General features: G+C 37.1%; 10 protein-coding genes across 23 annotated transcripts; 4 read left to right on the top strand and 6 right to left on the bottom strand.

Annotated features, from left to right (window-relative positions):
• Positions 1-12,041: 12,041 nt before the first annotated feature.
• Positions 12,042-13,673, bottom strand: helt (helt bHLH transcription factor; the record flags this gene model as incomplete). The annotated part of the gene is made up of 4 exons (XM_079238185.1): positions 13,632-13,673; positions 12,943-13,047; positions 12,703-12,799; positions 12,042-12,517 (listed from the first exon to the last, which is right to left on the bottom strand). Exons 1-4 carry the CDS (start codon positions 13,656-13,658, stop codon positions 12,042-12,044), a joined length of 705 nt encoding a protein of 234 aa, XP_079094311.1. The 5' UTR covers positions 13,659-13,673.
• A 9,267-nt stretch (positions 13,674-22,940) lies between these two features.
• On the top strand, positions 22,941-43,902 carry acsl1a (acyl-CoA synthetase long chain family member 1a). Of its 6 annotated transcripts, none has more exons than XM_079264485.1 (21): positions 22,941-23,002; positions 34,133-34,345; positions 34,797-34,911; positions 34,996-35,060; positions 35,166-35,267; positions 36,853-36,952; positions 37,082-37,257; positions 37,481-37,513; positions 37,718-37,769; positions 37,874-37,947; positions 38,247-38,324; positions 38,962-39,096; positions 39,244-39,378; positions 39,621-39,716; positions 39,823-39,895; positions 40,034-40,122; positions 41,658-41,774; positions 41,871-42,014; positions 42,117-42,218; positions 42,302-42,373; positions 42,798-43,902. In XM_079264485.1, exons 2-21 carry the CDS (start codon positions 34,151-34,153, stop codon positions 42,936-42,938), a joined length of 2,094 nt encoding a protein of 697 aa, XP_079120611.1. In that variant the 5' UTR covers positions 22,941-23,002; positions 34,133-34,150; the 3' UTR covers positions 42,939-43,902. The 6 variants fall into 6 exon arrangements, with proteins under 6 accessions (XP_079120611.1, XP_079120609.1, XP_079120613.1 ...); XM_079264483.1 differs by lacking the exons at positions 22,941-23,002; positions 38,247-38,324 and adding exons at positions 29,534-29,552; positions 38,386-38,463; XM_079264482.1 differs by lacking the exon at positions 22,941-23,002 and adding an exon at positions 29,535-29,552.
• Positions 43,903-45,172: 1,270 nt separating this feature from the next.
• Positions 45,173-49,477, bottom strand: primpol (primase and polymerase (DNA-directed); the record flags this gene model as incomplete). Its single annotated transcript, XM_079264934.1, has 13 exons — positions 45,173-45,397; positions 45,504-45,550; positions 45,656-45,732; positions 45,816-45,924; positions 46,317-46,403; positions 46,555-46,652; positions 46,738-46,900; positions 47,905-48,053; positions 48,142-48,244; positions 48,348-48,495; positions 48,899-49,037; positions 49,116-49,210; positions 49,298-49,477. The coding sequence occupies 13 exons, from the start codon at positions 49,475-49,477 to the stop codon at positions 45,173-45,175; spliced, it is 1,620 nt and encodes a 539-aa protein (XP_079121060.1).
• A 4,188-nt stretch (positions 49,478-53,665) lies between these two features.
• Positions 53,666-56,385, top strand: LOC306774791 (ecto-ADP-ribosyltransferase 5). Its single transcript, XM_079264961.1, has 4 exons — positions 53,666-53,720; positions 53,874-53,957; positions 54,058-54,758; positions 55,451-56,385. Exons 2-4 carry the CDS (start codon positions 53,898-53,900, stop codon positions 55,539-55,541), a joined length of 852 nt encoding a protein of 283 aa, XP_079121087.1. The 5' UTR covers positions 53,666-53,720; positions 53,874-53,897; the 3' UTR covers positions 55,542-56,385.
• A 1,291-nt stretch (positions 56,386-57,676) lies between these two features.
• Positions 57,677-67,062, bottom strand: LOC306773799 (neuromedin-K receptor-like; the record flags this gene model as incomplete). The annotated part of the gene is made up of 5 exons (XM_079263709.1): positions 57,677-59,358; positions 59,436-59,632; positions 65,672-65,822; positions 65,953-66,141; positions 66,704-67,062. The coding sequence occupies 5 exons, from the start codon at positions 67,060-67,062 to the stop codon at positions 59,136-59,138; spliced, it is 1,119 nt and encodes a 372-aa protein (XP_079119835.1). The 3' UTR covers positions 57,677-59,135.
• A 6,451-nt stretch (positions 67,063-73,513) lies between these two features.
• Positions 73,514-77,775, top strand: LOC306754239 (N-acyl-aromatic-L-amino acid amidohydrolase (carboxylate-forming) B-like). Of its 2 annotated transcripts, none has more exons than XM_079238176.1 (7): positions 73,514-73,727; positions 75,169-75,395; positions 75,512-75,704; positions 76,680-76,773; positions 76,855-76,962; positions 77,033-77,142; positions 77,296-77,775. In XM_079238176.1, exons 2-7 carry the CDS (start codon positions 75,169-75,171, stop codon positions 77,485-77,487), a joined length of 924 nt encoding a protein of 307 aa, XP_079094302.1. In that variant the 5' UTR covers positions 73,514-73,727; the 3' UTR covers positions 77,488-77,775. The 2 variants fall into 2 exon arrangements, with proteins under 2 accessions (XP_079094302.1, XP_079094301.1); XM_079238175.1 differs by having other exon boundaries at positions 75,164-75,395.
• A 381-nt stretch (positions 77,776-78,156) lies between these two features.
• Positions 78,157-86,450, bottom strand: cldnd1b (claudin domain containing 1b). Of its 3 annotated transcripts, none has more exons than XM_079264918.1 (6): positions 86,327-86,450; positions 84,391-84,715; positions 82,928-82,996; positions 80,971-81,075; positions 80,501-80,638; positions 78,157-79,511 (listed from the first exon to the last, which is right to left on the bottom strand). In XM_079264918.1, the coding sequence occupies exons 2-6, from the start codon at positions 84,683-84,685 to the stop codon at positions 79,291-79,293; spliced, it is 828 nt and encodes a 275-aa protein (XP_079121044.1). In that variant the 5' UTR covers positions 84,686-84,715; positions 86,327-86,450; the 3' UTR covers positions 78,157-79,290. The 3 variants fall into 3 exon arrangements, with proteins under 3 accessions (XP_079121044.1, XP_079121045.1, XP_079121046.1); XM_079264919.1 differs by having other exon boundaries at positions 84,391-84,719; positions 86,327-86,435; XM_079264920.1 differs by lacking the exon at positions 82,928-82,996.
• Positions 86,451-87,879: 1,429 nt separating this feature from the next.
• On the bottom strand, positions 87,880-94,446 carry glb1 (galactosidase, beta 1; the record flags this gene model as incomplete). The annotated part of the gene is made up of 16 exons (XM_079238390.1): positions 87,880-88,363; positions 88,532-88,771; positions 88,942-89,073; positions 89,516-89,629; positions 89,708-89,797; positions 90,476-90,550; positions 90,653-90,765; positions 90,844-90,884; positions 91,175-91,296; positions 91,394-91,452; positions 91,712-91,892; positions 92,013-92,107; positions 92,183-92,243; positions 93,488-93,638; positions 93,835-94,004; positions 94,393-94,446. 16 exons carry the CDS (start codon positions 94,444-94,446, stop codon positions 88,109-88,111), a joined length of 1,953 nt encoding a protein of 650 aa, XP_079094516.1. The 3' UTR covers positions 87,880-88,108.
• A 2,110-nt stretch (positions 94,447-96,556) lies between these two features.
• ccdc86 (coiled-coil domain containing 86) lies at positions 96,557-98,216 on the top strand. The gene is made up of 4 exons (XM_079265104.1): positions 96,557-97,106; positions 97,474-97,603; positions 97,687-97,761; positions 97,923-98,216. Exons 1-4 carry the CDS (start codon positions 96,619-96,621, stop codon positions 98,067-98,069), a joined length of 840 nt encoding a protein of 279 aa, XP_079121230.1. The 5' UTR covers positions 96,557-96,618; the 3' UTR covers positions 98,070-98,216.
• A 7,793-nt stretch (positions 98,217-106,009) lies between these two features.
• Positions 106,010-134,664, bottom strand: rnf24 (ring finger protein 24). 6 transcript variants are annotated; one of them, XM_079238356.1, is made up of 6 exons: positions 134,236-134,664; positions 119,796-119,945; positions 116,488-116,530; positions 115,670-115,711; positions 111,221-111,300; positions 106,010-110,253 (listed from the first exon to the last, which is right to left on the bottom strand). In XM_079238356.1, the coding sequence occupies exons 2-6, from the start codon at positions 119,936-119,938 to the stop codon at positions 110,112-110,114; spliced, it is 450 nt and encodes a 149-aa protein (XP_079094482.1). In that variant the 5' UTR covers positions 119,939-119,945; positions 134,236-134,664; the 3' UTR covers positions 106,010-110,111. The 6 variants fall into 6 exon arrangements, with proteins under 6 accessions (XP_079094482.1, XP_079094483.1, XP_079094484.1 ...); XM_079238357.1 differs by lacking the exon at positions 134,236-134,664 and adding an exon at positions 129,977-130,044; XM_079238358.1 differs by lacking the exon at positions 134,236-134,664 and adding an exon at positions 129,898-130,005.
• Positions 134,665-144,179: the final 9,515 nt, after the last annotated feature.

Raw genomic sequence — 144,179 nt, 5'->3', positions numbered from 1 at the left:
GTGATGTTTAATAGATTTTTTCTCATTTATAAACAAAAGCAGGAAAGGAAAGGAAAGGAAAGGAAAGGAAAGGAAATCAAATCTATTTACGTGTATTGTCTGAGGATAGATACAAAGGAAGGGCACAGACCTTTTGATTAAAATATGTGAGTGTGCTGTTATATGCTTCTTCCCTGTGTGAGATTGTTGTACATAAAGCTGCACAAGTCATTTGAATGGTGATTTCATCAGATGAGGCGGAAGTTGTAAAATCATAATTCTGACCACAAGTTGCCACATAGTTTTACTGCCTCAGTCAGTCACAATATGTTACACATTGACCTGTTGGGAAAATTGTTTAAATGCAGGGAAAAGTAATGTGAATGAAAGCAACTTTCTCAGGAGTTTAGTTGTTGTTTTTTTTTTTTTTTTAACATCCATTTATTCTTTAATTGTTTATTTTGCAGCATGTTGTATTTAAAACTCCTTTGATACCAGATAAGTGTAAACAAGTTATTTACATGTGTATTAGTTTTTGAGAGCTTTTATTGTTTTGTGTTTTGTTTTTATTTCATTCTGATTTCATATTGCTTTAGATTTTGTTTTGTTTTTTTAGGCCTGATCTACACATTTATTATAAAAGTCTGGCTTTTGGTTGTACAAGCACAACAGCTGTTTTTTTATTTACTTGTTTATGTGGTTTTTGCAGACTTAGTTAGCTTTAACACAATCAGGCATTGATTGTTGATTTATTTGCGCAGGTATAAATAAATCCTGACAAAAAAAAAGTCAGGTAAGTGCCTCACTACAATATAACAGGCACGGTAAGTTAGTTATATGTCCTTTTAATGCAGATGTAACCATATGAAAGTCTGTCACAGGTAAACAATTTTCTTATAACAGCTCATTAATGTTTTATGATGCAATCTTTTTTTTTTATAACATTATAGTCTGTCTCACAAGAGAAATATTGATATTGATAACCATCTGATAGAACCTTATGATACTATTAAAATTTCATTAGCATGTCACTGTGTGTGTTTCTGCAAAACCAGGCAAAGTGGAATCTATGCTGAGTAAACAAATATAACCAGTTATAATTATAATACCACATCAAAACAAAAGAATAAAGTAAAGCCTGTATCTTTATTAGTGTTTCTTTTATTAACATACTCTTTCAAATTTGAATAATTTATTGATGGTGTTAAACTTAATGACATTAATCTTTAACAATAAAGGTCTTCAGTTATAAATTATGCCACTCCGATGGAGACGTCTTGTGAAATTACTCACATGGTGTTATATTTGCCTTGTCTTTATACACGACTCCCTTTACACAAACACACAGGAACTGGTATGTATGGCCCTCTTTGTGTCACTACCATGCAAAATTACCTGATTTATCTTGAGCACTTTCCGATGTCACACTGTCTGTGCTCGTGACAAAAGTGCCCCTTGTTGTGGCACACCAGATAACCAAACCCAGCCTCATGAAGCTCACAACACCGACCCAAAACGCACACTCTCAACCTTTTGTTCCTGAAAGACAAAGCGCTGCTCTTTCCCTTGGCAAATGATGCCTTAATTGTGCAAGTTAACAAGCTTGCTGTTTTTTCCCATGAATAACAAAGAGTTTCATCCAAGTTTGTTGTTTTATTGTTTCTTTAACTCTGAGCTCTTTTCTATAGTGCGCCGTTGCACGCTTGTTGGGCAGTTCCCATGCTGCCGCTCTGTTCGCCGGTGATGTTCAGATTGTCTGTGGTCACGGTGACCGTGCTGTACGCGAGAAAAAAACTTTACACAACAACACAAAAGGACAAAGAGCAAGAAAATGACAGAGTGCCTGAAATGATGGTCCACAGTGGGATATTTTGTACAGTATTCATTATGTAGCCATTTATTCCAAGAAGTCTTCGACCCCTCTCTGCTCTCCTGCCTTTAAAACACTGCCTCTTTTATCGCTCTATTCATTTTTGGCTCAAATATCTTTCTTCTAAATAGTAGTAGGGATGAATAGAACATCTCCGGGGATTTGCATAATCTGAGGGCATTGCTTTGGAGCATATAGAGTTGTGTGCCAAGTGCAGAAAGGTGAAGCTGTCATCCCTTGGCAGGGGGTAGAAACAGCTATGAAAAATCCTTTTCCAGCCACTTACTTGTCACATTTTATAGTCAACATGTTTGACCTAACATTATTTTGTAATTCCTGTATGAGAAAAATATGTGAAGGATGTCCAAGATAATTATGACATCTATTTTTTTCTGAAGCATTGACACGTCATCACATCAAATACTGCCACTTTTCACACTCTGAGTCTGCTCAAGGATGCGCTTCCAGACAGTAAAAGTGTTGTTGTTCTTCCTAACAGACTCCATTCATGTCTCCTGTCGTCTTACAGTGCCCGTCATTCTTCAGACATGGCTGGTGCCAAGGCAGTAGGATGGCTGCTTCTCTCTGATGGGAAACTGTTGCTCATGTGTTGGGTTGGCTGCCAAGTTTTGGCATTATTGGTGAGGGAAGGAGGGAGTAGGGGGGGGGGTTGTACAGAAAGGGGGCCCTTTAAACCCTGTGAGATAGTGCTATCTGCTGTGGGAATGATCTTCATCCCTTCTCCCCCTTCTCTTAGACTTAGACTCCCTCTCTCACACTGTTTCTGTTTCCCCCCCCCCCCCCCCCCCCCCCCCCCCCCCTCGCTCTCAGCCCCTTGTCCTTTCATGCTGTAGATCAGACGACCATCCTGAGGTGAGCTGGCGGAGATCTGATACCATTGGGGCACTTTGATTACCAACCAGCACTGACTGTTGGATATCTCACAGCTTGTGTGTTTCTTTGGCTTCTCTCCCGAAGCGCGACTGTAACCCTCCTTCACACACATGCAGAGACAACACAAACACACAACAGCAGGAGATTTGCTGTTGTACTCTGAGAAGCTTAGCTAGGTCAGACTTTAGTGTTCATGCAGATGCAGAGATCAAAAAGGAGCTTTCAGTCACTTATGAGGCAAAATAGGCATTTAGGATACAAAATTGCATCTAATGCTTTTTGGGGTTTTTTTACTCAAAGTTCACCAGTTTAGGGACGTATTCTGTAGAGGAAAGTTAGCAGAGAGGACTGGTGAAGCTTGTATGTCTGTAGCAAAATGAGAAAAACAAAGAAACATCTACATCATCTTTTTCATTTCTAAACGAATGAAGAAAAAAAAAAGCGTGCATAAAAATCTAAAAAAAAAAAAAAGAAAAAAAAAACCCAAAGAGGAACTGCTAAGCACTCCTGCTGTAAATAAAGAAATACTGTGGGGAAGATTTAGGAGCTGAACATTATGTAATGTATGTCAAATTTAAACCATGCCATGAATGTTTTTAAGATTTCAATTAAAGTGCAAGTCAGTATTTTGGATTAGCATGGTCTGCCTTCTCAAGCTATACAAAATAATCTTTCCTGCATCTCACAGCAGATGTAAGTCTTCATGCAGTCCCAGGACGACTGAGTCATGTTTACACTGTGATTCTGTTGGAGCCAAAATATTAGTTGCAGGACTCGTCTGGCTGATGACAGTTTGTTGTGTTAAAGATAAACACATAAATAACACAGTCAAAAGAATCCATCGAAGAGAGATACTGCCTAAAAAACCAACCAAACAAAACAAATGACTTGCATCAGTTGTCATGATATTTCACACAACATGTGGATAAAAAACATCAACAGAGTTAAACGTAAACCTTGTTTCCTGAAAATGGAAAGTTTTCAAAATGAGCTCAGATCTCAAGCAAAAACTGTGAAAAGTGTTTTCAGTGCAGCAGAAACAGTTTGGAAAGAGATGGATGAGTTAGAAAATGTATTAAATTCACATTGACATGATTCTTTGTCTGCATGAAAATGAATTGTAACAACATATTTAATCATTTCAAAGCAAATGATATTAAAATATGTAACATGTAGTTGGAAAGTATTAATGAAGCAAAGAAACATGGAGCTCGGCTGACAATATGTTTCTACACAAAAAAATAACAAAAATGCCTGGAAGTCACAGGTTATACAAAATATATTTTGCAAACCAGTCATCTGGTCTGTAAAGTTTTTAAAATATGAAAATATAATTCATAGTGTTTGGTTACTCTAATCAATTAATTTACTGGATAATCACACACATAATAATGACAGGAAATTTTCTATTTTCTTTTATTAAAAAGTCTTTAGAGATATTTCAAGATAAAAGATTGTACTACTGATTTCATTTAGCAAATTTTAACATTAGCTCAGCACAATGGAGGATGTCTCCATATGTTACTTAAAGAGAATATTTTTTAAATAGATAACTAAGAAAAAAGAAGTCAAATAGCTCCTGCAGGAATGAAACTGGATGGTTGAAACTTGATGACAAGTCCTAGCGTGTTTAACGGATGCCCAGTAACAGGTTTAAACTGGGTGTGTTTCTTTGAAGGTATGTTTATTAATGTCTTATTAACCCTCCTTAAGTTACCCACATCATACCATTTTGGCATATTTTATGGCTTCATATCTTCAGCTAGTTCCCTTCACAGCTGATAGACTACAACACTACACACACTGGAAGCCAGATACGAACTCAGTACGGAGATGGGAGTCACTAGTTTATCTATGTTTTACAGAAAAAAAAACTATGGACGTCATTTCTAATTGAGTAAGGTAACATTAAAGCTCTGATATTTATTACACAACGTATGCTGTTGCATATTTTATTGCATAATCTGAGTTAAAACGCACTTATTTTTGTTATTTGATAGCAGTGTTTTCCACAACCACTTAAATGTATTTATACTTTCAGCTTTTGCCAGTTTGTATTTGAGACCCAAAATACAATAAAGTAACCATTTATCTTTTGTGACATTAATGTAGGCTATAGATGATACAATTTGTTAAGTTTGTAATCCATGAATATTCATAGAAGGAAAAATCATCTGACCGGTGTACAGTGATGAGCAAATAACTGTTTTTCTGCTTGTTAATTGCTTTAATTTCTTCACAGCTGATCTCTTTCTTCAGGATTCAGTTCAATTCAGCTTTATTTTTATGGCGCCGCTTCACAACAATGTCGTCTCTGTGTTGTCTTGATAGGGGCTTCAATGATCAGACCAGGCGAGGTAGCAGCTCTTAATATTTATTAGGGACTCGGCAGTACAGTGTCCACATGTAGTGCCACGCAGCTAGGTAACTACTTCCTTTTCAGACTCCGGGCATGCTGGGTAATGGAGTTCTAGTATTACCACCTAATAACATCACATCTTTCCCCCTTTAAAGAAAGAATATGTCCCTCTTGACAAGTCCCTTCTAAAATGCTTTTTTTTTTTTTTTTTTTTTTTTTTTTTTAACTCGATTTACAAAACCTGGTAAATAAAACTGTTCTGACACTTATGGTCAATATTAAAGTGATAACTCTCCATGAATTCAAACTTTTTTTTTTTTTTTCTGTTTCAACATATTAGCATATGAACTGCTGTATATTACCAAAAAGTGTTTAGCAACTCTCAATTAACCTTTTAGGTGCCTGAACATGCCTCTTAGGCCTAGACAGTGTTTCAACATCTGGTGACTTAGCAAGCTTAGACAGTCTAACAGCATTTGGTGATGCAGACGATGTGGCAAGATCACAGTCATTTTGAAGCTGGCCGGTTTTTGTTGGCTCTATGGACCCTGCCGGATTCTGCTGAACTGTTTCCTGAGCTGTAGTGTCCTTTTCAGTCAGCTGGAGTTGAAGATCTGTGCGGTTCCGTCTCAGGGACTGTCCGTTGTCTGTCTGGACCATATAGGAGCGTGGAGCAACTTCTTCCGCCACTCGTCCTTGTTGCCTCCATGTGCCTGTAGAAATGTCCCTCAAACGCACAATATCTCCAGACTTTAGTGAAGGTAGAGGTTTTGCCGTACGATCATATAGCTTCTTTTGTTTGGCTTTGTGTTCCTCCTTCACTTTTGTGATTTTACGTGCTTCTTTAGGTGTTAGCAGGTTCTCATTAACTGGTAAGTTGGACCGAATGCGCCTTCCCATAAGTATTTGGGCTGGAGACAAACCGTTCTGTAGAGGTGTACTCCTGTAGATTAGTAGGCTGTTCTGAAAGTCGTCTCTGTCCTTTGCTTTTTTCATCATGCTTTTTACTATTTTCACTGAGCTTTCTGCCAAGCCATTGGACTTTGGATATGTTGGACTTGATGTTAAGTGTTGAAACCCCCATTCTTTGGCAAAGGCAGCAAACTCACAGCTGGAAAACTGGGGACCATTGTCTGAAAATACTTCGCATGGGACCCCATGTCTTGCAAAGACAGTTTTGAGATAACTGATGACTGCTTTACTTGATGTCGACTGCAGCTCTCCTACTTCAGGATAGTTTGACAAGTAATCAGTAACCACTATGTACCTCTTCCCCTCATAGTCAAATAGATCAGTTCCAACCTTGTAGTAAGGTCTGTGAGGCACTGGGTGTGTTATCAGTGGTTCAGCTTGTTGTTTGGGCCTGTATGTGCGACATAGTTCACAGGAAGCTGTTGTCTGGCTGATATCCTGATTGATTCTTGGCCAGTACATCACTTCTCTTGCCCTGCGCTTGCATTTGACTTCCCCGAGGTGGCCTTCGTGTATCTTTTGGAGCATTTGTTTACGTAGCGATGATGGAATAACAAATTTGTTCCCTTTTAACACAATGTCATTAACCACCGTGAGCTCTGCTCTGCAGTTCCAGTAGTCTTGTATGTTTACTGGGCAGTCTCTTTTGCATTTTGGCCATCCTTTCAGTATTGTGTTCTTGAGCTCTTCCATTGTTTTATCAGTATTAGTCTCTCTCCGTATTTGCTCGGTTCTGTCGACTGTTATAGGCAAAGACGTCACAATCATGTCCACGTATGCCTGTATTTCTGCACTTTTCTCGCTGTCCTCACTTTCCTCCTTATCCACGGCTCTCGACAGGGCATCAGCTGCGTACATGTACTTTCCTTGTGTATACATCATGTGCACGTCATATTTTTGCAGCCTGATTAACATGCGCTGTATCCGTACTGGACAGTCATTCAGAGGTTTGGACATGATTGACACCAACGGTTTATGGTCAGTTTCCACCTCAAAAGTTCGACCATAGATGTACTGATGGAAACGCTCACATGCATACAAGCTAGCTAACAGTTCTTTCTCGATTTGAGCGTATCTGGATTCGGCGCTGGTTAGGGCCCTGGATGCGTAGGCTACTGGTAGCCACTGTTCGTTATGTAGCTGCAACAGCACTGCTCCCAGGCCATACTGTGATGCATCCGCTGAAATCCTTGAACGCTTCTCTGGGTCGTAAAACTTTAACACAGGCTCTTGTGTCAAAATGTCTTTTAGTGTCTGAAAACACTGTTCTTGTTCATGAGCCCAGATCCATTCGTTTTTTTGTTCGAGAAGACACCTGAGAGGTGCTGAGATGGTTGACAGTTGTGGTACAAATTTAGCAAGATAGGTGACCATCCCTAAAAAACGTCTGACCTCATCTTTGTTGTTTGGTCTTTCCATGTTGTTGATTGCTGATGTTTTTCTTGGGTCTGGCTTCACCCCGTCCTCGCTGACCACGTCTCCCACAAAAGTAAGTGTTTTCACTCGGAACTCGCATTTATCTTTGTTGAGTTTCAGATTCACTTCTCTTGTCTTGTCCAAAACTTGTCTCAGTCGCATATCATGTTCTTCTCGAGTAGAACCCCAGACTATTATGTCGTCCATCATTGTCTCTACTCCTGGTATGTGCTCGAAAAACATGTGAATGGTCTTATGGTAGACTTCAGGTGCTGACAGGATTCCGTATGGCAGACGCAAAAATCTGTATCTACCTTCAGGTGTGTTGAATGTGCACAGCCTCGAGCTCTCCTCGTCGAGCCTCAGCTGCCAAAAACCTGAAGACGCGTCCAGTTTACTGAACCATTTTGCTCCAGCAAACTGTGCCATGATTTCTTCTCTGGTTGGTAACTTAAAGTGCTCTCTTTTTATCACCTTGTTTAAGTCTCTAGGATCCAAACATGTTCTCAATGCACCTGTTTTCTTTTGAGCAATAACCAGTGAGCTGACCCATTCTGTTGGCTCATCGATTTTCTTGATGACCTTCAGTTTCTCCATGCGTGCTAGTTCGTCTTTCAGTTTGTCACGCAGTGCGAATGGAATTTTCCGGCAAGGATGCACAACAGGAGGGACACTTTTATCCACATGTATTTTGTGAATTCCTGGTAGGCATCCAAGTCCTTCAAAACAGTCTTTATACTCCTCCATGAGTGAGTCTTGGTCTTTTCTGTTATCTGATGACGTCACTACAAACACCCTTTTGACGAGACTGAGCTTTTTACAAGCACTGAGCCCCAGGATTGGTTGTACACTCATATCCACGATCAGTAGCTGTGCTCTTATTTGGCGCCCTTTGTATTTGAAGATTGCGATACATCCACCTTTAACAGGAACACGTTCTCCAGTGTATCCAGTTACTTTTGTTGTGACAGGATGTATTTTGCTTTTCACAGTCAGTGTTTTATAGTCTTGCAGTGAAAGCACATTCACATGTGCCCCTGTGTCTAATTTGAATGGAATTATAGTCTGGTTGACTTCAATTGGCACAATCCATTCCTCTTTTCCAGTTGGACCAGCCTGTACCATGTTCACAATGAACGCATCATCATCTTCATCTTCTTCACCGACTGTGTGAACTTTCTGTTTTGATGGCGCTTTGCAACATTTGGCATAGTGATTGCTCTTGCCGCAGTTGTTGCAGGATTTCCCAAATGCAGGACATGACTTTGGCTTGTGGCTGCCTCCACATTGACCACATCTGTACTCTTTAAACTTCTCCTTTAGTTGTTTTGGTTTGGAAAACATTTTCTTTGTCTTTCCTTCTTTTTGTATTGTATGCACTGTCATTTCACCTCTCTGTAGCTCTTTTGCTTGTGCTCTGCACATACTGACACATTTATCCAATGTTAGTCCAGTCTCTCTGAGCAGTCTTTCTCTTAGTGCATTGTCCACTGTACCACAGACAATCCTGTCCCGGACGAGCGAGTCTCTCAGTGTGTCAAATTCACACGTTTTACTTAGTGTGTGAAGCTCTGCCAAGTATTGATCAAATGGTACTCCTTGCTTTTGGTCATGGGTAAAAAACTTGTACCTTTCGAAGGTCACGTTCTGTTTAGGCACAAAGTACGCCTCAAACTCTGCCATTAACTGTGCTAAAGCAAGATTAGCTTCATCCAGCTGAAAGCTATTATATATGTCCAAGGCATCTTCTCCAATAACATGCAAAAAGATGTGAGCCTTCAGTTTTTCATCAGTACCCCCAACTCCGCTTGCAGCAAGATATATGTTGAATCTCTGCTTAAAGCGTTTCCAGTTGTCAGCAAGGTCACCGGTCAGTTGCATAGGAGTGGGCGGACTTAGCTTGTCCATGACTGCACGCTGGGTTATTGGAACCTCTACAGCCCCGTCCTGTTGCACGTCCTCTTGAATGTCCACTAATTCAGGTACGTCAACATCTTCTGACGGTTCGGATTGTTCCTGTCCACTCGTGTCACTCCCCTCGCTGCTCGTAGCCATCCCGCGCCGCAGCAAAGTCCGTTAGCATGTTGCTATGTATTTAGCAAGTCTCACCCGTGCGACTTTTCCTCTCGTGGCTCCCTCGTGGCAAACTTCTCTTTTAAATCTGCACACGGCCACTTCTGACACCATGTGTTGTCTTGATAGGGGCTTCAATGATCAGACCAGGCGAGGTAGCGGCTCTTAATATTTATTAGGGACTCGGCAGTACAGTGTCCACATGTAGTGCCACGCAGCTAGGTAACTACTTCCTTTTCAGACTCCGGGCATGCTGGGTAATGGAGTTCTAGTATTACCACCTAATAACATCACAGTCTCAGGGCACTTTACAGACACATTAAATGATATCAGATGATGCGTTTCTTCCTGGCATAAAAAGATAATCTACTTTATTTTCACTGTATTACATGATTCTCATCTGTGTTTGTTTCAGTTCTGAGATTAACTTTATTTAAAATATATATGTACTAGCAGCCCGGGGTGGCTGCTTTGGCTTTTCAGGGAGAAAATGGTAAAATGTTACTCCTATTAGTCCCTCACTTCTAACAACACAAAACCTTTTTTTTCCTTCTTCTCCTTTTTTATACATTTACAACACTTCATTTGCATCATAATGAAAGTTTAGGATCTAGTCCTGATTGTGTGTTCCTTTAGATTTGCACTGATTGATTTTTTTTTTTTTTAAAAGATCAGATTGTTGATGTTCAGTGTGTGATATTAATGCAAAATGTAAACATTCTCCAACTAAAGCTTTACCAATGCAGCTCATTTTACATGACAATAAATGGTCTAGAGTCTGTTTTTATTCCTGCTCAATTTATTATTATTCATGTGATATGATGCGATTAAATCTTTCTCATGCGGGTGAACATGATTCTTTTCCCCCTTCAGTTCAGAGACAGGATTTAAACCAATATTGAGGCTGTAGGGATCCAAGTATGCTCCCTAAAGCCTTTTTCTCCTTTATCTCATTGTCACTTTTCCATCTGCATGGGCACTGTCTTTCATTTCTTTCTATTGCTCTCTTATTGTTTGCGATTTTGGTCAGGCGCTGATTAATGTGGGTTTATCCAGCCATCCAGGCTTTTAACGTGAGCTTATCTATCCATCCATCAGTCCTCCACTCATCCATGGAGAAATGATTTATGTATCCATTCTCTATGTCCACACATACTAACTTCCACATGAGGGTAGCCGAACACCTTGCTGTGTCTGAGGCCAAAACCAACATGTCAAAATGTGCTTCAATCTAATTCTTGGCTTTAAATGGAGGCAGGAGGAAACTGTTTTCTTGCTCTCCTCTCACAGAAACTTTGATTTCATGGTTTGATCATTTTTCTTCGCAATCACTCAAGGATGAAGCACCAGGACTCTGAGATTGTTCCCCTTTCAGATGCACTACAATGGAGCGCCTTGGGTTCAGAGACATTGAGTTTTGCCTCTTTCTCTCTTTTTCTTTTCTTTTTTTTTTTTTTTTTTTTAATCAATCCAGCAGATTTAAAGAAGGATCCTAGAAGCAGTTTATTAAGATGCTGTGTTCACATAGCAGACTACAACTCCCTTAAAAAAAACATCTTTCTTGATCTCTTATGTCAGTTCTTTTTCTGTTTGAGGTAAAGTATTTTCAGTCATGGGGAGTTTTGAGTTTTTTGTTGTTATTTGTGTGTGTATGTGTCGGGAGAAAGGGGAGTGTATGTTTGTGTAGATACAAGTTTTCTTTCTCTGGCTTGTTGATGTGGTGTTTTTTTCACTCGGTTTGTTTTCAGACTTAAGAAACAACCAATTGTACGTGTAAATAAGTATCAGGCTTTAATCTTCTCTGCATAGTATCCATCTTTAATCCTGCAGAATAATTAGCCTCATTTGCCTAAACATATGGAAAGAGCAGAACTTTGCCAAAGTTCAGAGGGGAAACTTTGATCCTTCTTTGAATAAACTGCAAACTTTGAAATGCCAGTCTTAAAACTTACTTTTGCTTGACGGTAGATTCAGAAAACATTTATCAACTTATGATTGCAATAAAACAAAAGATTTTAATTTTAGGGGGAGGGGATTGTTGGGTTTGGTTAAGTACAGGTTTGGTTGTGATGGCAGAGGAGAATCAGGGTATGCTTAACCAAAGCTTCATATTTGGGTTATTCTACTACTGTAAATCAGTATTATGAAACACAAACTTTCATTTATTTACTTTATTCTATTTTTTTATTTTATTTTATTTTTTTTTGCTACTTTTTGTTTTACTTTTAATTGTATAGCTTTGCTTTCAGTAAGATATGAATCTATTATTGTTTGTAGCTTAATAACGCTGCAGGCCAAGATGTTTCTTGGTTTGTTTTTCTCTGATTAGTCCTTTTTACCACACTGTGACATACAGCAAACATAAGTGTAAAAATAACAACAGATCTAACTACTTTTAAAAGAGAAATAATGTTTTTATTCACAGCATGTACATCACCTAGCGGTATAAATAATATTGACATGACGGGGCAAAGCTTTTCACATGGCGTGTTGCGCGCTGTGCAAACTAAACGTGTTTGCGTGTGGGTGACCTATAAAGTTGAAATAATGATGATCAAGTCCTTGCACTGGTGACAAGTATCCACCATGTTGCTGTGTGTGCGCAGAGAGCGGCACTGCCGGGTAAGAGATGCCCGGGCTGCGGGCGGAACTGTGCCAGGAAAAGTGTCCCGGAGGGCTCTGCTGGTAGACGGAGTCTGATGGGCTGTGGCTTTGGTGTTCTGGGGAGGAGTGCAGCTGGCTGAGGTAGTCAGACGAATCCGGCATAGTGCCGACAGAGCCGAACACAGGCTCGGTGATCACACGGGATTTTGACTGTAGGAAGGCGAGAATCCGCGCGTACTTGATGTCTTTGGTTTCAGCTCTGTCCTCTGTGGTCAAGTAGTGCACCAAGTTTTTCATGCACTCGTGGTATCCATAGTGGAAGTAGTTGGCAAATTCAGCCAGGAGCTCACCTGAAATTAACCACAGGAAGCAGCGATTACATCCCTGCAGACAGGACGTGACATGCAGGTCTGCATAAAGCTGGATTTGTAGTAAAATAACTAAATAAGCAGAGTTACAGCTTCTTCAGTCAGCAGGTAGAAAAAATGAACTTTCCATACATGAATCCAGTAATGTGACGTTTAAACTTACTGACCCTTTTCTCTCCCACGGGGAAAATCCGCTGAGTGGAGCGCTCGCAGATATTGAACGGTCATCTCCAAGATTTCAGCTTTCTCTAGTTTTCCAGAGTTCTACAAAAGTGGATGTATAAAATCACACATTAAGAAAAGTCTCAATGAAAATAGTGCCCGAGAAACATAGAAATAGATTTATTTTCTTTATATATAGATTATATATTGTTAACATAAAATATAATGGGACATTCTTACAATACCTGTTTAGCCAGAGCCATCGGTACGGTTTTTCCTAGTTCGTTTAAACAGCGATTAATTCTGTCACGTCTTCTTTTCTCGATGACTTTGTGAGATATTGGCGTTCTCTGGGAAAATATGAAGAGAGAAAGAATGAGCGCACAGAATTGCCATAGCTTGTCCCACTTAAACCTGACATTTTGACCAAAAACAAACAAAAGTTTAAAAAAAAAAAAAAAAAAACCCTCCACATTATGTGGCAAAGGAAATTAATCCTAAATGAGATATGCCCTCTCGATATTTTTGCGCGCTGCGCGCTTTGTTGCTCCAGGGCGCGCAGCAGATGTCTGCGTCCTGGCCAGATTCTTTAGCTCTAAAGGGCCCGATGGGAATAGTTAACTTATCTTTAGTCTTCTTTTAATTATTAATACTTTATATATTTGTAAATACAATATTACCACCCGTCAAATTTTAAAGTTGTAAGCGGACTCTAGATTACGCAGTTATCCTGTAACGCGCGCAAAACTCTGGTGAACAACAGACTTTATGCCACTGTAGCATACAAAAAACTCCAAACTGGAGTAGGAAAGTACTAATATAAAATACAGTTTCTGATGCACAGACTTCCAAAAGACATCTAAAAAATCACAGACGTGCCATGTTGCCAAAATATGTTAGTCCTCAAAATGCAGAGCGCACATAAAGCGCATACCTTCCTGTCCTTCATTTTAGATGCCATCGATGAATCCCTTGAAAACGTGGAAAAAAAGTTCAGTTGTAAGTAGGAGAGATGTGAAGGTCTTCTCGGAGATGAATCAGACTGTGGTTTGAGGAGAAAGCTGTCTCTTATAAAGGGACCATCCAAGAGACTGGCATTCACGGTGTGAATTATTCCATGGGATTAGAGCCATGCATTGGCTAAATGTGTGCATTTAGGATCAGTTAAAGAAATAGTTAAAAAAAAAAAAAAAAAATCTAAAGCCATGGGCTGGCAGGGGGGCAAACCTGCTTTGTTAATCCACGTGGCTGTTCAAAGGACACGTGATTACTTTTGGAATATTATTTGCATAGTAACAACCCAGGCGGGAAATAAGAACTGAGCGGGGCGCGCTGTGCGCACTCAAAACAAAGCGGACCACAGAAAGAAACCCTTTTTCTTCCAACTCGCGTTTCTCACACGATCGCCTGTTTACAAATCCCAGCAAGCGATCTTAACTCTCATCCAAGCCCGGTCCGAGTTTTAAGGCCTGTCCAGTATCATTAGAGTAATTAAGTAAGCCTTTAATAGGCTGTTCCGCCAAGTTCAGGGGAGATCTTTTGGAGACAGAGTCCCCCCCGTTTGTTCTCGGCGTTTCTCACACGACTTGGTGACACGTCCATCTTTTATGAGAGATGGCAAGCTTTTTGTTTACATTCTTTATTTTGTTGGACTCCTCGGCAGGTGTGTGATTAGCGCTGGCACACGAGCGTCGTCTGCGTCAAGGCCAGCGTCTCCAGCAGCCTCTGGCACACGAGGGTTACCCACCACTGGAGACTCTTTGGAGAGGCTCAATTTGTATCCTATTATCCTATAAGAAAATGTCTATTCAGTCGAATGAATAGTTTCATTGGCCTAAATTTTAATAATGCTGTGAAAGAAAGGGAGAAATAAAGAAGAATGCAGCTGGTGTGAACGTGCATTATTCCCCGTCACCTGCAAGATGGGTAGCCTGGAGACCCCTATTCATTTGCCTAATTTCGGTCAACTTAACAAACTTTGAGAGAAATTATACTGCCATTGTTATGAAGGGTGAAGCTTTCTGATCGAATTAACAGCATGTTTTGATCCGGTAAATGTCATTAGAAAGAAAGAAACAATCGCGTTTAAAGGGGCCTGGGTAATGCGCCAAGTGGAGACGCCAAAGCGCAAACAGCACAAAGGCTGCTAGTAAATGCCACAGGGGACTTTTGTACCCTCACATTGCTGAAGTTTTTTCCCCCAAACAAAGGGCATTATTTTATACTTGAATACATTTCATACAACAATTGGCTGTTTTCTTCAAACATATTTTCACAGCAAGGTCCACAACAGGTTTATTGTGTGCGCTCCGTCTCAGTTTCAGACTGCTCTCATGCGCCACAACACTTTGCTCTGAGTCTTTTTGTGACGGAAAACGTTTTGATCTGTAAACTTTCGCCATGGTTGAGTATATTTGATCCTGTGAGCGAAGTGGACGAATTAAAAGCAGCGAAGATTGAAGAGAGCAAAGCTCACACGACATCTGAAGCTTTTGGAGAGCTGTGGGAGCACCATGGAGAGAAAGGCGCGAGTGAACGGGACGGGGGCATAAAATCCAATTACTTGAGTGAGGAGTTTTTAACACCTTTTTATGCGTTTATCCTTTGAAATATGGAGGGACTTGTGTGTTGCTGCTGTTTTAAGGACCGAATTAAATACTGGAAGTTTCTACTGACGGACTTTGTAAAGCCAAATGCTGCGTCAGAACGGAGCCAAGCCGGATTTTTCTGCCAAAAAAGTTATTCTACCACTTGTTATTGTGTTGTAATGTGACTATCGTAATCCATGTTCATATGTACTGAAATAGACTAATTTAACGTCTAATCTCATGAATAAACGTGTAGTTGATGTTGATTTTGTGTCGTCTGTATAAACCTCTCATCTCTGCCTCTGCACCTTACAGGGCTGTTTAAAGGTTTATATTTCTTTTTAACATCTTTATTCTTCATATTTTTCCTTTACAAACTAGTGTATTATTGCAGCTGTGATCTGAACAATTCTAACAGAAAATGATAACGCTTCAAACAATCTGACTGCAGCGCTTGCGCACACAAACGCGCGTTTTGCACTGCATGCTGGTTAGGATTGCATAAACCATCTCTTATCTTAATGAAGACTAGACTGTTGGACACCAACAATATGGGTCTGAAAACCATTCATTCGTGGAGTAACAAAATCTAATCATAAATCATAATCTTTATGGCAATTTAAACAGAGACAGACAGATTTATGGATTAACACTTGGATGTGAGATTCTCCATAAACACTCTTGTACGAAGAGTAATAAATCCCTTCTGTCACGTGACTTAGCCTGATTTTGATTATTCTGACATATTTATTGTATTTCATATACTTATAGACTAAGGAGACTGTCATTATGAGACTGTGACAAACTTAATATTTGAGCTTTATTATAGGCCTATAGCAAATTTAGGATTAGAAAATTATATATGGAAATGTTCGATATTTTTGGTTTCCACATGCATATCAGTATGGGGAAAAAATGTTTATCAGCATCAAGAATGTGACATTTTCAGTAGGTTAGCAGGACGAATATTAACAGATTGAAAACTAAGTATAACAATAACATATTTTAAAAACTCATATAGGTTATCCTTTCTCTTTTTAAACCAAAAGTGCACGAACACTATTCACACTTTACATAACATTGATATTCATGTTGACAGGCTTATTTCTAAACTGACTCAATCATGTAGTTGAGCATATCCTGCTGATGTTTTTTTTTTTTTTTTAAATGAAGGGGCATAACTAAATAATAAAGCTTTATCTCCTGTGGTATCACTCTTTATGAAATCAATAAACAGTAAATCACCAATGAGCTTCCAGTGATGAGGCTTGTTTTTGCAGCAGCAGCCACCGCTGTTGTCAGGCGCTGCGCTCTGACCCGTGGTGACCTCCGATGAGGGTCTCCAAACAATCCTTTAGCTTGTTGCGCCACCGTCAGCCTGGACTGCGGCAGTTCACACGGTCCCCACTGAGCCCATGTAAATGATCTAAGCTGAGCCCTTACTGCAGGCTTCAGCAGCTACAGGCTCCTTCAGAAAAACGAAAATAGCGACTGTCAGAGAAAAGCGCTCAAAGTTCTCACTGAACCAAATGAACATCTAAGCAGTTAAATGCGATTTTCTTCGCACAGCATTATAAGTAATTGATAAGTAAAAATGAAAATGACAAGGCAACTTGAATTCTGACAGGAATTACACACACAGTGATCTCAGTTTATTTATATTGAGAAATATTTTGAGATATGACCTCAAAATCTAAAATATTACAGACAGTATAATTATTATTTGCTATTTAAAACACCGTGTTTTTTTTTTTTTTTTATCAAAGTCACATGCTTACATCGGACTTAACTTATTTAACCTAACTTATATTAAATAGATATTTTCTTATGTTTTTCTTGTTTCAGATTATTTAAATTAATACAAACCAGGTTTCGTTTATAAATCTATCAATCTTTTCTTTTAGCGAACAAGTGCCCCCTCTTGTGGTCCGCTTAGAGAACTGCAGTAGCCTTAAGCCCAGTATTCTGCTATGAATACCTGCAAACCCACTCAGCTTTTGTCAAACTATTTACTTTCTCCTTTGCAATATTTATTTGATCAATTTTGTCATTTGCTCATTTTTAGTGAATAATTTTACACAAGTAAAAACTTCTAATTAACCAAGTGGTTTCTGTGCTTTATGGTTTTTACAATCATGTACCCACTTGTCTAAGTTATAAAAGGTTCTAGCTAAACAGTGACTTTTGTTCTACACATTTCAAGGATTTTATTTCAGCAAACACTCAAGACTCTTTAACTCAATACCGATCAAATATTAATGCCTAAAGCTTGGAGATGGTAAACTATTGAAGAAACTAAATTACCAAAAGGTTTTTTAAAATGCAAAAATAAAAAAGAAACCGGAAATGGAAAAGGGAATCACCTTTTTAAATAAAAGAAATATATTTATAACCAAATTTAGGAATTGTGTTATTTTTTTCCTTTTCAAAATACCATTTAAAACACATTCACATATGAAATAACATTCCAACATGCAAGTCCTTTGTAATGCTTTGTAATGTTTCCCTTTAAAATGTGTAATCACAAAACATTTTGCAAAATCATTTCTTTTTGTATAAATTAGTTGTTTAGTTTGAACCTATGTTTGGCACTTTATCTTTTTATCCACAAATGATTAGTCATAATCAAAATGCTGTATTGCTGTTTTAAAGTGCAGTTTCTTGCTCCTCCATACATGTGGAGGTAATTTTTGATGTTTCTACCTGGTTGAGGATTTGCATTAACCATCTTCTGTCCCATAAGGGGGATTTGGTGGAACTGCTAAGCCACAGACTTGAAATTCAATATTCAAAGAAGTTGATCAAAATATTTATTTTAAGTATTAGGACAAACATAATATTAAAGAATAAGTTCTGCACAAAAAAAAAAGAAAAAAAAAAACAATGTGAAGGTAATATAAACAATGTTATTGTACATCATGCACTCTCAAAAATAGAGGTACAAGATGAGGACATTTCTGTACCTATAGGTACATTTTAAAGAAATGTTCTCTCAAAAGTACGATACTGGTCTTTAAGAGACCAGAAGCACACCTTCAGAGTACGAAAAAGGGTTCAAAGTGACATAAAGTACAAATTTGTACCATTTTGACCATCAGGGTACCTGCAGCATTGAAAAATGTAATGTTAATGGCTGTAATGTTACAAACTAGAGCAGAGTTGAGTGATGACAGTAGTACTACTTAACAGTCATTTACTGCACCAGACAATGAAGGTCAGATGCTGCAAACTAAGTGTATGGCTGGTCAGTATTTTGAGTTTTTGAAGATTATTTCTAGATTAAAGATAAGATAATATTGCTAAATTGCATGGACCAGGCCTAATCCTGTGAAAACATAAAAAAAACATAACTTGATAAGATGAGGTTGAACTTGATGAGGTACAAAAATAGACCAGAACTGAAGGGTACAGAAATGTCTCTCAAAAGAGTACACCCCCAGTGACAAGCATTTGTACCTTTTTAGGTACAAGCTGGTACCTCTATTTTTGAGTGTGTGTACTATTATGACTCTCTTCTGTCATGCTAGTGTTGCCCCCAGTATTATCTGAATTATGTGTCCATACTAGGCCAAAAATGATATTACATGTATGTCTCAGAAAATTAGAATATTATGAAAAAGTACAGAATGTAAAACATATATATTGAATGGATTCATTACACAAAGAGTGAAACATTTCAAATATTCAATCCTTAAAATGTTGATAATTGTGGCTTACAGATAATGAAAACCCAAAATGCAGTGTCTCAGAAAATGTAAACATTGTGAAAAACTTCAATCTTAGAAAGTCATGGTGTCACACCCTAATCAACTGATTAACTCAAAATACCTGCAAAGGTATCCTAAACCTCTCAGTCTGGGTCAGATGGCTACACAATCATGGGGAAGACTGCTGACTTGACAGATGTCCAGAAGACAATCATTGACCTCCACAAGGAGGGAAAGCCGTAAAAGGTCTTTTCTAAAGAAGCTGATACTCAGGATGGGAGATTGAGTTGGATCCTCCAACTCAATCTGTTGGTTTCCTTATATAGGCTATTATGAATTGGCTTTCATTATGTTTTTTCTCTGTCTGTGAAGCGTCTTTGGCATTGCCGGGATTTGACGCGATATAAATAAAGTGTAATTGAATTAAATTGAAGTGAATTGAAGTTGAGAGACACCAGACCCAACTATGTAGATGACCTGAAAGCTGCTATCAAAGCAACCTGGGCTTCCATTAGACCTGAGCAGTGCCACACACTGATCGCTTCCATGGTCACACTGTACAGATGCAGTAATTCATGTAAAAGGAGGCCCGACCAAGTATTGAGGGCACGGAAATTAACATATTTTTCAGAAGTCTGACATTTCTGTTTAAAATATCCTTTTTTTCATTGATCTTATGTATTATTCTAATTTTGTGAGACACTGCAATTTGGGATGTCAATATCTATAAGCCACATTCATCAAAATTTCAAGAAATAAATGTTTGAAATGTTTCACTCTATGTGTAATGAATCTATATAACACATGGGTTTCACATTCTGAAATGAGTGACAAAAAATATTGAACTTTTTCATGATATTCTATTTTTCTGAGATGTTCCTGTAGATTCTATAATATAAAAGTTCTGATAAAATTGGATTTTACTAAATCAGTTTTACACTTCATGCCCCATCGTAATTACATTTCAAAGTATTTAAAACCATGTTCGATTAAATTAATAGATCAATACCTCTGTTCAAGTGAGAAATCAGATGGGTTTTATGTCTCTATGACATTTCTCCACTACTTGTATATAAAACTTTAATAAACTTAGTTAACTTTATTTCAGTTTAAAGGATTCATTCAGATCCTTGTCGTGAAATGAATCTACCTAAAATCATCCTGCACACTAATATAAACAAGCAGCTCTGCACTGAACTGCATATCTGAACAATTAATTTCCTGTGGATTCAGGTTTAAATATTTTTTACTTCATTAGCAATTTTTGGACGACATTTATCAAATTCACCTTGGAAAGCTAAAACCACGTCCTGTGGACTCACCACCTGCAGGAGAGGCCATAGGGGTTAGGTGCAGTGTGAGCTGGAAGTGGTAGGAATCTGATACTGCAATCCTCAGCTGCAAAAGCTAGCTCAAGGGACGTGGAATGTCACCTCTCTGGTGAGGAAGGGCCTGACCTGGTGCATTAACTTGAGCGGTTCTGGCTGGATGTAGATGGACTCATCTTGACACAGAGCTTGTTCTCTGGAACCAGTGTCCATAACACTTTAAGGTCCTGGTCTACCATTTAGTGGAGATAAATTTGCAATGACTTTGATAATTTTTTTTCCCCAAATTGTGGATATAAACCCGCCTGAGCCATATATACCAGTTGGTTTGGGTATGTAAAACCCAAACTAAGTGTTTAACATCCCTGTTCAAATTTTAACCATTTCACTGCAGTTGTATTGTTATTAATTTCTTTTTAACATGTCAACAATTTGCAAAAAAAAACCCAAAAACAAACAAACAAAAAAAAACCCCATTTATTTTGTTTATTTGTGTCCAAAACAAACAGAAAATCACAGAGAAACATTTTTTCTGGTCGTTTTTATTAATGTGAATGTTGGTCAAAAAGGACTGGACCCTCTTCCATCCTGGAGTTCCTCCTTCATGGTGAAGTGCTGAACAGATGCAAGCATAATTATTGGCCCCAAATTTATTGCCTGTACATTTGAGGTTTACCTTGGTGGACGAGTGAATGGGTCCTGACTGTTGTTTGTGCCAACACACTGAACAGCCGTTCAGAGTAACCTGTCTTTTTGGAGTCCTTGGACAGAGTTTTGGAGAGCACTCCTTCTGGGGACTCTTTTGTTCTGCTATTTATTTAATTGGACTTGCATAAGACTTTGTTTTAGATTCTGTTTATTACTTTTATGGACAGAATTTTAGGCATAGCTGAAGTCCTGAGAGGATCTGGTTTGATGTCTTCGGGATTGAGTCTCTGATTTTTGTGGATGACATTTCACAAGAGAAACTTGCAATTGCGTGTGAAGCAGTTGATATGAGAATCAACACCTACAACTAAAAGGCCACAGTCCTCAGCCTGAAAAGGGTAGTGTCCTCTCCAGGTCAGTAATGAGGTCCCACGCCAAGTGGAGAAATTCAAGTTTCTCAGAATCTTTTTCACAAGTGAGGGATGAATGGAATGAGAGATTGACATGCTGATTGCTGTGGCTTCTATGTGATGTGGACTCTTTTTTGGTCGGTTGTGGTGAAGAAGGAGCTGAGCCAAAAGGCAGTGTTCTTGATTTACCTGTCTCTTGGCTGGCTTGGGAAAACTTCAGGAGCCCCGGACAAGCTGGCAAATGGGGAAAGGGAAGTGTGGGTTTCCCTGCTAAGGCAGCTGCCCCCAAGTGATTGAAGATGGATGGATGGATGGATGGATGGATGAAGCTAAAACCAGCAAAGATTTGAAAGTATTGCAGAAAAACTTTGGAATTACTTGTAGTATACTTATAGTATACATACATCAACCACTGTATATCAGTATCTTTAATTTTTTTGGCCTGTGTGTCATAAATACAGTACTCTACAAACATGATATGCATACCAAACATTCTTCCATTTGGCAAAACATGTTTAAACAAATAAAGCTTTCAGAAAACACAAACAATTTAGTAGAAAACAATCCAAGTTTACGTAAAACTCAGTTTACGGAGATTATTTTAGTTCTTGCTTTCCTGTCCAGGTGAAGCAGATGGAATTTTGCAGCTTTGCTAAAGCTTGGCAGCAAACATGGTAATTCTTTTAGATTAATGTGCATGTCCTGTCAATTAAGATCATTCATTCAATACATCTGTAATTCCTCAGTATAAACTCCCTTGGCTTTCCAAACAACTTTAAAGACTGAAAATATTGGTAGGGAGTTTTTCATGGTATATCTTACAACACTCTCTTCATGGAGTATTAGACATACTTCTTGTGCGAGCAGTCTTTGCACAACCAAAGGAGGTGAAGCTATTGTCTTGCTGCATAACACAACTGGATCAATAAAAACAGTTTCTGATGATTTGATGCGGCAAGGTGGAATTTGATCAATGCTGGTTCAAACGCTCCAACTTTGCATGCAGAGGAAAACAGCAGTCATGTAATGCTGAGTGAACAACCTCAGAACTGCACATAAAATTTCAGCTTGCTTTCAAAATCTTGCATAGAAGAAAAACGTTTTTGTATTATAATAATGCTAGAGTTCAGCCTATGGTAGTGTTAGAATCAAAATCATTATCAAAATAGACTTTGTTGTCATTGTACACAAGTTACAAAAAAATTATACTTAAGTGCCATTTTGCGCCATAAATAGAAAAAAGGAAATATTGTCAAACGTGTTTAATTGTTAATAAAGTAAGATTTTTGAAAAGTATTAGACCAATGGGATCAGAAATATATGTATTTCTATGTCAGTTATTGGTATTTTAACATGAATAAACAAACATATTTAAGATAAATTGACTTCGACCAAAGCTGTGCTGTGAGACCCATAGACTGTATGAGACAGACAGTTTCGGGGTTTTTTTTTCTGTCACGACACGTTGGCCAATAAACAGAAGCCTCTTAAAATTTAGGGAGCGCAGCACGTAAAGTCGCTTGCTATTGGCTGAGAGCGTCACCAGCTCATCTAAACAGAGTTCCGCCGCCGTCGATGTTTCTTCTTCCTCAAGAATCACGTTAAAGTCTGCAGCTGCACACAGGTTGGTTCAACACCATCCACCTAAAACTCACATATTTAGGCGTAGGGGGACGTGGAGTTACGTGGCATGTTGGGAAAACTGAGATCAGGGTGTGAACCTCTGGGAAGGCTGCTTTTTTATTGTTCTCATAATAGAATGAAACCGCTTTTTTCGTACGCTGTTTTCTATATGTCCTATTTTAATTTCCGTGTGTCTCACATCGTCGTCATAAACAATATGCTCGCGGTTTTAATAAGGAAAAAAAGGAGCTCGGTGGAATTTTCTGTGAAAACTGCGCACGGATGAGGCTCCCTTATAAAATGAAAACGGATATGGACACGTTGCATGTGGGATGTAAAGAAATTGTCTTCTCTTACTTTGTGTGGAAAATGTTCTTTTTCCTCATATTCTCTCTCCGGTTTTACAGCATATATGAATGCCCTGCAGTTTTTCCGTTAATCGAAGATCATATTGACTGTGTTAGAGGAACAATGTGGCCATTATCTTGTTCATTTGATGGCATCCCGCCACATCTCTCATAACTGCATGTGCGCGCGCGCGTGTGACCTGGTAAACCATGCAGTGCTCTGTGGCACACATGAGGAAGCCAGAGTAGCTTAGAGTTTGGTACTGGGGTTCTCTTATGTGTCAACTGGTCTTTGCAATCAGCGTGTTTTTCTTGTTTGAGCAGAGAATATATAGCCGTGCGTGTGTTGAGTTTATGATGTCAATATCATTATCTGATACTAAAAATAATGGATTACTTTTACTTATCTTTTCTGTCAACAAAATGGACAAGGCATGACCAAGTTAATTGCTGTTTTCAGGGAGGCTTTGCAATGCCATGCTTAGCAACAGTTGCTAAGCAACGAGTGGAAATATCGGAACATGGATGTTTCTACTGCTTAAACAGAAACAGCTCCTGGCTGAAGTGAAATATCAAGATGTTGGCACAATGAAAGTACAAATTTAAGTAAATATGAAGATAAGCGTTAAAAGGTCTGATCCTACACAGTGTTTCTGTCAGATTTACAGACATGGGGAGGTGACAAAGACTCAATGTTATCATTTGCATGTACTGGAAAAATGTACTACATATGCAAATGATAACGTTAACTCAGACAAAATACTCAGTTACACTACAACTGTCAAGTATGATATTTCCTTTTAATGACACAAAGAAGGGGAAAAAACAAAAACAAAACTAAGCCTATGTAACCACCAGTTTATGTGTGTCACCACTTCATTATGACTCAAAAGTCAATGTGACTTTAAGGCCTCAAAGCAGCTGTTCACAAACAGGATGTTGTCAAAGGTGCTTTGTCCACTACTTTTATACAGTCAGTGCTGAAAATGTTGAATAAATGCCATTTTTTCAGGTGAAAGATTGAAATGATTTCTTTCCAAAGCAGTAGCAAATAACTGCAGAAAATAACTAGTAATCGCAGATTATTGTCATTTGTTTAAGTTTTCCATCAAGTTTTGTGGTTTGTCTGTAAACCATTCTGTAAAAAGGAAAACACGTCTAAATTCAGCATAATATAACAACTTGGTCAGTTAGCACACCCTGACTCCCTAAGTCAGGGCTGTCCAAAGTTGATCCTCGAGGGCTGCCGTCCTGCAACTCTTGGATGTTTCCTGTTCCTTTAACAAATATATGACAACATGCTGTTGACGAGAGCCATTTAATTTGAATCAGATGTGTTGGATCAGGGGGATATCTTCAACTTAATACAGCCTTCTGAAAACCTTAGCTGGACACTTCTGCTCTAAGTCTTTCCATTAAAAATGTACTTTTCCATTTTTATGGTGGGGTGGCAACATGGTGCCAAATAGAGATACACAGCACCACAAGCCTTTCACGGTAGACTTCCACTCACAGGAATCTGAGGAATGTGTTTCTAGTGTGTAATTGTCATCTTCCTTTTACCGCTGTTTTGACCAGACAGTGCAGTCACATGTGGATTTAACAAGGAGCAAAGTGACTCTGCAGAAGCAATCATGTGTTTCTTTTGAGGACTTTCATAACTGCAAACAGAGGGAGGCGTTTGTGGTTCTGTCAGTCAGGGTTTGGGCCACCTCCATGTTGCTTTACTGCACTCATTTGAGAATACCAGCATAAGCCTTTGTATCTGTTTTGGGTTTGATAGCAAGTAAAAAGGGCTGATGTTTACACATCAATCAGCCCTGACATGTGACCTCGAAGGCCGGGATTTCAGCCTTCATACTCAGGAATTTCATCCCAACCAGTTTTTAATGATTTGCCAGAATTGCCTGGAATGACTTGGAAAGAATCACATGAGAGCATCAAATTACATATCTGGAAAATTATTTCTCATTGTGCTGAATTTTCAGTTTAGAAACAGTCCTCTGTAGACAACCTTGTATCTAAAGATTTCTTGGAGCTGGCTGGAGCACTGTGTAGTCCTGCTTCGTGTAGTGTCTTGTAAAGTGCTGAAAATTTTACTGAAATGACATCATAAATATCTCCATTGATTTAAAAAGATTTATAAAAGATTATATAGTTATGCAGCTGGTTATATTACAGGTACATCATCTGTAGACTGTTTGTGTTAATCTTGATGACTTAGGTTTATCTTTGTGTTGCCCATGACATGAAAAGTGCTCAAGAAATAAAGTTTGATTTGGTTTGATTTGATTTAGAGCTGAAACAATTCATCAACAGAAACATCTGACTTGAAGTGTACAAGTGTTTTTAGATATGATACCAGGTTGTCTCTGGTGCTCTAAAAGTTGTCATTTCACATATTTAACACAAGTCAGTTTCTGAAACCTTTAGAGGTCACAGTCAGGGGAGCATGACTAATTAATTGTACCCACATCTATACACTAAGCTAACAGGGTGTTTCACTAAGCTAACAGGGTGTTTCCTGCAAGTTTATAATTAATGTACAAACAATTGTCTACTAACTCATCTCTCACAGAAACTGTCAGTCAGTGTGGCACCTCAGATCAGATCATACAGTTATGTTAAGAGTGATGATATAATCTCTTTGATATTGTGAAGTCTGAGTGCCCTGATGATATGTTGGAAGCTGTTGCGGGTGTTTAAACTTTGTTCTACTTTAGAAATCATCCCACCCCTCCCCCCCTCTATACATTTTTCTGCTGCATTGCCATGTGACAAGGCGTGTAAGGTTTCATTGGGGTGGGTAGGTCAGGACCTGCTGCCCGAAGCCTGGTTGTCTTGTGCAAGGTCAGCCTTTGGTTCCTACTTCCAGAGTTGAAGGCAGCATGATGAGGATGGACACGAATCAGGAAAAGGGTTGACGTGCATGAAAGATGTCACACTGAAGCCACATGAGCTTTAACAACTATCCAGCAGCCACGCGATGACAACAGGCCGTTTCTCTGGGACTTGTTGCTGGCTGTCAGCTGCTCTGCCATACTCAGAGTATTCACTTAGTACAAGAAGTCTTTTTTTTCCCTGTCCTTTATAGAATTTTCTTGGCTACCACAAAAGGCTATTAAACTTCTCTATCAGTCCCCTAAAAGAATCCGCTACACTGCTATAAATTTATATGTTTGTAAATCTGCTGAGTTACCATTGACACTGACTCCAGAATGCCAAATGCTGTCAAAACTGAGCCACTCTATGCTTAAAAGCAAAACTACATATAATGAGACAACATGTTCAACAATGTGTTAGGAAGTTACACAAAAACTGTCGGCTTTGGACTCTGAATAAAGCTCTTCCTCTTCCGTGAGCTATTTTAAAATAAAGATTTATAACAATCGCTGACTTACATGGATGCAAAGCAGCCTTTGATTTACTAGAGTGAATAAGATAATAAAAATGCGTAGTTTTCTGTTATTAATGTTATGATTATTATTCTTTTACAGTATAATGACATAATTACACATGCTTTAAAATATATAACCCTTTTATAAAAAGCTTTATTATGGACTGTTTATAAGCTAAAGATTATGCTTTAAAACTTAGTAAATTTCTTTTTCTTTGTAATTATAATGGTATAATTTGGTATATGTTATTTATAAAGATAATTGTGGAGTTTATTTTCACTTTGTTAAACGACTTTCCCCGACTTAGGAGGAAAAGGTGTGAACAAGGGGCAATAAGTCCACATTTCTTTCAAAGACAACCATGGAGCACACAATGACAGTTTAATTCCTCACCTACACCTTTGCTCTTATTTTTTTCTTGAAGACAAAAGTTGATTCTTCATGGTCAATGTTATTCAAATTCACATCATTCTGTACTTAGTGGTGCTTCTGAGATTTGACAATGGTCCAAAACTGTCAAGATGGGATCATGGTTTGTGTTTAAAGGCTTTGTGTTAATCCTTCATTGATAAGGTTGAAATAATAAGCTTAAATAGCTTGACCTGATGTTTAATGCTCAAGCCGATTAGCTACTTAGGACCTCTCAGATGTCTCTTTGAGTCTAAATTTAAAGTCCCACAGAGAAGAATGAAAACATTTTTGGAGGAATTCAAGTTTGACCAGCTTATTGCAGTAACTTCCTGACTGGGACTGGGGTTGATCTATAATGTGCTTACAAGCTGCTGCCAGCTTGCCTTCATGTTCTGATGTGTGTCAAATGAACCTCCTGCCCTTCCACTTTTTTCCTGCCCCCCCCAGTGTCTTGTGTTTGTGTGCTGGGGTGTGGGGTGACTGGTGAACTTGCTCTGCTATTGGCTTGTCATCTTCACAGGCCAAGTATGGAGAAGGGAGGGGGGTGTTGGTGGGCGGAGGTTGTAGGAGTACCTTTTACCACCAGCAACTGTTAGCCAAGCATGACACCAGTGGCATGTGCCTGCTGCTGCCCACCTGACAGAGTGCAACTCTAACACTCATTTATTCAATTTATAATTTATTGCTCTCTTGCTCTTGTATGTAAAGTTATAAACAACACGACCAGAATATAAAACCAAAAAAGTGTTTAAATTGTAAATGGTTTTGAAATTGTTTTGATTATTATTAGATTACCTCATAGGCCAATGAAAAAATGCCAAACATTTTCAAGTATTACAGCGTTAGATAATTGTATTGTTACCTGTCTTCATTGTGAAATTATGAATATTCTTAAATTTGACTCTATGGTTAGACAAGATATTAGTAAATTCCCAAAGCTTCTTTTATTTCTTTATATCTATTAATCCATGCAAATTTATTGAATCAGTATGATAGAAAATAATAATGCATCATGCAACTTTTACAAGTTTAACTTTTTTTTTTCAGGTGATTTTTCTTTAAAGATGACAGATTAGTCAGATAGATGAGTCACCTGTGGGCATTAAGAAATCTCTGCGGCAGTTTTCGCAACTCTAAAGCACTTCCATCCTCCATGAAGTCATATTTAAATCTAGCACAAAACCGTGGCTAACTTACAGTACATCAGCTTGTTTATTAGCCACAAATTTATAGTTGCAGCTTGATTTTGGACTGTAAGTGAGATCTTTAGCACTAAGCTGTCAGGATCCTTTCTTAAAGATTATTAAACCCATTTATTGTAATACTAACTTTATACATACTGCCATACCCTTTTATTCTAATTTATACTATTTATTTGGAAGCTTTGTTTTTTGTTTTAATAAAAGCATCTAATAAAACAATGGAACCTATGATGTGATCAACACTTTGCTGATAAATGTCTATTCCCATGCACAGTAGGCGTATACTGTATGCAATGGGAACAAAGCACACAGAAGCTGATCTGAGCTTCATCTTGTCGTGTTACTGTGATCAAATATAAAATCAGCGCTGATAAGTTCAATGCTGGGATGATAATTAGATTATCTGTGAAAAATTAAATAATTTGGGTTGGGAAAGGAAAATAATCTAGTTGGTTGTGTCAGTAGAGGCCTTGTTTTTTACATGCCCTCCAGCTGTTTGTATCATGGGGGAAAAACCTAATGAAAAAATGAACCAGCTGTTGTAGTTTACAGTTCAGTGGGTATTATAGCCGGACAAGCATTTATCACTGGATTTGTTCATTTTATTTTAATGTCATCTCGAACATACTGAAAAATGTGATTGCACCTAATATCGTTGCAACATACAGTTTTGGATATCACAGTTTCATTTCATCCCCATTATCCACAACAGCGAGATCCATATTGTTGGCCTTAATGCATAACTGCCTAAGTCTTACTTTAAGGTTACAGAAATGATTATGCACAGTGAATCTACAGTCACAATGTCACAATTTTTCCAATATAAAATGGGAAGTTATATTATGGAGCTAATAAAATGTAGTTCAGTTTCTGTATACTGTACTAAACATCCTCTAAATACTTGTTCTCTTTGCTGTGGTTGATAAGCTGAGATATAAAAAAAAACAAAACACGTAAATTCCTATTAAACTGAAAACTTTACATATAACCACAGTTTCTTCTGTATCTTGGTTGCAAAATCCAGTTCAACTCGCAATATCTCATGTAATTAGCAGAAAATAACATCATGACGTCTCAGGAATCTGCACATGCTCAGACTTGAACATGCTTCAGTTTTAAGCCGGTGTTCGAGCACACATACAGGATGGGAAAAAATGCTGGGGCGTGAGGGGATCTGTCAACTCAGTTATCAGGTAGAGTGCATAGACTTCTTTTAATTTTTGTGCTGTTTTTTCTTGTACATGTTATAAGTATTTGGACGCTTGATCAACACAAAAATTGCACAATAATCTGGATAATGTCATGATGAAAAAATCAATTGTTCATTCTTAGAAAATGATAGATGAATGGAGAAAGCGTTTGATTCACTCAGAACAGTTTGTTCATTTTCATCTTTCCCTTTATTTTGTGACTCTCATCACTTTAAAACTACTTTAAAACACAGGCCTGTGCTTGTACAGCAGCTCTTTGAAGATTTGTTGCAGAAATAAGAAAGAAAAAAACAACTTTTGATTAACCTACCGAATGAGTTAGACAGTGGTGTGTCATAAGTCTGTGTTTCTGTTTGAAAGGGGGGCGGGTTTCTGCTATTCATAGCAAAGAGAACTTCAGAGGTCTATTAGAGGTCAGTGCTAGTCCTTCTTATAGCTACTGCAGCAGTGCCGGCACTTTCAGATAAGCGCGCCTCTCCGCTTCGGACACAGTCTTGAACTGTCTTCATTTATAAACTGTAAAGCTGTGAGTACAAACATTCATTTTATTTCAGTCTGTCTCTGAGATGAACTGCTTAAATATGTGTTATTGAATTTGAAATTGCCCAAAAATTGACTTAAGAGGGGTGTTATTATTTTACTGGGTAATGGTAACACCTGTAAGACAGTATTTATGAGGCTTGGTTTTTTTTTAAGCGCCTTTTAGGTGTTGTATAAAGTTTGTCTTTCCTAGAGGTCAAACACACCTGACATAAAGGCAGCACTTTGTCGTTCAAATTGTAAATTTAGATTTACAGCTAACTTCATTTTAGAACCAGTCTGTCATATTTAAGTTTTAATTATAAGTTTGTTTGGCATCTTTTGTACCGTACTTTGTCACAGTTGGCATCAGTCCCATTTGCCATGGGCATGGTGGTAATAATAGAAGTAGGTGAGAAGTCAATTATTACCTCTGCTGGCTGTTCACTTCATTTACCTTCAATCTGGAGGTCAGATGATTTGACCTCAATATCCCGAGAGGCTGATATGAAATGAGAAAAGATTAGAGAAAACCATTATATAAATGAAGTGTACACTATTAATTAATGCAGGTCTATTTTTAAAAAATGATTGTGAGTTAGATATATTACTGAGTCCATATTAGTCTTCCCTGCTTCAGGCTAAACTAGTTTCATCTCATGTGGAAATAAAAGTCTCTACAGCTGCTCTTAATCTGGCACATCTGACCGTGATAATAAAATTTTTGCAGAACGGAACCATATGTTTTGGAGCTGGAAGACTTAGGTTTCTGCCCAGTGAGGTCAACTCTAAAAAATCCCAAGAAGCAAGCTTTTCTTCTCTCCAGAAAGAAGTGCTTCAGTGTCTGTAGATGTGCCTGGATGGCTTCATTGAGGCTTGTGATTAGAAAATGAGTGTGGAGTCATATTTCCTTCCTGTGTCTTTGTTTCCAAGTGGACAGCTGTTCAAAAAGGCATCTTCCTTTTTGTAAGCAAGAAAAGAACTGGAAAAGAAAACTAAAATAGTACAAATGCACATCCATGAATAGCAAACTTAGACATCTATACAGCTGTGTAACTTTATATTAGTAGGAACATTTTTTGTTTTTGTGAGTAATTTTTTTAGACAGAGCTCACAGAAAAAAAAGAAAATGTCTTTAAAACATATTAGTGGTATATTAAAGTAGACACACTGTAGATTTCCTCCAAGCCACTCTATTTTTTTTTTTTTTTTTTTACCAGTGGTTTTGAGTTAATTTTTTAGTTATAAGCTGTAATGACAAAATGATCTTTAACTCCCCACAGGTGAAGAATCCTTTAAAAATCCTGGATCCAGATGGAGATCTTGTTCACACCCAAAATCTTATCACTTGTTCCTTTTTCCATTTTTGAGATTTCTTGAAACTGCCATAAAAATCCATCCATAACTTTATTACCTTAACTATTCACATTAAAAAGTATTGCGTATTGTTCATTAAAATTATTAAGAAGATCATTTTTAATAACTTAGATTAAAATATTTATATAAATATTTATCAGAAAAACTCACCAGAACACACCCTGACTATGCTTCCATATTTATTGATATACATTATGACCTTGAAGGGCTGCACATATAAAGTATATGCATGAAATAGATATTATGATTGCTTGTGTGTTAAGGAAACTTATTATAATATTCTATACAACCTGAATCTAAATACATATATTTAGATGCACTCAATAAGTAAGCTCTATTCAATGTTTTTGGCATGATAAAGGTTTTTGTGTAATATTTAAAATAAAGTTTCATAGAAGATTTTTCTACAGAAATTAATCAGAAACCTGAGCACAAATCAGAAAGATTCTAAAAGAAAGCAGTAAAGACTACGTAGCTTTATTCTTCGCCACTGGTCATTTCTTTGTGTCACATGGAAACAATGCAGCAGTTTCAGGGATTTACTGAAACATGCAGATATGGATGGAAATAAACAATATAAGACCAAAACAGAGGTTGTACATTCTAAAACACCTTATGTGATCTTTATTAGTTATTATCACTTTCCTGTCTGAACCTTTTTAAACTAAGCCTTTCTGAGTCCAGTTCTTGCATATACCTCATCCCTCTCTCCCTGTTTTCCTTCTTGAAGAGTCAGTTTTAATGGCCACTATTCCAGGAAGACCATTTCGATGAGGTTTAAGTGAAGAGAAGGTCCCAATCTATCTGTTCGTTCCTATGCTAGGACTTTGCAGGATTTTTCCCAGTTCTGTCACTTTTTCTTTTGTCCTTCATTGTACAGTATCCTCAAACCTTTCTGTAGAAATCTTAATGCCGGAACGATTCACAAGTCAGTATTGCTTTTATTTCTAGTAAAATAGATTACTGTAAGTCCCTGCTCTCTGGTCTTCCAAAGAAGAGTACTTTCAGTTTGCAGTTACTCCAGAACTCGGCGGCACGAGTTCTCTGACGAAGACTTGAGGGCGGGAACAAATTACACCTGTATCAAAATCGCTGCATTGGCTCCCCTTGTGTTTCAGGATTGATTTTAAGGTCCTCTTAGTTGTTTACAAATGTCTTAATGGTCTTTGGCCTTCTTATTTATCTGAACTTATTTCAAATTATGAGCCCTCGCAGACTCTGAGGTCTTCTGGTACCGGCCTTTTAAATATACCAAAAGTTCGAACTAAAACATACGAAGAGACCTTGTCCCAGTTTTGTGCCCCTCGCCTTTGGAACAGCCTGCAAGAGGACCCCAGGCCCGCAGAGACTGTCGACGTTTTTAAAAAGAGGCTCAAGACCCACCTTCTTAGTTGATCTTTTACTTGAATTTTTAAAAAAATAATTTGCTTATTTATTTATTCACATATTTGTTTATTTACTTATGTGAATACTTTTACATAATTGTCTTACCTAATTTTATGTCTTACCTAATTTTATATCATATGTACTTTTTATGTATTTATATATTACTTAGGTTTAACCTTATTGTTCTAAATATTGTTTTACAGAATTATAGTTTTTTTTTATTTCGTTATTTATCTTGTGTTTCTTGCTTATTTGATCATTTTAACTTTTTAGCTACAGTGTTTTCCTCAGTGGGGACCCTCCTTGTCGGGGGTTGCACCTGTTTGATTGGCGGGGTCGTTGTGGTGGGGGTCGTCTTGGCTGGGGTTGTTGGTAGGGTTTCTACACTGCAACCATATGGCTGTGTTGTGGGCCTTGGCCTGCCCTGGCCTGGGTGTTTCCTGTGACTATGTTTCCGGTGGTCATTCCTGGGGTGGCTCCTGATGTGGATGGATTCCCTCAGATATCATTTCCTTGCAACAGTGTCAAGCCAGATACAGAGATAGAATCCTGAAGGTGGTTTCATTTGGATCTGGGGAAAGTTATGGTTGTGTGTTTAGGCTGCACGTGTGTGCGTGAGTGTGAAATAGTTCTTTTGTTGTGAAGCACTTTGAAATGCATCTGTATGAAAAGTGCTATATTAATGAAGTTTGATTTTATTTCGTTTGGTTAATTAGTTTAAACAAAAGCACATTCCTGTGAAAAAAATCATATCCAAGAGCCTGACTAAAAGTGAGCAAAAAAGAAAGCAATATCCTAAAAAAAGACTGAAAAATCTTCAGAAAGCCTGGAAAACAAATGCTCATGAACACTTCAAACAATTACAAGCAAGTCTGGCACTTTTTTTTTAATACTTTATTTTCTTTAATAAACCACATGCACCATCGTGATATTAAATATATCTAATATTAAATAAGCATCCTCTATCCCATACCCAAAGAAGATGATGAAGAACTGAAAATGCCTGAATTACTGTGACAAACAAAACAACAGAAGAAGAAAAATAATAATAACAAAATCTGACTCTTAGAAGCAAAATATAAAGACAAACAGTGTGGTTCAGGACTTTTGCATTGTACCTTGCATAAAAAGGAAGAAATCATTGTTAACCAGACATGATGGGGATTTTTTTTTTATATATATATCTAAATGTCAGCTGGAATGAAACTGAAACACACATGCAGAAGTAATGACATCTGACAAAGTTTCTAAATGAAATTTCTTTCTGTTTTTTGTGGCAGGATCTGTGCAGAACAGCCATGCAGGCTCAGGAGGTCCTGAGACAGCTGCGGATTCCCGAGCTGGATGACGTTCGACAGTATGTTCGAGGTTTTCCGACAAACGCGCTCATGGGTATGGGTGCCTTCGCTGCCATTACTACTTACTGGTTCGCAACTCGGCCAAAAGCCCTCAAACCACCCTGTGATCTTGGACTGCAGTCAGTAGAATTACCAGTAAGTAAACTGTTCTTCAGTAATACTTGGTTCACCTAGGTTCAGATTTTCTTTTCACTCATATTTACAGCAGTATGAAATGCCCCGAAAGAACAGTCCATCCACTCCAGCATGCTCAGAGTAAAACAGTAGAAAAGAAAACTAACCAGCTGACCCCAGTCTGCAGGAATGTTTGTTGGATCCTCTCCAGGAGCTTTATCACAGCTGATATTTCTGCAGGTCCTCAAATTACAAGCTCTGGCATCCTCACTCCATCCAGCATGTACTACAGTAAAAGTTTATTTCAAATTAAAGCTGACTGGGCTAGTGGGTTCGGCTTTGTTGATATTTGTAATTGAGGGTCGAAAAATCTTGTCACCTGCAGACCAATCAGCTTACAAAAGTATAAAAAAGGTGTACAAATACCTGGGGAATTGTCAAGGTCATAACACTGTTGATGTTCTCCTCGTAGGGAGGAGAACTCGCCAGAAGATCAGTGCTGAACAACAGTGAGGAGATCGTGACACACTACTACAGCGATGCGCGCACAATATATGAGGTGTTCATGCGAGGTCTCAGAGTATCGAGTGAGTGTATTTTATGTATCAGTTTTACAGGAAACTACCTGCAGGCAGTGAAAAGAGAGAAGTAAGCTTTATTTTCTTTGTCAGATAATGGGCCCTGCCTCGGATCAAGGAAACCGAACCAACCATATGAGTGGCAGTCTTATAAAGAGGTGAGATGTCGCCTACAGCCATGTCATTGTAGAACTGCACACCGAGTAAAGAAATATCTAGTTTACAGTGAAATCTAAAAGTGGGTCTATTGTTTTTTTGCACAGGTTGTTGACAGAGCTGAGAACATTGGGTCTGCCCTCCTTCATAGAGGACACTCTCACACAGGAGACAAATACGTTGGCATCTTTTCCCAGAACAGACCAGAGGTAACACAACTATTGCCCATACCACTTCGAATTCAGTGTTTTTATATGTAACTGTGATGTAGTGTTGTATGAGGTGCACATTTCTGTTTTGCTGCATTATCATCTGTAACGGGACTCCAAACACAAACATTCAGTCAGTGAAGTTAAAAGATTCAATGGAAAAAAAAAATGTGTATGAAATTCACGAACAAGCAAAAAAAAAAAAAAAACATGAATGTGGTATGTGTATACATATTTAACATCTTTATTTTGAGGCACTGGCACTGGAAATCATAATGTGTCTCCAGTTAAAGTTGCATAGTTTAACGTGAAATTTAGGTAATACATGATGTCAGTATAAATAGTTGTGAAAAGCTCCGGAGTATGTCGCTGACCTGTTCTAAGGGCTGCTTGGTCTTCATTGTGTTACTTGCTTGGTAGTGTTGCAAACTACTGGAGAGGCACAGGTTAGAGTTTGCGAATAACTTATAATTTTTCAATGCAACAAGGACAGTTAGCACAAAGCTAAAGCATCTTCATTTTGAGGTTTGTGTAACTGTAAACATTTAGATGTTTTGGAGTATGGCTGCACATTGTATATATATATATATATATATATATATATATATATATAAAAACATTAAAGTCCAACATGATCACAATAAAGCACAGTATAAATATGACAAATTGCAGCTGATACTGCAACCAATGGTAATGTCTAGACTTTATTCACTGCAGAAACTTGTTGACTAGAAATATTGGGACAATAACAGGTGTTTTGCTTTGAGGTTCCATCTAGTGCAGTCCTCAAAATTGCACCTTATATTAACTCTGTTTAGCAAAGAATTTGATATGGCACTAATCAAATCACTATATTTATCAATGATATTGCATATCAAATGTTTGTCAAATATCCTACGGTCCTGTTTCGAAATGGCCAGGTTAGCACCCAGATTACTGTACACTTGCAAGGTTCATCAAGCTTGAAGGAGCTGAGGTTTTGTCTTGAGAAGGGGTTTAAATCCCTGTGGCTAGATGTGCTAAACATATGGCATACTAACAGGAACCAGCACCTGTAAAAAAGGGAATCTACAACATTTGGCCTGTGTGGGTTTTATTGTTTTAGTGCAGGGGGCTATAATCCAGCAAGTTTTTCATGAATTTCTGCCTAAACACACTTAAATCATATTAAACGGATCCAACAGCCTATCAGATTCTGCACAATAACTCATAAATTTGTGTCAGCTGTGTTAGAGCAAGGAAGGGAAAAGCTGCTGGATTTAGCCCTCATAGGAATGCACGAGAATCTGTTTGAGTGTCTTTGTTTTTAACTTACCTCCTGTTTTCTGTCCCACCATTAGAAAAGTTTTGCACTTGTATGATAAGTGCTGATGGAAACATGCAAAACAGTCATTAGTGTTGTAAAATGTATATTCTTATCACTTGTAGGTCATGCTATACCTAGTTGCAGTTGAATATATTCTTTCCATGATAATATCATGTTTTTATTCTGTACCTCATAAATATCCCTTGTATGACTGAATATATTATGTGTTTAGCAAATAAATTTTAATTTCATCATGATGTTGGGTTATTTTTCCTGCAGTGGACCATTTCAGAGCTGGCATGTTACACGTACTCCTTGGTGGCTGTTCCACTCTATGACACACTTGGCACCGAAGCCATTGGCTACGTTCTCGACAAAGGTATAACATAAACAGAAACGACAAGGACAAAAACCACGACTGTCGCATATTAACCACGCACCAGCTGCAGTGCAATCACACTGACACCTAAAAGATTAGGAGCTTAATTCAGGGTCATCTCTGTTTCAGCGGACATCTCAACCGTGATCTGTGACGTACCTGAAAAGGCTCAGATGATTCTGGACTGTGAAGGCGGGCAAGGGAAAACAGTGAAAACAATTGTTCTCATGGAAGCTTTCGACAGTGATCTGGTGACGCGGGGAAAGGAGCACGGCATTGAAATTCTAAGTCTAAAAGATTTTGAGGTGAGAGTGGCAAACTAATTCTTTATTTGTTTGTTTTAGTCCAACACATATCCTCTGATTACTTTCCTAAAACAAAGAAGCCACTGCTTTGTCCCTCATTCATGTTTCAGTTCAGACTAAATGGAAATTAGTACCTGATAAGCTGTGCCTTAAGGGACCTTTATTTTCTGACTTTCAGAAGATTTGGTAAAATTTGTGCAATGTTTTTTTTTTTTTTTTCCAGGCTTTGGGTAAATCCAACCACCAGAAACCATTGGTGAGTAGGTCAACCACCTGATTACATAAGAAAAAAGGCTCTTAATGTCTTCCTAAATTAGTACAATGAAAGTTTTTGTTCTGACCATGGTTAATTTTCTGAGTCAGCAGGATGCAAATTAATCGAAAGGTTGGATTATGATGCAAAAAGGAGGTATTTTAAAGTTGTTTTTTTTTTTTGTTTTTTTTGTTAATCTAATGACAGCCTCCCAAACCAGATGACATTGCAATTGTTTGTTTCACATCTGGAACCACAGGTAAATAAAAACTAATAGTCTCAATGTTTGGGAAATGTTATTAGTTTTCCACATCATGTGTTATCCTAATTTCCTTTCATAAATGTCTTTAACTGTTTATTCAGGAAACCCCAAAGGTGCAATGCTTACTCATGGAAATATCATCGCCAACACTGCAGCATTCATGAAAATAACACAGGTAAACAGGCACCCTCACAAGTTACAGTCAACGTGTGTTTTCATGACAACAAGCTCTTGCAAACTGTCTTGCTTTGTTGCTGGTGAAACTTTAAGCTGCCGAGAGAGGGATAACAGGGACAAGTGAGCGCTCCACTCCTCTGCATGTTCCTACAAGTAGTTTTATGTTTCATTTTAATGTCATTATTAATCCCTAAAGACAATATAATTTAAGGATGAACGCAAACATGCCTGATTGTACTTGAGCCTCTTTGATCCCCTACATGCCCTGTCTTCTCCCATCTTTATGGTGTTGTCCAGGTGACACTGAAGCCCAGCAACAAAGATGTGCTCATCTCCTTCCTCCCTCTGGCCCATATGTTTGAGAGGGTGGTGGAGGTACAGTAGCCGAGTGCTTGACTTGCATACATGCATGTGTTTTGTTGTGTGTCCTCTGCAGGTACACAGCATGCTGACCCTCCATGACATTCATGTATCCTATCTTCCCCTAGCTCACATGTTTGAGAGGGTTGTGCAGGTATGTTGTGGGCTTACTTACCCTACAATTAATATAGCTCAACTGATTTATTTTAAATGACTGCAGTTTTGTTTGTTTTTGCTGTGACTTTTTTTTTTAGCTGCATGTCATAATATTCTCCAAAGTTTGGCTTATTGGAAACATTGATAAAGCCAGCAGCTGTGTTTTTACATTATTAGACAAGTTGCCGATCCATTTGTAAAGATTTTAGCTTCTTAATTTTATTACCAGTTACTCAAGATAAAAAATTAAATACCATTTGACTGAGATGTTGTGTCTGAAACTTGGGGTATAGGGTCAGTTTGCAACATGTGCTAGCTTAGTTTTGTGGGGTGATATGATGACAAGTTTTGGCAAACAGTGAAACATACAGCGAGAAGTTTTAATAACAAACGATGAGTTTGCAGTTTGTCTAAGAGAACAACAGTGCCCTCTTGGAGGTCAAATGTCACATTTTTCATTTACAGTAGTTGAGATAAGTGGCATGTTTTTCCTCAGGGTGTCATCCTCGTCCATGGAGCGCGAATAGGCTTCTTTCAAGGGGACATTCGACTTTTGATGGACGATCTGAAAACCCTGCAGCCCACAGTCTTCCCTGTCGTCCCTCGTCTCCTCAACCGCATGTTTGATAGAGTAAGCCTGTTTGTCTTTGTAGTTTATTTACCTTAATTAATTAGTTACTGTACTTCCCAAACTTTCTTTGTCCATACATACTATTTTCTGGCGCGTTACCTTCCTTACTTGATATCTGTAAGAGTAATTGCAGGTTTTTCTCTGCAGGTTTTCAGTCAGGCCAACACACCACTCAAAAGATGGCTGCTGGATTTTGCTTTCAGAAGAAAAGAGTCAGAGCTTAAAAGTGGGGTGGTCAGAAAGGACAGCATGTGGGATAAACTCATCTTCAGAAAAGTGCAGGTATACATGACAACACCATAAAAGTTCCTGCTTTCTTTTTTTTTTTGTTGTTGGTGCTATCGCCAGTTCATTACAGACTTCTTCAGAAGCACAGGATCCTGCTAAAATGTTTTTCATATCCCAGAATAAGATATCAGTCCTCTGTGAAACGGGATGGACAAGGATTACAGTGTTGATAGAGACAAAGCCAATTTAAGTGTAGCATTCTAATTTTACTGTAGTTTTTTTTTTTCACTCTGCAGGCGAGTCTGGGCGGTCGTGTGAGACTCATGATCACAGGAGCGGCACCCGTGTCCCCAACCATCTTGACTTTTCTAAGAGCTGCTCTCGGCTGTCAGGTGAGTCAAATTCATGTTCATCTTACTGACTGATAGTATTTTGATCTATAACTGTAACGATGCATGTTTTTGTGATAGCAAATGCTAATATCAACGTCTTTTACAGTTCTATGAGGGTTATGGTCAGACTGAATGTACAGCTGGCTGCTCCATGTCGATGCCTGGAGACTGGTCAGCAGGTAAAACTTCCAATCTGATGCTACAGCTTCATTTGAGGAAATTATGTTCTGCTCCTCATATAAATGGAGTCGGTACGATATGTTAGCAAGACACTGTTGCTCTGCAACATTAAATTAGACTGATTATTGTGTCCACAGGTCACGTTGGGCCTCCTCTGCCCTGCAATGTGATCAAACTTGTGGATGTGGCAGAAATGAATTACCTAGCAGCCAATGGCGAAGGAGAGGTGAGGAACATGTTTCATTATAAAATGCCTTCATTGTGAATTAAAATAATGGTCTCATTTCTTTGTTTTTACCAGAAGAGGCATAATTTTGCAGAACTTTTGATTTAGGTTTTCAGGAATTGTAGGGTATTATTGTGGCTTATTTTGAAATATTATTACTTCTATTGGGCCACCCTTTCATTCAAATATTTTCTTTCCTTGTTTATGTTTTTATGTTGAAAATGTTTTATTTTGTGAAAGAATGAAATAAACAGAACTGTTCAAACTGGTAAATAACAGAAGTAAAACGCCAATGACTTAATTTAACCTTAAAACATAAGTTATTGGCATAACCAGAAAGACTTTCTACCACTTAAAAAAATATGTCAAGTTACATCATTTTTATCCCAATCTACTTCTGAGAAACTGGTTATGTAACATTTTATTTGCAGGATCACTATAGAGATTCGTAGGACAACAGAAACTTCTCCATAATTCAGCAGCAAAGATAAAAATCATGACATTATTTCCTAATTCTGGTTCAATAGAAATATTTTTTTTTTAAAAAGCAAACAAATAAGATAATATGCAAAGTTGGGAACAGAAAATAAAAATAAATAAAATTTTCAATGTGCACTAAGAGCACTAAACAAAACAAAACATGTTTACAGGCCACATACAGTAAGTGATGTAACACCTGCAAGCTTGATTAGGCAGGCAACTCTTTACCCCCCTATGTGATCTAACATATAATTTGCACATTTTAAACAATTTAGGTTGATTGATGACTCTAAATTGTCCCCAGGAGTGAGTGTGAGCATGTGAGGTTGTTTCTCTCCGTGTTGGACTAGTGACCTGACCAGGGTCTACCCTGCCTCTCAGCTGCTAATTGCTGGGATTGGCTCCAACGTCCTCGCGACCCAGAATTGGACTGAGCAGTTTAGAAAATTAATGAATGAACATTGGAAAAAATACTGTATCCATCCAGTCTCGGTGGTTGATTTTAAGCTGCAGACTTCCTGCATTTCTATAACTTATACGTGTTGTTACTGATGCTGCTGCCTCACAACATATGCTGATGTGCTTTTCATGCAACTGCTGCTGCTATTTTCCTTTTTCTGCCTCTTTACCTCCCCATCCTCCAGCATTTTGTTTTCTAACTATAATATAAAATTGAGACAATGCGTCAATTAGTGATTGAACCTGAAATCAAATTTCATTTTGTTTTTTAAATGTTCACACAAATTGTGGGATTGAACCATGTACTGTACATATTTTATTACATTTAACATCATCAGTACATTCAGAAACTTTTACTCTTGTTACATTAAACATAAGCTTTACAAAGTCTCCAAACTTTGGCAGGTTTTAAACTCTTCACAATCTGTTTTGCCTTCATATACACAACAAAACAAATGGAAAAAAACCTTGAATAAAAGTGTGTAAATTTTCATTATCAATAGCAACAGATAAGCACACACTGTGGTAACACTGGTAAAAAAAAAAAAAAAAAAAAAAAAAAAGGCTAACTGTATTTGAAACCTTTGTTGCTGTAGGTGTGTGTCAAAGGACCAAATGTATTCAAGGGATACTTGAAAGACCCAGAGAAAACCGCTGAGGCGATCAACAAGGATGGATGGCTGCACACAGGAGACATTGGAAAGTGGCTTCCTGTAAGTAAAAACAGGTTTAACGGCAAAGCTAATGTAAAAACCTGAAGAGCATTGGGGTCATGTTGAAGCTTGAACTGTTCCTTTGATTTATTGCAGAATGGGACTCTGAAGATCATTGACAGGAAGAAACACATTTTCAAGCTGGCGCAAGGAGAGTACATTGCCCCAGAGAAAATAGAAACCGTTTATAATCGCAGTGACCCAGTGGCCCAGGTGTTTGTCCACGGTGACAGCTTACAGGTCAGTTAGTAGTCAAAGTTTGTTATAATTTGAAAAAAAAAGTATTTGTGCTAATTTTTTTTTGCATTTTAATTTCATTTCATTCTTAATGTAACATTTCAGGCATGCTTGGTGGGAATAGTGGTACCAGATCCAGACTTTTTACCAATTTGGGGCAAGAAAAAAGGCTTTGAAGGGTCGTTCTCTGAACTGTGCAGTAACAAGGTTGGACATCATAGAGAAAGTATCTGAATGTGTGGCTTTGCTGCATTCTTTAGACATATCTAACATTTCCTACCTTCCTTTAGGATGTGAAAGCAGCCATTCTGGAAGACATCTTGAATTTGGGCAAAGAAGCAGGACTCAAATCTTTTGAACAGGTGACCTGTGCTGCATTTAACTTTTATTAAACTAGCTATAGAAACTGCTACAAAACAACAATTTAATCGTTTTTAACCTCATAAAACAAAACTATATGAATTTTTTTAGTTAGTTACTTTTGTACAGTAACAGTAAGTGAATGGTTAAATTATTTTAGGAATTGCTAGCAGTATCTTTTTTCAGCTGTTACATTCTTACTGTCTTTATTTAATTAGAACTACACACTTTATATTACAGTTTGCAGTGTCAATGTGTTTTTGACACTATTTATCAGTTTAGTTAATGGGGAAATAATATTCTCAAATAATTTAGTCAGCAGCAGCTCTACTTTTTCCTTCTGACATTTCTAGTATGAAATGATAATTTCCCTTTGGATTTAAAAAAAAAAAAAAAATGTCATGTTATTTTTTCCCCATACTACAGGTAAGAGACATTGCTTTACATCCTGAGATGTTTTCTATCCAGAACGGTCTGCTGACTCCCACCCTGAAGGCCAAGAGGACTGAGCTTAAGAACCGCTTCAGAGAACAAATTGATGAACTTTATGCCAGAATTAAGATGTGAGCTGTGATCAATAAGTGCTAGAGTCAGCACAACCAAATAATTTATTCAAAGGATTTTCTGCATTTCTATGGCAGTGTCAATTTAAATAATTTTCTAGGGATGGGTTTAAAAAAAAATTGGACATTGAATCAGTTTAGAGAATTCACGATCAATTTTTTTTAAGAATTACTGTACAGCTTTGTTTCCTTTGCAGTTCATTAGTGAAAAATCCAGAAAACAAGTTAATGGTTCATTTTTATCTTAGACTTGTGGGTTGAAGAGTCACCAACGGGAAATGTGAGTTGTTCCTCTTGCCATAAAATCTGACTCTTCATGGTCAGAGGTGTGACACTCCTAAAAACATTTCTTCTAGTTTTTATTCTTGGGAGCCAAATATACAGTTGTGCTCATATTTATTCATACCCTTTCATTAAAGAAGGAAAAAAACAGCTGCCTGTAAAATAAGCTGAAATTGACTAAAGTAATAATAAATAAAAATTTGATAAAAATCATGACATTATTTCCTAATTCTGGTTCAATAGAAACATTTTTTTAAAAAAAGCAAACAAATAACATAATTTATTACATCACTCATAAACTCATATTTAGTTGAACAATCCTTTAATGTTTCCACTGCCGTCAGGTTTTTTCTGTTCGTCTCAGTCAGACTTCTGCACCTGTTGACAGGGATTTTGTCCCACTGTTCAACAGAAAAATGCTTCAATTTGTCCAGGACCAATTTGTTTGTTTTTTTTCTTTCTTCAACTCAATTAAATGAAAAAAAAACCCAAAACAAAACAGTGTCTTATATTACTAAATTATATTTTTGCTAAGTTTTAGTTCTTGTTCCTTTTTTAAGTCTCCAGTTATTTAAGTGACTGTTGTAAATTCAGCCTTTTCTTTAATGAATGAGTATGAATACATGTGAGCACAACTGTATGTATATACACACACACACATGTATATACACACACACACACACACACACACATATATATATATATATATATACATATATACATATATATATATATATATATATATATATATATATATATATATATATATATACACACACATACATATATATATATATATATATATATATATATATACACACACATACATATATATATATATATATATATATATACACACACATACATATATATATATATATATATATACACACACATACATATATATATATATATATATACACACACATACATATATATATATATATATATATATATATATATATATATATATATATATATATATATATATATATATATATATATATATACACACACACACTTTTACAGTACCTAATATCAACTGTTTATATACCAAGCTATTTAATGTTTTGGTCATCTATTTAAGTTGGTATTTAAAGCAGACATCAAACCTGTAAATAGTTTATGTGCTACTAAAAGTATATTTGTATGTAGAGCACCTTGTTTGATGCTATTTCGTTGTAATCTCCTGCATTCCCATGTTTGTCAGTGCAGCAGGCTTATCAGCTGACTTCATTCAGCGATTTTGGAGCAGAATTTAATGAACATCTCATGGGTTTAGTGTGCCTTTTATTTGGTTGTATTTGTCCAATGATGCATGTAAATATATTAAATATAGCTGTACTGTACGTGCAGAAACTCCATTGTGCCCTTTACAAATTTTAGTACCACAGGTGGCAGGATGAAAATTTGTAAGTGTCAATTATATGTCAAGTATTTGGGAAAAGTTAAAACTGGCATTATAAATGATTTCAAGAAGCCAGTTTTCTCAAAGAATTCCATGTGCTTTACTGATGGTTTTACTATGGCAGGTAAATGGCAAATGTGCAGTTTTAATGGAAAACATTGGGTCTTTATTTGTCAAATGAAACAAATAAATACTTTCTTTGAAATGTGCCCTCTTTATGTTTTGTTTGCTATTAAGCACAAGTTTTCATCTGTAAATTGCATGACTTGTTAAGTAGTAAATAAATTACTTTAAAAGCTAAATTATAGTGTATTTAAACAGTAACAAAGGATATTTAAGTGTTTTATAATCTACTGTATTTGTCATGAATTAATTTGTATTTTATAAAGATTATTATTTCTGATTATTTTAACAGTACTTAACTTTTTTTTTATGTGATTCATTGATAATAGATGGTGCACCATGAAGACAGTTTGGCATGTTTACAGAGATACTAATATAACCAAGAGTGCATATTATAATAACACAAACCTCATCTCTACTGGGATTTAAAAGTCTGTCACACACGTAAGCAGCAGCTGGTCTGAGATCTCTTCGCTCTTCTGTTCGTAGTCGTTCAGACTCTCTAAATAGTCCAGGTCGTTCTGTTCATCTTCCCACTCATCTGGAGTCACCTCCACTGGACACATGCTGCTTTGTGGGGCCTGGTTTGGTGCCTGGCAGGGTTCAAAGTTACCAGCATCGTCCATTAAGTAAGCCTGATCCTCCTCATCCTGTCAGTGAGTAGAAGACATAATCAGTCACTGCTGCTGAGTGTTAAAATCTTTATAAAAGGTTAAATATCCTGGTAGTCCGGATAAAAGATTACAATGAACTAACCAACATCAGGATGTAGCCAACAGTGACCTCTTGTGGGAGTGGGTAACCTGTAACAGCAAAGATGATTATTATACACCCATTATTTTGCAATTTATTACTACACAAATGATTCCTTCATGATCTTACAAATATCATTTCGGGTCATGCCATACTTGAGGACCTGAAGTTCCTGCAGTCAGGATCATGACACTTCTGGTACCAGACTTCCTCTTTTAAATCCACAACGATCCTGCAGAGTAAGAGGCGATTAAATGACGTGAAAAATGGCGTCATCACATAAAGCCATCAGAACATGAAACATGCATTACATACATGATGTTGTTGCTTTTGTGAAACCTTCTGGCGTTCTCACACCAGCGGTACTTGGCAATGTCGTAGACAAGAAGTTGCTCTGCAGCAAAGTAGTTCCATCTTCTAATGCCTGTTGGGTTAAAATATTATGAAAGTCAAGAAGATTAATACGCGCTGCATAAAACTGACGGGTTTGTGTACAGACACGATCCACAAAATGCTTATGACAACTTATGGAAACACTTGGATGTTAATTAAGAACAAAACCAGCCATGTTATACACATTTAACAGTTTTTATTTCACTTCAACAAGCTTCGAAGAAGAAATAAAAAAATGTATCATGCTGTCTCAAACCCTAATACAGAATTTGTCGCATATCGCACTCAATTTGTAACTCAATGTGAAGCATTTTAAAGTTAAAATGTGTCATTTAATAAACCATATTTGATGTTTGGTTTTTTTCCACATATGAATGAATGTGGATTTAGCTGATGGCCTTCCTGTGACAGCCAAATACTTACTTCCTTGAACCCCATCTTTTCTAACCAAGGTTAACACAAAGTTGTCCACTTCTTGGTAAGGGGATGATTGGCATCCAGAAAATGTTCCTGTCAGTGATGTACAAAAAGGTTTTGTGACTCAGAAGTATTTGAAATAGAAATTATTAAAGTGATAACATTTTAGCCCCACAGATACATCAACACTGTCATGAACATCAACGTGAGGGGCAAAAACTGCCTTGCTTTGATTCAGTGTTACCTGAATGTGAAGCAGATCGCTGCTGACGATGAGGTGCTGAGCTTTTAGGCTCACCTGTTTCCGGGATGTCCCACGTAAGAATTTTCTGACCTGTGAAGCTGAAGTTACAGATGAAGATGATCTTATGTGCTTGAAAAGATTTGTGGCACAGAGAAAAACAGAGTTCAAGGTGTTGAAACATACCTCACATTACACACTAAGGATGCCAGAAAGACGCTTTCCTCGGCAGATTTTCCCTTCGTGGGTTTGACAATAAACTTGTTGTTCTCTGCCACAGTGAACGCAGCATTCTTCCCCACTTTTGATGACTTGTACAGTCGGAAATTTCTGTTCTTGGTGTATACGCCTGTTTGTGTAAATGGGAAGAGTTCAAATCCAAATTAAAACTGTCTCAACAAGCTATTGTTACAACTAAATTATATAATACAGAAGAGTCAAATGTCTAATTAAAAGTATCTTTTTATATTAAGTCTTGCAGTTATCTTCTTGTTAATTCACCAACACTTATTTTACACATAAGCCATGAAAAGAAAGAAATAGAAAAAAAAATAAAGTCAATACTTTGGTGACCTTTTCAAAGTTCAAAATGTACATAAAAATTCTCTTAGCATATTTAAACATGAACTTAATATTATATTTCCCTGTCTGTGGCCACTTACAAGCTCCTTATTTAGCAACTTATACAAACCAGATACCAAGGACCGGCCAAATGATTGGCATGCATCGGAGAAAACACTTGAGGAGATTGCAGTAACTAGTAAAACTGGGTTAAGAACTGTCCAGAACATACAGGGCAACCATCGTCTCAAAGGAAGAAATGTAGTCAAAAAAATAATTCTGGTTGTTTTGTGATTGACTTAATCGTTTGATGAAAAAAAAAAAATAAATTAATAAAAAAAAAACCCAAAAAAACCACAGAACTCTACACTTCGCGTAGTAGTAAAAGTATTAGCATTTCCATATGAACAAGTTGAAGGAAACTTGGGACTGGAACTGAACCATTGATGAGTGCAGCTAACTTGAGAAAAAAAAGCTCTATTTGTTAAAAAGCACAATGATTGGACGCTGGAGCAATGAGAGATCATGTGGTCTGAGAAGTCCAGGTTTCTCCTGTTCCAGAGGGATGTGTGTATCTGATCAGGGTAAATAGGGAGGCAGATTAAGCTATGCAGGCATCATAAAGTCTACTATACATGTCTGTGGGGGCAATCTGCAATCCGCAATTTCCCCTCTGCACATTAAACTGGATGAACATAAACAGAAAATCTTGATGGATTAATTGACAACTACTGAATGTGACAACAAGCGTCTAAGAACAAAGATCAAATACATGCTTTGGGTTCCTCTTACCAAGATCAACAAAAAACCCGTCTTGGCCATCCTTGTTTTTCACCAGCAGGAGGCTGAGGTCCCTCTCTTCCTTCTTACGTCTTTTTGTCCGTGGGCTCTCAGCCATATCTTCTATAGCTGACTTTGTCTCATGATCAACATGTGTCTCACTGTCAGCACATTGTTTGGTAAATCACACAAAGCAATGAAAAAACAAACAATGAAACCATCAAGCTTCATACGTCTGAATAAACAGACCTTGTTTCACTGCTCTCTGTCTGTGAATTCCTCCCTTTTTCCAGATGGCCCCCACTTTTAGCTGTGTTCAGGATAGGCCTAAGAATAGCATGGATGAACCTTCCTAACAAAAATAATAATTATAACAAGAAAAAAAAAAATCAGTCAGTCAGAGTCTCTGATGGGTGAAAAAGAAAATAGTTTCTTCAGCACGTGACTGAACATACCAACATGTATGTTATCTTTAAAAGCAGCATTTTGAAGGATGAAGATGAGATGTCGACTGAATTTCTCCTCTGTGCTGGAGTCGAGGTTGAGGACATTTTTCGCAGAGCACTCAATCCCATAAACCTCCATGAGCTTGTCACAGACATACTGTCAACATAATGCACAGAAAGGTCAATTTAATCTACATCATGTCTCCCTTTTTTCCTGTTAAAAAAGAAACTAAGAAGGCACATGACAAATAAGGTCATGTATGTTGCTTTCCACTCAACAAAAGACAGATATATATAAATTTGTGTTGCTACCATTATTTACTGATTTTCCAATTCTGCTCAAATGAACTAATTAATTAACAGTAAAGCATATAAAAACTGTAAATTCTTACGGTAGCAACAAAAACAAGCAAAAATATTTGTGAAATTCAACTTTTGGGAAGCAATATTTGTCTGGCATTTTTAGAAGTTTGCAAAGCATATAACAAGCAGCTGAAGCGACATGTGTTAAGCAGAGTAGTGTGTTCAATAGTAGATGAGGACAAAACAATGTTCCCTGCCTGGATAAGCACAGAAACCATAGATTTCCCATCAGAGTCTTTGTTTGAAGGTTTATGAAACTCCAAGTCAAAGTAAAGTTTGCAGACAGCACCCTCTGGGATCACCTCATAGCAGTGCATCAAGGACTGAGTGTAAGTTCTACAAAAAAAAAAAAAAAAAGTCAAGAGGTAAATTTACAAAATTAAAGAGAAGAAAAAGTACATAACAGGTATTTACCTGTAGTAATGCCATAGCTCACTATAACTGGTTACCAGGTAGATCCTGTGACCCTGTGGAGCCTTTTCTTTTTCAAGTGCAAAGACATGTACAACCTGTAAATACAGACATACACAGTCAACAGTTCTCCCCCATACAGGATATAAAGTCTGTTAATGAGGAAATTAAAGCATCATGTATACCTCTTTGCAGCTGTGAGCAAAGCCAATAGCCATACTTTGACGAGGGAAGAGTTTCCAGACTGAGGAAGGCTGGCATGGCCACAGTCGAGGTTTGTAGGGTCTTGTCAGGGGATGCAGCTGGAAAGACTGAGCAAGCTGCTCCACCTTCTTTAGTCGGTCACCCCACTTACTCATCATCATGTGCTAGTTTGTCACTCACATCTGACACTTTACAAAGTCCATTGTGACTGAAGTCCTGGTACAAAGTCTAGTTATTTTGTCATCCTTTAACCTAAAATAAAACAAACAAAAAGGTATTATATCAAGTTTAATACCTAGAAATTAAATATATTACCAGTCATATATTTAGAATTGGGATTTATTTATTTTAAGCCCTTGTCCTATCTGTCCTGTCAGTACTAAAAGTGATAACATTGTAATACATATATTGAGGGACCCTTTATATTGAAGGATAATAATGTCCACCAATATACTGCTGACACATCTTCTTGCTGCGTCTTGTTAAAAAGATTAGCAGCTGAAACAGACAAGTCCTGTTCAGCTGCAGCAGTAGGCAGTCAAACATGTAAACATTAAGTTTGAAAACATCCTATTGCACCACTAAAACTGAACTTATACTAAATATCTTGACAAATATCTCTAGAGAAGAGATTTTGAGCGCTAAGACAGTTGGCCTGTAGTTACTACTGTACATGCCAGTCAACCTTTACCCTGTATACCAGGCATGTATTAACCTACAGTCTATGGTAGTAACACTGAGATTAAATAAAACGCTACTATAATAAACAACGTTTGCTAATCAGCGTCAGCGAAGACATTTGCTCAGTATTACATTACCATTGTTTCTTTGTCAAAGAGTCCAACTATCACTTCTCACCATGTCATAACTTGCATGTTTTTAGTCAGGCAGTGAAGCCTGAATCAATGACCGATTATTTTTTTCCTTTTGGCGCTTCTGAAAACGGAAGCGGTTCTATTTCCGGTCATACAGTGGAGCTGTGGGTCCCCGTTTTCTTTCTTTGTTTCTTTTTTGTTTTAACCATAAGCTTATGTTTGAACTTTCCCAATTTCTATTATATTGGGAAAAAAAAGAACTATATAATTAAAAAATAAGCTGCGGTAAGGAGGACAGAACATCCGGTTTCTATTTTTCAAAATAAAACTCTTTCACTGAAGAATGCATGAACGAACGGACCAATGAATGAATGAATGACCAATCAGTACGGGTAAAAAAAAAAACCCATAGACTGTACATCAAAAAGGTAGTTATAAAGATACAAACACACCAAAAACAAATACATTTTCAATAATTCATATTGTATCCTATTTTTTCTTTTTATTGTCTGTTGTTATTTATATGATAATCAAGTTTTAACTGTAATGTGCAGCTTCATGCCAATGTTTGTCACTAAAAAACAGGACAAAACCCCCAAAGAAATGACAGAACCAATCGACTTCCTTATAAAGATTGTGAAAATGATCTAATGGATCTGTTTGTGTGCTATTTTACATTAATTGTTGCTCTCATTCTGTCTTTTGTAATACATAGATGGAATTTTACCAGAATAGTACACATATTTTAAGAACAACCTCAAAAATTGTGTTTATTTCTGTCTATTTCTATCCACACAAGCTAAAGTGAAACACATCTGTCCACTGTCTCAACAAAACAAAAGGTTTTCTGATTATTGTTAAAATAAAACAGATATTTAATATCAAAACAATGACCAATGAAATCTGCTAATCTTATAATTTAAACACATCATTAGCAGCGTTAGTGTTACAATACGTATAAGATAATTCATGCTGGGACAGGAGCACCACCTAAGGAATGTCTCCCATTATCTGATATTAATTGTTGTTAGTGGTTAGTTTGTTTTCTTTGGCTAAAACAGTCAAATCTAGAGAACTGAAAAGATGGTAAAAGCTCAATTGAGAAAGTGTGGATCTTATGTGGAGTAATTAAATCTTGCCATCTACTAATAAACAACTAAATAGGCTAAAGTGACAAAATCTGACCTACTACAAACTCTAATATTTGTTTTGTCGTAAATCGACCAGGGAAAATCAAAGAACAGTATTTCCAAATGCAGTAAGTAATGTGTTTGTTTAAAATAACTATATGTGGTGGCTTTTATGAGTCAGTATGTGTTAGCAAAGATGTGTTTTATAACCTCTATAAGTACTCCACAGTGGTCCGCCCCCTTTCTCAAGAGCAGTTCTGTAAGATCCTCAATGACCCCGGGTCATTGGGTCTCACCTCTTGTGACCTTGGAGAGGACTCACAAAAAACAAAAACATCCCCATCAGGCATCCGGCAAAATGATGGACTATCTCCGGTTTAGATACCCGGTGAAAATGGGGGGGACTGATGCTGTAAAAATGTTGCAATCACACATCCAAACAAAGAAACTTACAATACACTTCCTCCTGCATACAGCTGTGGATCACTGACTTTCTTACCAACAGGTTAGAGTGCTGGCCAGTAACACCTTCTCTCATCTCACTTTTACCTCTACTGCCTCCCCTCAGGGTGTCATCCTCTCGCCTCTGCTCTTCATCTTCTACACGGATGACTGACAGATGACACCCACTGGGTTAAGTATGCTGTTGGCACAGTCCTCCTCTCACGGCCCTCATATCATCTCAGTTCAGCCTTTCTTAAGTTTGAGAAATGGTGTGATAGTTCCTTCCTGGAGTTAAATATGGATAACACCAAAGAGGTGATGGCTTTTTCCTGCCAACAGATTGAATACCTCCTGAAAAAACTACACACCTTTGTAATAAACAGTAACATCCTATTGGCCTCTTACTATTACTTCATCAAGAGTGTAATTTTATTGTCAATAATCTGTTTTTCCCACTTTATAAATTTACAAAATACAACACAAATTTGAAAGATTGATCAGACAAAGCGTGAAACAAGCTCTGACTTAAATTTTGGTGATTATTGCTGAAAGACGATAATTAATCCAAGACCTTTCTTATCCTGGCAATCAGTCATTGTCAAGGTTAGTGGAGATGTGGGGACAGAGAGGCAGCAGGCAGAAGAGATGCAGGAACAAGATTTAATCTGAAATAATGGACTGAACTGAAGACAGGCTGGAGACATGACAGTATGATCTGACAACGGAAACTCTGAACCAAGGAGGGACTGAGGGACTAACAAGGAACAGGTGAAATGAATCAGAAAATCAAACCAGGTGAGCTAATGATCAGGAAGCAAAACAAGCTACAGTACACAGGGGACCTAAACAGGAAAAACAACTAAATAAAACAGGAAACGAGAACAATACACACAAAAAACACCACACCATAACAGTCTGGGATTTAAAATGTCTGAGCTTTTATCAAACACCGGTACTTAGTGATATGAAAATATTTCAATCAGTTTTTCTGTCTTTTAGTGAGGAATTTCTGTAAAGTAGCCCTGAAACTTACTTAATGTGAGCTCTGATTGTATATTTTGTTTTTATTATTATTTTAAACTAGTTGCTTCAAGCTACTTTGCAATAAAAAAAACAAACAAACAAGTAACATATTAACATGGGTAATACTTAACAGCAGAATTAAAGATCAGGACAAGCACTTCTATCTTTCTAGAGGGATCTACAGAGGCAGCAAAGGGTTTCCACCTGCTAAAACCATTAAATAATCTTTTCAAAGAAAACCAAAATCAATATTCCACCTCAACATGAGGGCTTGACGGGTAATGACAAGTTATTCACAGTTCAAGTTCTGTTGCGATTACAAAATTGAGTTAAATATTGTCCTACATTGACTATGTATAATAATTAGGTGTCTAATTTTTTTGGCCAAGGTAGCAACATGTACAGATAGATATAAATGATAAAAATAGTTTTATCTGGTTTATAATTCTTGATGTTCCCTCTGGAAATCTTTGGTTTGTCACTGTATTGTTCTTAAATGGTACTGACTGAACTGACAGAAAAAAATATTGTTTTAAAATTGTTCGTTCAGTTTTTAAATAACTATTCAAAATTGAATAATACGTTGGTTTGGATGCTTTTAATGTGTGTAAAAGTTTAGTGAAAGGAAAAAAAAGACAAACCACAAGTCGATTTCGGTTGATAATATATTATGAGGTTGGTTAAAGTGTAAGTTCCATTCTGAACTTAAATGGTCAAAATGCATATCAAAATATATTTATTTATTTGTAGTAGCACTAGTAGTAAAATCTTTTTTTCATAAAGTAAATGAACCACCTCTACAGAAAAAAAAAAACAAAAAAAAAACCCCTACATTCATTTGTGTTATTTTAAACACATGTTTTTAGAGTGTATTTCCTTGCACAGGAAACAGAAAGCTTATGTTCATGAGATAGGGAGTCACACTTCCCTGAGCAGCTGTGTCGAGAGGAAGATCCCACCATTGCAGTTTGTCGTGGACTTTACTTCATGAGGTAGTCACATTCTGGAGATCTTATTTGTTCTGTCTTTCCAACATTTTTTTTTTTTTTTTTCATAATTGATTTACTACATCTGTGGTTTGAAGGGAGTGCAGTAAGTAATCCTGTGTTCTGGCTGGTAAATGTAATTCTTTGTCTCTGTTGCAGCTGCAGAAGACAGAAAACCCTAAAATGTTTGGCCAAGTAAAACTGCTTCTTGTTGGATTTTTTTTCACTGCTGTCTGCTGCAAAGTAAGCATTTTCTGTAATTAAATAACACTCTTCAAAAGTTTATATAAGGAAAAATATTCTCTCTTTTTAATCATATATTCTAAATTTCCCTTGATTGAAGGCAACTGAGGGGAATAAAGTGGTGGATTCTGCATCAGATGTTGTTGATGACCTGTACGATGGATGCAACAAAGAGGCAATGGACAAGTTCATCCACTCTGGCTTGTTAAAAAGGGAGCTTAACAAAAGTCAGGGATTCCAGAAAGCATGGGATACGAATACACAGTGCTCAACGCTGATCCCTGGAGGACTCAGAGAGCACACTGCAGCACTTTCTGCCTTGCTGGATGGAGATGTAGATTTCCTCCACAAGGTGAACAACGCAGTGGAGACATTGGGGGTAAATCTGACCACTTATGAAAACGACTTCCATTTCAAGTCGCTTCACTTCCTGCTCATGGATGCCATGAAACTGCTGAAACCAAATAACTGCAAAACTGTGTATGTTTTATTAGATGAAATGCCAACACAAAAAGTAGGCTCAGCAGTGAGATTAGCTGGTTTCACTGTGGCTGATTTAGACATTTACGGCTTGCAAGATTTTGCAGATGGAATTGTCTTAAAAATGGAATCCTGCTTCTTTGTAAACCTGGGGGACCAAACTTGCAAGACAAACATTGACAGTGTACTAATATCTCCTGGTGAAGTTTTCACTTTGCAGGATGTGGGTACAAAAAAAGATGCTGATGATGAAGAATACACTGAGGTTTTTTTGAAGCATTTAACTCTGAACAGCACACATAACTGTTACATGTTTTCAAGGTAAGCCTTGCTTCTTTTGTTTGTTTTTTTTCTCCACAGATATAATATATATTAATTGCTTAAATTTCAGACTTTTTACAATGACTAAGTTCAACATTAAGGCTTAATTTAATTTGTAATGGACAACTTTCTATTGTTTTAACCTAGCATATGAATGTGTTTGGTGTTAAACAGTTTCAAGTTAAACCCAGTTAAACATTTTAGCAACCCTTCAAATGGTCAGATCAAGTTTGGGATTTTGGCAGAGATTACACTACCAGTCAAAAGTTTGGATACACTTTCCTATTTGATTCAAAGGAAAAGTGTGTCCAGACTTTTGACTGTGTTTTTGTGGTCTTTGGATTATTAAGATAAAAATTTTATGCAAGATTAAACTAGAAATGAAAGCCATTGAAACTAAGTTAAAATTAATAATTTGTTTTAGGTCTGAGTTACCATCTCAGAATTAAACTGGGTTTAATTAAATCTAATAATTTATTTTTCAGGAGTTCAGGTCATAATTTTTTTTCTGGTTTCAACTAAAATAACAGAAAATCATGAAAAATACAACCATGTCTCCTATGAAATGTAAACTTTTCTTAAAATATCCTTAGGACATATGCTCTATTTCTTGCATTTTGATCAATAAGAAATCACAAAAATGTCTAATATAACTTTTATATTATAACTTTGTTTTCTTTTTGCTTTGGCAGGTCTACATCTTCCCCACCCAGCCAGGCAGCTGGCCTGATTCCCCTGGTTCCGCTGCTTGTGCTTTTATCTCTTTGGTCTTTATCTATTTAAGATAAAAAAAAGAATACTACCTGTCTCAGACTTTTCATGTAGTTACTATGACGCATTGACAATGTGTTTTATTTAGAAATTCTGTATAATGTCATATCTTTTTTTTAGTAAGGCATCAGTAAATAAGCAATGACAGGAAAAATGTATAAAATCAGGCTCTTAAATGAACTTATTAACACTATAAATTCAAACAAAACTCAAGTTGAACTCCCTGATTTTCACTTATAATCCTGCTTTTGCTACAGAATATGTTTTGTTTTTCTCCTCCTGACAATCTAAAATGATTAAAATGATGGTGATTTATCATGAAAATTACAAGCACATGATTCATGAATCAACTTTGTTGGAGTTGCAAAAACGCTGCATTTATGAAATGAGATCCTTTGCACTGTTAAACTGAATCTATTTATGCTTGGTTGAGTTTATTCAGTTTGATCTGTCACATTAACTGATTCCACTGATAAATTTTTATACTGTCAGCTTGAATACATTCAGTCATTTTCTGAACTGCTTAGTCCAGTTAATGGTGGCAGGAAGCTGGGGCCTATCCCAGCAATCACTGGTTAAGAGGCAGGGTACACCCTGGCCAGGTTGCCAGTCCATTGCAGGATCAATACAGAGAGACAACCATGTCACACTCACTTCTAGGGACAATTTAAAGTAACCAATTAACCTAACATGCACGTCTTTAGACAATGGGAAGAAGGCAGAGAACCCAGAGAGAACCCGTTCATTCAAAGGAGGAACATGCAAACTCTACACAGGAAGGCCATTGTTTCAGCCCCCCCAGCGACCTTCCTGCTGTGAGTGGGCAGTGCTAACCACTACACCACAGTACAGCCCTAGTTTGAATTAAATGCTCTATATATTGCCATAATTACAGAAAATATGAAGATTTATTGAAATGTGAGCAAAATAGAAATGCATATATTTACTGCTGTACAGCTCTTTGTTTCAGCTGTTGTGTTGAAGTGCTTTATAAATAAAGATGCTATGGTATGGCATGGTATATGTGTGGGTGCATAGGCAGAAGCTAAACTTTTACAGTTGTTGTATAGCTCTGACAAAGTGCTTAGTTTTATTTCAGCCTGGCAAATGTTCCGAAACACGGTAATACAGACCACACTGTTCCAGAAGGTGACACAATGACAACCACAGAGTTATTAAAATACTTATTTCAAATAAATGTCTAACAAAGTTGTTGGTTATGCACAATATAAGTTTTAATTTCATCCACATTCACTGACCAAGCATAATACAATTTGTGCCTATGTGTCACAAAACCAAAATAATACATGCACTCTTGCTCATAACGAAGTGGACAGAAAAGTCATATTAATGTAAAACTAACTCTCAAAGTAGTCTGAAAACAGATGTGTATAATCTAGGTGCCATAAAGTAAAAGTCCTGTCCGGCAGCTGTTCTAATCAGTCACTAAACCAGTTGAAGGTAATTTAGCTCAACTCCACTGGAAGGTAGATGAGCCTGTTGGTGAAAACACCTGTCCTAAATGCACAGGTAAATCCAAAAATATGGCCTGACTTTGACTTTGTGGTACCTGGGTTATACACCTCTACAGAAAAGTAGACTTTATAATCGCACATGCACTGTCTGAAATCAGAGTAATTATAAATTTAAATGCTGTTATAAAGTTCAGGTCTAAAAAAGTTCATTTTTATGTCAGAGTCACTGTACCACATTTTAAGGGATCAATGTTGACAGAAAAACTGCAGCTGCACTTTATACGACCACTATCCATATTTAACAAGTGCAGAATGAAATGCATCTAAAGCAGCTTGGAAATTTGTTCTCTGATGCCAACCGTCTTCATGTCCTGAGACTTTATCAGAAAATAAATAAATAAATGAATACAACTATGACAGAAAACTTATATTGAGTTCTGTGGGCTATTTTTCTACTCACAAAATGTAAATTACCTATAAAAAATAATGTTAATTTGTCTGAATCGATTCCTAACCATGGATTAAAAGAAAAACCGTTGAAAGGAATAAAAAAAAAAAAAAAAAAAAAATAATAATAATAATAATCCCTTTAAAATATATACAAATATCTTATTCTTGTAAAAATGTTTAAAATACTTAGATTTGGATTTTTGGATAAAAAACAGCTTATTGAGAACACTAAAATTGTTAACATACATTTATACATTTAATACAAACTCAAGGAGGGCTGTGTTTAAAAGGAAACAAACTGAATAAGCTTATTGTCACCTAGAATAAATTAAAGGCATTACTGACAAAATATCATATGTATAAATCAATTAAGAAAAAAAACATCATATGGGATTTGGATGCTTACATTTTGTAGTAGTGGCATCACTACAGCTGATTGCACGTTTTTCTGCCTAAGATTTGAATCCTGCTCTTTATTTTCTATTTGTTTACAACCTGACTATTAAATATGATACAAATTTTCTCTAAACAGTTCCTTTTACTTCAATAAAGATGATGATGTCCTTCAAATCTAAATCTATTGTACTTTCTAGGTTTTTAGACTGTATCCGAGTAGCTTTTGCTGAGCTGTGTCCCTGTTTCTCTGCTTCAGCACTAGATTAAAAGGTCAAAACTTGAAGTAGACTACAATGAGTAGTTTCCTGTTTTTGAAGACTGGAAAGCATGTGTTCCCTTGAAACAGGGTTTATCTCCACATTCCTTTCTTTCTGGAAGCTTTCCTGCTTCCTGGAAGGTGTGCCTCATAGTAAGATAACACCCACTTTGGTGTTGTTTAACATCTAACTACATTGGCCTAAAGCAACCTAATTTTATGGCAGAAAATATCCAAATTTAGTATCCATAGTACAAGAAGACTGCTGTCTCTCTTCCTTTCAATCACACTGAGAAAAAAGGCCCTGAAAAACAGTATTAACCCCCCATATTAACAGAGAACTTTAACGCCATGTTATTTGTGGTTCCAAATTAACAACGTTAATAACAACTAATAAAAAACTGCAATCATAATTAGATAGTTTTTTGAACATGTAGGTTCCAGTCTGTCCATATTTGATGTGTTATTAAATTACAAGTTTAATTAATGACAAAGACCTTTCTTAAATGTTTGCCTACCAGTAAAAAAAAGTGCTTTTTGTCATTTGTCATTAATCAAACTTGTAATTTAATAACGCATCAAATATGGACAGACTGGAACCTACATGTTCAAAAAACTATCTAATTATGATTGCAGTTTTTTATTAGTTAATTTTTTTTTTAAATATTGAAAATCTTACATACTCCACCTTTAAGGTTAGAAGAGAAAACACTGTTTCAGGTTACACAGTTTCATGCTCCTCAGCTGCAGAATCATGCAATGTTGACACTGTTCAATAGTAAATAGTCAGCACTATATAGTCCCTCTCATAATTTTTGACCATGTATTGGTATATTACTGTATCTTGGACATGTAGACAGACATATCATTTAGAGACTGGGCTGTGTTCATCACAATTACCAAAACTCATTCAGAATTATTCTGGAAGTTCTCAAAAAACAAAACAAAAATTGATTGACCAGCATCATGTGATAATGTACACAAAATTTCAGAGTACTGAGTAGAGAGCAGAAGTGTGTCTGCAGAAGTCTAACTGTCTTTGTCGCCCTGCTCAGGTTTCGGTTTCGACCGGTTTCCACGAGAACAAATACTCTTATTTTTGCTCAAGATGCTGGTCTCAACACGAGAGAGGGTGCACATGCTACTCTGGTGACACGGTCGAAGTCTTGTGTTCTGAAGCTCCAGTTCATCGTAGCTCGACATCCGTACAAAGGGGCACCAGCGGAAAACCTGCTTAAAGCCAGCTCGAAACCTGAAATCAAGACAACCCCTAAGAAGTGATTTTACTCATGTTTTCAGTGTTTGCATGTGTGTGTGATCAATACCCACCTGCTGTTGAGACAGCAGTAGATAATAGGGTTGTACATGGTGGAGCTCATTGCCAACCACATCACAAACAGGTAAACCTGCTGAATGTACTTCCACTTGCTCAGATGCTTGTTGAGACCTGTCACAATGAAGTAGACATGGTAGGGTAGCCAGCAGAGGGCAAAGGTCACAACCACAATGATCATCATCTTCACCACCTGAGAGAGGAAGGAGAGAAAGGCACAAAGTATTGCTCGCATAAAAAGTAACAGCAGGCGACTAGTCAGTTTAACATTTGACCGAAAGTAAAGAAACATATGCACAGTTGTGCTCATATGTATTCAGCCCCTTTCATTAAAGAAAAGGCTGAATTTACAACAGTCACTCAAATAACTGGAGACTTAAAAAAGGAACAAGAACTAAAAATTTGCAAAAATATAATTTAGTAATATAAGACACTGTTTTGTTTTCATTTCATTGAGTTGAAGAAAGAAAAAAAAAACAAACAAACAAACAAATTGGTCCTGGACAAATGAGAGCACTTTTCTGTTGAACAGTGGGAAAAATACCTGTCAACAGGTGCAGAAGTCTGACTGAGGGGATCAGAAAACACCTGACTGTAGTGGAAACATTAAAGGATTGTTCAACAAAATATTAGCTTATGAGTGATGTTATGTGTAATAAATTATCTTATTTGTTTGCTTTTTAAAAAAAACAAAAAAAACATTTCTATTAAACAAAATTAGAAAATATTGTAATGATTTTCATAAAATATTTATTTATTACTTTAGTCAATTTCATCTTATTTTACAGGCAGCTGTTTTTTTCCTTCTTTAATGAAAGGGTATGAATAAATATGAGCACAACTGTAACACAATAAATGACAGTTCCTTCAACTCGGTCTCACTCACAACTTTATGTATTCTGATACTTGATCAGTAGCCTGCTGTAGCAGGTCTGAGTACAGAGGTTATCACCAAAAACTTCAGATTCACACTTGCAGGGTTTTTCTTGAGTTGGTTGCATATCATTGTTGTGTTTTAATGCTGAAAATGTCAAAGATTTTAACAACAAAGTGTGTTTTACTGTTTATCTGAACCCCTAAAAATGATGCCTCCTATAACTTGAGCAGAGCAATGCCTAGTAATAATTACGCAGACCATCATTTGTCGTCTAGCCTTAACCAAACACTCTAAATGGCTGACAAAGTAAGAGGTTAAACTAGAAGAGTGATGGGAATTAGAATAAAGGCCATAAAATAGAAGTGAAAAACAGCAGGACTGAAGACGAACACAACCGCACATTAAAAAATCTGGTGTGTATTCTTCTCCTTTCTTCAAATGCTGCACATTTCTGTCCATTTATTGCTTATTTTAAACCATATTTGCAGTGATTAAATTAAAAATAGACGTGTCCAAAAGTCTTAATCTCAGATTTCATAATCTGTTTCCTTAAACATTGCAGCATGTTTTATGTACATTTGAACCTTTTAGGATACTGGTTGTCAGCAGTCAGTATTCTCTGTAACTGTGAAGTTTTAGAGGAAGTGTCTTCATTTGCATTCTCTGACAAATGTTTCTTTTAGCTTCACAAACTTCTATTTTTGCTAGTGCAGATGGGTGGTCTTTCTTCTTCATTGCTGTTCTTGAAGACTCAGCCTTGTGGAGTCTCTGCTTACACTGTAGACACTTTTAAGTAAAGGCTGTAAGTATGGAAGTACTTTTTTTTTTTTTTTTTTTTAGTTCAAATATTTATTTTTGAACAAACAAATGAAAGAAAATAAGAAAAGAAAAAATATATGTACATACACACACATATACATACATATACATTCTAAGGAAAACTTAATAAAAATCATAATATTAATATTATTAATAGTAACAATAATAATAATTCCTCATCCGTTCAATAATTGAATAAATTCAATAAAGAAAAGAAGTTTGAAAATAAGGAGTGGGAAGAAGTGTACAGTTATTTGGTATTCCCACCCCTTTCTACTCATCTAGTTTTATATTCTGTGTCGCTGCACGTCACAGCATACTTATTGAATTTACTATATATATTTACAGTCACATATATGGTATACACATACACACACACATTTCTGTATACATACATGCTTATACTCACCTACATACAGATATACTACAGACGTCCACATACTTACACCCATATCTACAAAATTACATAAATATCCAACAACTTTTAACTTTCCTTATGATATCAGTTTTTTTCTTTCATTTTTTATCCCACATCCATGTACTTAAAAAAAAAAAGTACCTCCTTTTGAATATATTTATATTTATGGTTTGCCTTAACTCTTTGTCTGAATTGTTCCACAAAGTCACCCACAGCTTGATATGCACATACTTTTCATTATATTTCTTACTTTTTGCTTTCTAAATTGAAGCTTTCCCCTTAAATTATAACTTCCTTCTCTTTCTGTGAACATTCGCTGAATAATCTTTGGCAGTAAATTATTTCTTGCTTTGTACATTATTTGCGCTGTTTTAAAATGAATCAAGTCCATGAACTTTAATGCATGTGAGCTTATAAACAGTGGATTTGCGTGTTCTTGAAATCCTACTTTGGTTATTATCCTTATTGCTTTTTTCTGCAGTGCATATCGGATGTAGAGTGCTTTTGTAGATATTACCCCAGACCTCCACACAATATGTCTTCTATATGTAAGCATTTCTTTTCTCATGCATCTGTACATGAAACCTGCACAATAACTTTTAACTTTAAACTCATCTTGCTGTTAATCATTTTAATCTAATGATTTTATTATGATTTTTTGCTATTTGTTGCAGCCATTTACTACTTTTTAATGCTTCCTTTGCACCATCTGTAAGGCTGGTAATTTTTAGGTAAAGTCCATTGAACTGTCTTGTACATTAAATGTGCCATACAAATATACTTGTCTTGCCTTAACTCAGTCATGGCATGTTTTAGGATGTATTTTGTTAATATTATGAAAAATTTGTTTTGAAATTTTGTATGAAAGGATCAAATTCAAAGTAGGCTTATTTTTATTTGCAATGTAACAATAATCATCTTTTATTTTATTATTCAATATGTCACCCTTGTACGTTGCACTGTGTTCTTATGTATCTTACACTTCGCCATAACTTTCTTAGAAAAATAAGCGTTGTTAATAGAAGTCACGATTCTCTGTAATTCTGCAGTGACACAAAACAGTCTGCAGTTCTACAATACTTTGGAAAGTGCAAGAGGAACAGGGCGTCAATTATCTTTGGAAGAGTAAAAAAAAACAGATTTTCACTTGCATGGCTAGTTTTGTATGACAGAAAAAACCATTTACAGAGAAGTTATGTACGGCAACATCAAATCATCAAAGTTTGAGCACTTTTGCTGTGGGATGAAACCATCATGGCTTTTAAAAATTGAAAAAGCCTTTGAGATGCAATGACTCTTTGGACCATTTACCTTCATTCTCATCACATTTTCCAGTCAGTGAGTCCATAGCAAGTTATGTGAAAAGACTGGGAAAGGTCATTGATGACGCACCAGACCCAGCTGGTTCCATGTGAGACAGAATACGACAAAACTCATCAATGTGATACAGCATCATTTTAGCCCCCCACAATAAAAAACTGTGGGGGCCTAAAAGGAGCAGACCATCAGCAGATGCTCATCTGCAACATGGAGAAGAGAACCACTACTTCTCTCCACCTTAGATGCCGTCAATGTCAGCTTGACCTTTTGAATCGCACCTGACTTTGTCGCACCGCTGGGCTTGACATTTATAAGTTTCTTTTATCTTCCTGGACAATTCTGCTTGAAATGACCTTTTGTTGTTGCTGTCTTTTATAATTTTTTATGACCTATATAAGATTTCAATATATTTAACTTTTATCTGTCTGAACCTCTACATTCTCTGTGTACGCTGGAGGTTCATTCTTAATTCCCTGCTTATTCTAAATTTTTTGTTGTTTATTTTGCCCTTCGTTCACTAGATAAATCCACTGAAATGCAATAAAGATCACTCTATCTGAAACAGCTTTTTACATATGAATATATAAAAAAAAAAGCTTATTATTCTTTGTTTTGCCTTTTTCTTGCATCCAAAGTGTCTTTTAACAACAAAACATCCATGACGCTTGTGCTGACTTTTTACCCAATCTGCTGAATAATCTGACATGTTACTCTGCAGTATTTGCAATGTTTATCAATGAACTGGATTCTGTGGCATTAATCCCAGAGCTGTCTTGATATAGACGCTCATCCTCCCAGCTGTGATGTCTTTAATCCCTGCTCAGCCCGCAGAGACGCTGCTGCAAAGCACACTGTGCATTCCAGCTGATAAAGCCAACCTACTTTTCATTAAGTGTTCAAGAGTGCACAAGAGGTTACAGTCATGTTTGATCTTCATGTGGTTTTGACTAAATTATGTGTAGAACTGTTCATAATCATGATATTTTAGACCATTAATTGTCATTTAACTAATTTTGATGTCAAATCAATTCTGTTTGATACATGTGTTTTGGAGACCTCTGCACCACTCACATATCAAAACCTGTCCTGAAATCCTGTTGTCTTTGACACATCTTCTGCCCTCCAGTGGATTTACTGAAGGTCTGCAGTTGAAATGAGTCATTAGGGTTTTTTTTTTTTAAATGGGCGTTTCTAGTGATTATACAAAAGCCCATGTACTACAAAGTAATCTCAGGGCACATCACAGACATAATCAGTAAATGCCAATTAACAGTGATTCAGTCAAAACAAATCCACATCAGTTTATAAAAACTATGTGCATGCAAGCTAATCACATCAGTGGAAGTTTTCAGGGTTTTTTGGCTGCTCTAAAATAAATGAGTACTTTAAAAGTTTATGTGCATACTGGGAAAAATGACTGTGTTTATTGAATCTAAATGTGTTCTGGTGTGTTGTGTCCAAAGTACACTACAATCATGACAGAATACTTAAAAAATGCCTTTGATTTGTTAAATGAAGATTGTAAAACCACAGGTTAAGATTTTTCCCCTCTGTTTTATTCCTTTTATTATAGGAAATCTTGGTTATTTTTCTGTCTTTAAAAAAAAAAGTGCTTCCCCTATTATATTATGGGCTTGATTGCACAAATGCCTTTCCATCCATTCATTTACTGTTTATACCAGCAGCAACTAGGCAAGAGACAGGTCACCAGTCCATCGCACTGCAAACATAGAGGCAAACAGGGAATTTAGATACCAATAAACCTAACAAGCATGATTTTAGGTGTGGGGGGAAGCCATAGTATCCAGAGAGAACCCATACCTGCACAGGGAGAACATGCAAACTCCAGACAGAATGGCCCCAAGGCTAGAAGAAACCTGCTTTAGTCACTACATTTCCCTGTGTGTTTTATTTTCTTTAAAAATCACTCACATAATGGTAAAGAATTTCCAAACCAGCTAAAGATTTGCTGTGATAAACTCTTAGGTAATGAAAAAGTGAAAACTACAGCTGCAAGTATGATGTTAAGTGGATAAAATGATGTTAAGTGACCTACAGGTACGTGGTCCTAGTTCTGGACCAGAGGTTAGAAGGGTCAGCTAACATGGACGCAGTGTACAGGAAGGGACAGAGTTGCCTTTTCTTCCTCAGGCGGCTCAGGTCCTTTGATGTCTGTGGTGTCCTGCTACAGATGTTCTATCACACAGTGATGCTGGTGTCTGCTGGGGGAGCAGCATTACAAACAAGGACTGCAAACGTCTGGACAAACTGCTCAGGAAGGCTAGTTCTGTCTCATAGGCAGAAGTCTGGACCCTGTGAGAGCCGTGGTGGAGCAGAGGATGAGGGGAAAACTTCAGGGTATTTTGGATAATAAAAAACATCCCTTCCATAATACCCTGGAAGGACAGAGGAGCGGCTGCAGTGAGAGACTGATCTCTCTTTGATGCAGGACTGAGAGGTTCAGAAGGTCCTTCATTCCAGCTGCAATTAGACTGTTTAATATTATTCTTTCATTTAATCTATTTATTTATTTAAAAGAAACACCCTGAATTTCACCCCTGGGGATGAATAAATTATCTATCTATCTATCTATCTATCTATCTATCTATCTATCTATCTATCTATCTATCTATCTATCTATCTATCTATCTATCTATCTATCTATCTATCTATCTATCTATCTATCTATCTATCTATCTATCTATCTAAAATGTTAATGTGGCCAATAAGTGTTCTGCCTGTTTGCTTTCCAATGAAACACACACTCCAGCAGGAAAAAAATTTAATATGGGAATTACCTTCCTTTTAGCCCGGAGCTGTCCGTGATAACTGTCAGATGAGTCTCCAGGAATCTCACTTCCCCACAGTGACACCCCCACGATGGTGTAAGTGATGCCCATCACCACTAAAGGCAGCACATAGACCAGGACTGTTACTATGATGTGATACCTGCACAAAAACACAAACATGTCTCCAGAATGTTTCCAAGAATTCAACAAAATGCACAGGGATGTGGGGGATATATAAAGAAGACAGATATTCCCACTTCTGTTACAGTTATTAGGATAGTAGGTCTCACATGAAGGAGTCATCAGCCATGTGGGGCCAGGCCACGTAGCAAAAGGTCCTGCCTGGTAACTTTCGGGTAGTGGAGAAGTAGCAGAGAGGGAAGGCCAGAATCACTGCAAGGGTCCAGATGCAGAAGATGACTCCTATAGTCGCTTTGGCAGACAGACGAGGCTTCAGAGGATGGATGATTGCCATGTATCTACAAGAAAGTTGCAACAAACAAGTAAACTGTGAATTCTTGAAAACAAACACTTAAAGCAAATGGAGTTTATGGTGGAGTTGACTTTAAATGTGACCATTGAGAGTTATACAATATGTTTGGACAATTACAACGTTGTAGGAAATCTACTGTATTATGATTATCTCTCTAAGCTATTCAGTCTAGTGGGTTACAAAAAAAAAACGTTTTTTTTTTTTTATTTAGAAAAACCCGATAAGGCTTCAGCATTTACAAATGGGTCGATTTTTAATTGTAAGCGCAATACTCTGATCAAATGTGTTTTGTTATTTAAGGATTTCTGACAGTTTTCTTATTTTTTTTAAGGCAGCTGCAGCAAAACTTTTAAAATTACCCAACATTTAAGCTTGGCCATATTTACTATACTGTGATGTTCTTCTATATATCAGCAGACTCACCCCATTTTCTCAGGTACAAATGATTTCATTTTCATCCAAACTTTCACAAAACTGTATCAAAACTAAATTTCCATAACGAGTTTATAGTAAAAACAACAGACAAACTGAATCCTTGACTCCTCTACCTGTCTATGGCTATGGCAGTCATGGAGTAGATGCTTGCAAACACGGCGGCGACAGGGAAGAAGTTGTGAAACTTGCAGTACACCTCTCCAAAGTACCACTCTCCGTGAGCCGCGTAGATGAAGTTGATGAGGGTGTTGAACGCAGCCATGGAAACGTCCGAGAAAGCCAGGTTCAGCAGGAAATAGTTGGTCACCGTCCTCATCCGTTTATGCGCAAAAATAATCCAAATCACGATCAAGTTTCCAAAAACTGCCACCGCCAGCACCATGGTGTACGCCACCGACCAGAGCGCGATGCGCCACGCCGGCTGCACGAACTGGTTGGCCAGGATTCTGCTTGTGTTCCGTTCAGGGCTCATTCCTCGACTGTTTCAATCTGCTGCTGAACATTTGATGCGCAAAGTGGTCCTGATGCAAAGCCGAGGCATCAGCGGGGCGAAAGTGGGCGTGTTCTTGCGTTTGTCTCAAAAACACCATGGTGACAGGGTCAGTCACGATCAGGCTCATTCATTCCTGCAGAGACAACGACTCCAGCAAACGACCTTTTTGTTTTTTTTAGTATAATTGTTATTATTTATACACAAAATTTAGAATTAGATAATAAAACTTTCATACTGGAGACAATTCTGTGTATAATAAAATAAAAATAAATAAATAAATGCAGTGGAATTCACATGCAATCAGTGGAAATGCAAGTTGATCCATATCATCTATGTTTTCTCACAGGTCCAGTCACTCTGCTATAGGTAGGCTACTGTCATTAGAATAAAATGGTTGTTCTCTGCATTAGGTGTCTGCAGCTTTAGAGATCAGCCTGAGGGTGATACAGTTAATCCTTAATAGCTTTGCCATCAAAATATCAGAATTTATTAAGGTTTGCCTATATTATGTAAGCCTGATCTCATTGTAGGGTCCCATGTGTGTGGCACATGGAGTTTTTTTCTGGAGTTTTATTTATGGAACTTTTACATAACAAAGGGTCAATGCAATTATTCCTCCCTTTTCCCTCATACTAATATTTTAATAAAGCATAGATGCCATGTGCTGTCTGTGGGCTGAGCTGACAGCAGATGAAGGTTACCATGGTGACTGATAATTCATGTTTTTCAATCAAACTAAAGCTGTGGTGCACAGTGATGCATCATAATGACGACAAACTTAAAGAAAAGTTTTTTTCTTCTTCAAAATTTTTTCCTTTATGTTCATGCATTTTGATGCACAAAACTAAAGTTTTTTTTGTACTTCTTTTATTTTCTAATGATAAAAAAACAAAAGCTTTGGGATATTTATCATTTAATGCAATTATATTTTAAATTTACCGTGTAATTGAATGTTCAGTTCAGTAAAAGTTGAATAAAAGATGGAAAGCTCAGAGTGGTTAGGGAGTATTTAGAAGACTTAAAATCTCAGGGCTTCTGAAATCCCATCGGAATGAATTTTGATTAAAGAACAGAAAGTTCAAACTTTGCATAATTACACAAATCAGCATGAATGGATTATTAAATGCGCCAAGTGGGCATGGTGTGAAGGGCCTAAAGTATCACAGAACCCTGATTCTGAGTCATGGGAAAGTAATGCTAACATTCTGTTTTACAGTCATTTAGCAGATACTTCTATCTGAAATGACTTACATGTGATAAGTGCATGATGAACTGCTTGTTGGGGGGAGAAGGACAGAGAAGAGAACATGCAAACTCCACACAGAAAGGCCGCTCTTCAAACCTCCACCCAGCAGAGGCTCAAACCAGTGACCTTCTTGCTGTAAGGCCAGAGTGATAACCACTACACCACTGTGCTGCCCATTTTGATATTGGAGAGAAAATCTGCTAGAAAATACATAAAATGGCTCAAAACAGCAACGGGGAGCTAAACTTGACCAGAGATGGTCATTTACAAGGGGAGTTTCAAAATAGCTCAGAAAGAAATGAAAAGGAGACACCTAAACAAAAGCACAAAAATGAACTATATAGAGACACAACATCATCAAAAATTGAGACACAAAATGAACACAACATCTTAAAAACATGCTGAAACAGACAGAAACAACTGAGACTAGTTGTTCAAGTATACACATAAAACTTCCAAAAAGAGACAACAACATCCCAAATACATGCAACAAGGGAGAAGAAAAAGCATTGGTAGGGCTCTTGAGAAAATTCTTTCAGACCAAAACACCAATCTTTATTTTTTAACAAATAATTGCAAAAGTGAAAAGCCATGCAAGTAAACTCTCTATTTTAGTTCAAGTATACCAAAGAGAGAAAAATCTATTTGAAACAACAATAAGATTATAAGACGAATACAAACACAGCAAGAGATACTTCTTGACTTCAAGTGAAAAAAGAAAAAACACCTCAGTCTAAAAGGAGTGGGGAGCTTAAACAGCTGTAAATATCACCTTTACTTTGGTGATCTCACACTAATAATAAACTTTACCAGGAATGGTCTTTAACCATTCTCTCAATTTTCTTTAAACTTTCTCACAACAATAAAAGGAACTGACACAATAAAAATAAAATAACATATAATAATAACATATAATAATAATAATAATAATAATAATAATAATAACAATAATAATAAAGAACGGTCATAATCTAAGCATGAATTACAAAGGCGTCTGCATTATAAATAAATGTTTGTGTCCTGCTGCCAGCAGTTAGTTAAAAGTACACCTGCTGAGCCTGTTTTTAATCTGCTCTTTTCTATTGTTTGTTTCATGCTCTTATTGTGAGCTCTGGTCACATATCCATTTCCCTAAAATACTTTTTTCCTTCTTTTTTGTTTTTTTTCTTTTTACTAATTTTTCTATCCTACCTTTAGTTTGATGTTCTCCAAAAAGAAAAGAAGCTGCGGTCAAAACAGTGAAGCTGCGCCTACTGAGAAAAAAGCACAAGAAGGTCAGAAAGCCTGATTACTCTCAGCAAGGCCTCATTATCCAAGAGCTGCGTCTTTTGGACCACTCCCAGTCTCAAATGTCACAGTTAAAACCACTTTTAAACACACCCTGTCCTCCATTTTAAAAAGGTCACTTTTAAATAACCATTGATGGCATCATTAGTTGCAGCCAAACTTGTCCCCCTAAAATAGATATGAATAATTTAGTCATCAGTTAATCAAAAAGGGGAGACAGCAGGACAGATGGGTGTGTTACTCTGTTTGGTGTTTGATCTGAGTATGAACTCTAATTCCTGTAAAACAAATGCTGACAAAATGGTGTCGGTACAATCTTTAGGAGAAAAGTAAACTTGAAAAAGATGACGGCAGCCACTTTATGTCCTCGATACGATCACTGTTGGATGCAAGTACATAGAACTATGTCAGTGCTTCCATGACAGCTGGATGTAGAATGGCACACAAACACTTTGTCAAGTTTTAGAGCAAAGTTATGAATCATTAAAAAATAAATCCAATAAATAACACTTAAGAGTCTTTTCACTACACCTGTAACTCTGCAAATTACATTTGTTTAATGGGGATGTGAGTGGGTCTAAAAGAAGAAAAAACTTGTAATGCTGCTTGCTTGGATTGTCTGTTTCTTCATTTCTACTCTGCAGTTTCATAGTTATACAAACACCATATGCACAACCATGCCAGCTTTTTTTTATCAAGTATAATACCCAACAAAACCAACAAGCAGATCAGACAGTGTATCACCCAGAAAAACTTGAGATGTTCTTATGTGCACTGGGAAAAAAAAGAGGACAGAGTGTATGAAACAGGATGTTTCAGTGGTCAGCTATGAAGCAGCAGGGGGTCTATAATCTTTGTCAACTCAAATGATTGTTCTTTTTCTTGCTTTAAAATGATTCACACTGGAGATTGAAATGGAAACTAGTTCTAACATCACACCGAAGGTTTCAGGGAACAATGCAGAATAAATTCACATTTGTATTTAGTGGTATTTTTCCTGTTAAATTTTTGTTGACTTGTAGCACCTGTTTTTCATGGTGACAGTTCTCATCAGCCTATATGTCTCTGTGAATGAAGTGAAAGTCATTTCCAGCACTGAACTGAGTGGGTAAAGTAAAGAGAGCATGAACGAGTGCGAGAAAGCAGCTTATCAAGTGATGGCTGCAATAGGATTGTGGCCTTGTAATGGAAATTTTATATGTGTGTGTGCGTTTTCAGTATTTTTCAATATAAGGAATGCTAATATTATAATCAGTTTGTATTTCTGTGTGATTCAGCTGCATCTCAAGTGTGAACTCTGTATGACTTCGGGTTTACTCTGACCATCAGGTAACTATTGTGAGTGAATATTTGCTGGAATTTGCTTTAATCTTGGTTCCCAGGAGACTGTATGACAGCTAAATGAAACATGTTCCAGAGTACCAGAAATGGCCTCATGAAGGATCCAGGTGGAGGCTGTAAATTAAGTTGTACTAATTGGACTAAGTTTTGACACTGTTTGATTCGACACACTGTGTTTCTTGTCAAACTAAATACTTTTCAACCATTTCCTGCTCCCTCCAGGAGAAGTGTTAAAAAGTTAAGTCAGAACTATTTGTTAGTCAGACGGTGGTCTCATTCTTGCATTGTGAACATCCTCTCACAGCTGCAGCTGTTTTTAATAAAACCCTCAAAGGCAAACATCTCTTACTCTGGTGATTATTTAAAGTCACATTTCCATGACAGCCTATAATAGACAAACACATTGATATACAGTAATATTTGTTATATGTCGTAGTGTTTTCTCACAATGGATCTATCTAGGCAAGGGGTGTCAAACTGCAGTCTTGGAGGGCCGGTATCCTGCAGGTTTTTGTTGTCTCTGTGCTCCAACACACACCTGACCGACACTCAAACAGGTTGACAAGAAGCTGCTGGATCCATTGATTTGAATCAGCTGCGTTAGTGGAGGGAAACAACAAAAAATCTGCCGGATTCCGGCCCTCGAGGACTGGATTCTGACACCCCTGATCTAGGCTTTTATACTGATCTGTTGAACTGACCTGGGAGTTGATCGTGATGTATTTTCATTTCTGTTCCATCAACCCCCAAACAACAAAACATACAGTTCCCAAAACGTTAGCAGGCTACGTGAAATAAAAATAAAAACTGAATGCAATGATTTGCAGATCTCATAAACCCATAATCTTATTTATTACCAGAAGAAAATAAACAGCATGATGCGCTCAAACAGATATTAATTCATGGAAAATATTATATTCTGTCAATTTAATGGCAGAAGCACATTTATGTATACAGCTGTGAAGAATTTCCTCTTCTTTTAAAATAACACTAAAATAACAATAAACCCTGTGCTTCAGGCTTGTTTTGATGGCAAACTGATATTAATAATAAACATTGCTGAAGCCATCATTGCACTCCAGAGTTCCAAGGCCAAGAAACGGTACTTCATAATGTTTTTTCTTTTTCCAGTCCTGAAGCATGTGTTACTCTGCAATTCACTTTATGTGACTGGATCACAAGCCAGCAACTGGAGACATACTGGCTGTTTGTTTTGCTCGTCCCAGCAAGTAGCAAGGGAGAGGCAGGGTACACCCTGGAGAGGTTGACAGTTAATCGTAGACTGAAGACAGCTATCAGTTTTTCAGTGTTGTAGTATGTGGTCAAGTATGTGGTTTTACATGGTCCAAAAGTACATACAGTATGACAAACTTACTTGAAAAATGAAAAATGAAACTAACATCCTGCCTAAAAGTCTGGTGAAAGATTAAATATCAAGACAGGAGTTAAGATAAAGCCTGGGAAAAGGGCTACATCTACAGGTAAAACTATTCCTTCATGGAGTTTATGTGTTGATGTCTCTGTGAATGAAGTGAAAGTCATTTCCAGCGCTGAACTGAGTGGGTAAAGAGAAGAGAGCATGAACGAGTGCGAGGAAGCAGCTTATCAAGTGATGGCTGCAATAGGATTACATGTCTAAATAGAGACTTCTCCTTGCTGGGAGAAATAACAAAGGCCGGAAGGGTGGTAAGGAGCAAAAACATCTCAAAACTGTGAGGTAATTCATTTTTGAAACATTTTTAGGTGAAAGATTACAAACTGGAGTTTATTTTATAAACTTATACCAGCTAGTTAGATCTGAAAAGATTAATCACAATAGGTCAAAATAATTAATCACGGTCTGATGTGTGCCACAGTGTCATGCAGACACATCATGCTCCCTGGTAGCTTTTTTCCCCTTCTACACATATATGTCTGTTTAAAAAGTCCTTATATAGTAAAAATATTTAGGATTTCTTTCATGCATTGTGTAAAATAAGTCACCTGTACATGTGATCAGTTTTTTTTTCTTTTTTTAAAAAAGGACACGTCAAAAAGGGTGGAACCATGGAGATATAGCTTATCAAGAAGTGAAGAAGATCAAGTGTTTAGAAGTAAACTAAGGAGAAGCAGAGGGAAATCAAATGTAGAAACATAAATTAAATCATTAGCCAGGAATTGTACATCAGGTAACTAGTTTAACCCTATTCAAGACCTGATAATCCACCAGAACTTTCCTGTGATACTGTAAATTCAGGTATGGAATCATTATTTGCATGTGCAACATTAGATAATGTCTCTTGGACAATTTACCTCTTGATAAAAGATCTAGATCTAGATCTAGATTTAGAGATATAAAAGCTATGGTTATCCCTTTAAATTACATTTACTATTGTGACCATTGTACTTGTGGCCATGTGGGTAACTGAGGGCCCTATGATAGCGGCACCTGCTGGTGTGGCAGAAAATAACACAGTATTAGTTTCTGTTACGCAATAATATGTCTACTACTTGAAATCTGAGCTGCATGAGGAGAAAGAGGAGTGCTACAGGAATGAGGAAAAGTCAAAACAGGGAAGCAGAAGCGCCAAACGCAAATGGAAAAGTCTGCGTTGATATCAGCCACTCCAGTGCACGTGAATGGGTGTCAGGCCAGAAAAGCGGATGGTAAAAGCTTGGACTGCTACTTTATTTGCAGGTTATGAAATACTATACATGACTTCCCCCTCAAAGTTCAAAGGTTGCTGAAGTTCAGTAAATGGTCAACAGTGCTGAATACTGACCTGGAGAGGTAAGACATGCTGTCTTTAATGCTGTTTGTATTTTTAATTAGTTGTCACTTGAATGTTTTCCATTTGTAACTGTGTGAAAAAACTTTAACTTTAACACTGAAACTTTAACTATTACACACATTATTTTTGCTTCAAACTAACAATGCTGTCTCATACTAATAATTTGTTAAACAGTTAAACAGTTCTTCTGTACAGCAGATGTGAGGGTTCAAATCATGCAAATGACTAAATGCTCAAATAACCATGTACATGGCTACAAGTTTTAAATGTGGCCAAAGTATAAGATCTTTTAAACCTATAATAATGAGAACAGTGTCCAGATCTCTCCCAAAAAGCAAAACAGATGGCAAACATCTGGCAACGCCTGTGGTTTCTTGTGTCAAAACAACACTACTTTGGGGGATGGCGAGCAGAAAATGATCTAAAAGTGAATTTTATGTTTCAGCCTTTCTACAACTTCAGCTGTTTGAGTGCTGTCTGCAGCTTTAGTAAAACACTTTTGGTTTTTGTTTGCTCCTTAAAGTTAGACTTATTTCTTAAAACATTTCTGCTCTACACTTCTTTTGCAACACTAAAGTTCAGCAGTAACCGCAACAAGAAGCTAGGGCACTGACAGCCTTCCCTCTTCGAAGGTCACAGATTAGGAATAAAATACTTGGTTGAATTTTGACTAAACTGCAGACAGATAATAAGGATGACTCAGCAGTTTTTTCTTCTTCTGCACCTGTTGACAGGTATTTTGTCCCACTGTTCAACAGAAAAGTGCTTTCATTTGTCCAGAACCAAGTTGCTTGTTGATATTTTTTTCTTTCCTCAACTCAATTAAATGAAAAAACAGTGTCTTATATCACTAAATTATCATTTTGCAAATTTTTCAGCCTTATCTTTAATAAAAGGGTATGAATCCATATGAGCACAACTGTAGTCTAACATTTTTTCCATTGTTCTGTGATATTTAGTTATGTATTGACTACATCTATGTCTGCTCCAGCCCATGCAGCCAACTGATAAATTCTTTGCTTTAACTTGAACAGAGGTGCACACATGAACTGGTAATCACTCAATCAGCTGCATCTGAAAAGCTGCTCCAGAGTTTTTCTTTTAGTTGCAACACTTTAACACGTTGTCCCTAATTAATTATTGTTTTTTAAATCTATGCAACCTTTAAAGACAGTGTTCCCACCGGCATGTAATCTTTATTTAAAGATGAACAAAATGATGGCTGATCATTTAATGTGGAAAAACTTTGCAAGTAACTTATTTAGGCAAATGATTTACTTCATGTCACTCAATGGATTCTACACTTTTCAGCCCAGTTTCTGACCTGAGAGAAAAGTTGTCCGGTTTGGAAACTTGCTGTGCTTCTTTTATGAAAGACATTTACAAGATAAACAGCCACAAACCCCTAAAATCTTATTTCTTATTTTCCTCCCAGAAAAGATGGAGCATGTCTCTTTTCCACCACTGTCCAGTGTTGCCATTTGTGGAGGCACACATGGAAACGAGTTGACAGGAGTTTACGTTGTGAGGGAAATGCAGAAACAGAAGGTGGATAAAATGGGATCTGTTTCTATAACCACTGTCATGGCAAATCCACAAGCTGTGGATGTCTGCAGAAGATACACAGAGACAGACCTCAACCGGTGTTTTACAGACGCCTTGCTGAGGTAACGTTACAAAGGATCTCACTGCGAAGACTACTCATTGATTCTGTAGCCTGCTGCTTTACATTAGATGAAGAAATTCAACTGAAAAGTCTGTTAAAGCATTATTTGGTTTCCAGCTCCCCCATAACAGATTCAACATTATATGAGCTCAGACGAGCTCAGGAGCTGAACTCTCAGCTGGGGCCTAAAGGAAGTGACGAAGCAGTGGACCTACTCGTAGATATCCACAACACAACTGCTAACATGGGCGTGTGCCTCATCTTCTACTCGTTGGACTGGATCACCCTGCACATTTACAAGTATATAAAGGTACGAAAATCAAAGATTCTTCCAGACATACTTTTAGGGATATTTTCAACTTCACTGTCAATCAGTTTTTTACCCTAACTATTATCATGCAAAAATTTGAATAGGCAAATCAACAGGGCCACATGAACTAAAGGTCTACCCCTAGTTTTCATTAATAAAATAGTTGATCTATGAAATACTGCACTGTATAAATAAAGAAGTATGTGAAGAATATCTTAATTAATAACAATAAAAAAAATCTGTTTTTGAACTACATGTTCACAAAAGCATGAATTTTGAAATACATTTTTCCTTAAAGAAAAAAGTCTGTTAAAAGGTGATGAGGTCCTTATTCATCCTTATGCACATAGTTGTGTGAAATCAGTAGACAACTGTTCAATATTTCACATGCTTTCACGGGACCATGTGATGATTGAGACATTCAGAAATATGCAAGTAGCTGGCTATCCTTCTCAGGAACTGCCACTAAGAAATAATAAGCTCTAAATATTTGTATTGTTGATAAAATGTGTGAGGAAAAAAAATTGAAAATGAATTATTTTGGCAGGCAAAAACCAAAAAAATCTTTAAGAGGAAGATTTACAATAATTTAAGATTACCTGAAATTGTTACATAATGGCAATAGGAAATGTTTGGTTTAATGAAGTAAAATTCATTATTATTATTAATGAATATTAATCATTACATATATATAAATATATATATATATATATATATATATATATATATATTTTATATATATATATATATATATATATATATATATATATATATATATATATATATATATATGTATACATACAAATGACTCTTTTTACATCAAATACATAATTATCAAATACATAATTATGTTCTAAATTTTAAAAAATCTAGAGCAAAGTTTCAATTCCAGGATGAAGTTACATGTGATTTAAAGCTTGAGAGGATGTTATGAAAAATGCAGAGCTATAAAGGAGCTATGCATTTGATTTTCAGGATAAGATGACTTCCATGCCTGTGAGAGCAATCCAGCTGGACATACCCATTTCTGATGCTTACTCTCTGGAATCCGTGGGCAAGCACGGCTTTGGTAACTGTCTGCAATTTTCGTGGGCTTGTTATTTATCTTCTAACAAGACATATTCACAACGATTTCTTGTATTCTTTTCAGCAATAGAGGTCGGTCCCCAACCCCACGGTGTGCTCAGAGCAGATATCTTCAACATGGTGAAAGAGGCAGTGGATCACACAATAGAATGGCTTCAGAAATTTAATTCTGGTAAGAAGCAAATGAGTTAAATGATCCTACTGTAACACATCACTGACTCTGTAATCCCCCCATCCTGCAGGCTGCACTTTTCAGGGTGGTGAGGTAGAGGCATACACCTTTGTAAAAAGTGTTGACTACCCAAGAAACTCAGCTGGTGAAATTATTGCTGCTATACACCCTGAACTGCAGGTACAGTAGGTTGCTTGCAAATTTCAGAACACCTTCACAATCCAGGTTTCACATGAACACTTTATGTGCATGAATTTAAAGATGGATGACATCTATGTAACATCCTTTGTCAAATAATAAATGTCAGATTTGCATGTCTTTTTCCTCATCCAGGATAATGATTTCAAGCTTCTGCAGCCAGGGGATCCCATGTTCCTGTCATTTTCTGGGGAGATTGTGAGACATGAGGGAGAAGCATTCTACCCTTTTTTTGTGAATGAATGTGCTTATTATGAGAAGAAGATTGCTTTCCATTTAGCTCGGAAGACCACTTTCACCTTCCCATCCATCATGGTAAAGGACTGAGAGCCCAGTTGACCAGTGGGGAACAGGAAAACTGAACATTGTGTGAGCTCTAATCAGCACAAAAAAACAAATAAAATAAAAAAACTCGATGAAATAGCCATCATTGCAGATTGCAATAAGACAAGCAGGCTCTGCATTGTAACACGGCAGCTATGAAGTATTACTGCCTCCGTGATGTGTGAAATGAAGCCGCTTGTGATTTTGCTGTAACTTTAAAAATACTTTGATTTACTTGAGGTTATGATGATTTTGAACACAGTAATTTAACATATGATTTAAATCACATTAACTGGCTAAACATAAGTTAGTTTATTAAAGCTGTATAGATTTCTGACTAATGCCTTTTAAGTTTTAATGTGTAAAATAAATAAAAGCAGAAATTATACTCGTTCACATGCTCATTGTTTAAGTCTACTTGATATTTCAGTAAATATTTTAAGAAATGGTTGAAATCTTCATCCTGTGCTTTGCATCCTTTGTTAACGCTTGCTCGGGTTGCTGTAAGGCACCATCTTACAATTACACCAGCCTTTTGTGACTGGCCAGAAAAACAGCCTATTCACACAGGGACACCATGCAGATGGTTGTTTTCATAAAAGGAAATGTAAAGTATTAACTCTAACATAGCACTTTCAAACAGATGACCATAAAAGCAGCTATGAAAGTGCATAAATGTTGAATTTATTGATGCCAAAACAATACAACAGTGTACTTCAGAATGCATACAAACATTTACAAAACATGAGTTTATCCACATGTGATGTGCAACTAAATATTGTGACACAAAAACATCACAATTTTTACTTGTGTGGACAGATGAGAAATTCTAATGATTCAAAATTGTAAATCAACTAATACAAACTTGCACACATTAGTTAATTATATGATTAAACCAAATTAAAGGGGTTCAAAAAGCTGATTACATACATTACTTGGGACATTTCAGTACCTCTAAACAGTGAAACCTCTTTTTTTTTTTAAATGTACATAAATGGCAGTAGCAATACTTGTGCTGAAGGTCACAGGTTTCCTCTAGTGGCATCAAGTCAATTCAGTTTGAACAAATTCAAACTAATTGTGTTAATACATATTGGATCCATCAACAAGTGACAATGGAAGGTGAGTGGTTCCATTTTTAGTGACTGACATTTCATGACATTTAGTCAGCATATACCACAGGCTGAAATGAACAATTACCACAGATGATGGAAAGGTCAACTTGAAAGGCATGCAGAGCAAAGGCTTTATATTTAAACGTAGGCAAAGAAAAAAATCCCCAAAAAAAACCCCCACATGAATAAAAAGGCATGTATGATATTTTCCTCTTACAGAGATAGCTACCTTGCCTTAGTTTACTCCCGGTCTAAAATTCTTGGCAATGCAAGTTTATAATCTTGAACTGAGATAAGGACAACGTGGTGAGCATCTTTAAAAAGCAATGGCAACCAAAAACAAAGCAGTAAAAAAAGAAAAGAAAATGCAGCATAAAAAAAGTTGATACCAAAACTTAAAAGATAAAATATTAATAAAACATGCTTTAGGTAAGATACAGGAGGAAGATGAAGAAAAAAAAATAAAGGCAAAGGTGAGATATTGCTTCTCAAAAACATAACGTTGACATGTGAGCACTTATGATGATTAGCTGCTAACTTTTCTGCAATTCATTTTGGCTGGTGATACCCTGTGCTTTATTTATTAGAAGATTCTTAGACAAGTGAAAACCTGAAACCTGCACACTATATTTTTTACACCTTTCTTTAACCAGAAAAAGGATTTAGGACATTTTCAGATATTTTATGTCCTTTATGCTACCCTGTAAGCAGTCATGCGGGTGTAAGACTTCCGGTGACTTTTAGCTGCCCATAAGAATAGAGCAGCTGCCATCATTTGCAGAGGGAAGGAGATGAGGGCGAGGTAGAGAGACCAGCCCCATGAGCCTTCAGCCCTTACAGATTCTGGGTAACTGTTATAGAGCAAATCGACTCCTGCCTGGAAAGCACAAACGGTACCCAGAGAACACAGACCTGATGAGCAGAGGAGAAATGACAAGTCAGTAGGATGATGATGATGATGATAATATCATTTCCTAAATGTAATAAGAAGAACCCCCTTTTTCAAGAGAGTTCAGTAAAATAAGATAGTTTACAGGAAATCTAGCTGAAGGACAGGAATGCAACATCTTGTATTAGTTTTCCAGTAGTTAATCCCGTCTATAGCTGTAGAAGTTCAAGTACTATTTGAAAGCTGCTTTTATCAACTTCCAACATGGAGTGAAATAAGCTCACTATACGAGCAGGACAGATCTTTATTCTGCAAAAACAAAACAAGTCTCGTAGGAAGAACAGCAACAAAAAGAGACCAAACTAGAAGATGAACAGAAACCCTTTGTAATGTTCAACATGCTGGTGTTCATGCCTATTAGGGGTGGGAAAATTGAATCGAAAAATTGAAAATCGGGATTTTTTTTTTTTTTTGCTTCACAATTTTAAAATCAATTTTTTTTCCAAATAAATAAAAATAATCCTTTTTAAAGATTTTGTCTTTTTTAATTATTTTTATTGATTTTTTTTACTTGTTTTTGGGCATTACAGTAACAGAATGATGGTATGGCTACTGTGTTGTTTTTTCCTCACTGAAATCAAGAAAAATGACGAGCAAAATACATTTACAAAATATATTTTATACATTTTTTTTGTTTTTAATCTACAAAAATCAGCAATATCAAAGAATTGTGAGAATGGCAATATAAATAGAATCAGCACCCAAAAAAAAAATCGGAATTGAATCGAATCAAATCAGGACAAAAGCATATTGTCACAGCCCTAATGCCTATAATTAATAAAGCATAGCTTAAAAAAAAAAAACCCAAAGAAATCACTCCAACTTACAAACCCATCTCCTTTCCCAATAAAGTGAGTATTCAAGGTTTCTTTAAAAAAAAACTATCAAAAGACATTTCTTTTTTTAAAATTTTTGGTCACATAAAGAGATTAGATGGGGGATTTTATCTCACCTGCAAGAAAGTGGAGCACCCCCACACCCAATGTAGGGGTGACGCTGCGGCACAGGCAAGCACAGACCCCTATCAGGCCACTGAGGAAGACTAGTGCTAATGAAACCAAGGGCAGAAGAAACTGGCACCTCCACAAGTCTACGAAGAAAGTCATGAAAGGATAAAGTCTTAAAATATGAATTCACACGTACCAACCTTTTACGTTGTGTTAAATATAAATAAAATACTATTTTTATTTACATATTGCACAGTTTGAAAATTTGCAACAAAATATATAAAAACTAAAAACTGCATGAAGACAAGAAATTCAACAACTTGCTCAATGTTTTCATTTGAATACAAATCAGCTGTGCTTAAAGGTTGATTTGTAGTGTACCTAAAACAGCACATGGAAGTTTGTTTAAAGGGACATCTGAGTAAAATCAAGCCGTGTTATCACCACACTGAGAGGAGAAGGGAGTAAGACTTACACGTTCTAAGCAGATCTTCTTCGCTGTGGTTTCCAGGTTGTTTGTACTTTGGGATGAATTGCTGGGGAAGAGTGAAGCTCACACAAAGCGTTTCCATCTTGGGGTCTAAAGTCAAAGCAGAAATCCAAATGAGTTGTTTGTCTGTTCAATTGATTATTAGCACAAATGGCTCATCAGTCAATCACATGGCACTCAATCATTACGACATGTAGAGACGTGGTCAAGATGACTTGAAATTCAAATCAGGCCTTCAATTCTTCAGAATGAACAAGAAAAAGGATTTAAGTGACATTGACCATGACAGTTTCTGAAATACTCAGAAACTGGTCTGAGTGTTTCCGAAACTGCTGATCTACCTGGACACAACCATCTCAAGGGTTTACAGAGAATAGTCTGAAAAAGAGAAAAGTACTCAGTGAGCAGTAGTTGTGGGGGAGAGAAAAAATGTCTTGTTGATGTCAGAAGTCAGAGCAGAATGGGCAGACTGGTTGGAGATAACAGAAAGAAAAGATTAACGCAACCACCAGTTAAAACCAAAGGATGCAGATCACCAAGTGTGAATGCACATGTGCAACCTGGAGGCAGATGGGTTACAGCAGCAGAGGACCACACCAGGTATCACTCCTGTCAGCTAAGTACAAGAAACTGAGACAACAGTTCACACAAGCCCAACAAAAAAATCTTGAGTCTCTGTTCAGTTGCAACATCCAGATGGTAGGGACAGATTTTGATGCAACATGAAAGCATGGGTCCATTTTGTCTTGTAGCAACGGTTCAGCCTGCTGGTTTGTAACGGTGCGTCTCAAAGCTCAAATTATCTCAAACTGGTTTCTTGAACTTGACAAAAGGGTCATTATACTCTAATGGGCTACATCGTCACCAGATTTCAATCCAAAAAAAGGCAGGTCTGAAGGTAAAAGGGAGACTAAACAAACAATAATAAGGTGTATATGAGACTAGTGAGTGCATCTCAATACAACAGAGGCTTTGGCGTGAGCAACAGATATGGTTTGTTTATACAAAAATAACCACTGCTTTATCTCTGGCAGTGATGCAGGTATGTATGTAATGTTCATTAAAAAAAGGCTAATTTAAAGTTAAAATGGATTTTTATCTATCAGAAATAAAGACAAAAATCGATTTGAAGCTAGTAATGTGCTAAAAGTAAGGATTTTCTTTAAAAAGTTCAGATGCTGCTAACCAGCTAGTTGCTTCCCTTAATTTTTTCCCACCTTTCCTCTCTAGCACCAATCAGGACAGACTGCCAGTATCAGCCTCTCATTCTGTATCTATCTCATCCTGCAGATTCCAGCTCCACCATCTCTGACTACAGCAGCCAATGGTGATCCGTTGTTCTACTCCGCATCCTTGTTGAGCCGAGCTTAGCAGTATGTGAACAAATTTCCCACTTCCAGGAGCTTGATTCTTCTCCTTTGAAGCAGAACAAGCTGCAATCTAACAAAGTGGTGTTCTTCTATGAAACTCACTGGAGGAAAAACTATGACAACAAGGGCTGATAAAACAGCACTGCCACAGCCGGACAATTCCATTTTATTGAGGCGTCCAGGCTGAGACAAAATCTCTCACTGGGGTGGCACAAAAAATGCTTTTTTGTCGTTCACACTTCATTGCTTATGCAGCATGACTGCCATATGCAAATTCACATATTCATATAACCCTCTGCTGAATAAAATACACGCTGCGGTTTCAAATTTTATGCTTTTAAAATTCTTGATAAAAACAGATCATTTAAATTTAAAGAACATAAAAATAACCTGTAAGCTGAATGGCACAAGTTAGAGTATTGAAATATTTTCATGTCAGAAGGACACACCACATCTTTGCAGTTTCTTGAATATCCTTCTCCTAAAACAAACAGAGCCAATAAAAAAAGGAGGAAAAAAAAACAGTAGCACTACAGTAACTTGGAAATTGTAGTTGGCATACTGTAAACTACCTGGGCATCCACTTTGGTGATCACACTCTGGAGGCTGTGTTGTGACGTCACTGTCTGAATGATGGCCATCTGTTGATTAAGACACTAGTTAAAATGATTATCATCATGCCAGGTCTTATAGGTGATTCTTTTTTTCCCTTTTCCCCTTGTTTTAAAGTATGTATGTGTTTATTTAGTATAGTATATATTATCTGTTAAAGGATAAACTCCAGAGGACCCTGAATACTTGCTAAATAGTTACACTGAGTTTTCACTTCAAGACTTATCTGATTCTCAGGTCTGAAGCCAGATAAGGTACATATATGACATAGGTAGTGTGTTCAGTTCGATTTGCAAGCCAATGCGGTTGCACATCCCTTTTTCTGCTGGGCTACCACTGCCTTTGCCTCAGGTCATCTTCCAACTCCCTCTTCATTCCCACTCCCCCTTTTTTCATAACTTGGCTTTTAACTAATGTAGCTAAAGTAGGAAGTTAACTTGCTCCTCTTTTCTTTTTTAAATAAAAATGGAGCAACTTAAAATCTGCATAAAATTAATTTCAAGGTACGCTCAGACATGTTATATGTGGTTTAAAACAGTTTAGTAAAATAAGTGAAAAGACTAACAACGATGCTGCTTAATTGTTGAGTGGGACCATCTAACAGTTCAGTGTTCAAGTTATTTATAAAGAAATTCAGACTGTGACAAACCTGACAAACACTGAAATGTTATAGGAAAGTTTAAGACAAAGCATTAACTTTGAATGACCAACCTATGGCATCAAGTATGTAACAACTACCTAACTACATCAAACTTTTAAACATGTGTCAAGTTAAAAGACAATTTCACTCAACAGAGTTACAGGACTACAAAGACCAAATTCAGGAAACAGACCATCAAAATGACTTGAGCTTAAGTTCTTCAAAAAGTTTAACCTGGTTTACACTAGCTTGCTAACCACTCTCCATTAACCTTAGAAAAACATTTGGCTGTATATCTCAGTGGCCAAGGCGATGGAAGAGTTGTACTAATTTGGTGAAGAGTTGAGTGGAAAAATGATACAGCTGATGTAGCAGGGCTGCATAGATAATCTTAGCTACTGGGGTAAATACAGCTGGCAAACAGTGGACTGATTTTGTGCTGAGCCATGATGATAAATATATGAGGGTATCGCCACTAACACCTCTGTAATTACATTATCTCAGGTTAAAATTTGGATTAGAAACAGCTGAGAGCAATATCCTCCTACGAGCCTGATTCAAACATAAAATATGTTGGTTAGTAGCAAATAAACTTTAAAGTTAACAGTTTTCCTCATTCATGCAACCATGTCTACACTAGCAATCTTTGTAGCCTGACATGTTCAGTATTTGATATTTGTAATACATGGAAAGTAACTACAACATATGTATTGTGAGTATTCATTGCTGTGAAGAGAACAGTTACTAAAAACAACACATGACACACTGAACATACAGCAATACCTGGCTCTTTGTACCAGTGTGACTTGGAGGGCACCTGGATGCACCTCCACCACAGTCCCAGAGTGCCATTCAGCAGGAACATAGAGATGTAGGTCTTGTTGCTGCAGGGCTTGTCATCAAACTCCCCACAAATGAAGTCTTTTTTGAGCATCGAGATGTTGGTGCCCTGTTTGATTACTGGGCTGCGGTACTGGTACCAGTGCTGAGTTCCCACAGCCACAGAGAGGTAGACTGTGGCTAGCAGGCTCAGCACCGAGCCGATGACCAGGGCTGTAGCATACCGATTATCCACCATGGTCTGGATGAAGACGGCTCGTTTTCAGAGCTGACTTAGAAACATAAAAATGAAAAACACACCCACACATAAATAAGTAATTAAACTAGGTCTGGTTTCCAGCCATAGGAAGGCGCTATTGGTGTGATGATGATGCTTGCTATTTGCACCATAGAGATGGACGTAGCCTCTGTGACGTTACTCATAGGTTTCTGAAGAGCTGAATTGAAGCTCGGTGGGCGGTTCATACCCTCGCCATTTTGCCAGAGGCATGCGTGTCGTCTCGCCCGGAAAATACATATATGGGCAAAGAGGTGGAGCTGAGAGGGGGGCTGTAAGCGTCATGGTAGCTGATTGACATTGAACGAACTCTGAGCTTTCTGTAGCTAAGAGCTAACCAAGCTAATCCTGAGCTAACAGGAGCTAACCAGCTAACAGCAGGTAAGCGGGCTAAAGCTAAGTCACTAAAAAACCGCGATTGTTCGACGTTCTTCTGAATTGAAGCGGGAAATCGGGTACCTGTCAATCAAAAGGACACGCCCCTAAATATGCCAAACTTCGAGATTAAATTACTTTTAAACGGGCGAGTTAGAAAAAAATTCACTTCCCCCACAGTTGTCATGAAGGTAAACCTGACCTATTAAACTGAAAATGGATTTTTGAACCAGGCTGTAAACATGTTTATTTTTGCTGTGAAGTTGGCTTTTTTAACATGGGAGTCTATGGGGATTTGCTCTGTTTTGCAGCCAGCCCCTAGCGGATGGATGGGGAACTGCAGCTTTATGCACTTCCGCATAGGCTTCACTTTTAACCACCGGAGGCTCCGTCCATCTTTCATATACAGTCTATGGTTTGCACACAGTGACACGAGTCTGAAGTTAGCTTCCGATTCGTAATATGTGTAAAGGGCAATTCCACTGAATTTTTGGGAAACCAGGAAAATTAGACCAGGTCCTAACAAAAAACTACAACACTTACACTCTTCAAACCTGAACTGAAAAATTCCACATACTATTGTAGATTCAAGAAAATAAAGTGTCTGATTTGTGAATCCTTTATTCTATTTGTGAAAATGCAAATAAGGCTCATTTAATGACATTTTTGGCAGATTGGTCCTAATGTAGTCTAGTTTCCGAAAAATTCAGTGGAATTGCCCTTTACAGATATTGCGAATCGGAAGCTAACATCAGTCTCGTCACAGTGACATGCTTAATAATTGCTGTCAGTTTCTGTAAACTTGAATATTACATTTTATTCAACCACGCTGCTCCCATTTCTATCGACGTATAAATACAGAAGCGTTTACAAGCTGCAGATGACGTTCAGGTCAATGTTAGCTTGGTTAATTGCATTCAGTCTTGCAGTCATACTGTAGCCAGTGAGTTATAAATGATAGTTATGAGAAGCTGTTAATAAAAAAACAAACAACAAAAAAAAAAACGTCTTATTTTAAGCGGCAACTAAAGAAACCATCATTATCAATTTTGCAAATTGTAGTCAGTAGTCAGCAAGCGGCTAGCTAGCTAGCTAGCTAGCGCCAATCATACTTTCGCTGACCAAGCTGCGTAAACATCGACGCATTTAACTCAAAACTTAGCAATGGATTATTGCGTTGTTTTCATCAACATTCTTTATTGTTAAACAAAACTAGTTATTACTGACCTTATCTTCTTAGGTCAGTAAATTTCCAGTAGGCTTTCATTATTTTTTTCTATTTCCTCTTGACAATTATGCTGCAAGCCTTCTTCTTCTACGTTAGTAAACCTTCTTCTTTTACGACGTTAAACTACACAAACACGGAGCATTGCATATTGCCACCTAGTGGGGTAGTGTTTTATTGTAGATTGGTCAAGTTTTCCTTGGTTTAATACAGACTAGCAAATAACTAATGGAGCTTTTATCGTTATAATGTGAAAAGTGGTGTGGGGTAAAAGTCAACCTTTTGTTTGAATACATTTTGAAATACTGAATTGCTTGTTCAATATGTGTTCTCAAAATAATAAGAAGAGATATCCCAAATCCCCTAAAAACAAGCTTTATATATACAGTTGTGCTCATATTTATTCATACCCTTTCATTAAAGAAGGAAAAAAATAGTTGCCTGTGAAATAAACTGAAATTGACTAAAACAATCATAAATAAAATTTTATGAAAATCGTTACATTATTTTCTAATTCTGGTTTAACAGAAATATTAAAAAAAAAAAAAAAAAAAAAAAGCAAACAAATAAGATAATTTAGTACATATTACATCACTTATAAACTAATATTTTGTTGAACAATCCTTTAATATTTCCGCTACAGTCAGGTGTTTTCTGTTCCTCTCAGTCAGACTTCTGCACCTGTTGACAGGTATTATGTCCCGCTGTTCAACAGAATAGTACTCTAATTTTTCCAGGACCAATTTATTTTTTTTCTTTCTTCAACTCAATTAAATGAAAAAATGATGTCTTATATTACTAAATTGTCTTTTTGTAAATTTTTAGTTATTGTTCCTTTTTTAAGTCTCCAGTTATTTAAGTGACTGTTGTAAATTCAGCCTTTTCTTTAATGAAAGGGGATGAATCCATATGAGCACAACTTTATGCATTGTTATTTTTATCTTCAACAGTGCTGGGCTGCATGGCTCAGGCACTACTTCCCAGAAAAGCCCCTGTATGGAAGACTTTTTGACCAGGAATCTGATGTGGTAGTCTGAAGACTTGTTTTTGACATCAGTTTTATTTACTTCCCATGGGTTCAATATTTTTTTATAATCAATTTTCAATTGGACTATATTAGTGTAATGTTATCTATAACCTGACCTGTGTCTTTTTACAAGCGTAATATTACCAATTTCTGGTTTTGCTAACTTCTTAAATGGCCATTGTAACATCCGAGATGTTATTGCTAAAACATAATTATCACATAAAATGCTGTCCATATTTTAGCTATTTGTATGGTTATACAAACAGCTGCCTATTATAATGATGACACTGAAATATTATCAAATCACTTTTTTATTTTTTGGTGTTATAAGGCATTCAAACAAAGTCATAGTCCTTAAGAATTTCGGAATGAACAAAAGCAACCAATCAGCAGTCCCTTAAGTGTAAATTCTGAAAACATCCCCGGTGTGGGTAGCCCATAAAAAAAATAAAACTTTAATTTTTTAAATGTTTTTGATAAAACAGCATGGCTTTTATAGCAAATAATCCCTTTGAGAAGTGACAAGAAAAGTATTTGAATATATGTGACAGAATCAGTGAGGTAGAGACTCGCATACTTAAATATAAGATCTGGCAATAAATTGATATTATGCCACACATGATACCCCCTTTAACATAACAGATTTTAAAAACAGGAAAATTCAACAAAGAAAATTCACTCAATATGTGCTCATTTTTTTGGCTCATACGAGTCTAGTGCAAACCGACTCCTTTTGTGCAGCAGAATTTCTGTATCATCACAGTAGGTCCTCTTTAGCATACAACTTCCAGTGCTGTTTGTAGCCAGATGGGACAGTTGCGTTTAGGATTGGGGTGTCAATGAATTCCACAGTCCACGCCTGGGAGTTGCCAGGAGCTCCTTCCAGTTCCAGAACAGTCACATTGTTGGGTGCAGTTGTGCTGAGGATGCTAGCAGGGACAAAAAGTGTCACCTGAGGGCCTCGAGTGGGCCAATATCGACCTAAATTGAAGCCATTTATCCAGATCTGCCCCTAAAAAACAAACAAACAAAAAAAAAACCATATTCAAATACATGAAATTAGTGTACTTGTGCTGAACCTGGGTCACAAGTGTTGGTGAAATAAAAACTGCAAACACAAAGAAAATAATATTGCATTTAAAGTGTCAATCCAGCCAGATTGTCTTGTTGGGTTACAAACCTTCCTCCAGTTGGGTAGCCGAACGTAAGTGTCCTGAGGGAGGTCTGGGATGCCGTCGGGAATTATGAAACTTCCCCCATAGAATGCAGGACCAGAAAGAGTAGCAGGCTGAGGTAGATTTGACAGTGTGGGTGAATTTTCTCCGAGGAGGCCCTGGCTGACTGCTTCATCGATGCTGAGACTGTACATAGTCCAGCTGGTGAGAATGTCTCTCCCCAGAGTCAAATTGGACACTAAACCCTGTAATATGAAAACAGAAGTTGCAAAACTGACTAAATGCCAAATTATTTTAAAAGTCTTCAAGCATTTTAGCATGTGATATACTATATATACAAACGAGACAGCGAGACTTAGTTAGACTTATGATTCAGTGAACAAACTTTATAATTGAAAAGTAACTGAAATAAAACCTTAAAGTCATTGATGTCTTTTCCATAGTTGATTCGGCCCATATTCTCCACCAGTATGTCCACCTGACTGCCAGCCTTCCCAGTCACATTCACAGTTATGACTTTGTTCCTTTCAAAAATTCCTACGGCAGTCTTGGAAATAAAAATAGTTAAAACAGCATAACTGATGGAAACAAATAGAAAATGAATCAATCTAATCAAGACTTTTTTGATGACTGGTTAACAGCTGACTAATGGAACAGTGGGTCACATTTAAGTGTATTTTCCAACAATGGTTCTTGCATTGTTTGCTACTATTTGACTGCATCTTTAAGAAAAATACATCAATTTTATAACATAAAATCAATAACTACTTTTACATTAGGGATAAGATACAAAACTTGTACTGTATGAGATATACCACATCATTAAAATGCACAACACCTGTAAAATGTTTACACAAGACACACCTACTCATCCTAATTTTAACTGACATGAGATTTATAGAGATAAGCAACAACTATAAGACAACATCTGAATAATAGGGCTTCCATTGCCCAGAAAATAACACCTGAAGACAAACAATAAGACTCACCCCATCCACCAACACATACGCTCTATCGTGGACACCATTCATTGGGGACGACAGAGGAGTTGGACTGCTGCAGTTAACAGGTAGAGTCGTCCTATAGAGCATGTAACCAAAAGCCTAGAGGGCCAACACAGATCCATTAACAAGAGGACCAATAATGTTGAACTGGATTAAATTTCAAAGACTGAAACATACCTGATTCAGGTCTATAAAAGTCTGAGGATACATGCTTTTTACAGGACCAGAGAAAGAAAGCTTTTCAAGGGCGTCCAATACAGTCTGGAGCTACAGGTAGAAAATGAACACATTTTACTATTTTTCCTTCACAATTTAAAATCATAAGTCAAGAGTTGATTATAAGGATACAGTTGTGCTCATATGTATTCATCCCCTTTCATTAAAGAAAATACTGAATTTACAACAGTCACTCAAATAACTGGAGACTTAAAAAAGGAACAAGAACTAAAAATTTGCAAAAAATATAATTTTGTAACATAAGACACTGTTTTTTCATTTAATTGAGTTAAAAAAAAAGAAAAAAACAAATTTGGTCCTGGACAAATGAGAGCACTTTTCTGTTGAACAGTGGGGCAAAATACCTGTCAACAGGTGCAGAAGTCTGACTGAGAGGAAGAGAAAACACCTGACTGTAGCGGAAACATTAAAGGATTGTTCAACAAAATATTAGCTTATGAGTGATGTAATATGTACTAAATTATCTTATTTGTTTGCTTTTTTTTAAAAAATATTTCTATTGAACCAGAATTAGAAAATAATGTAATTATTTTCATAAAATCTTTATTTATTATTACTTTAGTCAATTTCATCTTATTTTACAGGCAGCTGTTTTTTCCTTCTTTAATGAAAGGGTATGAATAAATATGAGCACAACTGTATATAAACTGATCTTTTGGACAAGAAAGTACAATTAAATTATATCAACATAGTCATCTGAGTTCTTACCTTCTTCATCGGAACAGCGCCGTACGCATACTTCGGGGTTGTTGGTGGTATTGGTCCCATCGGTATGTCACGGTACTATTTTAAGAGGAAAATGCTTAATAATCTACCGTCTGTTTATATGAACATGGCAAGCTTTCAGTTACTTTCACTGCTGAAGGCTGGAGGTTGTGTTCATACCATTTTGATGACCTCTCGTATGGCAAAGTATTTTTCTGTGAGGTCTCCGGCCTCTGTGAGTGGAGCATCGTAGTCATAGCTTGTAGGCTGTGCGGTGTAAGGTGAGTTGGCACCTAAGGTTGTTAAAGACAGATGGTTATACGTGTACCTCGGAAACGACTCACATAGCTTTGCTCTTTCAATGCACTCACCATTCCAGTATCCAAAGTTTGTTCCTCCTATGAACATGTACCTGTGGGTGGAAGAATGAAAGTGAGGCAGAAATACTCACTGATCCAAAAATGTGATCCTATAATTCAAGATTAAATGCAGTAAGAAGATGTGAACTAGTTTCTTTTGGTCATCAGAGCAACTAAGCACATTATAAGGTGTTCAATCAATAGTTATAAAAAACTAATTATGTACAATAATTCAGGCTCTAATACACACTAATACACAGTTATGTTAATCAGCCATCAGACTACACATCAGATTAAAACACACTGGTACGTCTAATCCCATCACAGAAATCTGAAAACTCACAGGTTGACATTTGCTCCCACAGCAAGAATCTGGTTAAGGGCTTTGACCACAGCAGCAGATGACACAACAGAGTGTTTGGATCCCCAGTGGTCCAGCCAGCCGGTGTAAAACTCAGAGTTCACCTGGGATGGGAGAAGTAACTTTATGAGTACCTTTTTGGTTTTTTTTTGGTTTTTTTAAAAAATCAGACTTTGCATAATATGATGGGAAGATGCTTGCCAAAGGTCCATGAGGTTCAGCATGTCGCTGTGCATCAAACGCTGCAGTTATGTTTGAACCTGTTTGGGTGAGAAAGAAAAGATGAGCACATTTTAAATGAAACAACTTCCTCTTCATGTCTGACTCCACTGAAATGTGTCAATGAGCCCGTACAGACAGAGTCTAGAAGCCACAGTCAGACTAAGGACTCTCAGTCAAGTGAAATCCTACCGTAACACAAGAACATGAGATTATTTTACCTTACAACCCTGCGTTTGAAGCGTTTATTATTTTACAGCATATGTTTGCTTTAAATCACAAAAACTGAGTTAGACTTACCTGGCCCGAAGTCTACAGTGGCATAAAGACCTTGTATTGAGCCACACTTGAGGTAGTTCAGTCCCGCACCATCTGTAGTGAACAGCACCACCTCATCGCCCAGGTGAGATCGGAACAGTTTGCTCAGGTGGCGCATGTAGTTGTAGTCGCAAGAAAAGTAACTTCCATATTCATTCTCCACCTGTCCGTGTAGGAAATATACCAAATGTGAGATGAAAAGGTTTTCTTCATCATGTCAAATCTTGTGTTGATGTGTAACCAGGTTAAACCCACAGGAATGAGTTCAGGTCTGCACACTCACCTGTACGGTGATGATAGGACCACCATTCTCATAGAGGTAAGGCTTCATCATGGGCAGTAACTTCCCCATCCATTTATCCACAGCTGCAATGTAATCTGAAATGCACACATATTAAGGCGTTATGTGAGATGCTGTCTTCATCACTCATCCTCTTTGTCTCTGCTTCTCACCTGGGTCTGAAGATCGCAGGACAATGTCTTTCTTTTGTAGAAGCCACACAGGTAGACCACCCTGAGTGGCAAAATCACACACAAAAAATAAGATGAAATATCAACTAATTTAAACAATATAGCTTTTGTAATGCACAGTAAACAAGTTGCATGGCAAGACAGGTATCACTTTATTTGGTGATGACCTGATACTTCATCATCATCAAGTGAAATGTCCCATTTAATAATATGTGTAGAGGCCATTTGTGTTTTTTTTTTTCTTTTATGAGAAATGGCTGTTATGGAAGTTAAATAATTTTTTGTATTATATTTTAGTATATTAGGTTATATTACACGGATGGATTTTTATTTGAAGTCTGTTATTTAGCTTTTGGCAGAGGGTGAGAACAGTGAGGGAAGACAGGTCATGTTTGTTTGTTTTTTTGTTGGAAATCCATATCAGGTGGTGTGAGACAGGATAAAATGATTTTTTGACCACTTTCATGCATTTTGTTGGTTTTTGTTAACTGGAACATATATGGAAGTGCGTACAAAAATCAGACAGTCCACGCTGCAAGCGGCTTTAAAAGGAACGTGGGAAAGGCTGGTACAATGGTTATAAGCCTAAGATAAAAAAAATATACATATATATATATATATATATAATGGCTTAACCACTCACTTTTGTGGCTGTAACTGGGAGTTTGTGTTTGTGAAGTTAGTGAAAAGTAGACTTTTATATTATGTCATGTTATCACACTAAAAGAGGTCCTGTTGCACTTTATTATCCAGTCATATTATTAAAAGTTTATTTAGACACAGTCAAAAGCTATTATGCTATTGTAATCATGTAGTAATAACTCATAAGAGCCAAATCCACAGACTTAAAACTGCTCTTATCAGCTGGTTTCCAACAGGATGAATTCCTGAGCTCAACTTTACCTTAACTGAGTTACTACTTACAAATATTTTTTTTAAAGGATTCTCTAATGTGCATGGTCAGAAGACAGGCAAAAGAAAGGACAAGAAATAAATATCTTAATACAGAGAGCCTAATAAATAATGTTAAATTACATTTATCTGTAAAAAAAATAAATACGGTAAAAAATTAGCTTGAAATCAACATGTGATTTTAATTTATTTAATACTGTCTCATCCCCATACACATGGAGTGATATAGCTCTGCAGTTACCAGAACAGGTTTTCACTCTCTGGTCTACATAGTGCCTAAGAAAAGCCTGTTCATTTCTAAGTTACCGGTACTTACTTGGCTCTGAAAATGAATAATGAATAAAGAAATGGAATAAAACACAAATCTACTCTTACCATGTCCCATTCTGCACAGATGTAGGGTCCTGGCCGAAGGATGACCAGTAAACCAATGTCCTGGGCCAGTTTAAGGAAATACTCTACATCTCTATCTCCATTAAAACTGTATCGGCCCGGAAACTCTTCATGGTAGTTCCAGGGAACGTAGCTGAAAAGAGATTAAAGAGTCAGGATTATGCAAATAATTACTTAAATGTGTTGTGAGTGTCCAGTTTCGCTTATATATAAATATATATATATATATATATACACATACATAAGCTGATTCTCTGACCAGGTTATTATGTTCCTCCTGACCTTACAGTCAGGGTGCAGAGAATGGATGAATCAGGAAGTGAACCTACGTCTGGATTGCATTTAGTCCTGCCATGTACATCTTCAGCAGCCGATCCTTCCAGTAGACTCTGGGGATCCTGTTGTAGTGGATGCTTCCTGATATGTAACGGAACTCTTTCCCATCTTTGCGAAAGCAGTTGTTCTTATAGTCCACACTGAATGAGCGAGGTGCCCCAAACTGCAGGTAAAAAAGTCACAGAATCTATCATTTCTGCACACAAGGCAGTTCGCACTGTGCCCAATGAAGATTCATATTTTTATGGCACAGGGATGGATCCTCAGGTGACTTTGGGATGTGTCAGACAACTGCTTGCCAACAACAAGTCAGTTATTTGCTCTGATCAGCATTTAACCTCAGATAAAGGTTTATACACATTACTCAGTATTTGTTAGATTAAAAACAAACAAACAAAAAAGTACAACGAGGAAATGAAGCAAGTGTTTAACAAAATAAATAAATAAATAAATAAAAACAGACTTAGTATTTGCGGTCTTTAACGTACATATGGTGTAAGGTAAAGTTACTGAAGTGTTTTGAACATGGTTGAAAACTGAGATGTACTCACTGATTGACCAAAGAGCAGCAGCAGCAGCAGGCTTCCAGCTGTGAGCAGAGACATGTTGAGCTTCCTGATGAGTCCTTCTGTTGCGTTCCTGTAGCAAATCTGTCTCAGATGTTTCTCAGAGCCTTTCGCCAAGTTGCAGTTACCTGGACACAACCACGGCTCCTACTTCCCTCAGTATACTGTGGTGTTTTCAATAAGCATCATGAGTTACGGAAGTGAAATCATGTGATAAGGAGGTGCAGCTTTGCCATTTGGTCAGTAGGTGGCGGTGTTTTCCACTTTATCCAAGCGGTAAGGAGCAGTGGAAAATATTAGCAATAAACATTAGCAGGATCGGTCGATGCAGATAGATCTTCGAGGTTGATACTATTTGTGGATTTTTTTTCAGACATTGCATAAGCTTAAATATCACACTTATTAGCAGTGCTTTGAGTTTTCTCACTTCTGCAGAGACAAACTGACACCCGCACTTCTGGGAATCTGATTATTCTTCATTAGTATGTATGTATATGTGTGTTTATGTACATATGTATGTATAGGTATGTACGTATATATTTCTTTTCTTATTTTCATTCATTTGTTCGAAATAAACTAACTAACTAACTAACTAATCTCCAGCATTATTATCATACCATCACTGTTTGCAACATGTAACTTCCTCGTGGCAGATTTTTTGATAAATAAATGGGTTGAGTGAAGGGTTGTGCAATGAGCTTTTAACAAGAATACTTTCACTTTAGTAGAGCAAAAGCTACATTTATGTGCAATCGTGTTTGCCTGTGCATATAAATGTCCATGTACATAATAATCATTGCCCCTGTCTTTAAAAATGACCAAAGTGTTTATTCTTTTGACAAACCTCAAGTCTTACCTTTGGAAGGTCAAATACTGTAAATTTGAGCAGTTTAAACTGGTGGTTTCTGTAAATTAACACAGCATTCATGCTGGTATTCTACTTTCGATCATTTTGGACACCATATTCAGTACATACGCGATACCAAGAAGCTCCTCCAGTATAGCACTAATGGGATTGAAGGTCACAAGGTTATCTGTATATATAAAGTGGTTCACCATGCTAAAAATGCTTTCATTGATATAGACAACTCATTCATTAAAAACATTCAGTCTCTCAGTACAATAAAGGCTGGATAGGCTGGACCCTATCCCAGCAATCATTGGGCAAGAGGCAGGGTGCATAGACAACTCAATTACATGTAAATGTAATAAAACAGGGGATAACATTCCACCCTGCCTGACACCACTGGACACTAAAAGGGCTAATAAAGTAACCCCACATCTGACATGCATTTTCTGGTGTGCATAACAGTAAGCAAGGACCCTCACAATATACAGCTGAGAAATTGCTTTCTCCTTGGCCAATATACAGCAAAATCTTTTGCACTGGAAATTAGTAATCACACACCCATGTGTAAGCTAAATATGCATTTGCTGGTTGAGAAATTTATACAACACAGATCTGGTTCAGTGTCCCTCTCTGAGGTGGTCTGAGATGTGAACCCTGACTACACATACCTCTTTTGACAACCCCCACCCCATCCCTCTCAAACACACACAACACCTTGCTGCATTTGGTTCAGCAAGGTATATATATATATATATATATATATATATATATATGTGTGTGTGTGTATATATACACACACACACATGTGTGTGTGTGTGTATTACCATCACACACTCAAACATAAAAAAAAAACAGTTTTCAAAAAAACAGAGTTCAATGAGCTTGTGTGTTTGCACTTATTTATACATAGTGAAAAAATATTGTATCATTATACAATATTGGGGTTTCAACTTCAACTGTATCCATTATTATGATAGAAATAATGAATGCATTGAGTGCATTTATAAAACATTGCTATGTCTTTGTAGTTTGTTACTTTAAATATATGAAACAAATGTATAAAGTATTATAAATTGTTTTATATATATTTTACTAGCGATGAATAAAATCAGGATCTAGCATGACGTGTTTTTTAATATTATGCTAAGGAAAGATAATAATTAGATTGTTCATTCAATTGAAAATTAAGCTTGCAGTATCTTCTTCCCACCTATAGGCGGCGGTAATCTGATATTGTGTCAGATATTAGTCATCATCTCATGACCGGAAACAACATGACGTAGTTAACGCTGGTGAGAAGTCACACGTGGGTCCAGGAGTTCATCACAGTTATATGTTGTTGTAACTTTAATTTACGAATTATGTCGAAGCGAGCGAAAACAATGTCAGAGGAAAATCCCACCTCCGAACCGAGACAAGAAGAAGCTAAGCCAGCGGAGACCAGACGGACCCGGAGCGGCCGTAGAATACGGACTCCTGCTGTACTGCTCGAATCGCAAACCCCTCTGAAGACTCCCAGCAGAAGGACCAGGAGGTCTGTCCTCCAAGAGCTGCCGCCAGTAGAAGAACAAAACAGGGTAGATCTGGAGCAGAACCTAAAGAGTCCGGTGGAAGAGCAGTCCACGGAACCGGAGCCAGTGGCCGAGGCTGCAGCAGCGGACACAGAGAAAGCCGACAGCAGTCTGCAGGATCACCTGTCCAGACCTGCACCAGCAGAAACGGTACCTGCGAATTCCGAGACGGTCCCAAAGAAGAAACCCCATCTAGCCCAAAGTGCCAAACAGATCCCGGCAGTACCCCTGGGGAAACCCAAATCAGGAAGAGTTTGGAAGGACCGCAACAAGCAGAGGTGTTTGAACCCACAAACTACTTTTCATTTATTGTGTTGTTATTAGTCAATTTGTTCCTGCAGCAATCTGATGGATAACCAGCCTCCTGAAGCTGCACATTTCTGAAACGGATCTCTAATATGTACTATACTATATGCTGCCATATATAAACTTTAGTATTTTAAACACGAATTTCCATTGCATGATAGTTCATTTCAAGGACCAAAGATAATATTGAGATTTGTTTTCATAAAGAAATCAATTTATTATTCAGCAGCAGTATGGAGCTGCACTCATGATCTGTGTGGATATGTAGGTACAGAAAACACTGTTGGAAAATCACCTGTCTGCTTTGTTATCCTGACAAATGTGGAATTTGTCTTTCAGGTTCTCTTCGCTGGTAAGAGACAAACCATTGTGCACATCTTGGGAAAAGAAGATGGAGGCCAAGCGGGAAAAAGAGCTTGTGAAACGGTATTCATTGAAACTGAAAGAGGAAAAAGCACAAAAGAAAGAGGTATTTTGACAAAAATGTGCATGATATGTGCAATGTCTATGAAGTAGCACCTGGAATGAACTGTGCGGCACTTGTGTTATCAGGAAAAGAGGAAAAGAAGAGAGGAAAACCTCAAACGGCGTGCAGAAAATGAACGTAAAGCCGAGGTTGTTCAAGTGGTAAGTGTTAACCAAACCTGCACGCATGAATAATATCAGCCACATTTACTTTGACGATGCTCAAACAGTTTGCAGTATTTCACAAAAGGATGAAACCGTGTCCAAATAATCACCGGTAGCTGAAAAGTAGCTTCCAACCTTCTGTTGTTTTTGTCTTACAGATCTGTAACACGACAAAGATAAAGAGGATGAAGAAGAAATTGCTCAGGAAAATCGAGAAGCGAGATACTTTGGCTCTGATGCAGAAGTCTCAGAAGCAGAATGTGAAAGCCAAAGTGCAAAAAAGCACTAAGCAAGGTCTTACATAAAGAAATTGCCTGAGAATAAAATCTATCTATTCATTAATTGCCTGAATGTTGCATCTTTGGGACATGTTTATAAGATTTTCTTGTTAGAAGACTGGAAATGTAGCGTATGGCTCATTTAAAGCGAACAGTTTTCAGCTGGCATGTAAACATGGGTGTTTGTTTCATTTACTTATTAAAAAAGTCTGCTCTTACTTTTGTAAGATTTCCTGTTTTTAAATGTAAACTTTTATCATTTGCCAAAATGGATAAGATCTGAAGTTTATATTGCATCACTGTTAAAAAAAAAAAAAAAAAAAAAAGAAGTGGACTTGCTTTAGAGGATCTAAGGATAATTTATTTACTACTGCACCTGTTTACATCTTTTAACTTTAACGATGAAGGGCAGTAACATCAGTTCACGTCATCAGACTGAAGTATTTGTGTCAGAGCAAATATAAACGGGTTCATGCTTCACACACCCATCAGGTGACGCATCCTGACAGAACAGTCTTTGCTGTATGTTTGCACAAAGCTTTCATGCACTTACACATTTGTCGGCAGTCAGTTGACCCTTGCTGAGGGGAATGCTGGTTAAAAAAAAAAAAGGAACTTTTGTTCAGTGTTAACAGGTTGAGTACCCACTGTATTCTTTATTTAGTTTTCTTCCTGTTTTATTGTCCAACCATCCATTTTTTAAAACCATTTGTACCAATTCAGGACCACAAGAAGTTGGAACCTATCCCAGCAGTTATTGGGGGAGAGGAAGGTACACTCTGGATAGGTTATCAGTCCATCACAGGGCCTGTTTTATAGTTTATCTATTTTAATTTTGCTTCAATATCAGTAAATGTAAAAATGAAAACCTACGTACTGCTGTCCGTTGTACTACATTGGAGGAGTTACAGTCCATGTTTTAAGGAAAAATTTGTTCTTTAAATTCATATTTAGCTGTCAAAAATCATTTAGCTTGTCCCTTTGAAGCGTTGCCACAGCGAATCATTGCAATAATTGGCACGTTTTACACCAGGGGTGTCAAACTGCAGTCCTGGAGGGCCGGTATCCTGCATGTTTTTATTGTCTCCATGCTCCAACACACACCTGACCGACAACAAAACAGGTTGACAAGAAGCTGCTGGATCCATTTGATTTGAATCAGCTGTGTTGGTGGAGGGAAGCAACAAAAAACCTGCCGGATTCCGGCCCTTGAGGACTGGATTCTGACACCCCTGTTTTACACCATATGCCCCTCACTGATGCAGCATTCTGCATTTATCTGGGCTTGGGACTCAGACTAGTCGCCCTTAAGACTGCAGCGGGGTAGGGAGCAGGACTGGAAGGTCACAAGACAAACAGCTCTACCACCTGAGCCACTGCAACCCTCAAAACATGATTTAATATTTGAATTTTTCATTAAATTGATATTGTTAATGGAGATTACAAAATAAAAACTAACTTAGCTCCCATTTCACTGAGTTTTTGTCCCTTTATTTGTTTTGTTTTTACCCCAACAACATACCAGCAGAAGTTTTTACAAATAACTTCTCAGTGAAGTATGTATGCAAATAAATGCAGGAGAATGCACATTCTTTTGTTTTGTTTTTTTCAGGGCAGAGTCCTTTTCCTCACACAGAGTCTTATTCCATACTTTTTACATGATGTATTCATTGTTTAAATGCTGTCCGAGCAGCTGTGGGACAGATATTTCACTCGCATATACATAAAGTTCTCTTTGTGTCACATGACGACACCTCAGCTCGTCACCTTTTTACCATGTAATCCTTTCATTTGCTGAATACTCCCACAAAATGTCATGGTCTGTGTCACATCATTTTTTAGGTCTGGCATTGACTTTATAAAGACATGGACAAAGCTGACAAACAAGACAAGAGTCTACAGCAGCGACCCAAACTTTTTGTAAGTATCTTTTTTACTTCTCTCCATATTAGGGATCTATAATACAGTTGGCATATCAACCCATAAATGCTGAATTAAATATTGGAATCAGCAATGAATTTCAGATGTGGTCTCATTTGGTTTGCTTGTGACTAATTGTAGAATTTTTCAGACATGTTGCAGTAGTATTAAGTTTACAGTTTTGCTTTTAAGATTCTTACTCTGCAGAATTTCATTTAAACATACTTGTTTACACGCTTTTGTTCCATCAGACAAGTGCAAATATGATCTCAATTCTAATGCAGAAGAGACTTTATGATTGAATACTAACTCACTAAAAACAAAAAACTTTCTTTTTTCTTTCAGCTGTGATAGATGGAGAAAAAAATGCTTATAATAAAATAAGTATTTTTTGTGGTTTATACAATGCATTTCAACTGTATTTATAACACATTAAAATAAAAAATAAAAAATAAAAAAATCGACCAAAGTGCCACAATGTAGAATAAATAACATATAAGAGGACAATAAAATGTTAAAATCTACTAAAATGAATCAAAATGAAAAAAAAGGTAAAAAATGACAACTTGTGAATTTGTACAAAAAGCCAGCGCAAACAGATGGGTCTTCAGCAGAGATTTAAAAACAGATACAGAGGAGGCCTGTTTATTACATTAAGACAGCTCATTCCATTGTTTATGTAGTAGTTAATTGTCATTTCTCATCTTTCATACTGATGTTTCATTTATTAATTTATAGCATCAGTGAAAGCTCAGGGAAGCACAGTGGCAGCATCAACGGCTGCTGCTCTCACGGCAACTACACCTGCAACATCAATGACTGCTGCTCCCACAGCAACTACACCTGCAACATCAATGACTGCTGCTCCCACGGCAACTACACCTGCAACATCAATGACTGCTGCTCTCACGGCAACTACACCTGCAACATCAATGACTGCTGCTCCCACGGCAACTACACCTGCAACATCAATGACTGCTGCTCCCACGGCAACTACACCTGCAACATCAATGACTGCTGCTCCCACGGCAACTACACCTGCAACATCAATGACTGCTGCTCTCACGGCAACTACACCTGCAACATCAATGACTGCTGCTCCCACGGCAACTACACCTGCAACATCAATGACTGCTGCTCCCACGGCAACTACACCTGCAACATCAATGACTGCTGCTCCCACGGCAACTACACCTGCAACATCAATGACTGCTACTCCCACGGCAACTACACCTGCAACATCAATGACTGCTGCTCCCACGGCAACTACACCTGCAACATCAATGACTGCTGCTCCCACGGCAACTACACCTGCAACATCAATGACTGCTGCTCCCACGGCAACTACACCTGCAACATCAATGACTGCTGCTCTCACGGCAACTACACCTGCAACATCAATGACTGCTGCTCCCACGGCAACTACACCTGCAACATCAATGACTGCTGCTCCCACGGCAACTACACCTGCAACATCAATGACTGCTGCTCCCACGGCAACTACACCTGCAACATCAATGACTGCTGCTCCCACGGCAACTACACCTGCAACATCAATGACTGCTGCTCCCACGGCAACTACACCTGCAACATCAATGACTGCTGCTCCCACGGCAACTACACCTGCAACATCAATGACTGCTGCTCTCACGGCAACTACACCTGCAACATCAATGACTGCTGCTCTCACGGCAACTACACCTGCAACATCAATGACTGCTGCTCCCACGGCAACTACACCTGCAACATCAATGACTGCTGCTCCCACGGCAACTACACCTGCAACATCAATGACTGCTGCTCCCACGGCAACTACACCTGCAACATCAATGACTGCTGCTCCCACGGCAACTACACCTGCAACATCAATGACTGCTGCTCCCACGGCAACTACACCTGCAACATCAATGACTGCTGCTCCCACGGCAACTACACCTGCAACATCAATGACTGCTGCTCCCAAGGCAACGACACCTGCAACATCAATGACTGCTGCTCCCACGGCAACGACACCTGCAACATCAATGACTGCTGCTCCCACGGCAACGACACCTGCAACATCCTCAACCATGTCAGTGATGCCAACAAAAACTACCACAAACGCCACAACAGCCAACACTACTGCTGCTGCTGCTACTACTCATGTCGGAGTCACGTGCGCAAACTTCATCCTCTTGTGTCACTTCAGCATCATATTCTTTCATCTTTTTTTAACTGTGTAGCTTCACGTTGCCTTTAACTGGTTTTACAAATCATTACTTACAGATAAACACAGTGTTTAGTGCTGGATGTTAGTTTTAGAAGTGTGCAAATAGAAGTGGTGATAATCGGAATGTGGTGATCTTGTCATTTTCAGTAACTTAAATGTTATTAGCAGAAATAATTTGCTAATTTTTAAGACTTGTTACCCTGCTTACCAATTTGGGGTACCAATTGGTAAGCAGAAAACCAAAAAACCATTTTCATGTGTTGTAACACTTTGAGTAATCATGTCCACTACAGTGGACACCTGTTTAATAATCAGAAGTGAGGATGGTATAATTGCCAATTTTCAGTGGGCATTGGGAAAGTCGCCTAACACACTGCCTCTCACTGAAGAATAACAAATATAGCATAAAATTTCATATATATGTAAACATATGATTATCAAGTTTACCTCAGTGATAAACAGAACAAGAAAATTATACTAGTAACATTTTAAAGAATATTTCTGTCATAAAAATATGACAATATATAATTTTATAAATGTTTCTAAGATTTATTTTCTAATAAATATTTCAATTGGAAAGATCAAATAATATAAAAACGAACAAAGCACCTCTGTACATGTCTGGAGATGAAATATATTGTATGCAATAAAAAAAAAAAGTGGCACTATTTTCTTTCTTAAATTCATGCATCAGAGGGTTAACTGAGCTTCATATTAATACAAAGTACAGGGAAACTTTCAAAACAAATTCTCTCAAACAATTTAATTATAAAGGACCATGTAAGATAAAAGATCTGCTGTGCCCTCTCTAGACTGTTTCTATTTTCAGCTGACATTGAATAATGGCCCATAATGCATCTGGGGTGTGTCACCAAGAAGAAAGTAGACATTTTGTGACTGAGGTCATTCATCAAAGTGATAAATCAAGAAAACTAACAAACAAGCCTCCATTGCTATTTATAAAATGGCTCAATGCATTTCATGATTGGGGTGTCAGAAAATGTAAAATATGGTCCTGCTGTAAAACACAACTCTGAAATGAAAACTCGAGTTATTTGGCTCTAAAGCTGCTCTAAACAGATACAGAACTGTTGAACCCTGTCTTTGTATACAGAAATAAAGATGAACACACAGTGGGTCAAAAACCTGTACCGGTTGTTTTACTTGAATAGTATTTTAACAGAAACCTGGAAACCAGTTTCTGCTTCCATGGCTTAATGTGTCTTGATGTTTGGTTGAGTTTGAAAACACCAGAAAGAAGACGTGCGCAGGACTGGATGCTGGGTCAAGGAGATGTTAGATAGGAAGAGAATGGATTGATCCTGCCTTTTTTCAGGCACATTTAAAAAGCATCTCCAGGTGTGAAGATCAACCAGTTATTTTACTATGCACTGACTTAGCACAATGAGAGGGGAAGGAAAGCATTTGAGACTTTGAATAAAACAAAACTTCTTCATGCCATTATAGCAAAGAGTCTTCTTTCCAGTCCTGGAAAATAGAAACTACTGGAAACCATTTGAACTTAAACTCTTTAACCACAAGATGGTGCTATAACATAATTTTCCTGACATGTTGAAATGAAAATACTTCATTGGAGTCTGCTGATAATGGACTTCACAGTGGCCTAGCAAGAGGAGGATGTTGTTTTGTTTAACTTAACCTGAAACCTTCACATAACTCAGCCTCTTAGAGCTACTTCATAGTAATCATATAGAGTGGATGTTGCTCAGGAAGTACCCTGTGTGACACTGGAGAATGACTAATAATAGCTCAAAAGTTAATTACCTAAGACATTTGAGACATACACTATTCACAAAAAGTTAGGGATATTCAGCTTTTGGGTGAAATTTCACAACAAGCCTAAAATGCATTCAAACCTGTACAGGTGAACTTAATGTGATCTTCTCTAAGCTTTTAAATGCACATGTCCAACTGTTAAATGTTTCAATAAATTTTGCACAAGTTGCTGTTCTCTAACAAGGAGCTTAACGGCAAAAATCACGGCAGGTGTGTGATCCTTGAATTGACCAATAAATGTCCTGGTTCAATTAGAGCTGGTGTTTAAACAGTTGTCCTCATCATGCTGTTCACATTTTGACATCATGAGACCAAGACGACACCTAACAATGGAACAACAGTCCCTTGTCATTGCGATGCTTCAAACAGGACGTTCTCAGACAGAAGTGGCCACTGAGCTTGGAGTGTCACAGAGTGTCATCAGCAGGTTGCAACAGAGATATGGAGAGACTGGAAGAGTCACAGAAAGGCCTAGAAGTGGACGTCCTTTGGCCACATCCCGTGCTGATGACCGCTACATTGTGAACACTGCCCTGAGAAACCGGATGATGAATGCCACTCAACTCCAGGCACGTTTAAGAGAGGTGAGAGGCACCCAAGTGTCACGTCAGACCATTGGAAACCGTTTCCATCAGCGTGGTCTGCGTGCTAGACGACCTGCACGGGTACCTGACCACACCACCAGGCACAGGCATCATCGTCTTGCATGGGCCAGGGAGCATTTACGCTGGACGAGGAACCAGTGGGCCTCAGTGCTGTTCTCTGATGAAAGTCGATTCACACTGAGCAGAAATGATGGCCGGCAACGATGTTGGAGACGTCAGGGAGAGCGCTATGCATCAGCCACTGTTGTCACCAGGCGAGCTTTTGGTGGTGGCGGTGTTACAGTGTGGGCAGGGGTGTCCACTTGGTACAGAACTGCCCTACACTTTGTGAATGGTACAGTGACAAGCCCATACTACCTGAATAACATCATTAATCCAGTGATTGTGCCCCTACATGAACAGCACAGGCCTAATTTCATCTTCATGGACGACAATGCTCCTGCTCATCGAGGCCGCATCATCAGGGAACGGCTGTTGGAGACTGGTGTACCTCAAATGGAATGGCCTGCACTCTCTCCAGACCTGAATCCCATTGAAAACCTGTGGGATCAGCTGAGCCGTCGTGTAGAGGCTCGAGACCCTGCACCCCAGAACCTCAATGACCTGAGGGCTGCCCTTCAAGAAGAGTGGGATGCCATGCCTCAGCAGGCAATAAGTTGCCTTGTGAACAGCATGAGACGTCGTTGTCAAGCTGTAATTGATGCTCAAGGGCACATGACGAGATATTGAGACGTTCAAATTTTTTGTTGTGGTGTAACTACCATTGTTGTTACCTTTTGTGTTGAATGAATTTTTTGAGATGAGGAAATCAGTAGTGCATCCTTCTACTTAAATGTCTTACTTTTATATTATATCACTGTAGCATGAACATATTGCATTTTCCATAAATTTAACCTGAAAGAAAATATCCATAACTTTTTGTGAGTAGTGTATCTGCATTTCTCCTGCTGAAAAGGAAGTTTTACAATTCTAATACAAAGAACACACCATTTAAAGACCACTTGGTGGTGTTAAATCCTATTTTTTGTTGCCTTTTGTGAACTTCAGATCCCAAATCAAAACATTAATGTGGTAGGATTCAGTTGTCTCCACTTACTCAGTATTCAATGTATTAAAAAGAATTCCTTAAACGTTAATATACCAATTTTGTATGATCATTACAGCATATCATGATCAATGAGTAAAGCCCATACGAGCTCAGAAATTGGAAGATTTATTTAAAGAGAATTAAAGTCCAGATATTTACGTTCTGAAGGTCGTAGTTGGTGATGTGTTGGACTGCGTTTCTTCAGTTGAAGGTCATGTGTCACGAAATTATGATTATCATAATCATAAAATTCATGTTTCATTAATTGGTCTGATCTTTGAATCTCCATTGCCCCCAACTCTTTTTATTTTCATGCCTTATGCAAGAAAAAAACCCACAAAACTTGGAAATTTTATTTACAATTCAAGTCAGTCACATGCAACATTTTCTTTAAAATGAATGAACAGGAAATTAGCAAAAACAAGAAAAGAAAAAAAAAAAAGCATATTATTTTCTCCAAAATAGCAATATACAAAAATAGAGCTTACAAATACTGTACAGCAAATAGTCTCCAAAAAATATTCTGAGCATAATTCTTAGTTTTACAAACAATGTCTGTGTAAGTCCACAAACATAATCAGTGTTAAGAAAATAAGGGAAGAGGAGGGGGGGGCATAGGGTGTAGGGGTGTTGTAGGGAAGGCTGTTGGGACAATAAAAAGGGGGGTGGGGGATACTGGTGAAATTAAAAAGAGCTACAGGGGAATAAATAACAGCATACAAACAAGAGGAAGTTTCACTTCAAGGAGGCAGTGGATCCAAGATTTTAACTACTAAATGGACTGGTCTTTAAAACCAACCACGGAAGATAAGATGAAGCCTTCAGCTACAAGGGAAACTATTAAATGTATTATTCTTTTCAAATGAGGAGAAAATAAAAAAAAGAGCAGTTTTGATATAATTTGCAAGAGCACTATTTGCCATCAAACACTGGCATAAAGGGACAATCGCATAAACGTCTTCCAATGGCGTCACAGAGTCTTTCTTCTCTGACTATCAGTAAATTTTTGATGTGACGGTGTTCCTGACTGTGTCTATTTATAACAGTACACTCAGAAGCAACACTGACGTCAATGATGATTTCATCTGTGGGAAGACATTATTACTGTATTCATGACTGGCTCAGTCCTGTTCTGTTTGGCCCTCACAGAGACTCTCTTTCCTCTTTTCCTGAAAAACACAGAACCTCCGTATTTGTTGGCTTAGACTTGAATAAATAACATCTTAATGGTGAGTTGGCACTTTGTCTTTTAGTGGGATTAGGACGGCACACAGGAGGGAAACAGGGAAGCTGAGGTGGAAAGTGTGTACAATTAAACCCAACAGAAAAGACGGGCGAAACGGCAGGAAAGTGTTAGCTGCCATTTAGTTAATATGAAAGAGCAATTAATGTGCACCTTAAACACACCGCTAATGATACTAACATCTACTCACATGATACAGCTGTGAAAGAAGTGGTAAGTTGTCTATGCAAAGTAACATGCTTTCACATTTAATCTCCTTTTCTCGCTCACATGAACCATACATTCAAAGACAAAATTTGTTAACAGGAAGAAAGCTTTAAGACTTGTGTTCTAACTTGTCTTTCTGGGATAATGGAAGATAGAGCAACAATTTGGTGAAAATGGAAGATGTGTGTTCTCACACTGCAACGTTAGCAGTGAGATGCTACCTCATTAAAAAAAACAATCACAGCTTCTTCATATCCAAAGACAACAACGTCTACAGTACACCAAACAATATGCTGAAGAAGGCCCTTCATTTATTTTGAAACCAATTTTGTTCGAACAATCTGGGATTTTGTGTTAAAGGTGTTCTTACAGTGCTGCGTTTAAATTCAGGAGACAAGACCTCATTGGGGTAACAGACCATGCTTTTGCTGTCCCCTCAGAGTTGACATTTTCACTGTGCTGCATTCACTGACCCCACCACAAAGGTCATCACTTGCATGTGTGTGTGTGTGGGCCGACATTCAGCAGAGATGAAACATTCAGATCAAAGAGGTCAGAGTAACAATGCTTTTCTGCCATGAGGTGAAAGGCATTGTCACTTTTTAAAAGCGTCTGTGTGGGGGGGGAACCTGCGCAGCGCTGCACATGACAATGTTAGAGTTTAAAAAAACCTTTGTTGCTGTTAAAGGGCTAAACAGTGATCTGAGAAGGTTTGGACTGATGGGTAAAATTTAGATTTTGACCTTTTCCTAAAAAAAACAAAAAAAAACAAACAAAAAAAAACAACTAAATTCAATACATTTTATACATTATGCTTCACTGTTAATATATTGAAATTTAAAAAATCTTGACAGAACAAGAAAACAAAATCTAATGTGAATGTTGTCTAATGGTGATGCCTGCCAATTCTGATAATAGACTATTCGCTTCTTTAAAACCACAGATTGTGCCTCTAAATGTTAAAAACTATGACAGTCCATCCCCTACTTATCATAGGTCCATGGATACAAAGCATCCCTTGTGACATCACTGGGAAAACATTGCCATTTTCAACAGATAATTAAGCCACGACTACCGGTAGTTTAATAGTGCATGAATTAAATGGCCACAAAGTACAAATTCATGGTTTATTTTCCTCATAATACAGGGTGAAGAATCTAACGCAAGACTATTATCACACACAAAACAAGATGAAATTAGAGATTATCTTGTTTCATTTTATTTTTTTTTTGATCATTTATGATAATCTGCAGTCACTTGTGATTACACACAGTATCAATAAATCCGCTGTGAAAAATCTCATTCTCACACACACACACACACCACTAACTAGCGGCCATGTGGCTATATCTCATTTCCAAGCCTTGGTAACACGTGGCCACAGAACACCATTTTCCCACTCATGTCACCGAGGGGCTCTGTTAAAGCTTTTCAAAGGCCATCTTTTAAAATCAGCAGCAAGAAATGTACTAAATGGGGCTAGCAAGAGGACAAAAAATATTCACAAAAGCAGGGCTCAGAGTTAATGTATGTGTAACAAAACAAAAGCACTCTGTACCGTACAGAAAGAGGCAAAGAGGCGAAAGCACCAGAACACTGAGCTGCCCTGCATGTGTGTGTCTGCATGAATGAAAATGCTGTTTCATTACAACCTGCTGACCACTGACTATTGGCTATGTAGCTGAGCGGCAGCTCGAGCTGCTCTCCACACCCATGCATGTCAACTGAAAGAGGCTGATGATATGCTGAAGACAGTGGTTGTGGTGCAGGGACCAATCTATAAATCCATTCTCTTTTAAAGCAGCAGTACCAGTCATTAAATAAAAAGAATAAATAGAGGTAACCTGCCCAGGAAGAAGCAAAACTAATTCCAAGTGAGAATGTAACACATTTTAATTATGCTTTTCTCTGATAAGTTTCTAACATGAACTGACAGTCGTGTTGCAGGACGTGCGATACCAATGTTGCAGACTTTTAGCTTTCTTTTTATTTAGTGAAATTTCTCAGTTTAAACCTAAAGCAAGCAACCGTAACTTGGAGAAAATAAACGGACGTCGCAACAGAGCGATGTTAATCTGGAATATTCAAATCACCTCAGAGATTTTGTTAAAGTTTACCAAATTATTGTTTTGTGAAACAGAGCACAGATAAATTGTGACGAAGCGTGTAGTAGTAATGCTTTAGAGACCATCACTATGGTAACTGTGCTGGAGCGGTCCTGAATGGAAACACCCTAAATAATGTCTGGGAGGGATGGTGATAGTGCTACTGCTTCCATTTCTAATACATTCAAACATTTCACATTTAGTCAGACAAAATGTCTCAAGGTTGCTCTGAGTGTAATTTCTGGCGTGCGTGTGCAATCTGTACACAAACACTGTCCACATTTCCTGACCTTTACCATCAGATTGTGCTTTTGTCCCTTTGAGATCTATCTATTATTTTGTTGTTTAAAAATCAAAGTTTAGTTTAAAATAATTAAAAAAAAGATATGTTGATATGCACTGTACACAGAAATAATAGTTAAGGGTGAAATGTAAAACATGACCTTGGGACTAAGATCCACAAGCAATTAAGGGTTGAATTCTCATAAAGTGCTTGTTAAAGGAAAAAAAACAAACTATTTATATTTTAGTGTACTGAAGTTCTTGGCTTTTGTGATTTCTTCCTCCTGGTCTTTTGGTGGTCTCCCCAGAAAAGTGCTTTGGTAGTGAAAAAGTTAGAGAGGAAACTTCTTCCGGACCAACTTGACTTCATTTTCCATGAAGAGAAAAATCACGAAAACAGCTGATGATCAGTCTGAGCTGACGTGTGGAAGTCCTTTTGTGAATCAACGCAATGAAATAAAACAGCTGATAAATGCTGCAGAATCACAGTTTTTGTGAATATCTGAGCTGCAGTTCCAGTTTCTCCTCTCTGTCCACACACCCATACCAAAGCGAGAGGGTGAGTGTTGGGATTTTTTGTGTGTGTTTTGTTGGGTGCTGTGAAAGCGGGTTTGCTACACCAGGTTCTCGATGCCAGGCAGTGGCTGCTCAACGGGCACAGGAGGATCTGTACTGCCAGCCTGCTGGGCGAGCTGTAAGACGGGCATGTTGCACAGCGGGCACACTTTCCTCACCTCCAACCACTTAATGAGGCACCTGGGAGGGAGAAGAAAATAAGAAATATATATCATACAGTTTATATATTGATCTGCAGTTGGAAAACCGCTTATCTGAAAGATTTAGCTGTAACTCATATCTCTGAATCGCAGCTGCTCATTCATCTCTTTCTGTCGCTTGTGACACAAAGCTTGTGATTGGCTATGACACCTATTCAGATTGCCATTGTGACCTGGAGCTATGAGGGAAAAATGGTTTTATTATTTAAAACAATGTTTCAATTAGTGCTTCATAGTGACGCCAAGTCAGGAGATGTGTTATTGCTCACTGTGATTAGTGGTGACCAGAAAGCAATTCAGATCACAATGATGACCTTCTGTGGTTTTGTGAATAAGTGCTTGTATGATGTTGATCGTTGCAATGTGTGAAAGGTTCACATTACAAAAGCAAGAGGGAGGGTCCTTTCATGAGGGTTCCATAAATTTGATGGGTTTTTTTTTTTTCATTTACCATTAACATCCAATCTAAATGTTCCCCTAACTACACTTTTTAATCTCTTTCACAAGAAAAAAAAAAACAAAAAACAAAAAACAAAAAACGTTCTGGGTTTTTCTTTTCTTTAAAGCAGAATGACTTTACATGGGGAAACACTGAAAGCAGTGTATAGTCTAACATTCTTGTCATAACTGGAGGGAAAAAAAAAAAAAAAAGGAGAAAAACTAGGTCAAAGGAGGTGTCCCGCTGATGGTTGAAATGGTAGGTCACTAGGGGAGGTGGGAGACAAAGTAATCTATCATGTCCTGTGGTGATTTCCACGCCTCCTTTTTTCAACACGTTTTAGCTTCATGTCTGAAACTTTTACAGTTTTATCTATTGACCAATCTGTCTAAAAGCAGAAATAATGCTGGTATTATTTTGTAGATCTGGATCGCTTGACATGTCCTTGACTTTGTGTGTGTGTGTGTAACTTTGAGTGTGTGCACCTATAACAAAACCCAACACTTACTTTCTATGAAAGGCATGTTTGCATGGACAAATCCCCAGCTCATCTTTCTGTTTGAACTCCTCCAAGCACACTGCACATATCTGAAAGAAACAAGGGGAGTAGAAGATAGAAAAACCATTAAAGCCATTTTGAATGAGTTGGTTGGTCTGTGGTTTTGTTTTCATTCAGCCTCAGGCCAAAGAACCACCAAATAAAAAAAAAATTAAAAAAAAAAAAAGAGAGAGAGAGACAGCAACATGAAAAACAAAAAAACAAAACAGTAACTGTCCAGCTATGTCCTGTTACGTAAGTCTTGACTAAATGTAGCTCCTGACTGGCCCGCAGTTTATTGTCCACGTTTTTTCCCCTTTTCACTGAAAAACTGACATCACTGATTAAATTTAGGGTTATGTCTTTCAACTTTTTCTTTCCACAGTTTAAACAAACGTAAAAGCCTTAAAGCCTAAACCGTGTCAAACGTATAAGAAGCTGACTGTCAAACTCAGTTTTGAACCAAACTGTATGACTCTAAATACTTCAGATTTATTTGAATTAGCTTTAAATTGCTTTAAATAACACCTTAAACACATATTAAATGAAGGTAGATGTAAATACAGGTATATACATGGTCATTTTCTTTAAATATAGGTGAAACAGCTAATACAAAGTCATTACATTGTTTCTTATAATGAGTAACCCCCAGTGCACTGGGTCTATGCATGCGGTCATAAAACTTGAATAAACTACCATTTCCTCAGTGGATAAGCCTGCAAGCTACTATAGCAAGAGGAGATGGCATCATGTGGCTGTGGTGGTGCACAATTTCTGGCTTTATTATTTCTGGCTAGACTGCAGGAGTCAGAGCAACACAGCAACACTGAAAGTAACCTGCAGATTGGTAAAACTGATCCACCATTGTTCCTGTTGCAACAACTTGAACCAAAAAGGAGCAATGCAAGCTGAACCACACTTCATTTGTGTTTTTAGGCGCAAGTTACAGAAACACCAGGGGTCTTACTTGGAAAAGACAATGGTTCTACCCCATGCCGTTGCCTGTTCTGTGGAAACCCAGGGACTCAGAAAAGGAAAATAAATGAAGAAACCCAGACCCTAAGATACCTGATATATTAACTGAGAAAAATCAAGATAGTACTGTCTTTAAACCAAGCCTTTTGTCTTTTACATTAAAAGTCTGGCATTGACTCTGACATCATTGTAGATACTGCACTAAATCTCCCTCTCATTCAGTCACAGGGTCCTAACCTTCACTTTCTAAAAGGCAGGCTTTGTGACCAGGAAACATTTGCCTGGGACCACATTTTGCTTCCCTGGCTGCCTGACTGACGATGGAAGAGGCCACAGGCCTCCATGCATTCTGACTACATTAAATTATTACCCAGGGACCACACACCATGCCAAGAGGTACATAAAGACATGAGCTTCTGCACATGTTGTGTGACGTTAGGCAGTACTAAATACTTTCATTGTTGCTACCCTCAATATAGCTGATTCAGCTCAAACCATGACATTTCTATGAGATTTTGCCATCATACACAAACACTGATGAATGAACAATTAAATGATCTACAAGGACAACTTTTCTTTTTCTTTTTTTTTTTTTAAAAACTTTTGGGTCAAAAAGACCTGTGATACATAAATCACTTAAAATGGGGAGCTAGGTTAAAAGACAGAAAGTAATTTTTAAAAGGGAATATGCCAGTAGAAAAATGGCAAATTATCTTATAACTGACCCAACATATAACTCCTGCTTAAGAATTATTATCTGTGAAAATAATCTCTGGCCAGAGAGCTCAAACAACCGTCTCCTAATCAATTGTACTCCCAATTGATCCATCAAATTATAAGAACTTCACATTGAGAGAATATGTGCTAAGAAACTGTTCAGCTTGTTACATACTCAATGAGAAGCGAGAACTTTTTTCTTGTTCTCGAGGCCCCGAGAAGAAAATGACGCCATTTTGTTCTCGCGGACGAGTTTGAAGACAGTTCTGGACACACCGGGCTGGCAGAACTTTTTTCTTGCGGGGCTGCGAGAAGTATCGTGTGATTGGTCTGACATTTGAGGTGGGCGTTGTTAACACGTAAAAAGCATGAAGCGGAGTTGCTGCTTCTGTGTTTTTGCTGTTGCAGGTAAAACGGATTGTTTAGATAAAACAGCTGAACATGGTGGTGAGAAAGTACGAACATTTTTTCATGTGGCATTAAAACACTCGGACCCAGCCGCGTGCACGACCTGCCCTGCTGCGGACGAAGTCGCTCGTTAAATACAAAACTAGAAAATCACTCGGAGAGCAGAAACCTCTGCCAAGCACAATGTGAAAGAATCCTTTTAAAAGATTCCTGGATCCAAACGGTGATCCGGATCACCACCAAAATTTATTCAGTTCTTCATTTTCACATTTCCAACAACTCTTGAAATTTTTATAAAAATCCGTCCGTAACCTTTTGAATTATCTTGAGCACAAAGACGCTGGGAAAAACATAACCTCCTTGGCGGAGGTACAACCGGGTTAATTGCACATAAAAGCAGACATCGCCCCCCGCAGTGACCCCTCCCCGCTGCAGACCTGCTTCTTGTGGAGTATGCATGGACCTGCCGAACAAGACGTTTTTTCTTGTTCTTGCAGCCTCGAGAACAGGAACTCAGTTCTTGCTTCTCGTAGAGTATGCAACAAGCTTTAGCCCACTCAGTATTCCCATCACAAAACTTCATCCACACACACGGGGGGGTGGGTGGGGGTGGGCATTTCTATGGTAGGTTTTAATTTGGCACCTTGGTTGTGTCCAACACTGAAACAATTTCGCCTTTAGCCACACAGATTTTCTGTTTCTCAGTTCTGTTTTTTATGGGTGGATGGACAACTGTGGGTGAAAAGAACAGCATGGGGGCTGTTGGCTTTCATTCCTGAAAATTTTGGACAGAGTAAAGTTCCCAGTTAAACTGTCTGCTCCTCTAATGGTGAATACATCAATGTTCTTTTCATTTACTTATTTAATTTTTTGTTCCATAGCTTTTTTGTTTGTGTTTGACTTCACATTCATAGTTGAGATAAGATGCTTCTGACCAGTCAGGAAAACCCTTTTTCCCCTACTATGAATGCTTCCATAGATGACCCAGAAGGTAAAACAACTGTTTTAAGCTTTGCTTTTTTTCTTTAGTTTAGACCAAGAGGGATTTAGTTAAAATTTTACACAAAAATACATGACTTCCATGATCAAGTTCAGAAAAAAATGACTAAAGTCTTAGAATCCCTTTCTATGAAATATAATGCCTATGCCAAGCACCAAGTATCCAGTAAAACAGCTTGGTTATGAAATATTTCATAGAAAATAAAAGCTGAAATAAATCTAATGGAAAAATAGAAAAAAAATCTGCAATATGTACGTCAGTTAACATGATCCTGTGTAAAACTAAAAAGGAGCTCTATTCTAGGAAAGCTGGTCAGGTTACACATCAAAAATACTTCAGCATGCCTTGACCTGTAAACTGATCCTATGGAGAGCTTGTTTTTCTATTCATTCCCCTGAAATGATGAGTCCTTGCTAAGGCTACTCTCATGTCTTCATGCTGATCCTCTGCAGTCAAAAGTAGGTCATCCACCCAGGTGCTTGTGTGTATTACTGTCCGGAAAACAAACACAGCTTGATGATTTTGTCACAAACTCAACTCACATGACACTTTCTGATGTTTTCTCTAACTTTCTATAGACATAAACAATGAACGGCTGAAGCACGATAGGACTGTGGAAAATACCAGCACCGCTTAGAAGGAACTGTGTTAAGCTCTGTGCTGGAGAACATATAAACAAGATATTCTGAACATTTCATTAGCACAGCCGTGTTAAAGGGATGGGGTTCTTGTCTGTGGATTGCCATTGCTCTTTTACAAAGCCAGTTCTTCAGCTTTACCGCCTGCTTGTAATTTTCCAGTCAAGTTGTGCTGCCATGCAACATTATGTAGTAATGTCAGAGAGGAGACTTTCAGTTTTACTACAACTTTACACACATGAAAAAGTCATTAACGTCTTTGAAAATCAAAATGATAAAAAAAATGCTAATCTTTTTACTATTTCAAAACAAGATGTTTTCTCAAAAGAATAGAAATCTATAGTTAATGCATTGACGTGCATCTGAGGATATAGCATCTGCTCCTGATGCATATTCCCTAACTGCAGTATGAATCCCACACGTAACACTTTTCTTTAAAAAAAAAAAAAAAAAAAAAAAAATCTGTTCAGGGCTCAGAACATGTGCATTTCCAGCAAAATTCAAACCTAATGACATAGTAATTAACTGTGGCTGAAATAATTTTGGAAATCAGAAGTTTGGACTGATAGATTTCACATTTTCTGTTTTCTGCTGTAATATTGAATAATCTTCTGATGACTAGTTTGAGTGGGGGAAACAGGAGATTTTTATATTCAAGTGTCAAAGAAGTTGAATGCTTACCTCATGCAAATTTAACTCTTTGACCTTTTCCTTCTGAATAACCTGAAATGAATAAGAGATGAGGAAAAATCAGTCACAAAGTGACATTAACATTGGAGAAAACAGCTCTTTTGCAATAAAAGAATGAGGAAAAATCTGTTAGTAAGGATCTTCAAACAACAAGTGCTTCTTTAAATAGCTGCAAGTTTCCAGTAAATGAATTTGCACAAGTGTGTGTGCATGTGTGTGTAGAAACTTTATGAGCTTGATGGTCTTACATAATCGACAGAGGAGCTGGACATACTGATGCCTTTAGCTGGCAAGTAGTGATACATTTCAGGAGACAAATTACAGAGGTAATTATAACAGCTACGCTAACAGGGTGCGCATATAATTTTACATTTTTGGCATTTTAGGCTGGTGTTACAAAACTAAACGCCACAAGCACACATTTTATTAGCTCTGCAGGCCATCCTCTGCTAACACACAGCGCCTGCTGACTATGAAAAGGCTAAAGAGCAATCCTCAGCTTTGGGACACATATGGAGGGCAAAACACATAAGTAGTTTTGAAATTAGTCAGAACCACAGAGGAACATAGCCATTAAATAGAAACATATTTCAGGGCAAAATATATATATATATATATATATATATAAAACCCTAAATTACTCATTCATGTGTGCAACAACTGAACTGAGGTATAGGGAGAGAAGGTGACTTTCTCCATCACTCCATGTAATCTCTTTTTTTGTTTGCTGCAGAACTGGTTATATTTGATTAAATGTGTGTGATTTGGGGCATGGCTGTTAAATTGTGTGTGGGTGAGTGCGTTCTTACTTGTTTGTATGCATATAATTCTTTGTGCGCCTGGTGTCGTAACCTGGAGAGACGTAAAGACAAAACATCTTTCTGATTAGTAAGAGGTCTTTTAACTGACTTTACAACATCCATTTATCCTGAAAAGTTAGAAAAGAACAACTTAGATGTAATCAGGAGTGATTTTAAAAAGAAACAAGCAGACAAAATTAAAAAAAAAACCAAAAAAAAAAACCCCATCCATATCCTGTAGCATTTCATTCACAAATAGGGTCATTTTAGGGATACAGCCATCAATCTGAGTTGTGTATGATTTATGACTGCATTAGCCATCTCAAACTTTACCCAAGGAATAAGTTCACTGATTACATAAAATTTTCATTTACTAAATATAGAGTGTAAGAGAAATGCCTCCTTAAACAATCCCTATGTAAAAAAAAAAAAAAAAAAAAAAAAAAAAAATTACTTGTGCAACGGTATGCCAAATTACATATTAACAGACATTGTTCATGGAAAACTTCGCATCAAACACACTGAACTTAATGTAAAACATCAACTTACTAGATCAAACCAAAGTAAATTTAATCAGACATTAACAACTGCAGGTTGTTGAGGCACTCTATGAAGGCTTGAACAGCTTTAAGCCTGAAGCAGAGCATCAACAGTATCAATTCAAGTGACAAACAACTCAGTAAACACAGAGAGAACATGAAGAGCACTGAATAAAAGGAGACTCTAAGAACTGAGAGAATGAGACTGAAACATAAAGAAATAAAGATGGGAGAAGAAGAGCCAGAGAGATAGGAGAAATTCATAGATTTGTAAGATTTACCTCCATTACTAGTAACCTTAACCTCTCGCAGCTGAGTGAGAGGGATCTGTAAAACAAGCAGCACAGTCTAGGAGAGAAACTGACATTTTGAAATTGGTCAGCAGGTAAAGGTGCAGAGACTCCCAAGGGTAGGGGACAAGGTCAAGGGTCAGTGGGGTAAGAGAGTCTGGCTGCAGACCTTCACTGTGGGGATTGTTCCAGTGCACGTTACACTCTGAGGCCACCTCCACTGTAGGGCTGGAGGAAGGGAGGATAGGAAGAGAGGGGGGGACAGAGAGAAAGAAAAAGAAAAAAAAAAGAAAAAAGAAAGAAAGTCCCCACAGTGGAGGTCTGCAGCCAGACCCCTCTGGAGTTATGTGGGTACTCTAAGACCTTGTCAGTAAAACTGGCCAAGAAGATAAACAGGCTAAAATTTAAAAAAAAAAAAAAAAAAAAAAAAGTGACCTTCTCTTAAATCTTGTCTGAATTCCAGCAGCAACTAAAAATGGAAAACATCTGCCATTCAAAAAAAAAAAAAAAGACTCACAGAGATGTGGTTGAACATTTCTGTGAGAGTCTGCCTTGTGTCAATACATATGCACAAATCTACCTCTGCTGGAACATCACATGCCTACTGGGACATTTGCCTATTAATGAAACTAAAAGTAGTGATGTTTACAGCAAAAAAAGTAAAAAATGGGATGTCCTATTTATGGTGACGCTTCAGATTTCAGGCTCTTCATAGTGTTTTAAGGCAGAATTTGTTCCAAAACAACATAAGAAACAATTATAAAATTTTAATAAAATTCCAGTAAGGTAAATTTAAATACTGTGTTCAACATGCATTCAACATTGTATGTTATTTTGGGCCAGTCCTTTGGGAGACTGCATCTTTAGAAGCCTTTTACAGAGCAAAATTGCTCTGTTTTGCTTTCAGCAACTAAACTTATAATCTTGATTTATCTTGAATAATGAATCATGGTACTGCATCAAAGTCACAATGTGGGTTTTTTTCTAAATGAGGAGTTGTGAGAGCAGTTAATTTACTTACCATTTGCCCTGCAACATAGGAAATGACAGCATGACGAGGGGACATTTTTATGGGGAATTGCTGCTTCTTGCTGTCTTAGATAAAACATGCAGGGGATTATTTGTGTTCTGTTGACTGCTGCCAGGAGAAATCCCCATACAGCTACAGCAGTCAAGGCTATGAAGAGGGGCAAGGTACTGAAATGTAAACACATCTACTTTTGGATTATTATCAAGACTTACTAAATAAAAATGAGCTTTGACAGGATTAATAGAAAGATTTAAAAACAACAGATTTTAATGTCTGAATGCAGGATTATTAAATATCGGAAGGCCATTTTAATTTAAAAAATATGGTGAGGACAATGAGCAGGTTAGTTGGGCCTATGAATTAGAAAAAAGATTAAAACTAGTTTCTTTGACGCCAAGTGCCATGATCCTAATATCAACAGGGAACTTTGGACCTCAGCATATTGTATAATTTTATTATGATCTATTTGAATAAGTAGGTCCAACATTATGGTATCAGAGATACCTCTTCCATACTGTGCTGTTGAAACATTTTGGCCATTTCTGAAAGAACACGAAGAAAAGCACTGCGCTGCACTTTGGAGGGTTGGATTGTGCAATAAACCACCTCAAACGTAGCCACAACTACACCACGTTCTTGCACAGCACAGAACCCGTCACAAGGTACATGAACATACCCTTCTAAAAAGGAGGTTTTATTGTCATTAAGTATAGGCAAAAAGCTGCTGTAAAAGTGTCATACAGTATAGTTACAGTTAGAAACCTGATGCTTTCAAGGTATTTCATATGACCTTTGAAAACAAATGCACAACTAATACAAGAGGCAGTTACGTTTAGTGCTTCCAACAGTGTCACATTTCAAACCCTGTGAAGTTTCCTCAGCAAATACCCATCCCAGTAATAATAGGTAGCCATTAATGTGCCATGGTTAACTATGCCATTTAAAAAGTGACAGCAAATTTCTCTGAAGCATTTATGACTCCATCTGAATAGTTCCCTTTACAGTTACCCAGACATCTGATAACAGCTAGTGGGATGATAATGGTCTGAGAACACATTTTCCAGCCAGTAAGAAGTAAGAAGTGCCAACATCAAAGACATCCAATATGTTCAAAGCATCTGTGGCCCTTAAAGTTTCATGTTTTCTATATGAAACTGTGTGAATTCCGAAGTTACATTTTGGTACACTGGGTTGAATACACTAGAAATGGAAAAGAAATAATCAGAATTTGTATGAGAACCAAATCTGGTACAAATCTGTTACTATTATTTTAGATTTTTGACAATAGTTAAAAATGTACTTGTGTCTAACCACACCAATGATTTGTTGCACCCAGTGAAGTTTCCTAGTAATAAAAACTCTGTATGACACTTTTTACAACAGACAAACATACATACTTTTTTGTTGTTTTTTTTAAACTCTAAGCAACTTCCCAACTTAAAGCTGCAGGTCTCTTACCTTATTAGGTAGCAACAGAAGAGGAGGCTGAGGATGAAGACGAAGATGGCTGTCCCAAACACCACAATGTAGATATTAAGAGGAAGGTTCTGGAACCCTATATTTGGCATTCTGAAACTGTAATGTGGGAAATCGGAGCTCATGGATAGTCTGAATGAAGAGAGAGATATGACAAACAGAACATTAGTACTTTCCCAGAAAGGCTGTTGAATCCAAGCCTTGGACAATAAGCCCATCAAACAACTCAAATGAAATCTGAAAGTAAAACAAACTCAGCTTTACTTTCCAAAGAGAAAAAAAAGTTTTTAGTTTAGCTTTCAGTATTAGTAGACTATAGTTCAGGCTTGGGGTTGAGTTAAGTAGCACAAGACCAATTGGCAATATTATGAAATATTAAATAAAGATTATTTAGCATTTATTTTATTAAAACATAGTGAATCCATTTTCCCAGCTTTGGTTTAGTTAAAACATCTTAAACCAAGACTGAGAAGCTTTTTAAAGTATTGTTCTAGAAAGTTTTGTTTCTATATCACAATTGGGCATGAATAAGTGAAGCTTTAGGGAAACAGGTAGCGGAGAGAGGCACTCAAGGGAATGCAGTACTATCTACTGCATGCCCATTTTAGTTAACATGGGCCTCAAGTTTTGATGTGACATAACAAATGTAACATTTCCAAATGCAACATATTTTCAGCCGAATCCCAAAAAAAAACTTTCAGATAAGAGCGGCCAACCTTTGCTGAATAAATGGGTGGTGGACTAAAATAAAAATGCAACAGTGGCCTTTACTTTGTTTAGTCATGCTGTCAATATTCCAAGATATTTACAGCACAAACATTATAAACCGTTTACAGTGTTTTAGAGAAGTTTTCAAAATGTCAAGATATATAAAGTGTTTTGTGAAAAGGCCAAAAAAAAGAAAAATTATGATCTGAATTGTAGGCCATTTTGTCCTTATAGACATTATACAGCCAATGCTTTGTTCAAATCATTTAGCACTGCTGTAAATACTTCACACAAAAGGCTTTTGTAAGAAAAATAGAAAGGTTTTAAAGACGCACAGAGTTTGTGGCTGACATTTTGTTTATAGAACAAAACATTGTTGAGTTTGAACAGTTAACAAATTGCTATTTGCTCAAAAGATTATTCATAAACAGTTTTGCAAAAGCTAATGCTCACCAACAAGTGTATATTGGTCAAGTTCTCTTACTCAATATACCAAAGGGACATGACTAGACATGTCTGCGCCAACAGTTAGAAGGAGGAGGAGGAACAGGAGGAGGAGGGGACGACAGGAATAACTTCTGTTCCTTTAGGAATCTTAAGTCCCTCCCTCTCACAGCCAGCACTCCAATAGTGGAAAGTTTTAGAGGTTTGCTGTGCCCATGAAAAATCCTATGCTCAAGAAAACTATTCACCAGACACCTAAAAGGCATCTCTCTTATACATAAAGATATGCATGTTCCTTCTGCCTCATTACGCCAGCTAATATCAGCAGTCAAAGTATTGGCACCGTATTGCTATTTAAGTGATGCATTCTTACACATGGCTCATGATGTCAGAATCAGAAGACAGGGTGAAGAAACCAGAGGTTACCTTTGAAAAAAATGTTTTCTTGCCTCACCATCATTTCAATTTCACAAATAAAGCCTAGTTTTTAAAGAAAAAAAGGGACTAGAGAGACATCTTCAACATTGTGTCTAGTCTCGATATGCCATATGCTCTGTGTTTAAACTAAAAGTAAATATTACTGGATGATACGTATGAGGACCCAACAAAACAGCTACATCATGTCTACAAGTTTCAAATGCTGACAGTGGGCATCAACAAGCTCATGCCACAAATATTTTAAAAGTACAAACAAATTTAGTAAAAGGATAGAGGTCGTGTGTTACAATGATTAAAAGGCAGATAAGATGGAACAAGACCCACAAGCTGCCACAAATGGCACCCACGGGGAGAGCGAACTGCTGACACAGAGATGAATTACTTGTGGTTTTAGACAACATTCTTTTATTATCCACCATAGGCCTTTAGAATATTGTGCATAGGGGGAGGGGGGTAAAAAGATCCAGTAAACTTCAATAACATTAAATAAGGCACATTCTAAATAATCAAATTTTAAGATAATAGTATACTAGAGTTATATTTAAAAAATTATAAAAACTCCATACTTGCTACCATGTGGGCAGTTTCTCATGTTATCTACCGAAGACCTGGGAGCTTCAAGGTTTTGCACAGTATCTTAGCTATTCCTAGTACTGCCTTCTTCTCAAGAAATCTCTGATATTATTTCTGGGATATGCTGGGAAACTCCCCCAGTTTGAAGGTCATGGGCCTTTGTGGTATGACTACCGCTGGCACCACTGTTGCCTTCAATCCCAACATCTTCTCAACTTTCCCCTTCCTTCCCTGTTCCTTTATCTATATGTTGTTGTCATTCAGGTTTAATGCATTTATTACAACACATTTTGTGGTTGGCAAACTTCTTTCAAAGTTTGCCAACCACAATGTGCCACTGATGCACCATCTCAAGTTTCATCTGGAAGTCTGATCTTTGCTGTCACTTTGACCCTGGTGATTTCAGTCCAAACTCAGAACAGATGTTTACTATTTACCTGCAGTTCATGTCCTGCTACTATGTGGGGAACTCTCCAAGACCTTTGCAATCCCTGCACCTAGGGTCCTGTACCTCTAAAGCTCTCTCGCTCAGTGTCTATCCATGTGCAGCCATGATTTGTGTTCAGAACAACCTTCTCATGCCACTGTTAAGACTGTTCTCAATGTCAGCTACTTCTTCAACTACATGCCGTGAGGAGAAAGAGTGACAAAACACAAGACAATGAAGGCACTTATGCAATCACTTAAGTTCTATTTACACTGCAGGCAAAAAATACTCTTACTTTTTGTCCATATGTGACATAGATCCTATCTGTTTATTACAGTCTGAACAACACAAATGACTTTTTTTTTTTTATCCAATTCTGACCCAGGCCACTTTCACATACGGTACTCAACTGGACTAAGATCCCATTTTTTTCAAAGCAACCTAAGAAAACCACACCACAGATGTCACAATTCTGTGTCGGAGGAGGTGGGACATGGTAAGATTGAATGTAAACAATAGTAATTTTTTTTTTTTTTTTTGGGGGGGGGGGGTCTTATTGTAAAACATCTACAAAACTGACACACACATGCTAACAAGTGTAGCATCCTTATTTATCTCTGTTGAACATAACGTGCCATGTGTGACATCACACCTTATTTTGTGTATGCAGGCCACTTCAGGGCCGTGTACAGTTCGTCCTGAAGTCTGATGGTGGTTTCAGGTAAATTATAAAGTGAACAACTATGCCTAAAAGAAAAAAAAAGTCACATGGATTTCTGCAAAAATTGAATTTGATCTTAAATACCTGCAGCATGAACGTAGATTTGGCTAACATTTTTAAGTGGCTGACAGTTTATAAGCAGCTAAAATAAATTTTGTAATGACATGTTTTGATAAGCCAGTTTTAAAGTACCCCCGCCAAACTACTCTTTATAGGCACTGTGTTCCTTTTAAATGCTGCTCGGGCAACCCGCTTATTCTCAAATGAGCACAAGCATGTCTGAACATCCTGCAGAAAGCTCATTGAAAAATATAAAATCACTAATATTAATAAAAAAAAAAATTGTATTTCAAATAATGTCTAGTATGCAAACAACCATGTTTAATGGGAAGCCTTTTTTCTCTTATTAGTTAATAGAAGATCACTTATTTAAAGAAAACATTGACTGACTTGTTTTCATGTAAAACACAGTCTCTCACAAACATATTTGCACATGCACATACCCAAGTGGTGCCTTCATGCTGAGGAGCAAAAAGTCTGCATAGATCAGTAAAACAGACCTTTTAAAAGTATCATGACTAGTCTCGGAGCAAGAAACTTGCCAGATGACCTCCTATTCGGATGATTTGCCCCTTTTCATAAAGTTTCCAGTCAAAGTCAAAGCCTCCCACTACCATGACTCCTTTAGGTGTCTTCATCTGCACAGAGCGACAAGAACCTCCCCCGGTTTATTAACAAGCTCAAATGTAACATGCTGTCTGGACACACATACATCACAGGAGAAATTTGAGAGCAACAAACATTCCAACAATTCATTCTACAAAGTAGATGAGTAAAGAGGTCTACAAGAACTAGGAGCAGAAAAACACTTGGTATTTTCTGTGATTTGTAAGAATTCATTTTTACACTTTTACACTTTTGTAAACATTCAGAATATTGTTTAATACAGTTGCAATTATATAAAAAAAAAAAGTTTACTACTTTTTGGTGATGTTCAGCCCATGAAAATAATGTCAGTCTGCATCGGCAGCGTAAACTCAAATGACAATCAGGTGAAATAAAGAAAAACATTTTTTAAAGGTTGTACATGTTGACTAATAATAAGACACATCCATCGAATGTGGTGGTGGTTCCTGGGGTCGAAAGATGGGTAAGGTGCTTTCAAATTTATTTCAAGATGTTTCCTTAATACCCTCACTCCCTCTCTTCTTATTGTCTTAACTCCACCATATAATAGAGATGTTAAAAATAGGGGCAAAATGGCAATCTTTAATCTCTTTTGCATCTAAAAGAAGCATCAAAATGTATGTGATGTGAGAGATGTGGGATCTGTAAGATACACTACTTGATAAAAGACGTTTGCATAGAACAAAACTTGTGTTTCCTCATTCAATGTGTCCTCATGATGCAAGTCCTGAAGGAAGTAGAAGGGTTGGAGGAGAATAGCACATTAAAGTAAGAAAGTTGTGTCAGGAAGCGTATTTCTGGGCTTGAGTATCACAACTGTAATACAACTTATCATGCCAGCCTTCAGCCCTTTATGTGTTTTGACCAAAACGCACACAACACTATTTACTGGCAGCTAAGAAAGGGCATGACCATGGCTGAAAATACTAGCGGTAAGCCACAAAAACATTAGTTGTGCCTAAAGCTGAGAGCATCTATAAATAAGTATGAAAATAAAAATGTTTTATACAAAAAGGCCATGGCAAAATTTTGATTTGCAGACAGCATAATGACAGAAGGCCTCCTCCATCTGATTACCTGGAAGTGACTTAATTCAAACATTCATCCAAGCATACAAGTATTTAAACTTTCCCAAACAACCTGAATGGACAGTTTTTCTAGATAGTTCTGTCATAATATCCATTACACAGGTGTGTTTTTACCTTTACTGTAGGATGGCTATAGTGTAGTAGTATGTATCTGCAGGTCTGTTGATCATTACTAAAGGCAGATTTTGAAATTTTGTTCTGCTGCATGGCTGTGTCCTTTAATCCGCAACAAGACTTTAGTATCAGGCTTTGCTAATCGAGAGGGTGCTACAGACAGCAAATAATCTAGAAATCTAATCAACTTGTAGTCAACAACCCACATACACCAAGAAGTGGTTTGGAGTGGCACAATGTTTAATAAAGAGGTCCTTTAAAACTGAGCGAACAAAAGTAAACAAAGAGAGTAAACAGCACAAGGAGAGAAGCAACTGGTTTCCTGCACAACGTAAGAGAATACTTAATAGTTTCATGGCAATGACGATTATGTGAATGAGAAATGTTGATAACTACTGCTATAATCAAAACAACAACCTAGGCATTACTTACAGTAAGAATGCCATTTGTGCTTCAAGGAGACAGCATACTTGTTTCAAGTCATAACCACAAATTACTTTCTAAATGTAGAGCAAATCCTACAGTTGAATAAGAAAATAAAACAAAATTACATCTGAGCATTACACATTAAAAACTAATCAGATTTTCCGCTTAGCATTTTGTGTCAATTCCTCCCAGTTACAGTAACTAAACTGCAACTTGAAACTTTCTTATCGAAGTTATCTTTCTTGAGTCTTGGTTAAGAATTTCAGACTGATTTCCAAACTACCCTTTTCTTAATCAAACGTTGGAAAAGGTGGCAGCAAAGCAACTGACATCATTTAAGTCACACAACATGTATGACACCGTTTCAGTCATGGTTTCATAAACATCACTTTACAGAAACGGCATGACGTGTCTGTGAAAAGCGCTATATAAATAAAGTTTATCTTATCTTTATCTAACTGAGGAGGATATTATGAACAAAATCAGACTTGAGGATAATACAGCATCTGTTGTACTGAAACTGAATTTATAGTCACAACTTATGAAATGATAACTGCTTATCCTAACAACAAAAGTAAATCTGTAGACTTAAATGTGATTTTATTCTTAACACAACCACATAATCCTTTGCAGTCATAGTGTTTAACAGTGTCTCCTACTAAGAGCAAATGAGATTTGCATCTGCTCCTCAACTCTCTCTATCACCACAGCATCTCACGTGGCCTCACCCTGTTACACAATCAGCAACAAGACTGGGCCTAGGACATTATGAGCAAGACTGGCTGCATCACTCTTGACATTTTACATTTTATCTTGTTCTGCATTTCCTGAAACGTAACACAGCCGGGAAAAATATAAAGCTATCAACTTGTTTATAAAAGAAAAAAAACAGCCATTTTATTTCCTTATAACGTTTTGGTTGTTTGAAAAAACATACCAAAGTTTATTGCAGAAACTTTCTACAGAGGAGTCAAATAAAATTGCTCTTTCTGTAAAATTCACTCTTAAATTACACAAACGGATAAACCAAGGGAGTTAAAATAGAAATAACATGTAACTTCAAAGTTTTCCTACATCCCAAGCAAAGATCACATGACACACGCTCAACATCATCACAAACAAAAATCAATAACATGATGAAAAATACTCTCAGTGGATAATGGCACATTATTACAAGTAAACTGTCCATCCTTTAAACATTTGTAAAATAAACATTCTCTAATGGTAGGCTGACGATGTGAACACGTCAACCAAATTTAAGATTGAAAGAAACAATTTTAAACTTTCTCAAGTCTGGAATAACTTTAACACTTTGTCTAGAGAAACGTCCACAAATTATACAATCATCGGTTGTGGTTCTGCCATATGTGTAGGAACTCAACTTGCTTTGAAAATAACATCACTTCCTTAATGAATGAAGCACAGTGTAATGTAGCACTGTAATGCACTCTTCCCAAATGCTGCCCGGAAAGAGTTTCACTACTTCACCATGAAAATTGTTCTTGAAGTACAAACACAACACATTGTGATGTTGCAAAATAACATCCGCTCAATGCACACAGAAAACTATGGATAATCAATAGCTCATATTAGATAACAAAGTAAGAACAGAGGTCAACACATCATGAAGGTTGTCCTCCAGTTATCAGATAACTCATGACTTATTTGTGCAACAATTTTTTTTTCCATTTTGACCTATGTAAATAAAAGTTTGCCGGAGTTATAAGCATAAAACAACTTGTGCACAGTTTATTCTAATAAAATACCTAAATATTACAAAGCACGGACCAACAAGTACCTTTTTAAAACCTACTTAAATCATAGGAGGCAGCTAGTAACAATTTAGCCAAGTCAAAATCAAGTTTGTTTTTACACATTATTGACAATCTTGACATATTCAGATAGTCTAACATACATTTATCTGAATGCGACTAAAAAAATAGTTTCAGTTTACCCAGTCATTACATAACAGATTCATCACACTGTTTGCTGAATGTAATGAAACCCAATGAACATGCCCCTGTCTCCATCATCCTTCCCAGAAATCACACTCAGTGACTTAACCATACATAACATTTGCAAATACTGGCATCTGAAGTCATTCCTTTTCACGTTTTTAAGTCAGCCACTAAGCTTCAGCAAGGGAGAAGTTAAAAAATGGCTCAACATTTGTTCCAGAAATAGATCTAAATAACTCATGTATTTAGTACTTTTTAAATTTCTGTTTATTTTATTAAATGCGAAATCATCTGTGATTATCAATACCTAAAATTCAGCTTTATATAGCAGTCAAAACAACAAAATCATGAGATGCTGTTTGAATGTGGAGTGGAAATTTCCACCAGCTGCCGCGGTCAGCCATGAGATGTGCTCATCTGAAACTTTATATGCTAAAGGGCAGCAACAAACACCAGGGCTTCAGAGGCAGAGCAATTGGTTCCTCAAAATGTGCTGACTATAGTGGTATAATCCCCAAATTCATATATTTAACTTCCACGTAAGGCACATGCCTATTTATCATAACTGTTTTGATAATACAACACACTTTATGGCAGTGTAGACGCTCATTTTTAGTCCATAATTACTGCAGACATAGAGCTTTCAGTGTGGCATGAATGACACTTTGTATACATTTTCCCTGATTTAAACTGAAAGACAGCACAGAGGTGGATCATGTGCTTTTTTCAGTGCCTTGAAAAGCTTGTTTTTGTAAATTTGACTCAGTTTTACATTAAGTAGGTCACTAAAACGACAACACCAGCTTTAGAAATGTGAGACACGAAGGAACTTGAGTGAGGCTGACAGGGTCAAGCTAAAGTTGACTGCCAATATCCAATTACTTGATTTTACTTGATTTTAACCAAATGTCAATCAGATCATAGCCAGAAGTGTCATGTCAAACACTGGAATGAGTGATTTTAAAATTCTCAGTGTCTATTATTTTTATGGTTAATTCAGTTCTTATGTTATAAGACACTTGATTTTAGTATAAGCCTACCTGACATGGTTCAACGGTAGTCTTCAATCCTCAGAGGGTTGTTATGTTATTGTTACATGACTAGCTTATTTTCTAGTTACAAATGCTCAGAATAATTTTCCACCAATGGGTATGTCAGTCTTAAATTCCATTTGTCAAGTTTCACGTTTACAATAAGTCACAGTATGATTTTACAGCAAGCAGTAAAAAGCATCCAGTAAAATCCCTCTGAACCCTGACCAAATGCCTGAATACAGACAAACTAGTCTTTTTTTTTTTTTTTTTTTACAAACTTCTAAATGATGGTAAGTAACAAACAGTCTTTAACACAATAACTATGAAAGAGCCAAATTATTGCGAGAAAGACTAAACCCACACATCTAAACATGTTAGTCGGACTGAAATAGCACAAAACAGAAGATCTGACAAACACACTCAGATAATGTTGCTGCTATTTTAAAAAAAACAACAAAAAACTCATGCATGTATATGCTTAATTAGAATCAAATAAGCCTAGATGCTCTGCACAGACATATTATGCATTTTTATCAAAAGCAGTAAAGATGAACTGAATATTAACACAGTTAAATTATTTATAATACTCATAAAGCTGCTCTCGTTCATGTATTACTCCATTTCTTTTTAATCAGACATCAGAATATCTCAGAAATTCTTGCTTCAAAGCAGGTTGTTCCAGACAAGTATCTTGAAATGCTTCAGGCAATCGCAACCGTCATATTGATTACAAAACTAGTGCATGGTCTGAGAAAAATCACCATTCAAGTAACTAAAAGACATCGTCCATGCAGTGTATTTAGCTTTACATTTATAATTATAATGAAAATTAGAAGTAACAAAATGTCTAACAGTTTTTCTCTAAGTCGTAGCATCAGATATTCTTATGCTATAACTTGCTATAAAGGGGTCATAAAAGGGTTTGTTATGAATAATTTGAATAATAATAATTGTATTCATAAGTCCCTCAATCCTCAGTCCTAACAACTCCTTATTTAAAAAGTTAGAAAAACTGAGCAGTATTTTTCTGTATACTTTGTCAACCCATCATTATAAATGTTGAAAAGCAAATCAAAATGAATCTAGTTAAAAACAGGCAGAGGATGTCCAGGTTAGCTAAACTGTTTTTGAATTGCTTATGAGAATTCACTAAATGCGAATGGCGATAAGGTGTAATATGGACGTTGTGAAAAAGCTGCAACTTACCAATAGCTACCAAAAGTCTTTGTTCTGCCATGAACAATTTGCAAGAAGTTTTGTTTATATGATTAATACACCGGTAACTCTAAAAACCCACTAAATGATGGTATCATATAATAATGTCTCTTTTGTATTTAAACAAGTCATTTACAGCAACAGTTAAGATTAAAGTCAAACATGCATCAGTTTTTACGTTCAGATATCAAAGGATATATTATTACTACAGTGGAATTTAATGAAAAATTATGTATTAAAGAATAACTGACCTTTAAAAAAAATAGACCAGACAGGAGATTAAATTAAACATACTAAAGTAAAAACAGAATTAGAAAGTTTCACAACAACCTTTTCTATATTTGCCCGCTTGCTCTCTCTCTCTCCTCCCTGAATACCCAGCAAACTGATAGTACCACAAGCTGACACAAACATATTAGAATTGACACACACAGCTGTCTCACAGCACTCGTCTCACCAAATCTACCACCACACCCCCACCCACTCTCTGAGATACTTGCCACATCACTAACTACTGCCATTTGACAGTCAAAGTTTTTACTTTCAATTCTCGGTGACTGTAGCTTCTTTAAAGAAACAGGGCTCCAGACATGCAAATTGCATGATCACTGTCACTAAAAATAAACTGTAGTTATTCCAAAGTAGTGTGAAGGCAAGCAAAATGAAAGCAAAAGTCCTGCTACTATTAGCATTAACTAACCTGCAAAAACAATCTAACAGCCTTACATGGTCACAGTAAAAGTGTCAAGTTCACAATCTCATAACTCAAGTCTCATAACAAAAGAAAGTGCTATAAGAAGCTCAGTCAAGTTATTAAAACATCAATCAGCTATTCAAGCAAGAGAAACATTTACAGTAATGTTTTTGCCTGAAGATTTTATTCAAACAAACCCATGACTGTAATGAAGAGCTTTGCTATGGACAAAAAGGCTTCTTATTCATGATATCACTTTTATTGCTATTATTATTGTGCTGGGTGTTTGTTGCATGTATTGTGTTATTGTTATACAGTTATAGCATGAGGGACGAACCTGAAAAATGTCTCATCTGTGGGACAACAAAGTTTTCCATCAGTGTATTGCAAGCCAAACTGTCACTATAATATATTGCAAAATTTATTTACATATGCAGCCCAGCCTTACACATCAGCTTAAAATGCCATGTGGAGAATATAGAAACATCTAGTGTCACAAAACCACACATACAGCCAACAGAATGTCTGCCAAACCTTGGCAGCAATAGTCTTACTGTTAGGTGCATTTGCAATATTCAACTACATTAAGACACCAACAAACATGAACAAATTAATATTACATGCAGTCTTAGTTTCTTCTCCTGACATGAAACCATGTTACAATTTAACTACAAAAGACATTTAACCTTAGTAGAAACAAATATGCAGCTTCATCATATTTCATCTAATGAAATATGATGAAATATGATATGATAATATCTAATGCAGTACAATGTCAACAATAATAAAACTGTACTAAGGCTGGGCAATTTAACTACTGAATATTCATTTTATAAAGTGCATAATGCTTCTTGCCTAAGTCTTTATCAAATGGCTTAATAGATTTGGTCTTTGTTTGCAATAAGTATATCAATTTCAATAAAACAGTTGGCAATACTGCAACATAAAAATTGGAATATCTCATTTCAAAAAATAGATTTGTATTTTATTGTTATGTGTCTATCAGTGGCAGATGCACTTTACAGTCTTAGTGAGTCTCAAAGACTGTTGTCTGTATGACAGGAGAAAAAAAAACAGAGATACACTGTATCTTTGTGGAAGGAGTTATTGGCACACACCTGGCTTGAGTCAATTTAGAGTTTTGCATCACTTAGAAAAGTGTAAAGTGAAGCTTCATGCTTCTTTGTAATGATGAGTGTTGATTTGGAATCAATATAACTTTGTGCTGATATCAATTTGAATGTTTTTGAGTATTTGAATGTATGTAGAATATTTTTAAGCATGTGAAAAGCAACATACGAGTCGGCAAACAAAGAGAATGAAGCAGCATCTCTTAGTTGCAGGCTTGCTTCCCATAAAGGCTCTGGAAGATAACCTGCTGCATTTAAACATGGTGTTTCCAGAAGAAGCTGACTGATTAGACTCAGAAAATGTTGTATGCCTTTGTGGTGACACATACTGAAGGTACTGCAGGCTCACTCACATCTGAAGTGTGGCAACCATCTGGTCTATAAAGCCAGTCTAGTAGAGGTATAGATGGAAAGTGCTGAACCGCCTCTGCTTGTTTAAGGATTCACATAAAAATCTGTTATGTAATTTAACTACGCAACATTTTCCCTCAAGGAAGTTTCCAACACTACTTATACTCATTTCCTCTTGAACTGAACAATTGCACAACCGGTGTTAGCACACAGGCAGTAATAAATTACTTTTACTATACCACCACTGACTACCAGTCCTCGTAAAAAAAACATTTAAAGGCTGTTCATCTATGCATAACTTAAACTATACCTGTATGATAGGCAATACCAATATGTACAGACACCTACAACAAATTTGTGGAAAGCAAAACAATTTTTTTAAAATGCAATGCAAAAGAAAGAAGGATGTGAACACTGCACCTTAATGCTACAGTGACCCAGTATTGAATGACACAATCCCATAGGGAAAAAAAACAACAACTGTCAAACAAGTGAATAAATAAATGTGTAGCTCCAACTCATCTCTTTACTGAAAATGTCTTACTTATAGAAAAGTACTGAACTGCATTTTAGGCTTTACATCAGCTATTCATAGGCTGGTCCTAGTTCAGATTTAGGTATATGCAGCAGATGTTTAAGCTGGATGGGTGGCATTCAGGCAACCGTGGCAACATAAAGGCAATAGGCAATATGCGCTCTTGGTTCTGGTCAAGTTTGCTCCAACAGCACTTGGTATCAGGTACTTTTATCCGTTTCCTTTTCCACAGTGGACAGTAACCCTGCAATCTGTGCCAGCTCTTTTACAATTCATGCCTACAGATTTGCAAACTAATTCTCTTTACAAGGAAAAGGGCATGGCACTGGTGTATACAGGAATCCAGAATTGCTTCAGATGCCATTGGTGTGCTTACACTTTAATACTCCCTCTAAACATGCTTTCACGAGAATTCTTGGAAATGTTTCAATGTGCAAGAAATCACACCTCTAACTAGAACTTAAACGGCATACGTGACATCAGCTTAGCAAAAACAAAAAAACAGAAAAAGAAATTAAGTAAAACAAAGAATCAGGATTAATCTACAGTGTTCAAGTTTACAGGCACTACTAATCAATTTCTCTCCCTATCCTGGACATCTGGTCATGGTCATGTGTATAGATCCTGGTATCTCAAAAGGTCAGCGCCCAGGAGTTCAACTCATGAGAGCTTTTGACAAATGCATATATGAGATGTACTATTATTTGTTAGCCACAGCGTGTCAAATCAATTTACTGACTCCTTTTCCTGGGGAATACATTTTTATAAATGGCAAATCTTTGGCAAACAATGTAATAAATTTATCACAGATGCATCTCTTAAAGCAACAGTGAAGGAGGGAACAGTAGCCACACAACTGTATAGAAGAGATATAATAATGAAGTCCTGATGGAGTCTGTTTACATACATGTAATGTTTTAAAAAAACGGATCATATTAGCATGACAAGCTTACAGAAGTAAAGTGAAATCTACCCATTGTGGATGTGACCAGATAAAACAAATACAGCTGCAGCCTCACCCACAAACAGCTCAGATTTTTCTCAGGTTCACTTGGCTGAAACGCTGTGAATGGGAAAAATACTAGTCAACAACTAGTTGTTGAGAAGAAATACTCTGTCTGTGCACTTCTAATTAGACAACAACAACGTGCTTAATGAACATTTTTAGTTTCAACTTTATTTTCTTCACCCAGCAGCTATCAGTGTTTTTTTTTAAAGGTGCCTTTTATACGCAATTACGTTCACTCGGACTACCAGGTATTTCCACCGTGGTGTTTTACTGTATGACCAAGTCAAATTGAGTTAAGCTTTTAACAAAGCTGGATGCTCTTTCTGGGTTCATGACTGAAACGAGAAAAAGAACAAAAATACTAGCACTGTCATAGGACATCATCCAGCCCATTGACTTTTACTGAATGAGTGAGCTCAACGGGATTACATCATTTTGGTGTTTTACATAACGCTGTTCCCATCAAAAGGACATACCTGTACAGTATCTACGCCTTTCTCAAAATTTATCTATTAATTATTATTATTATGATTTATAACAGGACTGGAGACAAATGGGCGTAGGCTCGCTAGCTAGCACCGCTAACCTTAGCTATGTTTGGCACAGTCTAACTTAACCTGAGCAGTCCCTTGTCCGAATTAACTGATTAAAATAACATCATAAAAGCTTCTGAGCCAGAAAAGAAACACGCCCACACTACTCTGTGTGATATTTACGATAATAAACACTTACCAAAAGCTAAAAGTAGATATTAGACGTGGATTTTTTTTTTTAACTCGACAGCGTCAATGCTTCTTGCCAAGTTCTTAATGTTGAGTGAACAGTAAGCTAGCAGCTAATGATAAGAGGATGGAAAATAACCAGACTTACCAGCGATTCCCCCAGTCCCGGTAGCAGCTTTTATTCTTGTGCAGCGTGTGTCTTCACACAACCTGGGTGTTAAAAACAAAAAGCAGACTAAAACTGAAAGCTGTCCTGACGACAAAACCGTCTTATTTCAACGTGAGGCAAATCCCAGCTGCAGGGCGAGCTCCACATCACACAGCCCGTCTCTGCTCCGCTTGTTGATGGCGAAAGACGGAATTCTTCTAGCTGGATCTCAGTGGCAAACACACACAGAAACCACTATACGAAGGATAAATAACCCGTACTGGCTGAACTGTGTTGAGGCAAGAGTTTGTGGGTCCAGGAGAAATCGCGTCATTGGCAATGGCAATCGCCCTTGGTAGTCTGCACGATTCGCACGTACACGCTTTACTCGCCCACTACCACCAGTGGCGAGATCCCACCTTCTCCCAGTCAGTTCAGCACACACAGACAGACGAGGAGAGTGGCACTGTGGGTTTTGAGGACAGCGTGTACGACGGGAGTGATGCTTGACCGAGTGGGAGGGAGGGGATGCTGCACATGAAAGTGAGCCTTAAATATTATTAAAAATAATTTTTATTTACACCAATTATGCTTCTGTGAAACGTATTATGTACAGCACCAGTTAAGAATTTAAAGCACAGTTTCTTTTATTAATTTGCAGCTACAGGATGTCTCTGTTGTAATCATTTCTCATATGAAGAAAAGAAAAGAAAGAAAAAAAAAGACACATTTGTCTTGAAGCATAATTCAGTTTTACTTGCATGTGAATATCTATATAAAAGTAGTGGAAAGCAGTCAATTCAACAAGAAATTTGAAAACAAGTCAAATAGCTCAAGGGCAAACATCAAAGAAAATGCCAAGATCACAAAAAGAGAGACAGAAAAAAAAAAAAGAAATAGCAAGCTGACGCTTTTTCTTTTGTACTTTATAGCCTGTTTTGTGTGTTTGCCCTAATTTCTATAAGTACTTGGTTTAATTTTTTTTTTTTTTTTTTTTTTTTTTTTTTTTACAAAAGGAATAAGATCAGTAAATTGGTATATAGTTTTAATATGACGATGAAAGATGTTCTCAGATATTTTATAGTTAAAACCATAATAGTTTCCATGTATATAACTGTATGTATTCCTTCAAAGTACAGACATATGTTAAGTGAAATTTGTTCAGCGTATCAGAAGTGTTTAAAATATAAATGAGTTTTACTGTTTAGGGTTAAGAGTGAATATCAATACATTATTTTACATATTGGTTACGCTTTTATTATAAATTACAAAGTGATTCTAGTTTTCTGAAGATCCGGTGTGTGGGATATACTGCCATCTAGAGGAACAAGCAGCAAATTGCAACCAAACAATTATTATATGGCCATAGAACAAGAAAAGCTAACCCCAGAGATTTTGAGCCCCATTTGCAACTTTTAAGGTTATTTTCATATAATACTGCACTGATGGAAACTAGATGTGCAATAACAATTAATTTTCTCTCTCTCTGTGTCTTTCTCTCTCTTATACTGGTGGACTAAGGTCTCTTTGATGACAATGATGTGATAAGAGTGGCGACTGTTGACTGTTTCAATATTTATTAGAGGATGGTGAATTAATATGTTACAATATTCAACACATTTGACATCTTTTGATTTCTTCTTTTAATTGGCTGATTAATTTATGTACTTATCCAGGAATTTATCAATTAAATATATTGTCTCCCTGTTTGACTGATTTGTGCTGGGTTTCCTTTTGTAACTTTGTGTTAATTAAGTGTTTTATATGAAGCACTTTAAAATGCTGTTTCAAAGCATAACTCTGTGGTGGATCGAATCTAACTTATGTCTATAAAATTATCTAAATTTTAAAAGTTGGCCACATGTAGTGAGACATATGTCCCCCAATAAGGTATGCAAGTTCATAGAAGGTTAGAGACCAGTTAATCTTTATGATGATATAATTTCACAACTATCTTAAATCTAATGTCCTTCTATATATTGAATATTAGATAAATATGAGTTGTCCTATTGCACAATTTGAGGTTACATCATTACCAAATATGATTCAGAAAATTTAGCCACACCTTAACTTTCCAAATGAGCCCTCACAAATGGGTTGTGACTGATCCATACATGAAAGCAGAACATCTTTATTTAATATTTAATGAATTAATCACTATATAAACTTATTTTATGGCACCTTTTTAGAATTTGAATGCAGTGGGGAAAAAAACAGGAAAAATGTTTTTAAATATACTGGACCACTGTGTTTTGTTCTTTAGTGTACACATTTTTAAGCACCAATCAACCAAAGACTGAATGTAAAGTGTAAAGAACCAACAGTGGTTGTAAATGGAAACTTTATTTGAAACTACAATGAAATATATTGTTTCTCTGTTTGACTGATTTGTTGTTTTCTTTTGTAACTTTGTGTTAATTAAGTGTTTTATATGAAGCACTTTAAAATTTAAAAATATAACTTTGAGGTGGATCCAAATTAACTTCTATCCATAAAATTATGTCAATTTTAAAAGTTGGCCACATGTATTGAGACATTTGTCCCCAATAAGGCGGATTTATCAGGTCACAGGAGACCAGATCACCACAAACAGACATGAAGCTCAGAAATGCTGACATAGAGCATTCCTTTGGTTATATATGATGTTAGTTGAACATTTTCTCATAGAAGTTATATGTAGTTTGTGGTTTGTACATTGCATTCGCATCCAACACATTCATAAACCCACACACACATTTAGACACTTCCTCCCAAGAAATATGAAGCCCGTATCCAGGAAGCCACACTTTGGCCACCCAGCCTGGCAGTTCATTTCCTTTTGAAACCAGTGGAAGAGCACAACCTTCCCCTGATGAACATCACTATGAGCGCATGTCAATGAGGTGCAAATGACAGGAGCACATTGTAAGATGGGAGCATAGTGGGAGTGCATGTGACACTCCTGAATGAGCTGCCGGGGTTGGCTCGGAGGAGAGGATGGTAGCATCCACAAAGGGCCATTGAAGGACTGCAGACTAGGTACAAGACTGGCACTGGTCCTCCTTCCCTTTCCATGGGACAGCAGGAGGAGGCTGCTGCTTGGTACTAAGTGAATAGAGGGATTATTTTGAAAGAATTGGAGAGAGTAGGCTTATTATCACCATATTACACTTCCTCCACTCTACTGACAGCCATTATGTCATCATTGTCTTGTGTGATTTACATCACTGTCTTGTTCATGTAGCCTGAAACACTGGCCTGTCGTATCTTGAGCACTACAAACTTTTTATTGACACAAATACACATACAGAGTCATGCAAATGTTGTTGTATGCATTTCAATCACCGCCAATGTTTTTCCTGTTGGAAAATCTGTGCCTGATCAGTGACAAAGAGTAATCATCAAGAAAAGACAAACTGGAAACTGATATGCCATATTTCTAAAATTATATTGGCCTAGCTAAGAAAAAATAAAAGTTGCTCACACTTTTAAGTGATAATTTACACTTATGTCTAGCATTAAAAAAAGCACAATTTGGTAATTCTGGTAAATTAGCTATGAAGTCACAAATATAAAACCTCGACCAATGTTTTTATTTTCATGGAGATTACTGTTGGTGGATGACTGATTATTGACTTGTCTGCCTTATATTGTTGCTTCTTCTCGTACAGGTGCATCTCAGAAAATTAGAATATTATTAAAAAGTTCAATATTTTTCATCTCTCGTTTCAGAATGTGAAACCCATATATTGTATAGATTTATTACATATTGAATGAAACATTTATTTCTTGACATTTTGATGATTTTGGCTTATAGATAATGAAAACCCAAAATGCAGTGTCTCAGAAAATTAGAATATTACATAAGATTAAGGAAAAAAAGGATACTAGAAATGTCAGGCTTCTGAAAAGTATGTTCATTTCCGTGCACTCAGTACTTGGTTGGGCCTCCTTTTGCATGAATTACTGCATCAATGCAACGTGGCAATGGAAGTGATCAGTGTGTGGCACTGCTCAGGTCTAATGGAAGCCCAGGTTGCTTTGATAGCAGCCTTCAGGTCATCTACATAGTTGGGTCTGGTGTCTCTCATCTTCCTCTTTGGAATACTCCACAGATTCTCTATGGGGTTCAGATCAGGTGAGTTTGTTGGCCAATCAAGCACAGTAACACCATGATCATTGAAGCAGCTTTTGGTACCTTTGGCAGTGTAGGCAGGTGCCAAGTCCTGCTGGAAAAAAATATCGGCATCTCCATAAAGCTTGTCAGCAGAAGGAAGCATGAAGTGCTCTAAAATGTCCTGGTAGATGGCTGTGTTGACTGTGCACTTCAGAAAACAAAGTGGACCAACACCAGCCGATGACATGGCTCCCCAAGTCATCACTGACCGTGGAAACTTCACACTGGACTTCACGCAACATGGATTCTGTGCCTCTCCACTTTTCCTCCAGACTCTGGGACCTGGATTTCCATATGAAATGCAGAATTTGCTTTCATCTGAGAAACAGTCCAGTCCTTTTTCTTCTTAGCCCAGGTGAGATGCTTCTGTCGACTGGTTCAGGAGTGGCTGGACATGAGGAATGGGACATTTGTAGCCCATGTCTAGGATTCGTCTGTGTGTAGTGGCTCTTGATGCGCTGAGTCCAGCTTCAGTCCACTCCTTGTGAAGCTCACCAAATTCCTGAATGGACATTGCTTGACAATCCTTTCAAGGCTGCAGTTCTGCCTTTTGCTGGTGCACCTTTTCCTTCCACTCAACTTTCCATTAATATGTTTGGATACACTCTCTGTGAACAAGCAGCTTCTTTAGAAATTACTTTTATGGCTTTCCCTCCTTGTGTGGAGGGTCAATGATCGTCTTCTGGACATCTGTCAAGTCAGCAGTCTTCCCCATGATTGTGTAGCCATCTGACCCAGACTGAGAGACCATTTAAAGGTTTAGGATACCTTTGCAGGGATTTTGAGTTAATTAGTTGATTAGGGTGTGACACCATGACTTTCTAAGATTGAAGTTTTTCACAATATTCTAATTTTTTGAGGCACTGCATTTTGGGTTTTCATTATCTATAAGCCACAATTATCAAACTTTCAAGGATTGGATATTTGAAATGTTTCACCCTATATGTAATGAATCTATAAAATATATAGGTTTCACATTCTGAAATGAGTGACAATTTTGTTATACTTCTTCGTAGTCGATAAAATGGTAGCCATTTTATCGACTACCATTTATTGTTTAATGAAGTATTTCATTTGCTCAGTTGCTTGAAGTAATCTTAATGTGTTTCTTTTGGTGTATTTATTCTGCAAGCAGCCAAACTACTTCATACAATATTTCAGTGTTAAATTACCAGAGTTTACAGCAGAGACCCTACATTACCAGGCACACCAGTCCAGATCATATGTGCACTGTTGCAGATAAACTGAGATAAATGCATTCGTAATGTGCAAATTATTATAAGTATCCCTTTGGAATATAAACCAATATGCATTTGCTTCCCTCTACTGGTGCTCACTGTATATTACACAGGATTTGCAAATGGCAAACAGAGACCACAAGACGGCACACTTAACACATTCAATACAGCCAAGCAGTATAACACAGTTCAGGCTTATGGCTCTACATCTGAGGGTTTCACATTAACTTAATCTAATCTGTATTTATTAAGGACAATGGAAATAATAACATTGCAAATTGCTTTACAATCTCTTTATGTTGCGACTACCGTAATAGCAGTTTTGTACTTGCATGTGTGTAGCTTCTTTCTAAAATAGCTGATTCTGTGACAAATTTCATTAAATGTTCTTACCATATTATATCTTACTCGGTGTACTGTTTTTGGTCTGTAGTGTTTTGGGGTCAGCTGAGGTGCTAGAGCTGATCAATATCATTCAACAGCCATCTGGCCTTTAGTTCCATTTTAGCAATAGGAAAATCTACATTTGAATCAAAAGAGTAAGTTAATCGAACTTTTTTAACATTGCACCTAAATGGCCAAGATGTTGATCATCCTCTGCTGTAATGACTGTCTTTAGTTGTTATGTAAACTTTCAGAGCTGTAACAGATCTTTGCTTCTTATCTCCTTTCACAGAGATGGTGAGGCTAAATCATTAACTAAATTTAACAAAGGCCTATAAGAGGTCAACATTCTTTCCACTGCAAGTCAGCTCCTGCTGGTGGACTTACAGTTCAGCCACAGTCAAGACTTTCTTCAATGTTTACAAGCCTGCCGCCATGACTGGAAAATAGAAGGACATCCTGCATGTACTGTATATGAGAGTCAGCATCCCCTGCAGTCTACGTGACATTTAGACTCAGCAAGGTCCTTCAGCTGCAGTTTGTGTTTTGTAACAGGAGAGGTCCACAGTCACACAACCCCCTCTGGTTCTCCCACCAAGACACACATAGCAGAGTGTGATGCGGGAGGGTATCCAGTGACAAACGCAGCCCAGATACATATGAGAATATATTCTGTCCTCACATGGAGTATAACTGCAATAAGTGCCACAATTTATTTATTTAGTTATTTCACAAGCAACTGTAAATGTGTTTTTAATGGAGCATTGATACCGTATCTTTAGGTGGAGAATATGGAATACGATAAACAATACGAATAGATGCTTAGGCTATGGTTGTGGTACAAAGTATAGGTAAAACTCATAATGCTGAAAAAATAGGAAGAAATAAAAAAGAAACCATCTCTGTTAAAGTAGAAGTGTTGTAATACTGAAGACCAAAAATGTTTTCATCCTGTGAATTAGGAAATCCATGCATTAAGGGTATATTGGCCAGACAGATCTGCGGATGATGCCATTGCCCTCCTCCTCCATAAGACCCTTTCCCACGTGAATATTGTTAAGGGGAACTATGTGAAAATGCTATTTGTTGTTTACAGCTCAGCATTTAATACCACAGTGCCCTCCAGACTGGTTTCTAAGTTGTATGACCCGGACCTGGTCTCATCTCTGTGCAGAGAGGTCGACCGTTTTTTGACCATCAGTGGTCTGTAAAGGTCACCACATCTCCTCCCCTTTTACTCTTAGTTGTTGTGGGACGGTTTTTTACAACAACAAGTCAAGTTGCAGGAGAGGGGTGTCCCATTTGTAGGGAACCATCACTTGTTGAATGTCAGCAAAACAAAAGACCTGATGGTGGACATCAACAGAAAGCAGCAGAGGAGTTTCATCTGCTTCTTAGTAGCAGCTCTGAAGTGGAAGATGGGACTCTAAAACACCTGCAGGATCTGTCCTGATGTTAGCACTGTTATTACAAGTTAATAATAATGTTTATCTGTCCACTAAAATTATGTTTAATTTTATAAATGATTTCTCATCTCCCCAGAATGCAACACGTAGATAAGTAAATAAATAACTTGAATATTTTTAAATTCCTGCTCTCCACCTTCTGACTGGTTGTCTTTACTGGAACTGAAGAACTTTTTTGTAGTTGTAGGTCTTTGAAGGCCAGAATCAGGGAGTTGTTCACTCATCCTCTTCCTAGACTTCAAAAATAACCTATAAATGAGCACAGGCCAGGTCAAAGGGTTATCACTCACCCTCCATTCTTCACTGTGTGACTACCGGATGAGACGCAGGAGACCTGGATAAAAATGTAATCATCATACATCCCTTTTTTTTTTCAAGCAAAAGATAAGACAGGAACCTATATTTGTTATCACACCCCTCCCTTTTCTTGTCAAGCTTTGTCTGTTTCCTGCCTCTTGAAAGCTCAATGTTCATTTTAATTGCATCATTTTCTATTTCTGTCTGAACTAAAACACATAATGAAGCAGCCCCAAGCAAAGAAAGTATGCTGACATTTTTGTTCAAGCTCCTGATATTCATAGCATGAATATTATAAGAATGGTAGCAGGAAAATTTTGTCCAAATTGAGTCTTTATTATCTTTTACATTGATAAGATGAAACTTTTAAACAAAAGTCTTTCCTGTAGTTTGCTGTCACTGTTATGGTAAAAAGTAATGAACCAAGCCTCCTGGAATTCATTGTTTTTTACTTTATCCAAGACATTCTGCAGAATATAACTTTGTATTGCTATATATACACGTTGAGATTGTGGGATTAATTAAACCATTAGATCATATGATATGTTCAGCTAGGGATACAGTTTTTATTTTAGAGAAAGTTACCTTGTCAATCAGTGTGTTTGAAAGAATAAAATACAATATGAACCATCAAACCACATACAAAACCAAAAAACCCAAAATTTCAAATTATATTGGACATTGACTAGAAATTTAAAACAGTCATACAGCAACAAAAAACACTTTAATGGAAATACATCATGCTAAAAAATTAACCCCATGTACCAATTAGCTGCCTTTAACTAATATTTTTATTTATTTCATTTTCCATCTATTAACAATTTCAGAGTATACATTTTATATATGAGCAACAGTAATTGGTATATTTTTCCACGTCACACTGTTGATGGGTTTGGTACCACCGTACTGAGCTTTGTTTTGTTAAACATGACAGAACAAGCAGTAGATTTGTTCATTGGGCATAAACTGCAATTTAATTAACAATCAGCTGTTATATTTTATCTTGATTTATTTCTGCATTGCATCTGCTTATGTGTAAAATAAACTTGATAAAACAAATTAGAAAAAACTGGACAGAATGCAATGGTCCTCTGTCATGCAACTAAACTGGATTTCTGTGCTTTTACATTATTAAAATCTGAAGAATAAAATTCTCGAGAATGTAGTGGTCACATGCAGGGCAGTTATCACTCACACATGACACATGGCTGCCAGTAAACATTTGTCTTGGATAAGAGTATAAAAAAATATAGTTCCTTTTTTCTCTCTTTTGATTTCAACACATCCATATGTTTTTCTGTTCATCGGTTTCATAGTGTGTGTGTGTGTGTGTTAGAGAATTGTGTGCTTTACATACTAACATTTACTCAGCACGTCCTTAAATAATTGATAAAAACTCATTAGTAGCTCAACCGGCTACATGTGAGACTCAAATCATTCATCTTTCAAGTTTCTGAACTTAATTGGAGGATAAAGAGACCCCCATGCAAAGTGGTACATTGTATACTGTACAGTACTTACAAAGTAATATATATATATATATATATATATATATATATATATATATATATATATATATATATATATATATATATATATATATATATATATATATATATATATATATGTATACATAATCGAATCGAAAAATCGGAAATCTGGATCTTTTTCTTCACAATTTTAAAATCAATTTTTTTTGTTTAAAAAAATTTTTTTTTCCAAATAAATAAAATTAATGCACTATAACATTTTTGTCATTTTGATAGTTTTTATTGATCTTTTTACTTGTAATATTGCGCATTATAGCAGCAGAATGACGGTCTGGCAACTGTGTTGTTTTCTCCTCATTGAAATGAAGAAAAATGACGAGCAAAAAAAAAAGTTTTATAGGATTTTTTTGTTTTTAATCTACAAAAATCAGCAATATCGGAGAAGTGTGAGAATCACGATTTAAATAGAATCGGCACCCAAAAAATCGGAATCGGACAAAAGCATATCGTCATAGCCCTAATATATATATATATATATATATATATATATATATATATATATATATATATATATATACATATATATATATATATATATATATATATATATATATATATATATATATATATATATATATATATATATATATATATATATATATTATAAAAACAAAAAATAAAAAACAATGACTAACTGAATGTTGCAGAGCTCATTAGGATCACAGGTGAAGGATATTACATGCCTTTGCCTGTGTTTGTATTAAATTGACTTAGGAATGTTGGGGATGAGAACACAGTGGTGTCTCAGCTGAAAAAGAATGATGTGTGGTGCATCTATCTACTTGTCACATCTTCAAAAGCTTGCAGCCTTTATGTTAAAGACATACTGAAGAAAAAGAGAGAGAGAGAGAAG

The sequence above is a fragment of the Telmatherina bonti genome (genome assembly GCF_933228915.1).
Source record: "Telmatherina bonti genome assembly, chromosome: 3".
Classification (NCBI taxonomy): Eukaryota; Metazoa; Chordata; class Actinopteri; order Atheriniformes; family Telmatherinidae; genus Telmatherina; species Telmatherina bonti.
The sequence above is the reverse complement of the archived record's forward strand: the minus strand, read 5'-3'. Positions and strand labels throughout refer to the sequence as shown.

What these genes read in the sequence shown, in the direction of transcription:
- acsl1a (XM_079264485.1), top strand. Translation starts at nt 34,151, where the DNA reads ATGCAGGCTCAGGAGGTCCTGAGACAGCTGCGGATTCCCGAGCTGGAT. An exon ending in TCCACGGTGACAGCTTACAG is followed by an intron (nt 42,015 to 42,116) that starts GTCAGTTAGTAG and finishes GTAACATTTCAG; the next exon opens with GCATGCTTGGTGGGAATAGT. An exon ending in GACTCAAATCTTTTGAACAG is followed by an intron (nt 42,374 to 42,797) that starts GTGACCTGTGCT and finishes CCCATACTACAG; the next exon opens with GTAAGAGACATTGCTTTACA.
- LOC306774791 (XM_079264961.1), top strand. Translation starts at nt 53,898, where the DNA reads ATGTTTGGCCAAGTAAAACTGCTTCTTGTTGGATTTTTTTTCACTGCT. An exon ending in TCACTGCTGTCTGCTGCAAA is followed by an intron (nt 53,958 to 54,057) that starts GTAAGCATTTTC and finishes CCTTGATTGAAG; the next exon opens with GCAACTGAGGGGAATAAAGT. An exon ending in AACTGTTACATGTTTTCAAG is followed by an intron (nt 54,759 to 55,450) that starts GTAAGCCTTGCT and finishes TTGCTTTGGCAG; the next exon opens with GTCTACATCTTCCCCACCCA.
- LOC306754239 (XM_079238176.1), top strand. Translation starts at nt 75,169, where the DNA reads ATGGAGCATGTCTCTTTTCCACCACTGTCCAGTGTTGCCATTTGTGGA. An exon ending in CGTGGGCAAGCACGGCTTTG is followed by an intron (nt 76,774 to 76,854) that starts GTAACTGTCTGC and finishes TATTCTTTTCAG; the next exon opens with CAATAGAGGTCGGTCCCCAA. An exon ending in CTATACACCCTGAACTGCAG is followed by an intron (nt 77,143 to 77,295) that starts GTACAGTAGGTT and finishes TTCCTCATCCAG; the next exon opens with GATAATGATTTCAAGCTTCT.
- cldnd1b (XM_079264918.1), bottom strand. Translation starts at nt 84,685, where the DNA reads ATGGTGGATAATCGGTATGCTACAGCCCTGGTCATCGGCTCGGTGCTG. An exon ending in ACACTGGTACAAAGAGCCAG is followed by an intron (nt 82,997 to 84,390) that starts GTATTGCTGTAT and finishes CTTAATCAACAG; the next exon opens with ATGGCCATCATTCAGACAGT. An exon ending in TCACCAAAGTGGATGCCCAG is followed by an intron (nt 81,076 to 82,927) that starts GTAGTTTACAGT and finishes CTTTGACTTTAG; the next exon opens with ACCCCAAGATGGAAACGCTT.
- ccdc86 (XM_079265104.1), top strand. Translation starts at nt 96,619, where the DNA reads ATGTCGAAGCGAGCGAAAACAATGTCAGAGGAAAATCCCACCTCCGAA. An exon ending in AAGGACCGCAACAAGCAGAG is followed by an intron (nt 97,107 to 97,473) that starts GTGTTTGAACCC and finishes TTTGTCTTTCAG; the next exon opens with GTTCTCTTCGCTGGTAAGAG. An exon ending in AAAAAGCACAAAAGAAAGAG is followed by an intron (nt 97,604 to 97,686) that starts GTATTTTGACAA and finishes TTGTGTTATCAG; the next exon opens with GAAAAGAGGAAAAGAAGAGA.
- rnf24 (XM_079238355.1), bottom strand. An exon ending in AAGAGTTAAATTTGCATGAG is followed by an intron (nt 111,301 to 115,669) that starts GTAAGCATTCAA and finishes TGTTTCTTTCAG; the next exon opens with ATATGTGCAGTGTGCTTGGA. An exon ending in AAACATGCCTTTCATAGAAA is followed by an intron (nt 110,254 to 111,220) that starts GTAAGTGTTGGG and finishes TCTCCCTCCCAG; the next exon opens with GTGCCTCATTAAGTGGTTGG.